The 111,659-nt window shown below is 38.9% G+C and overlaps 1 protein-coding gene across 3 annotated transcripts; it reads left to right on the top strand.

The window, feature by feature from the left end:
- Window positions 1-17,113: 17,113 nt before the first annotated feature.
- Window positions 17,114-110,689, top strand: LOC149088311 (secretin receptor-like). Of its 3 annotated transcripts, XM_089246781.1 has the most exons (14): window positions 17,114-17,576; window positions 48,481-48,634; window positions 66,722-66,832; window positions 71,623-71,753; window positions 74,334-74,428; window positions 77,092-77,221; window positions 79,135-79,291; window positions 88,051-88,111; window positions 93,315-93,384; window positions 95,271-95,362; window positions 99,104-99,248; window positions 103,488-103,529; window positions 103,879-104,026; window positions 110,067-110,689. In XM_089246781.1, the coding sequence occupies exons 2-14, from the start codon at window positions 48,481-48,483 to the stop codon at window positions 110,393-110,395; spliced, it is 1,665 nt and encodes a 554-aa protein (XP_089102907.1). In that variant the 5' UTR covers window positions 17,114-17,576; the 3' UTR covers window positions 110,396-110,689. The 3 variants fall into 3 exon arrangements, with proteins under 3 accessions (XP_089102907.1, XP_089102902.1, XP_089102896.1); XM_089246776.1 differs by lacking the exon at window positions 77,092-77,221; XM_089246770.1 differs by lacking the exons at window positions 74,334-74,428; window positions 77,092-77,221.
- The last annotated feature ends 970 nt before the right edge of the window (window positions 110,690-111,659 follow it).

Below are 111,659 nucleotides of genomic sequence, written 5' to 3'. Positions count from 1 at the left end.
TTGTCAAAAGCAATTAAAATTGTCAATTAAAGCCAAAAAACTTTCCAAAATATAAAAATGCCGATTGCATCGAAAGAAATGTCAAATGCAAGTAAAGTTGTAACTCACGGCCGAAAAAATTGTTAAGGCAAGTAAAGTTGCCGGAAGGCTAAAATTTCTGAAAAATCCCCAATGACGGGAGATAGAGGGATGCAAATCCCCAAGGGTAAAAATGTAATTCACCAAAAAAGAAAAAAAACGCTTTTATGACAAATAAGTGAGATGAATATTTTTATATGCCCATAATTAATTACGAAGAGTCCTATAATTATTATAATATAATTTATAACTTTATTAAACTTTATTATACATGAAAATAATCTTGATTTCCAGAGATTCAAGTAAACTTCGTTGGAAAAAAGGTAAAAAATTTGGGACGGCTATAAAGTTACATTAATGTCCAGTAAAATGCATGTCATATGGTCACCATATGTATATAAGTTTCTGGCCCGCAAGCAGTAAAAAATGCCACGTATCTGGCCTGTGGACTGAAAAGGTTGTGCGACCCTGATTATAAATATTGTTCCAAAACGTCTCTCTCATTGGGCTTTAAGTTAAACTTCACTCAACTGATTTCGAAAGCTCAAATCCATCGTTTTAGAGAAAAATCTGTAGTTGATTTGTCATTCAGACTCGAATAACACAACAACTACGACGACAAGCAGATAAGCCACGTTTTTTTTTTCAAGGAAAACTTATCGTTTCGATGATCTCTTTCAAAAAGAAAGTATATTTATTATTTTATTTTTTTCAACTTCCTAAGATTCTTTTTAAGGGTGAAAAGAAACGAACTGATCTCCATTCTTACTTTGTTTTTCTTTCTTGCCTCCTTGTCTCGAGTTCAAAAGCAAAGAAGATATAACAGTTATTATTTTCTCTTCAATATAGTATTTATATTTACGAACGTATCGCTTTTATGCGAGTCTTAAAACCCTACCAAAACCCCGAAGAATTGAAACGGAAAATCCTACACCGTTTTCCTTCGTGCTACCTCTCAACAAACCACAAGATAATATAATATAATACAGAAGTTCGAGCCGGGTGGAGGGGGGTGCCTCGTTTTCGTAAATATTAGGATTCGCTTGGAATTCATTCGGATGGATGTCAAAAGAACTACGAGTTTTTGACGGAAATAAAATCTGTATATGTATAAATATTTATGTGGAACGCGAATTGTTTTTTTGGAGAGAAGTAGTTCTGTCCACGGAATCCGTAGAAAATGATACAGGCATAATATTGGAATTTTTTGTCGTATAGTGGGTGTGTATCATATATATATATATGTATTGAATATGACTTTACTTTAGTATTTTTTATTTTTACCATATCCCGTGAATAACATTTAGAAGAGTTCGCCCCTCCATACACGCAAAGAAGCCGAAATCCTGTGGAGAGCGTTTATCTATAAGACTAAGAAATTTCAATACGTTTCTACAAAAGAAAAAATTATATATTTAAAGAAAACACGAGTATTTTTTTTTAATCCTTTTGAAATGATAAGCATTTCCCTTCTAAGAGTGATTTTCGTAGAGTTGTTTTTTTTTTTTTTTTTTTGTCCTTTTAATGACATTTATTTCAAGAATTGTTTATTTCTTCTTAACAAATCACCTGACTTTGCCAAATATATTCGTAGCATTGTCGCCCTTACCAGATGGAGGGGGGCCGGGTGTCAAAATAATAGCGGGGCCAGAATAAACGAAAGTAATAGTTCAAGCTCCCATGAAAATTCAGAATGAATGAAAGAATTAGTTTCAGAAACTGATGAAAGTTCAGAATTCCGAAGATGAAGAAAGTTCAGAATAAATGAAAGAAATAATTCCAGAAATCCAGAGTGGATGAAAATTTTGAATTTATGAAAGAAACTATTATTACCGTGAGTGCGGGGTCTCCCAAAACGCTGGGCATGGTGCGACTGCACCTGTCCCCTACAACTAAGGGTGACTCTGAGTCGTAGTATACTATTAATATTGAACCTCAGGGTGAGAGAGTAGGTACTATACGAGTATTCTCTTTATGTTCAAGTTTCACTCCAGGAAGGTACCGTGTTAGCTCCATTAAAAGTCAAAGATTATTGATTTTCTTACTAGTAACTGTTCCTTCTTCATCTTTCGTGACTGAAAGGTAATAAACTGGCTTCCGATTGCCACAGATTCAATGCAACACCAATAAAATTCCATTTCGTATCAAAGATAAAATATCGACCGGACGTTCAAGTCCAATGTCAAAGACTGGTTTAGTGACTGGTGAAGAAAATTCACGAATGCGACATAAAGTGGGACTAAATAAAATGAAATAAATTTGAACTACGGGTGTGAGGTGTAATTAGTCATTACTGAATAAATGAAAACGTGGTCTTTTTTGACAAGTGCACGCAAATTATCGAGGCTATTGTTTAACCGATTCTACACAGTCAGTGAAAAAAAATTGATAAAATTAAAAATTAAGAACTTTTGTTTGTTCTTAGGCGAACTGGTGCAAAACAATCATACTTCGATTGTTACTGAAAATTCCGACCAATTACAGGGTTTATGCCACTGCCTATCGATGTGGTGTCAAAACTTCTTGAATAAAAAGTCTTCCAACACACACAATTTTCTTTCTTTACAGTTACTTCATTTTGCTGAAGCCTCTTCTATAGTGTGTGTTAGGGTTTTCAAATTCCCGATATTTTAAAGCCAAATCGTATTTCTCAAGAATTCCCGAAATCACTTATTTACACTTTAATCCCGTTTATACGACTCGGTTTTAGGTAGTTTCTCATTTATACGACGTTTATGTATGGTCTCGATTATTTTCCATAATTTCAGGTAATAGTCCCACCCTTCATTTTAAAATATTTAATTTATGCTCCGCATAACTTCAATTAAGTGACGTTTCCACTTCGTCCCGATCCTAAATTTTTGGAAAAGTGAAGAGTTTAGTTTCAAAATATTTGGGACAATGACAATGAAAACTCGATCATATCAAAAAATAATTGCGCCTGTGTTTTATACACAAATCGGCAATCTCGGAACAAACTTAAAAATGTTTACGTACATCATATACATCAACATTTACATGAGATCATGATGCTATTTTTTGTTAATAAAATCATGATTACCTTTATTTTCACATTAAACCGTAAACAATTACGGCAATAAAGCCAGGCAAGATGCAAATAAGTCAGTTCGCAACTAGATACTTCGTCAGCCGGGAGCAAGCTTGAATTTTTCCCCTCCCCCCCCCCCCCTGTAATGTTGGAGCAATTACAAAAAGAATCTGCAGCCCCCCCTCTTGTCCAGCGCCCGAGGCATCAGGCCCGGCAGCCTCTCTCCCAGTTGCGGCTGAATGCATTTAGGCATTCCCTGCTCCCCCTCTCCTATAATGCTGGATGAGCCGTTAAAGCTGTGATTCCCAAAGGGTGTGCCGTGTGATCACAGTCAGGGCTGCCACCAGATATTTTAGAGATAGCAAGATAATCAGTGTGTTACCATAGGTCATAGGCGGAGATACGGGAGGCGTAGGGGGCATTGCCCCCCCCCCCGAACTTCCAAGTCTATCTCCTCCTATGCCATAGGCGGATATAGATTGGCGAAGGAGGCGATCGCTTTTCCCCCTTTCACCATATATTGTACACCCACGCTGAGTTGGCCTCTGGCTAAGTCATGAAACGTCAATATGGGCGATTCCATTCATCTTCTTTCGGTAAAAAGGTCGCAGCAAAAGAAGCAGGTTGGTATGTTCCGTTGGCGTCTTTTGCGCTATTTTAGTGAGATTTTTTCCTCTTCTTCCGCGTTTCCCCTCCTTGTAAAATGAACTCTCTCTTCACACACGCTTCAAGGTCAGAGGCCAACTCAGTATAGGTATACAATACGCTCTCGGTTATTCTTACCCGCGTTTTAAAAGTTTATATCCCCTGTGTGTGTTACAATTCAGGGTGTCACCCAGAGTAGAAGGCGTCTTAACCCAGAGGAGTACGCAAGGGACATAGCAAAGCCTCCTAAGTACTACAAGCCTAAAACATATCTTCGTGACGTCATAACCCGGTTCTTACCACGTACACGCTTTGCTTTACTCAAGCATTTAAAACTCGCAACAAACATGTATTCTTTTACTATTGGAAGGAAAAATTCATGATGAATTTTCTTTTTTTTATTACTGTTATTACCTAGTAGGGTATACGAAAACACTGAATATTAAGTTAATGAATTAAATATGAAAAATATAGAGGTTTCAAATTCTCTGCCAACAAGTTTTTCGAGATGTTTTTTGCTCCCAAGCAAATATTTTTGAATAATCAGGCAAAATATATTTGACTGTTCAGCGACTTTTTTTTATTATTTATATAATATAACTTATTAGAATTTGTATTTTTGAAATAAATAACTATACGCAGGCAATGCACAAAAAAACAACAACAATATTATTAAAATACAACGTAGTTTTATTCTCTGAACTACATTCATATTATCAGTCTAATTCAAAGGGAAATTGGTTGTTCCTCTGAATATTATCGTAAAATTTTTGCAAATGTTCAAATTTATTAATGTATGAGGGGAACTTCGAAAACACAACATTTCAAAATTTTGATCGGAGCATATACTCTCTTGCAAATTACACATTATGAAAATTCTTACCCGTATATTGGACTCGTTTATAAAATTTCCATAAAATAAATTTCAGTTTCTAATTGTGAATTATGAACACATAAATAACATTTTATTTTCAGAATTTTAGTTGAAAATATTTAACGGGATCTCACGTCCTTAAAAATTTTGATTCTCTTTTGCTTTCAACAGCCTCATATGCATCTCCCATTTGGGTATTACAATTTATTGACAAAATGGATCAAATATTTAGTATTTTCGCTAAGAGGTTATTGATAGTCTCTAGAAATACCCCCGGGTACGCTCTGAGAGCTGAACTTGGCCGCCCAAGCCTCAGTGTTTCGTTTAAAAAATATATTTTAAAATTCCGGATAAGTTTGCTTGAAATGAAACAATCTCGTTTGACAAGAAAAAGTTATGACCAACTATTTCAATCTTGTAATTCGTCCACTAATAATAAAAATAATTGGTCATTATAAGTCAAAAATATTCTTGACAGCGCTGGCTTTGGTTTTATTTGGGTTCAACACAATCCAAGTCTTGTAAAAGCTTATCTGCCACTGATTATCGAAAGTATAAAAAACCAGAGTATCCAAACTGATTTCTCCCGTGTATTGTGAATAGTAAAAAAAATTTTCTCACTATAAAGATATAAAAACAACTTTTTCCTTTCCGTGCATGTGATTTAATCAGACATCAATTTTCGTTAATGGTAAAAAATTGTCCATAGATCCCAGCAGCAATTGTACATATTTGCAACCTTTTGGTTTTTGAGGATTGGAATCGCATGCAATTTTTCACTGCCCTTTTTACTCTATATAATCCCAGATCCAAATATTGAAATCTCTCTTCAGGTCCCGTTGATATAGTCCAATTACTTTCGATCGCTAATAACGTATACTCAATATATCTATTTATCTTGACGTGTATTCGCCTAGGCTCGCTCTGTTTGGACTGAATTCCATATATTTCTGTCGTTATTAATTTTTTTCTTTTTTTTCTTTTATTGCTAGCTTTTTGTCCGCTTAATATGTATGTTATGTTACCTATTATTATTTGTCGGTTTATTATGATCATGTTTATTCTCTGTGTGCTTATCATTCATTCATTTTTTCCCCTTGCCTTATATTAATTGCCCTGACACCAACATATGTGCTTCATTATATTCCCCAATGCATTGTATATTTTGCAAATATGACTGTAAAAAGCAGCAACAACGAATTGCCACTCATTGAAGGACCTACTGGTCAAATCACTAAAAGTATTTATTTAGTTATTTAATGGGATCAATTATTATTTTTTTAATATTAAGTATCAAAATTAAAAAGACGTATATCTCCTGAAAAATGCAAAACATTTTTTCACACGTTTCTAATCAAAATGCACACACATGTTTGTACTTTTTCAAAAATACTTCAAATGAAAAAAAAAAAACTATTCAATGCAATATATTAAGATTGTTTTATAGCAACAAGTTTTTTTTAATTGCAAACTTGGCGTTAAAGTTACATTTTTAGTTTTTGTGTAATTATTCAGGAATACGTTAGATATTATTTTGATACAATCATGGCAGAGACTTACCACAATCACAAATACCTTTGAATATTGCCCATCATCTTGTACTTGTCTCAAATTGATAGCCAGGCTTTTAATTGAAGCCTTTTTATAAAATGTTCCTGGCTTAACATAAATTTTGGGCATTATCAAACCAACTCTTCTCGATTTCAAGAAGTTCACAATATTTTCCTGCTAGATGTTTCACGTTTGGGTTCTGTACTATACGCCACACCTACATTTTGCAGCAGTACGTGAGGGGGGTATCAGTTTATTTGAATTCCTCACAAGGAAATATGCATCTGGATTGGTGAAATAAAATATTGATGTCCATAATATCATTTGTGGGGAATAGCGAGTAGCTTCCATAAAACTCAGTTTCAACTATTCTAGCTACAGAGAGACATGGACTTGGTTGATGGCGTACAGAGAAGTGCTACGCGTGCTCTTGTTGGCATACAAGGCTTGAACTATGAAGAAAGCCTTGATTTCATAAATATGTTTACGTTGGAGAAACGCAGGTGTCGGGGGTATATAATCGAAGTGTTTAAAATTTTCATTGGGATGGATAGGATGGACCTTGAGTTATTAATATACCGTCAACAGTGCCGTCTTAACGCAAGACCCCCTTTCGACAAGGGGACACAATATCTTTTTGTAAGGAAAAATTCCAGATTGTGGTGTCACAAGGAGTTTTTCTCTAATAGGGTTGTCAGTGAAATGGAATAGCTTACCTCCGGGGGTTGTGGATTCCAACACAATTGATACTTTTAAAAAGAAGTATGTTAAACATAGTGGTATAAATCGAGAAAGCTATTCATACTTAGATAAGACATTCATAATCTTTTTATGAGGGCAGCGTATATTATTATATTATATAACATATAATAAATTATTGAATTTTTTTGGTGATATATGCTTTTATATTGCGTATTTTGGTTATATTTGACATCCATATTTTTATGGGCATAATTTTTTCAGCTACCTCCTCGGGCAAATTTGCCTGTCGTGTCCTTTGTATTTAATTACCGAATTTTTCACTTTTACCTTAACCTGCGTATGAATATTAGATATAATACATTGTACACGTGAGTGTTGAATATTATGCTTTGTTTGCTCAAGCCCACACGATGCCTGAGTCGTTGGCAGGAGAGAGAGAGAGAGAGAGAGGTCACATGAAAAACAAGTCTTCCTAAAATGGGTTGTCGTCCAACTGGACATCAGCCATGTTAAATACACATTTTAGCACATCGGGATTAACTCATAAAATAAATCAATAATTAACCGATTTTAAATATGAATATTTATGCTGATAAAGAGTCATCTCATTGTTTACAAAATATATTTAAATCCTTTTTTTTTTCTTCAAATGAACAGTTTTGTCGCCCCGCCCATGATTTCCTCTGGAATAAATCGTTCGAAGGTTACGTCCTAGAATTTATCACACTTATTGATTCAGCGTGTAACATGAATTTGAATCCTCAACATAAATATTATAATAGAAAATAGTGTGAAATGCAAAATTTTTACATTCTCGTCTGACAAAAAACATTGCTTTAAAATTTTTCAAAAGCACATTTACATGATGCAGGAAAAAAAGCAGAGCTCCAAAAGTAAGAAATAACGATTAAATAATAACCGAAATTTTGCTTGGATAATATTTCGTTTATTAATTCGGTGCTATAATGAAAAACTATAAAGAATATTTAGGTTGAAGAAAAAAAACATGGTTAATAAAATCTAATTAGCTATGAAGTATTGTAGTCATTTTTTTCCTTGAATATTTTTTTATTCCACGGTTCTACATGTTAAAACACATACTAAAATTCTGTTGCAAAAATTTACTCCAATTTTGTAACAGAATTTTAGTATGTGTTTTAACATGTATAACCGTGGAATGCAATGTAATAGGGACTTACATTAGGGACTTTTTTTGATATCTTTCGTGCTTTCATAATTAAGCGGAATGTGTGAAATACGTCTGTCCAGTTCCCTCTAAATCCACTTCTGCTCGACTCATGTAGACGTAAGGCACTGTATTTAGATTCGTCTTCCATACCCAGGATCAGCATTCTGATATTTGGATTTGGTTTACCCATGATGGAATTGAATCTGTTATGCCATCCTTCTAAGGCGTTGGTTGTTCTGTGTTTTTTTTTATTACAATTCTAAATATTGATTTTCAACACCGAAATTTCGAACCACTCTTCTACAAATTAGTCATACAATTCTTACAATTTTGGGTGTTAAGGAGAGTTTTCGTGGATGTATAGCCACACGCACCCGTCATCTACATCTTCTAATGGTAGATGTGCTAATGCTGCACACATACGCACATGTAATCTTACTTGATCATTGCTCTTGTAATCATTTACCAGCCCTAAGAACTGTACGTGCCGCCATAGACATTGGTTGAAATGGAAATTGCATCCGAAAATTTTGGTTACTGGGAAGAGTCTGCCTAGAGCCTTTATTGATGCAATTTCAAAATCTACCGTCACTGACTGAGGATTCCATCTGGCTTCTTTTAAAACAGTAAATAGCTTTGCATAAGTATCCTCAGTTTTCTTCAAGCAAAGCAAAAACTATAAGCACTGTTGCATATGGATATTGCCGTAAGCGAATACAGGCTCTTCGAACGGGAAAAGGGGGGGGCATATAGTGAACACGGGGAGGGTGCGAATTATTCACCTCCACATTTCTGCCTATTGAAGAATTAATTTCATGTAGCACACTGCGTAGAAAAAAAGGTCGTAAGATATTTTACCACACCTACTGTGCAAGCCTCAGAAAAAAGCGTTGTGATTTGGAGGGTTTTTTTTTCCTGTTGTTCTGATCCAGGGTAAAAATTAAAGTGAATATATATTTTAGCATATACAATAATGATGTAAAGGTTGTTTTCTTATATATTTGTTTAAAATTATGAGAAATTAGTTGAAAAAGCACGCGAGTTAAAGATGATTTCGGTGGCACAATTTCATGGGGAGAGAGAGATACAACCCCCTTACAACGTCAGTCCGTTTACGGTAGGGACGAAAAGAAGGAAGAGACAGGAAGAAAAACAGAAAAAGAAAGACAAGGACCTTCGTTTTCGCAAGTGCGGAAATGGACTGTGCGGAATCGTCCCCAAATTTCCCATGTGCGGAACTGTCGATACACCCTCCAGGTTATCCCCTCAAAGACAGACAGCAGCCTCCCCTCTTCTCTTTAATAAAAACATTTGAGATTTGTGAACAAGTAATTTCCTCTCTTGTACAATAGTGTTTTCCGCGTAAGGAAAGCCGACAAGTGTCACCCCCACTTAAAATACTCGAATCACTCTCTCCCCCCAGATGTCTTGACCATCGTTAAAAAATAAGGTGTTGCTATACCAGGGCTATATAATTCATGCATAGCCCCTGGATGAATGAATGGCTGAATGAATGAATGAACACCAGAACTTTGACACTGGACTTATCCGAGTTGCCGAGATCTCTTCCAGCCCAGCTTCGTGGCAGAGTCTGGAACACTTTATTTTGTGTCAAAAAAAGAAGAAAACATACAAAATTTTAACAACATATTTTCCCCGGACAATTGGGTACTGTCGCGATTAACAAATTTTGTGGTGATTGCAGACGAGATGGGATTAGGAGTTGGAGAAGTTTCGGGGTTTAGTTAAGATTAATGTACACATATTAGGATGGAGGTATGTTTTAAAAGCAATTGAGGCCCTCCCCCCATGCCATCTCGTCTGTTATCTTACACTTGCCATATTATATACACAGGACACAAAAAGAAAAAGAAATGAGAATCTTATTGTGAAGTATAAAATATCCATCGGGGGGGGGGGAGCGAGTCATCTCGCGTAACACCTTATTGGTGAGCAAATGTGTTTGATAACTTGCGGACTAGAAGCCAGCATCAGTTTCATTGGGTTGAGTTCACTCGCTCCGGTGGATTTGATGAAAATATGCAAAATTGAAATATTGTGTGGGGGGAATATATACAATCAGGGATCACCCGTGCCATCTCGCTTAGCACCTTATTCTGTGAGCAACATGAATACGACATTATGAGTACGCACGTGTGTTGTGGACATGAAATGCATGAAGAACTTGAATAGAGGAAAGAGAAATACACATATTCACACATTTATATACAACCTCTGACAATAAAGTTCGGTGAATAGTCCTGTAACATTAACGTAGATGAAATGTTAACGAAAGTTACCTTATTGTCCTTCGAAATAGTCACCTCCCATTACTATGCACCGCTGAGATCTCCTATACATGTCCTGGAAACTTTGCAAGAAGTTTTCTTTTGGAATGGAGTTCAAAAGCCTCGTCACGTTTCGTTGGATGTCAGGAATATCGTCAAATCTCTTTTCTTTCAAAGCGAGTTTGAGCCGTGGGAATAGGAAGAAGTCTGGAGGATTGAGATCTGGCGAGTATGGTGGATGTTCAATTTGCACCACCCCCTTTTTTGAGAGGAACTGCTTGACGATATTGGCTGTGTGAGGGCGAGCATTGTCGTGAACAAGAAACCATGAACCTTGTTGTGCGTACTGAGGTCGTACCCTGCGTAGACGTTTCATGAAGCGGGTCAAAATTTCAATGTACCTTGCAGCATTCATCGTCGTTCCCTCAGGTAGAAATTCCTTGTGGATTTTCCTGTTCTCAGTTAAGAACCAACGCACTAAACAAGCACTTTGTAAAACAAGTCTTTCACGGAACACAAACGCTCAACTGAACAACGCTACGCATGTGCAGCGTTTTGCTTCGCCAGTGTTGCCAGATCAGCCGTTCTGACTTCATTCACCGAACTTTATTGTCAGAGGTTGTACATATATATAACTGCCAGGTCGAGTCTCGCTCCAAACCTATTTTGGGTGAGCAATGTGGGATTAGTTTAAATATGGAATTGTCTGGAGAGAGCTTTGGCTGAGGATTAGCTTCTGTCTTGTTGTTTTGGTTGACTCGCGCTCTCCGGCTGGTTATATTTATATTTTGAAGAAAAAAAATGAATATATATAAAATAAAAACTACATGCAATGGTTATTATGAAATCATTCGTGTCGTCCCGCTTAGCATCCCCGCTAGAATATCAGAATGAAGGACACTTGTGGTTATCATATTTACATCATTGTAACAGGAATCTCATAAAAACTCTTGTTCAGGTCCCGTTTGTATATGCTATATCTTGTACATGTAATAGTTATGCATTAGTAGTGGCAGTCATGTGGATATGATTCATTTTTGTTGCTGTTTTTATCTATTTCTGTTTTTCCTTTATTTTTACAAAACGTAAAAAAAAATATTTTATAAATCTGGTGGAAAGATTTTTTGTTTTTCGTTGACGTTTATATATATTTGACAAGGATTGTAATCCTTGCTTCCGTATTCTTGTTTTTGATTATTTGAGTGAACCATCGTTTTCTATTGTTTTATGAATATTTGTACATGTGTAGATGCTTTATAAATTTTCACTCTGTGGCATAGTGACATGGAGTACCCACCATACCGCAGGCAAATTTTTGCTGCATAGCCCCTGGGAATCCTCCTGTTTCTTCACGTTTTTGGCCTCTCTACTTAAAAGGCCAAAAAAGTCTGTCATTATGATACGGATGGGAAAGTAAAATTAATGGAAGCAATCACAAAAAGGCGGATATCGGAACCTGCTATGCGCTTTCTAGGAGAGTGTGAAACTCTTTCTACTTGACACAATGCTTCTTTTTAGATCTTATTATCGCTTGTGTTCATCTGTCGTGTTTCCCAAACAGGGTCATAAAATGGAAAAGGAAAGAGATACTTTTTTTTTTTTGCTTCAGGTTCTTTGTATAGTTTTCCGAGTATTAGGATTTTATAGTGGGCACACCGTGCCTGTATAGTTTTTAGAATTAGAAACTGCAAGCCCCCACAATGCTTCCACATGTATCTTTCTTTCTCCTTTCCCAAGCAATGCTTGAGACATTAATTTTTCCACAAATATTTCACATTAATTTTTTTTTTTTTACATTTTTTATATTCCATAAGTATTACTGTCATGCAAAAGCGTTTTTCTCAATTTCTCGGGATTTCGGGAACGGGAAATCGTGAAAAATTCCCGAGAACGGGCGGGTGGGAATTCCCGCCCGAAAAGCCTAGTTTGTGTCGGGGACGAGGGTCAGTTGCACTTCTCGTAAAACCTGTCAATCAAATCTGAGGGTCAATTGCGCTGGACTCCTCTCTTATCAGATGGGTTAGTTGCACGAAGGGGGGAGGGGGCTAGATAAGATTCGCCGAACATTTATCTTATCTCATTTTATCTATAGTAATAGCTGATATTGGAAGAACTGGACCAATGGTTGTTAACCACGGGTGCCTCACGGCAAAGCATTTTTGGGGTGTGAAATGTGGAATAAAAGTGTAACATGTTGGCTGATTGTATTCATGAAAATTGAAATGATGCAAAATATTTCAAAAATACAAATCATATATACCTATCACTTTGACATCTAATTTTTTACCCGTCGCTATCAGAAATGTGTTGAGCGAAATTTGAATGCCTTCAATTTGAAAGGATCTAGAAAACACACACTTATATGCAAAGGTGGATAGACATCGGTTAAGGCTCCGGGCACAGAAGAAAATACTTTATTGGACCCTTAAATTAGAAAAAAAAATAATTTAATTTTGGCTTTGCGCTTGGGCCCTTCAAAAGTCGGGACCCAGTGCGCGCGCCATTAAATCCACCTACGCTTATATGAGATTTTGAGATGCTTTTTTAAAGCTTCTTTTTCTGTTGGTGACTTTTCAGATCCATTTCTTTTTGAATTTATAATGAATGCTGGTAATTTGATTTAAAAAAATTATTTCATTGAAATGCGAGTCAGCGCATACATTTGAATGTAATTTCAAAACTCTTATTTAGAACTATGGGGCCGTTCAAGTATTACGTCAGCAAATTTTTAGCCATTTTTGACCCCCTCGCCCCCTTGTCAGCAAAAGTAAGCAAAACTTCGTCAGCACTGCCCCCACCTCCTAACGCATATTGGTGGGTTCAGAAACGTAAGCGGGAGGAGGGCATGGGGGCTCATTCGCCTCCCCCCAGACGAAAAAAAAAATGTAATGTAAAAAACATTTTTAAATAATTAAAATTTCGAAAGAAAATACCTTTATATGTTATTATAATCGATCATTTCAATGCTATTTGAACGGTAAGAACTCAAAATTTCTCTTTAAGAAATTCATTGTGACCCACCCCTTAAGCCATCTGATGTGGCTTGCCCCCCCCCTCACACCCAATTTTGTAAAAATGAGCTAAGCGACACATTTTTACAGATCGCGCTTAAACGACCAGAGGCACAATTCCAAAGCATTTAAGTGGTCCGTGACACATTTTCAGATGACTGAAATAGGCCCGTGGCACATTCAAAGGTCACTTAAGTAACCCGCGACACAGTTCCAGAACACTTAAACGATCCGTGGCACATTTAGAGATCCCTTGAGTAACATGTGGCACAGTTTTAGAGCACTTAAGTGGGTCCCCAGTGCGGTTCTACATCACTCAAGTGGTCCTCAGTGCAGTTCTACATCACTCAAGTTACCCGCGGAACATTCCCTGATTACTTAAGTGATGCGTTGCACAGTTCCAGAGCACTTAAGAGGCCTGAATGAATGAACGCCAGGGGCTCTACCACCGTACTTATCCCGTTGACGAGATATCTTCCAGCCCAGCTTCGTGGCAGAGTCTGGAACAAAGTGAGGTGCAGGTGAGGTTAGTTCAGGTGCCCACAAACTAGCGAAAGATTTTTCTCGTTTTTGGCACAAAGAAAAAGACGCCATTAAGAATATTTCATATTTTCACAAAGTGTGGTTGATGACGAACCCCCCCCCCCCTTGTCATCAAAAGTCAGCGAATCGGAAACCACCTCCCCCCATCGATGCTGACGTAATACTTGAATGACCCCTATTTCCGTGTTCTCAGTTGGAACCATTTCCAAAGCTAGATAAGACATTTGCTAATACTTCTACTAGTCGCTAGTCCTTTGCAAAATGTGGTTTTCTTCACTTTTGCTTGTGAAAACAGTAACCACAAATCGCTTGAACGTAGGTGATGCGATGTTCTTTCTTTGAAAAGGTTACCTGCATCGTAATAAGCGGGTAGTCTTTTTAACGAAAGAATCTCGATTTTCAAAATTTCATTTGCTATGAGAAAGAAACGACAAGTTAATCACTAAAATTCGACATGCGCAATAATTTCAATTTTGTTTGCATTGATACCCGTGTGCATTATTTTTCTTAATAAACTAATTTTGAGGTTTGATGTTTTAAGTTTGAAATTTTTATAACAACTAATTATTGGATAATTAATTTAGTTAATTACGAAAATCTAAATTTTCACGCCAGTGGCTATACTGTATGCCACTGCCTGTCCTAAGCATAGATAAAATGTCAAGGAAAAATAATGTGCGGGGGAGATGAGGAAAAAAGGTATATCTATCAACAATCGGTATCAGTAGGAAAGGGGGGGGGAGGCATCCTGTGCAATTCGGACATAGATAACAAGAGTGAAGCAGTGAAATTCCGTAGCCACGCCTACCTTCCAGTGCAACTGAACCATCTCCGTGTCCGGGCCTACTGTCAGCCCAAGTCGTAAAACCGCCGGGATTATACACACACACACACATGCAACACTTTTTTATTTCTGTATTTCCTTCCTCATGTTATTAATGTTACTTAACCCTTTCCGACTCGAATTCCCTTTTCCAACACTGAAAGTAAACGGTAAATAAATTGAAAATTATTTTAGGGATTACTTTAAACCTACTTTATCGGCCCTAGATAAGATCGGCGCCACACAAGCCGATCCATACTTTTCGGGGGGGGGGGGGGTCCGAGTTCATTTTATTAAAACCCTGATTTTTCAAAGAAATCGATTCAAATTTCAATTTTTTTTTTTTTTTTTTTGCTTTTTTTGGATACAAAATTTGATTTCAGGTATTTTGTGTTGGCTCTGTGTACGTTTTAACTTTTTACCCTCAAAAGCTTGCCTAAAATCGAATCTCCCAAGGTTGGGCACAACCACAAAATTAAAACGGTGAGTAAAATCTTCACAAAATTATACCTGCGTACTCCTCTAGGCCTGAATAGACTGCCTACAAATTTTCTTTGTGAAATTCCAACTTTAAAGGGTAGCGTGCCGCCGTGCGGTCGTGTGGGCATCGTGCTGGACTCTCGTCCTGAGGATCCAGGTTCGAACCCCTTTGACGGCACAGTGGTGGCCGGCTGAAGTTGGTTTTCTGCGGTTTTCCAGCTTCGAGGTGCGAATTCTCGTAGGTCTCCCATTCGAAAAGGTCTTTCCGCAGAGAGCAGGCAGGCCTACAACACGATACTGACATAATATGAAAATTCAACATTTACATCTGTACTTCAGATTCTTCAAATGTAAGGCGGATGGCAACAGGAAATAAGCGCAGGGTCCGTCAGGTTGAAACCGTTCAACCTGAATATAATATCAGGTTAACAAAATAAATTCAGGTTGAAATATATAAGCACAGGTTGAAACGGTCATTTCAACTTTTTCTAGGGAGGTGGGGAGGGGGGGTCAAAACACGTGTACTCAATGTATGTATATATATATTTGTATATAAATATACCATTTTTAGTGTATTTTCGGAGGGGGGGCACCCCCCCCCCTAAATGACGGGCTTGAACAAGCGCAACTCGACAACATAAATACGTTAGTGCCACACAAACACACCCATTCCCGCATGTGCCGATTCGTTAGAAACTCCGATGTGTACGAGGTGCATGTACGATTAAGTAGAAGTGGTAGTAGGTTATTGGTTTCCTGTGGTTCCCAACTTCGAAGCGCAAATGTGAGCCGATCTTCCCATTGAGAAGTCTCGCCACAGAGAGCAACGGGCATAACAATACAATTATCCAATCATTACATTCCACTCATAGTTAGAAAAACTGGTGGCAGATGGCAGCACACACTACACATAACAAGCATTACGCAGAAACAAACTTCACGTCAGGTTTCACTACAGGTAAACGCACATTCCAGCATGTACAAATTCGTTAGAGGTTCCGCAGAGGAGTATGGACGAGGTGCATGTCTGGTAGTAGTAGGTAGCGTTCCGGAAAGGGTTAACTGAGGAAAAATTGTAAGAAAGATATTCTATGCATTTTGTTTGAAATTAAATATTTTTGGCCAGTCTCTTCACAAATTTCTTCGTGGTGCCCTTATTAGCAGCAGTGGTTCTCCTTTTGTGAAATTTTCATCCGGGTTCCCCCCCACCCCGGGATATGCTAAGGGCACCCGGTTGAGAACCGCTGAACTAAATAATAAATTTAATCACGGCAACGGGACTAATTTATCACTTTTACCGATATGAAATGACGATTATGCATAATAACTGGCAAATGTAATGGATTAAGTACAGTTTATCATGTTTACCAACTACGCTAGGGTAATCGCCGGTGAACTAATATTTTGCTTAGTAATTATTAAATTTACCAACGACGTTTTTTAGTATAACTATGTATAATCGCTGGTATAAAAGTAATAAATTTTGGGAAATTTACGAACTTGCAAAATGGTCGGCGATCGTGCATAATAACCGGATTTATCGCATTTACCGTAACAAATGCATGAGTGAAGCAGTACTACTGCGTATTTAAGAGGCGACAGACTAATTAACGAAGAAAAGAAGGCGCAACAGTTTTTATGTCTTCGTTTGATTTAATTGGTGTGTGGGTACATAAGTTATTACGGCTATTTTTCGAAACACCGAATAAACCTGGGATTTTAAGCGTCGTAAATTGTGGGAGAAAAGAACTGCGGGATGAAAGTTATGGGGTGTACGTACGTTTGTGTTTACGTTGTTACGATGCCCACAGACATAGATGGCGCTACCATAAAAGTTGCTCTTTCCTATCTTTCTGTCTCTTCCCATTCGCCAGGGAGATGGAAAAAGAGCTCCTCTCTCTTGTAAACTCCCAGTTCTCACCAACTCCAGCAACAATCTAAAGTACGTCCGGGGAAAAAAACAGTGTCCTCTCCTATGTTCTCGAAACGACTCCGAATACAAAACTACGCGACGGCGTTAATATTTTTTTGTTTTATATCCAATTTGTCGAATAGCACAACACTTTTGATTCATTCAACAAGTTGAAAACCTAATTGGCACGTTTCGTCCCGAGGAACTTCTTCGCCCGAACAACCCCGATTAAATTAAAAAATATTATCCATTGTAATTTTTCTTAGTTAAAATTTTTGGAGCTTTTATGCTTCCGTTCAGAGCGAAACAGAGGAAAAGTTTAAAATTTGCCACGAACTTTCAGGAAATGCGTAGAAACTTTTCTCGAAAAACTAATTAGAGAATTTTTTAACAGAAAAGTGGAGATACGACATTGAGATTTCACAAAAAAGGTAAGCCATTCTATTAATAATCTCGTGATCTTTTTACCCCCTTCCCCCCTTCTCACGGAGATGGTGTGCTTTAATAGGTGGGCCAACGGTATCCGGCCTAGGCTCAAACGTCAAACTGGGTAACCGCTAAATTATTAATTAAAGCGCATTTAATTGTTAATTGAAATAACGTAAATTAATTATTAATTAAAGTTTAATTTTTAATTAAAACTAAATTATTAATTAAAACGCTAAATTTCCGTAATTTCATTTCGTACGTGGTTTGATGGCAGATCCGCGCGGTGCATTTCCGCATAGGAGAGAATTTGGACACACATTTTCTTGAATATCTTTTTTTTTCCTTTCTATATATATATGCCCCTACTTTTACTTATATTCCCTTTCTGAAATGGATAGGAGTTGTATAGGGGCTGTATCCACCTTAAAAAGTACAATTATAACAACAACTATGCTAAAGTACAACTACTTTTCATCACTAGAACGTCGAATTTTTTTTTTTTTTTTGGGTATTTCACACTCCAAACTATTTTTTACCCTTAAATGTTACGGTAAAGTTGTGATTATGCATGATCACTGATCACCTCGGTGAATTCAATGAATTTTAATGCGTTTATCACTTTCACCGGCAATAATATATAATTCCTAATTGAAGTTGGTACATATTTGATAAATGTGAAAAAAAAATTATCACTTCTGTTCTTTTCATTGAACCAGTTTATTATTTTGCGATACGTCCACGACACTTAATTTGTTACAAAAAATTAAATTAATATAAGTGTCAGCCACGTTGAATGCCCGAGTGGCATGGTGGTAAGATGCTCGTCTACCATCGTGAAGATTGTTGTCAGGGTTCCGGGTTCGAACCCAAGGGAGGATATCGATAAGATATTTTCCCAAACGAACTCGCGCCGACCACCGATAGACAGCGCCTTCACTTCCAACCCATCTCACTAATGGCAGTAAATTGCAGTATAGCGATATCGCCAGAGTTGGTGTTTGGTGAAGTAGTAGCCTTGTTGAATGCACATTTTAGCACATCGGGATTAACTCATAAAATAAATCAATAATTAACCGATTTTAAATATGAATATTTATGCTGATAAAGAGTCATCTCATTGTTTACAAAATATATTTAAATCCTTTTTTTTTTCTTCAAATGAACAGTTTTGTCGCCCCGCCCATGATTTCCTCTGGAATAAATCGTTCGAAGGTTACGTCCTAGAATTTATCACACTTATTGATTCAGCGTGTAACATGAATTTGAATCCTCAACATAAATATTATAATAGAAAATAGTGTGAAATGCAAAATTTTTACATTCTCGTCTGACAAAAAACATTGCTTTAAAATTTTTCAAAAGCACATTTACATGATGCAGGAAAAAAAGCAGAGCTCCAAAAGTAAGAAATAACGATTAAATAATAACCGAAATTTTGCTTGGATAATATTTCGTTTATTAATTCGGTGCTATAATGAAAAACTATAAAGAATATTTAGGTTGAAGAAAAAAAACATGGTTAATAAAATCTAATTAGCTATGAAGTATTGTAGTCATTTTTTTCCTTGAATATTTTTTTATTCCACGGTTCTACATGTTAAAACACATACTAAAATTCTGATTCAAAGGTTCACTTCCAGTTTTTCAGTATAAGCTACGGTAAGGATTCCGAAAATTTTCTAACATCTTTCGTGCTCTCATAATTAAGCATAATGTATGAAATGCGTTAAATCCACCTGTGCTCGACTCATGGGGAAGTCACTGTATTTAGAATAGTCTTCCAAACCCAGGATAAGCATTATGATCTTTGGATTTGGTTTACCCATTATGGAATGCGTGAAAGATAATTTCAGTGGAACAATTTCATGTGGATACAGCTCCCTTATAACTTCGGTCCATTTATGATAGAGGAGAAAAGAAGGAAGAGACAAGAGGAAGAAAAACAGAAAAAGAAAGACAAGAAGGGCCTTTGTTATCGCAAGTGCGGGAATAGACTGTGCGGAATTGTCCCCAAATTCCCCATGTGCGGAAATACACAGTGCGGAACTGTCTATACACCTCGTGCGCGCATATTATTTTTATATTGCAAGTGCATTTAATTCCATTTGGATGCATACACTTTCCCCGCCCAAAAAAAAAAAGAAATCCGGGCTCAGTGAGAAGGGGGAAAGCGGCGAATAGGATTTTTTTAGGGGTGGCAAACATAATTTTGCCGCCCCATTCATTGCAAAAATCTGTGATGGCGGTATTTTTATTCCTTTAAAAATCTGCCGATTGCTTCCATCGCCCCTCCTTAGGAGGGAGGGGGACACCATCGCAAACAAAACAAGTATTCATCCCAGTGTGTTAAGCGTGGAAAAATTTCAATTCTCACAAAATACATTAGTCAAAAGTCCAACTTCAAGTGGTTCGTTTTGAAATGACTCTGTATCGACCTGTATGTATTTGTCGATCATATCTGCCATTCTCCGAAGACATACTAGAACGCAGACTCCAATATCATTGTTTTTTAACCTGTGGCCCGTGGACCCTCGGGGTGGGGAGGGGGGAGGATATCCTCGAGTACTTGGCAGGCGTCTGCGGGATCATTTTTATTTACTTGCATTGTATTTTTCAGTGACATTCAGTGCTGTAAAATTGTAATTTTTGTTCAATTTTTATATGTAAATTATTAAAAAACACATTTGAATGTTAGGAAATTTAAGCGGAACAAGCAAGGTCAAAGGCTGTATAGTGAGCGTAACACACACACATGTTTTTCGGGCGAAATATATACATCAGAAACTCGAATGAAGACGTTTCTGAATAAAGACGAAGCAATTTTGAAAGCCATGTCGTAAGACCGGCATGAGCACATATTCCGATAATGGCAGACGTGATATCCAATTTTACGGGGAATTCCATTCAAAAGCAAACGCATGGTCAAAAGCAGTTTCCCAAACTTTTCGTCTAATCGCCCCCTTCTTCACAAAATTTTTCTTCTCATCGCCCCCCAACTCAAGCCAATATATGTACATTGGATCTTATACTAAACTGAAGGCTTCTACCGCCCACCCAGGGCCGTCGTCTTAAGAACATCGTGAGACCCCGGGGCAAGTGATTTTTGTGGGGTCCTACCAAGCAAATTCTTGAAAATTTCAACCAGATCTCATTTTTGTGAGGCCCCTTTTCTCTTGAAGCCCCTGGGCCATGCCCGGGTGGGCTCATGCCTTAAGACGACACTGCGTCCACGTGGACCCTTCCATCGCCCCCAGGAAGGTGATATTTCCTTCTTTGGGAAACGCTGGTCTAAAGCTAGACCCTTGACTTATGTGTGTGAGTAATGGAATCATTCTCTTTCTTTTTCGACTTGCTATCGTACGAAATGTAAGCATACAAGATTCCTCGAAAGATTGGTTATTATTATTATTTTTTTGGAGATGATGATTACAAAAAGAAGAAAATTCATTTGCCGAACACTCGTCTCGCTAACGAGAGGCCGGGGTTCGAGTCCCCTTGGAAGCAGAGATGAATTTTCTTCCTGGTGATCATCATCTTGAAACAAAAATGACCAGTCTTTCAAGGAATCTCGTATTAACAAGTGGTGAGGACATTTCTACATATATTAAATATACTAAGTATGACCTAAAATATCGTATAAACAGCGATGCTTGTGACGGATTACGAAATTTTCGGCTAGCGACGATTTTAAAATCCGACGTTTTTCTGCCTCGGCTAACGAACATTTAAAATGATACAGATCAGGGTTTTCAACGTAAAACTTTTCGCGGAACCCTTGATAGTTGTAAAGCTATTCCATGGAACCCTTGGTAGTCACTAGGCTGTTTCGCGGAATTCTTGATGATAATGAGGTTTCTTTTTACGTAACTCAAACAAATTTTGAATATTTCAATCATTCAGTATTTCAATATCCAAAAAAAATGTCTCCCTACTGCCGTCTCAACAGCCTCGCAGCTCCAGGGCAAAATGAAAGAGGGCTTAAACACCCACCGCTTTATTTACATATTTATTGCCATTGTGCCGGATATTATCGGGGAAGCCCCTCTGCAAATGAGGTTTCCGTGTCGAGCCCAGGCAGAACTCGAGAGTTAAGATGGCCCTGGGTGTCACGAAAGTACACGTAAATTTTTCAATTCGAGAATCATCACTTCTAGTGGATGAAAAATTTCCAGAAAAAAAACCCATCGTTTTCGCAACTTGTAATTTTCTGACGAAACGTAAAATGCCATTCGTGAATTTCTGGCTCAAAAATTCGATGTTAAAAAATGGACTTTTGTTGTTTCTAAGTTGTTCAGTCATCCATGTATATTCTGATTTTTTTTTAACGACACTATTCTCGTTAAAATTCAGAATAAAGAACAGCTTGGCAAGTGTTAGTGACAACAAAGTTTTCTTCTTCGAAGCTTTCCGAGTTTCGGAATTTTTAAAGGTTCCGCGGCGTTTGATCATGCGGAACCACAAAAAAACTGTCACGGGTTCCCCAGGGCGCCAGTTAAAAACCCATGATACAGATGCATGCGCTAATAAAACAGCCGTGTCACGAGCTGAATTTTCGTGCCGATAAAAATGATCATGAAGCTCTTCGAAAAGCCACAGAGGTCCGTTACCAAACGAATAGCCGGGATGAGGGGATGGTCTCATTGAGAGAGGCTTTCATTTCTGGGTTTACAATCTCTGGAATTACATAGAATCGCTGCAGCTCTGAAGATATTCTACAAACCAGTCTACCAAATGGTTTATCTACCATCGAACACAGAACCTTTCTTCGAGATCATGGACAGACTGCGGAGGCAGCGCTTTCAAATAAGAATATACAGAAAGCCAAAAGAGAGACTGCTTTTTCCACGGATACAGATGCCGAGTGACGAGAATATCAAACAGTCTGAAATCATAACTTGTATGCGCCACCTAGGCAAGATTTTCTTCCGCTATTGAAGATTCCAACCTTTCGTATGCGAAGGGCTTTCCCTTCGGACTGTTTTTTTTCCCTAGCTATAATAAGCCGGCGCTTCCCGGGTGTTGGTACCCGGGTACTGGGGGCATTGAAGAAGTGAAAAACCATTGAAAAGAAATGAACATGTCTGAGACGCATTATTAGGAAACCCACGGTAACCAAAGTAAACATTCCGAAAGTCATTTTTGAGACCCACGAACCATTGTTACCAGACGGTTTTTTGCCTATTTCGGGCATTTGCCCTGCTCTGACGAACTGTTAAAGTGCCTTATCGTCTAAGTCGGTTCTGTTTCGTATATATGCAAAATTTAGCGACGATTTGTGCAAAATTGTAGATTTGTGTAGACTCACATATATCAATTTACTGTATATACAGGGTGAGCATGGCATGTTCTGGCGAACGAAAGGGGATGATAGACAAGCCCAAGTGGTATATGTAACAGCCTACCAACCCTGTCGTATCTCGAACCGTTTTGACTTATAGTGGATAATCGATTATGAAAAAAAAATCCGTCAAGACTTTCTGGTGAAGTTTCTGACTTTCTTCCTACCCGCAAACTAATCACATGTTTGGAAAGGACAAAAACTCCTATAAGGTGACACCGATTTCATTGGAATATTTGGATTCAATAGCGAGCTACAAGCGCTGAAAGATTGACAAAGTTCAAAATCAAATTGTCTCCAAACTTTCTCATCGCTAATTACGCAAACACCCTTCTAGCTATAATCGGTCAAACTTATCAAAAATTTGTCCACTGCACCAGCTTTCGGAAGAGCCTGCAATAAACCATATCGGTTATCCAGTTCAGGAGAAATTTAGTCTTTTGTTTGCAATACATCACTGAAATCTGCGTTCGTCGGAAGTAATTTCAGTAAGTTCTGGCGACAATTCGATTTTCCACTTTGCCAATCTCTCACGCTTTAAGCTCGCTATTAAACACAGATATCTTGTAGAAAGAAAGTAATTTGTTGAGGCCCACGACCCATATTTGCCCGACAGTTTTTTGCACATTTCGGACATTTTCCCTGATCTGATGAATTTTTAAAGTAGCCTATCGTTTAATCTGGGTCCTGTTTCGTATACATATGCAAAATTTTGCACCGATTGGTCTGCAATGTGTACAGGGAACACACACACAGACAGATTATTATTATTTATATGCATTTATTATTATTTTTCCAGTGTAAGTGCATTTCATGTCTTTTGGGGCTGTTGTAAATAAATAAATAATCCAATGAGTAAATACTACTAGCCAAATATATACACTTCGTTCCTCTATAGAATTTCTAACGAACCAGTATACTTGTTGAAATGTGCACGTAGGAGTGAAATGAGAATACAACACGATGCCCACACAACCGCATAGCGACTTCAATGACTGAAGGAGGCTGCTAAATCTCTACTTCAGCGTGTCGCGCTACTGTGCGTGTTATTAGGGCAGGAAAGTTGTGTCTCTGTGATATATTGGTTGAATCTCTTGCTGGATTGTAAGAGGACCGGAATTTGGTTCAGCGAACTTTTCTTTCTGAGTTCACTTCGGTGTAATGATACCCAGAAAGTAATTTTTCCCACACGAGGATACGATAGTTAATGAAAAAATCATCGAACATAATTTTAAAATCAAGGAAACAGTTATTTTTCCGGATATTATGCTGAGGTGAGCTCGGAAAGAAAAGTCATCACGTCTCCGCCGGGACTCGAACCCAGGCCCTCTTGCATCCCGGCGAGTCCCGGCGGAGACGTGATGACTTTTCTTTCCGAGCTCACCTCAGCATAATATCCGGAAAAATAACTGTTTCCTTGATATCTCTGGCTGAGAAAAAAAGCCATCTATATCTCTATAATTTTAAAATGCTTATTTTCTGAAGAGAGAAAGAGACAAAATAATTAACGCATCCACGTTCAAGTTTATGGCTCGACATGTTAGTATTATTATTATTACTTTATTGTTATTGTTATCGTTGTTATTTCCGAGACAAAAAGCGAAGAGACGTTGCATTAATCCGTATATCTGATGATGATGATGATGTGCTCGAAATCCGGTCCCTTCTAAAAGCTTCTAAATCTGTTGACGGTAGCAAAATAAGTAGTTTACTGGCTGCTAGACTAGTGCTTTAAGAACGTAAAAGCCCGAGTTACGGACGAAAGAGAGTGTGTTTACAGCATTAAATCCCTCTAAAAAGGAAAGATACGTCGTCGTCGGTCCTCTTTTATTGTTCTAAGAAGGAATCCTTTTTGTATTAAAAAATTTTGTTCGTTTCACCCTCGTCCAAAAGTGTCTTTACGACGTTGGATTTAATTACTGACTTTTAATTTCTCATTTCAAGCGAGTGACTCGGCAAGAAAATGCGTCCCGTACTTCATTTCTTTTCTCTCTCGTGGAATTACAGAAATAAAAAGCTTCTTGTTTCTAGCTGTTACTTGAAGGTGGAAAATTGAATGCTATTAATTGAATTCTAGTTTTACAACGTGAATTTTGAAGGAGATTAAAAAACCATAGAACACACCGCGCGTTCCTCCCTTCACATGCTTCGAAAGATGCTTTTAAGAAACTGTCGTATCGCGGAAATAAATTCAACAGCGTCCAGTTTGAGATTCCTTTTCTTTTTTTATGACAAGTAAAATAAATAAATTGGTGAGATAAGTTTACCCCTTACAGCGTTCGAAATCATTGGTGGTCCACTAGTGCGGGACCACTGCTTAAACAATCGGACCACCCAGAAAAAAATTGTGGTGGTCCGCGGGAGCAGTACCCCTCTCCCCGTGGGGATTCATTGATCGCGGAAAAAATATTCTACGGGAGAATCACCGATCTGCAGTGGATTTTTTATGGCTTTTTGCACCCCGTTGGGGTATATCACTCTTCAAAAGATGCTAATGTATTTGGAAAAATTAATTATAATTGTTTAGAACACAGATTTCATTTAGCGGACCAGTAGGTTCTCGTATTCACTGGTCCCACGGGCAGTGAATTCATTTCTTAATTCTAACTGTGCCTAATGTCGAAAATGGCGTAGCTCTGACGAAAATTTTCATTTTGGCTATTCTACTACCAATGACACCACTTTTGTCAAAATCGGCGGCTGACATCTCGTGCTCAGCCCTTGCTAGACTAAAATTTGACTAATCGAAAAAAAACAACAATCCGCCAGTCAAGGCGTAGTTTAAATTTGATACCGCTGTACAAGTCAAAGATAGGTGTATTGACCATCCATCCCTTCTGGATGTCCCGTACACAAGATTTAGTTCCACTTACATTTTAGCGTTATCTAGCCCTGCTGACTCAAGAAATCCCAAAAAAAAAGTCAAATCTAGTCAAATTTTTTTCAAATTTAACGAATTTACGTGCAGCCTCTAGTAATTATTTGCTTTCGTGGTGGAATTATGCTACAGGGTGGGCAAAAAGTTCATTGAAAAGTTTAAAAATGAATAAAAACCGGAAAAATAACCGAAATAAAAAACGGTTTGCAAGTTTAGCATCACTAGGTCACGGGAATTTTTTTAAGACAGGGGGTGGGGGTAACTAAACAAACAGCCGATACTTTGGGGGAAATATGCAAATGAGACGGTTATAAGAACTTCCACTCCTAATCCACAACCAGTTCACCGTTGTAAACCGTGTATGTGAACAAGGAAGTGCGAAGGATAAAGCTTTGTTGGTGAAGTTATTTTACGTCAACCAGCAATCAGCAACCATTGCCTCGCGTAAATTGCGAGTAATTCAGACGAATGTGAGGACTAGAAAAGGGCCTTTAACAGCGAAAGGCCTCATAAAGCTTGTTCAGCGGTTTGAAGAAACGAACGCTGGAGGATCGTGTAAGAGCCGGACGACCATGCTTAAGCAAGGCACGTTCGCCGCGTATTGCAGCCGAAACGGAAGCAATAGCGTACGAATCAGCTGCAGGGACCAGCAGTGCTCGCTCGTGAAGGTGCCAGACGCTTGGGCTTACCACCATCCTCGATACGCAGTATTCTTCATGGAATCCTTGATCTGTACCCATACAGATTGCAGTCGTGACATGAACTTTTACCAGCGGATACCGTACATAGAGAAGCATTTGCGAGGTGGGCTTTCTCCTAAATCGAACAGAATCCCACCTGGATCTTTAACATCTTGTGGACAGAATAAGCTCATTTTTCGCTTCATGGCGACGTTAATACCCTCAACTGTCGCATCTGGGCGACGTCTAATTCACGTGAGTACACGCAGAAACCATCGCATTCCCCCAAAAGTGGCAGTGTGATGTGGGTTCACAGGTTCGTTCATCATAGGACCCTTCTTCTTTGAAACGCACTGCCTAGTAAATGGATGGAAAACGGCTACGGTGAATGCGCAGCATTATTTAACGCTTATGCGCGAGAAGGTCGTGCCATGTTTACGTGAAAGAGATGCGCTTTCTACCGTCACGTTTACGCAAGATGGAGCAACTAGTCGCACTGCTACTCCGGTCAAGGCATTCCTGATACAGAGTTCGGGGAAGACAAAATTATGGTTCCCATGGCCTCCTCGGTCTCCAGATTTGACACCGGCAGACTTCTGGTCATGGGGATATTCGAAATCCCGGGTGTATCGATCCGGTCCATCCAATCTGTCGGAACCACAGAGTAAGAATAATATAGAGTGCGCGCGAGGGGTTACAATGTGAAGCAAAGATCCGGAGTCACGTGACACCGGTCAAAAGGCTGGTCAGGGAATCTCGCTTTCAATGCTTTCCTTATGGCTATTCGTATGACGATCTACACGCGCTGTCTTATTTTTGATTAGAATGGCCAACACTTGCGCAGCTTTCGGATGTTCTGAGCGGTTTAGGAAAGGGGGACCAGTATCCTTTCACAAGGGAATACTTTTTTGCTTATTCCTCTTCTTATAAATTAAAAATTGGAACATTAAATTGACGATTCAATGGATTTCTGACCTAGTCTCAGTTTTTAACGATTCCATTTTGGATTTAATTCAATTAAAGTTCCAAGTTTTGGTGAAATTCAAATGTCATGAGCCATTATTAAATGTTTTAATAGAATTTTTGGCAATAAATGATTGAAGTAATGAGTTTTATTAACTTTTAACTGAAATATACGTCTCCGCAAGATTTGGCTAGCTAGTGAGTTTATTCGAGTTTCGCTCAACTTGAAGATAATATGCTTTTCAGAATGAGGAATTTATGGCAAATATTTTATGTAAATAGAATGTAATGACAACTCACCCCCACCCTCTAGACCATAGTTTCCCAAACTTTTCGTTCCATCGCCCCCTTCTTCAGAAATTTTTTTTCTCTCATCGCCCCCTTCTTCAGAAATTTTTTTTCTCTCATCGCCCCCTAACTCAACCGAACCCATAGGATCCTATGTTAAATCCGTAACTTCTATCGCCCCCCTGGACCATTCCATCGCCCACCAGGGGGCGATATTGCCCACTTTGGGAAACACTGCTCTAGACAATGGCAGTTTTGCATAAAAATGTATAACTACCTCTAAAAATAGTATTTTTACCTCTCTTCACGCCTGAGATAAAACTATTACAGGAAAGGAATTTTTTTATTGATTAATCTGTGTTTGTTGTATGTGAAATTGCCCTCAAACAACAAATATCAATTAATTAATTTTCAGTCAATATCTTTATTAGGACCATCTGAGTTAAGATCTGAAGTCACTATGTGTACCTCAGATGTTAATTGAATGAAAGAATCATTCTAAAAACTGCTTAATGCCTAAAAAAAATGAAGATTCACATATGTATACTTCTGGAGCGAAGAGGTTACACATATGTGACATGTAGCATACATTTACGTAGTCTAAATTATTACATATATACGCTACACGAAATTTCATTTCTTATAATTTAGAAAAGTACTGACGATGAGGTTTTGCTATTTTTTTGAAGAATTCATTTCATTCCTGAAATATTATGTAAGTGTTTATATTTTTGTGTGATAAGGTTATAAAAGGTTTTTCAAGAATTACTTTTACTTATTGTTTAAATATTTCATGACTGAATATGGTATGAGTGTGAATGAGTTACATTACATAACATAATATGATGCATTATAATTATATACTCAAAATAAATGTACGATTAGAGTAATTTTAAATGTTCTTGGAAGATAATTTTTATGTTCTAATAACCCCTAGTTAAAACAAATTTTCGAAATTAAAAGTGACAAAGGGAATGAGAAGAGAATATTTAAAAATATAAATGAAATAGGCTGCATATATAAGAGATAGGTTATATATATAATAGGAATTAAAAACTCAAAAGTCTTAAATTATTAGGAATTATACCTTTTGGAAAATAAAAAAATTTCGTTTTTCAATATTTGTTTATATTATATAGAATTGATGTTTTTTTTTTCAAATCCCACATTCCCTAAATATTTTACAAAAGAATGAATGAAATTCATTGAACAAATGAAGGAAAGTTTTCATCAACTCGATCGAGTCAAATTTCGTTACAACAACATCCTAGCATTAACACGAAATCACTATGCTCTGCGAAAACTAGCCAAATGCAATAGCGCAGAACCTGTTCTTCCCACAACTTCATCTTTTCTTCACGTTCGACAAGTTTTATGAATAGCGTGCGCTGTCTATTATATCTTTAGTCTATGGTCGGAACTGAAACATGCGATCCACCGAGAGGTGTCGTGTATACATCCGGACCTGCTGCACTCTGCCGTTGCTGGATTTGTGACTCGCCTGCAACGTGTTATCCCCCGTGGTGGTGGTCATGTGGAACACATACTGCCGTAATAAACGATTTCGAGGCATTCTGTTCGTTATTTACGTATATTTTCTTTGACTTGTGTACGTCAGCGTCATCTGTCGGCAGTTTTTTTTTTCCTGTCTTAAAGAAATTCCCATGATCTAGCGATGCTAACCCTGGAAACCGTTTTTTATTTCGGTTATTTTTCCAGGTTTTATGAGTTTTTAAAGTTTTTATGGACTTTTTGCCCACCCTGTATATCAACAAAAATTTGAAATATTTTTTTTACAAAAAAAAATGTCCGTTCACTTCTGAAATTGCATTCAACTACACCAATTCCTTCAATTTTTAAGAATTTTTAAACTATTTACGAGCACACCCTGTACTTTAGTCCAACTTTCTAAACACAAAACAAGTTGACACAATTTTTTGAAGCCCATTTTTACACGCTCCCAACTACCATAAATATTGAGAGCTTCATTAAAAAAAGTGATCCGTTTTCTCGTAAAAATTTGCCCGCGATACATTTTTTGTTTAAAGTTCGATTCTTTTTGTCAACAAAAAATGCTCATTATCTTAATTTTTTAATTATCTGGCATTTAAAGGCTCGACCGACACTTTTTCGCGATATCCGTTGATGATTTTAAGTTCATTTGAAGCCAGAGTTAATTAGTTTTTAGAGGAAAAAGATTGCTTTTTTGTTATAAATTTTAAAAAAAACACCAAACCACATAAGCGCCATCTTTCAGTATGTTTCATACTTTAAAATTCATTATTTAACCCCGCGATGCATTCTTTTTTTTTTAATGATAGGACCCTCTCATAACGAGCAGTGGCGTAGCCAGGTTTTGGTCCGTGGAGGAGCGAAATTGTGAAAGGCGCCATTTTTTGTTCGTGCTTAAGGCGCAAACTTAAAATTGTGCGTTAGTGGAAAGAACTTTAAGTTTCCCAATTTATAAAAATCAAATTTATTTTTTGCAAAAATAAAAATTAATTAAATTAAATTAATTACTTTTCAATTGATTAATGTATTTTAATTTTTTAATTAATTTTAAAAAAAAATGTAAATTCCATTTTACGTTTCGTGTATTTATACAAATGCAAACACCAAAAACAACTGGGAAGTCACCCTGAAAGGTAGTTGGAAAGAAAATTTAGATTAAAATATAAAAAATGATAGGAGCATAAAATAAAAAGGAAAAAATATATGTTTTCTCTTTCTCTAAAATTATTCCAAGATATGAAAGTACAGAGAAATCTTCATGCTTCCATTTAATCGCTTTTATTATGTTACACTCTTGTCGTAAGGACGTATCACATGTACACTACTTCTACTCAATCGTAGAAAGACATTTCTCTTACCGAATTTCTAACAAATTAATGAATGCCGGAACGGAAAGTTCTTTCTTATATTATGCGAGACCATAACGTATATATGATGTCATAGTTATGCATGGTTTCAGTTAGAAAGATTTGTCGTCTTCTATATTAGAAGTAAAACTGACAGATGTCTGAAGTTTTGTGTTATGCAAATACCACGGTGAAAGCCTGCCTGCTCTTTGCGGGAAGGCTTTCCAAACGAAAGATCGGTTAGCATTCGTACCCAGAAATTGAGAAAAAAAAAAACTCGCTTCAGTCAACCGCCACTGTACCAGTAGTGGGGCTCAAAACGGGATGAATCAATCCATCATGATGCCCACACGATCGCAGTGGTTATCACATACTACTAAATTGCAGACTCCCAAGCAGAGGGTGGCCTGAATCCAAAAACGTTAGGAACTGCTTCAAACGAGTTAGTGCGTGCCAGAAATTGTCGTATGTGTCCGTAATCTATTTAAGTATCTCTATTAAGTATTTGTAATGCAACTGCTCATCTTCCGAATCGAAGTGAAAGTGACAGGTATATGAATCGATTGAAATATTTTTTTATGTTTTATTATCTACCGACTTCCTTTGGAGATACTATTTAAAGGGGAGTTTAGCTCGAAGTTGAAAAACTTAAAAAGGCATTGCGCATAGTATATGTAATGCGATGTGTTTACAACAAATCAGAGAAGAATGAAAATACAATATGTAGAGTGATGAATGGTTACAGACTAGCGCAGGGGTTCTCACACTTTTTCCATCCGCGGTGCCCCGTTACTTTAATCAATGCTTGTACGCGGCTCCCCAGAGAAGTTTAACAAAGAATCTCTGAAAAACCTTTGGGATGCTCCACGGTGCCCCCGACAAAGGTTGGTGACGCACAGTTTGAGAATCCTCTGGAATAATAATTTCTTGGATTTTTTTCCCCTCGTAATTTGACCAGGGGGCATTCGGGTAAGTGCTGGCAAACCTCACGACACCATAGTTCATATTAGAAAGCATTGTAAGCCCTCGGATAATTGCTAATTGAAAAAACACTAGATAATCTTTTTTAAGAGCAGACTCAACGTTTCGTGGACACTTTTTGTTTTTATGAAATAGTATACGTATGTATCTTCAGTTGCTTTAAAACTTTCCTCGTAATACATGGACAATTCCAGCCCCGGTCCAGGTGCCTCAAGTGCAAAAGGGACTTCATGAAGATCAGATCCAGTTAAAATTTTCGAGAGTGTGATCTGTCAGGCAGACATTTCTGGACAGGTAAAGGGCCTTAGAAAAGTCCCTTTGATGCCCGTAAGATGACCCTAAGTAGACCACCTATGTGTTGTTGTGGGAAATAAAGAAACAAATAACGCCCGGAATTCTACTTTAAAAAGCGATGAGTATATATAGTGAATTTTTATTATTTTATTTCGGAAATATTCAACGGATTCTCAGAATGTGTGTGTGCTCGTGGCTCATCGCCACCATTTTTTTTAAAGGACGTCTCAACGTGTTGGTCTATTGATGCGTGCTTATTCAGTTCTATATTTCTTGTTAAACAGCTTTAGGGAGCAGGTGGAGCTCGCGGATAAGCATTGAATAGGGGAAAGGGGCATCTCGGGACAAAAAAGTTCGAGAATCCCCTGCGTCAGGCTATTATGGACAGTCACGGATAAATGATGATGAAGTCGGGGGGGGGGGGGGGCACGGGTGCCAAAAAATAGAACAGGAAATAATTTCTCCGATTCGGCACACAGCTGTATATGCATAATTATGAAACAAACAGTGATTCATAGAAAAGAGAAACTACACCATAAAAAAAAGACTATGTTTCTGAAAGTCACATTTTAACATAAAACTATGCACTATCACCGTATAATATAGTACAATATATTGTCGTACAAATATAGAAGACTATAATTTCCTCTCCCATTTCCTACATATCAGAGCGCTATTGAACCAAGATTATAGATTTTTTATTTACCCAACTTTAAGAAAGACTCTTCCACAACCCCTTTTTGTGCCCCAAAATCTTGGGTTTTTTACGGCTCATATCTGTTTTCCACCTTTTTTCTAAGTCTTTGACACTACCCTATACACAAGCTAGTAGCTCTTGCCAATGCACCTGCAGATAGCTAGATTCATAACGCCTAGAAATGCCACGTTAAGTCCCCCCCCCCCCATACATAAAGTGGTATTTCTAGGACTTCAAGCCATGGGCGGAGATACGGGGGGGGGACGGTTAGCATTTCCCCCTCCCCAGCGTCAAAGGTGGAGGAGTCGACTGATCTAATGTATATATTTCAAGATGAATTGACATCATCATCATCATCGCCCCCCCCCAGACTTCCAAGTCTATCTCCGCCTATGCCTAAAGCTCTACATAAGGTGCCCAAAGAAAAGGCAATACTTCTTGGAGCTTGAATCCTAGCCATTACTTCATAGGTTCAGTGGTCTGTCCACAATAGGTTCCAGTGCCTAATTTCTTCAAAAGGCGCCTTAGTCAAAGGCCCTTCAGAACAGAATGAACATTTCGTGAACACCATAGCCTCATACCTAAGAAAGGTATTTCAAGGAGCTCTACCGAGAACGACGAATAGCAATAGAAAAACCTAGAGCTAGAAGCGGGCAAGATTCTGCCCTTTAATAAAGGTGGGGGAACAGAGGCTGATCTGAACATGCTTCCAGATAAAGAGCTTGAGAGCAATTGTCAAAAATGGTAATGAAAACCTACCCTTTCTTTTTTTCCTTCTTCTCTTACGGGTTAGTACAAACCAAAGCCGCTTGTAAGTTCTTAATGCAGCTTTGGTACAAACCCAATCACTGTGAAACTACAAGAGCCGCAAATATAAATGTAGATTTTTTTACCTTACTCATTACATTATAGTCAATGAAGGTAGAAAATGAAAAAGTCAATACTTTTCAAGTTTTTTTAAAGATCAAAAGTCATTTAGAAAAAGAGGCGCCAATGTAGACAAAATTTCGATTGGGGGAGCAATCGCTCCCTCTGCCCCCCCCCCTTCCTGGCTACGCCACTGATAACGAGCCCGCTTCTAGTGAAAGTCTGGATTTAAGGGGTTGATTGATTCAATCTGTTTGATGCAAAGCTAATTTTCTGAGATGGGCCGTTCAAATCTACTTACAGCTATGGGTCACGAACCAAACGTAGCCGGTCAATTTGTCGCACTCAACTTGTCGCGCTCAACTCGTCGCGCCTCAATTTGTCGCGGTACAAATTCGTCGCAGTGCCAATTCGTCGCGGTACAAGTTTGTCGCAGTATCAATTCGTCGTGGTACAAATTTGTCGCAGCTCCGATTCGTCGCGATACAAATTTGTCGCAGTGTCAATTCGTCGCAATACAAACTTGTCGCAGTGTCAATTCGTCGCGGTACAAATTTGTCGCAGCTCCAATTCGTCGCGATACAAATTTGTCGCAGTTCCAATTCGTAGCTGTACAAGTTTTCCGCCGTGTCAATTCGTCGTGACGTCAATTTATATATAACAGCGCAGAATCAATTCGTCGAACCGTCGATTCTTCACTGTACATGTTCCACGCGAGCTTGTATGTAGGTTTTTGTCTCACACGTGAAATAAAAACATGAACAAAAGTGTTCACGCAGTTAACTGAAAATAATTAATTTTTGTCAATGCAGAAAGGTCATCGAAATTAAAATTACAATATCAATTACATTTAAAAATTTAACTGCATATAAAAGTTTAATTATGTTTGAAAATTATCGTTGAAAAGCCTATCTTTAACGGTAAATTTCTATCTACCCCATGGGCTCGAGAGTTTCTCCCGCCCCCCCCCCTCAAGAGTCACCAATATTTACCATTACAGTATCTCCATAAGAACCTGAAATATTTAATTAAGCTTAGATGCTAATGAAAACTATGTGAAAATATTCAAACAAGCCAGCCAAAGATATGCGACTGATTATAAACATAAGATTAATGGTTATATTGTATCTATGCGACTGACCTATAGTCATCTTTCTTATTGGTGATTACATTGCCTTTGTCGGTGCTCATCCTGTGGGCATTATGAAAACTTCATCGAATCGTCATTCATAAGCACTGTACATTTCCATCCTTGATCTGCGCCCAACTCCCTTCGCTGTGAGAATCCCAACAAAAGCGGGAAGTGCGGCTTATACGGAGAAAATTAAATATTAATTTGATTGAATTATTAATTACTTAAATATTTCAGGTTCTTATGGAGATACTGTGATGGGGCAAATAGAAATTTACCGTTAAAGATAGGCTCACTGTAATTTGGGGAATATCATACAAACCGAAATTTTTCCACATGATATTGAAATTTTATCACAGCAAAAATCAATTATTTAACATTTCAAATTTTTATAACCGAATTTTCAAATATAATTAAACTTTTATATGCAGTTAAATTTTTAAATGTAATTGATATTGTAATTTTAATTTCGAGTGTCATGTACATGAAGAATAATGATCAATTAAAAGTCTGATTTCATTCTTTTCACTCGAGAGTTGTTACTTTGTTACTTTAGAGTTGAAAAAAAATCAAAAATCGATTGACATTTGCAGTGGTGTCAGAGACAGAGATGCTGTTGGTGCCCAAGGTTCTTTATGGAATGGGTATGAGCACCCAGAGAAATGATTCAGAAATCAAAATTTCCTACTTCAAGATCAAGACAAGAACCCACAAGTTCCAAACACTTCCGGCATCCTTGGCCAGTCAAAGGTGCCGACATGAAAGAAACATTGAGGAGGTGGGGCTAAAAATCGCCATTCATTCCGTTTATAAGGGACTCAAACCCGTACTAAGGGACTCAAATCCCGACAAAAAGTGGGAAATGCGGCCTATACGGTGGAAATTAAAATTTAAAAATTTATTTGATCTCAATTTTTTATTTGGGTGAGCTCTTCAACATCCCTCACTGCGAGAAATAGAAATCCCGACAGAGATGCGACTTATATGGTAAAAATTAAATTTTAAAAATTTAATGACTTCAATGAATACTTTCCTTCATTTGTTAAAAATTAAAACAGATGGGCAGGGGGAACATTTCCAATAAATGAGAAAAACAATTAGTTCCATTTTTTACGCCTAAAGCACCTACCCTATTTATAAGATCACAACAAACATATGAATTTTAAAGCAATTCAAATTTGTTGCGATGAAATGAGCCTGCGACAAATTTGTACCACGACGAAATGAGCCTGCGACAAATTTGTACTGCGACGAAATAAGCCTGCGACAAATTTGTACCGCGACGAGTTTGTAGCACGACGAATTGATGCTGCGACAAATTGACTGCGACGAATTGTCCCGCGACAAGTTGAGCGCGACGAATTGACCTAGACCCCGAACCAAACTAGACTCGCAGGGGCTTCCTAAAATGAATCGTACACATCCACTTACAGTCCTTTTACATTATAAATGTATTTCTATTCAGTGACTGGTTTTATTGATTTCGAAAAACAAACAGTCCCATGGGATCGCGAAGCTGATCTTGTTGTAGATTTTATGTCGCGACTGAAAAATGTCAAGAACTCTCTCCTGTCATAATGGTTCTTAAAATGGTGTAGCTGAGGCCTCTGGAGCGTGCAGTAATGTTGTCTTTCGGTTTTTGGAAAAAACTTTTTCGTTTCTCGGAGACCGAAATTAAGTACTGTAAAACACGTATCTGAACCTTTTTCAGCTGCGACCCAAAATCAACAACAAGATAAGTTTCGTGACCCACGCGACTTTGTTTTTTTCGAAATTAGTGGAACCAGTGACGCATTAAGTGCATTTATAACAGGACTGTGAATGGATGTGCACGACTCATTTAGGAAGCCCCGCGAATCGAGCTCCGGTCATGATCCATAGTTCAAGAATCCCCGGTCGTTAATGGATTTGAACGACCCATCGTGAAGTCACGGTGACCCATAGGTTAAGAACCCCTAACCTAAACCGTTTGGAATCATTTCCACAGATGCCAAACTCAATAAGACATCTTTGAGATATCGAATTAATATGTCTTATATATAGATGTTTCTCTCTCTCTTTTTTTAAATCTAGTTTCAAGTCGAAATAAAGCTTTTATTAACTGTCGAAGTGTCTTCGGATTTTGAAACTTGGTGTAAAACGTAGAGAAAGAAATTCTAAAATGCGAAGTTTTACTCCTAGCTGTTAGCGACTTCATGACAAATGTCACATGGAAACAGCTGCTCTTTCAGGCAAGACTCATTCGCACAATATGTACTTATTATTCTTTAAAAAGAGCATTTCACACTCGAGTTGTGTTTATTATACGAGTTAAAAATATGATACGCATATTCCTGGGAACTATGACACAGTCCCGTTTTGTGCGTCGTGAATTTTTGACGCGGGTTATAATTAGTATTTTTAATTAAAAATAGGGCGCACACACACACGCACAAGTTTGACAAACCAAAAGAGACCGAAAGATGAGTTTTTAGAGGACGACTCTCAATTAAGAGAGAGTTCGGAACGTTTCTCGTTAATTAGTGTCACGAGGGATGGAAAACAATTAACGCACGCCGAGCCGACGCTCTCTTTTCATTGGTGTTGCGCCCCTGCGTAAGTAACAAAACATTTTCGCACTGAATTAGGTGCAGCTCACCCTCTCTCGCTATTCTTTTCTTTTCTTTCTTGTGAAAATCCCGAAAATGTTTTACATTTATCTTTGCTATTTTACTATTTCTCGTTTATGGAAACTTGACCGCCGACTTTTAGTCCTTGGTACATTTCGCCCCGGACAGGGCAAGTGAGTGGGTGAGTTACTGTATGAGTGAGTGAGTAATCGGATGAGTGGCCAAGTGAATATGGCATGACTCACCCACTCACTCACCAGCACACTCGCCCACTCACTTGGTCACTCATAGTGTCAGTCACTCATACCTGACATTTTGACCCAACCATTTCGTCCCAGACGGTGTGAGTAACCGAGTGAGTATGTGCGTAACCGTGTGAGCGACCAAGTGACCAAAAAAGATGGCAATGTGCCATTGACATTTGACCCCGAAATTTCATCCCGGATGGGGCCAAGTGATATATATGGTGAGTGACAGCATTAATGACTAATTGAGTGATCAAGTGGGTGGGTGAGTGTCCATATGAATGACGAAGTGAGTATGCAATTGATTGAGTGAGTTGGTGAGTGACCGCATGTGTAACAAAGTTTTCAAATGTCTGGGCGACATTTTGCCCACGCATTTAGCTCGCACATTGTCCCGGACAGGGCTGAGTGAGTGGGCGAGTGATCATATGAGTGACCCAGTGCGTAGGTGAGGGATCAAGTGAATTTGTTGAGTGACCGTGTATGAGTGAGTAACTAGTCGCATTAGTGATCAAGTGAATGGGTGAATGACCAAGGGATTTAGTGAGTCGGTGAGTAACCCTATGAATGACCGTGTGACTGGCCGAGCTACCGAGTGAGTAAGCGATCGAGTGTATACATGTACGAAATCACTCACTTACCTACCTACTACATTGGCCAATTACACGGTCACTCCCCAATATTCTTGTCAGGGGTGAAATGTCCGGCTGGCGAAATAACGGGAGCGAAACGTTTCGGGGGCGAGTTTTCCGGATCCCATTATTTCTATGGTCATTATTGTTTTCGAACATCGCGTTGTTGTTGTTGTTGTCGTACGAGGATTTCGTGAAAACGAGCAAAACAAATCGTGAAGTAACAAAATCCAAATAATAATTCCCGATGTATTTCGATGCGTAATATATTTTGTGAAAGGAGATTCCTCATTACATTGGAAACTTGGCGAAAAACTTTCTCTCGGATAGTTTATTTCTCAGTCGCTGCTGCTGCTTGTTATACACAGACAGGCTCGACGGACGCGAGAAGGCAATTTGAGATAAATCCTAACGGGTTTCTTCTCTCTCTCCAAATATTTGGGCAAAGAAAAACTGCCGATTGGCAAAAAATACATTCAGGAGAAAAAGGTGAAAAAATAAAATAAATAAATAATATATATATTATTTATTTTTATTTTAAATTTCGAAAAGTGAGTTTTAAAAAATTGTTGTTGTTTTTTTAATATTGAAACTATTCGTTGATCGATTCCATTTCGCACCGAAAACAAGCGGTTAGAGGGTGGTTGGTGCTCCCATAAGCACTACAGAGCACAAAATCCAATTTACTTAATTTACTAAGAAAGATTGGCAGCATCTATACACGCTCTCTCTATTAGATTGGCATTAGGAGGGCTTTCAGTTCGAATTAAGGGAAATGTTTCGAAAAAGATGAGAAAGGCTGAGTGATGAATCCTCCTTCTCTTCGTAAGTTTCTTGTTTTCGCTTAAAGTAATAAATAATACGAAATGCGGGAATTTGTTGTTATCCGGCTTAGTGAATTGTATTATAGAAATTGTAATAGAAGTAGGTTGTGGAACGTGTTGATTTCTTAGCAGATCGATTCACGTTGCAGTGAACCAAACTTATTTCTTGTGTATTATTGCCAACAATCTTTCAGGGGCGTGGATGGTTATCGAGGGCTCGTCAACAGTGTAGACGTCTCCCAATTTTCTCGTAATTATCAAGTGCTGATTGGAGGCATGCGTGGACATAGCTCCCATGCGATCCAGGAATTTCGCATCCCATATTTCGTTCCCGGGACGTCAGGACGGGGCCAAGTGAGTGGGTGAGTGAGCTGGTGAACGAGTGTTTTATAGATACACATTCGCTGAATCTTTTTTTTTTTCAGTCGGTAACTCACCCTTTCACTTTGTCGCTCAAACGATCACTTACTTGATTAATCACTCGTTCATTGGTCATTGATAATTTTTGTCGCATCACGGTCATTTTCTGCACACGAGGGCTGATAAGTCCGGGACCTACAATTTATTACCGATTTCGAACGGCAATGGTCGACATTTTGCATTTTTTATATACTCACCGAGAGTTTGATGCGCTAAACCCGGGGTATTGGACTTCCTGCGGTAGCAATATTTTTCTGTTATCTCGTTGTCGCCGTTTCTGTTGTACCTACGTGTCAAAAGGACTAATCTGATATCGAACTCTCGACTCCTCTAAACACCCTTTGGCACTTTAGGCGAGTATCTTATCGACCTGGGCCACCACGCCTTCACACTCATTCCTTCATGCAGTCACGCACTTGGTTCCGTCCGGAAAAAAAAGCCAGGGCTGAAATGCCGCTCGGACATTTCCATCTGGTCACTCAAACGGTTACTCACCCACTCACTTAGCTCGTCCGGGACGAAATGTTCTGGTGAAATGTCGGGGATTTAAAGTATAACTGGGACGAACGTGCTAAAGGTGAAATGTTGGGGCCAAGTTTCCGTAAATCGGCCCTGTAATGGGAGGGGGAATTGACTACTATTTGATAATACACGCACCTGGTTAACATTCTTCTGAGGAATTTCCAACGAATTGGTGCATGCCAGAAAGTGTTGTTTATTCATATGTTTGGCGTTGGGTTATGCGTGTTTCGTGTTCGAGAAGCTCTACCACCTGCCTCCCATATTAGAAGCGAAAGCGGCAGATGTCTGAATTTTCGTGTTCTTATAAGTATCGTGTCCCCCTCTGTGAAGAAAAACTTTTTTTAATGGGAGACGGGGTCTTGCATTCGCACGTCGAAATTGAAAAACAGCAGAAAACCAACTTCAGCTGCGGGAGACAAAACTTACGCCGGGAGGAGGAACCTTACTATTTTCTTTTTGAGGCTGTGGATTTACTATAGGTGGAGTAATATGGACTCGCTAATGAAAAATACAGCAACGCTCCTCCCACTGGCGCATTTCAAGAGCAAAATGCCCGAAAGAAAATAAAGCACATGCTTCTTTGTTCGTGCTCATTAGGAGCACGGCTACGGCTCTGCGTATTTCCATTTTAAAAACACTTACGCGCACAAACACATTAAATTTCCGTTTGAAAAACACATTTGACAACACAAACGTCGCACGCACATCTTTAGATGCGTACGTCTAGTTATGCGTCTATTGAAATTCCCATACTTTTGGAGAGAGAGAAATGATACATACTTAAAATTGAAATGCGCTCGATCTGGTAGTACCAGGCCGGTGACACCGTACCATAACGAAAGCATTTCATGCTACGCGCCTCGTGAAGTACAATACGCAGACAAGGCATCTTGTACTTCATATACCATGCACTTCAGTATATACGGGTGAATTATGCTTAGACAAATCGCGTAATGCTCCTATTGATGTAGGGGCTAAATGTGAATGGGCGAGGTAGCCCAGGTCGATAAGATATTCACCTAAAGTACGAAAGGATGTTTAGAGTTGTAGCGACTTCGATACTCGGTTCATCCTAGTCAGGAACTTTCCCGACACAGGGGTACAACCCAAACGGCGACATGATCACAGGAAAAGATTTCTTCCGCAGGGAATCCCGCACTGAGGGGTTAGTGCACCAACCTCTCGGTGAGTATAAAAAAAAGCCTGCCGTTCGGAATCGGCAATAAATTGTAGGTCCCGGTCTTATCAGGCAGAAAATGACCGAGGTGCGACACAAATGATCAGCAAAATGTGAATTTAATACGTCATACGTGTTTAACTCATGCCCGCGTGACAAATGTGGCTCTCAGAGCCATCTGATGTGGCCCACGACCTTAAGCCTTAGTTTGTAAAAATGAACTAAATGACACATTTTCCCAGATCACATAAGCGGAATGCATCACATTTCCAGTCAGGTCATTTAAGTGACCCGTGGCATATTCACAGACCACCGTAGCACATTTCCAGAGCACTTAAGCGATTCGCGTTCCATTTATAGATCGCTTAAGGGATCCGCAGCACACAATTCCAAATTATTCAAGCGGCCCACGGATCATTTCAGTGACGGCTCTGTTCCAGATCACTTAATTAATTATGTGGCACACGTTTTCAAAACAATGAAGTGCCCTTCCCCCGCCCCTCTCCTGAAGGTTGAACACCCTTGCAATACATCTTTGCGTGTCCTAGATTGCGTTTTACCAAGTCGATGACACAATCCCTGCACGCATTTTTTAATTAACAGATAGTGACCGGGCTTTTCCCTTTCCCAAGTCTTTTATTGTTGTTGTTTTAGATTCGCAGTCGAGAGTTCAATCCCGCGCATATTAGAATAAGGGATTAACAATCAGTCGGGATCTGCAGTTTTCCATTTACGCGTAGCGAATACGTTACTACTATATTGAGAAAAGGTTCTTCTTTTTTTGGGAATAAAGATCGATTTTTATTGGTCCGTGGAAGAGTTGCTGCGTCGAGTGAAGTCGGAGATATTGCCTCGGGTCATTTGATGGATGGACATGCGAAGTGTTTGCATTTGTTGCCATCTTCCGCGAGTGGCTCGAAATATTTTACGCGGCTCTCTCGCAAAACAAGCCGAATGTTGACAGAAACCGGCGACGATGGGCCACGCTTCTCTTCTTACATGTGCTCGCTTCTGAATCACAATATCCTCTGGCTTTTTCCTCACACCGGCGTTGTTGCAGCAGCAGAAGCAGCTACACCAGTAGGTCACGAATTCGTTCCTTATAAATTCCTCTCTCTAGATTTATAAATAAACATCACACCCTCGTCCTAACACCAACCATTTTACGTGGAAAAATACGTTTCGACTTCTTGAACACATTAAGCTCAAATTATTTTTCTTTTCGTGAAGATATTCCATCTCGAATATCGATACCTGTTTTCCTACGTAAATTCTTGTTCGTTAAAAAGTGACGGCCGTACGTGAAAAATCGGTCGTCATGATTTTCATGCATTCGTAAAATCAGTTAAATGTCCTTGATTTCGCGTAAAACGCAAAAATATTTTTCAAAAATTTCGTTTTCACCCGCAAAAATACTTTTCTGGGAATTAACCTCATGATGATTAAATAATTCATTAAAAACGGGCTTTCGTTGACCGGAGTGGGTAAATGTTTCGATTCACCAAAAGGATTGGTAGACTTTCCGAAATGAAACATTTACAAGCGTCTTCGGACAAACTCACCTTAGTGAAAAACCTGGGTTTTACCGGTCTATCTCGATCCGGGCTTTTACCTTAACATATACGTAATACAAAATACCAACAAATTAAAGCTTAATGTCACTTCCGTGATGCAAACATCAATTACAAAAGTGACGTAAAAAGAGTCGTTCAGTTCGATGACGAAAATACGTTATAGCAAACGAATTAGTTCGTGTGGGTACAATCTCAATCTTTCGTAATTAAAATGGCTTCCAACCCCCTTTTTTCCACCCTGTATTTCCCTTTTATTTCAATTCAGAAGGTGAAAGAATGCACGTAAAACATCAAAATAATCGGGCGGTGGACGTACGTGTATTTTAATTGGAATTTGACATTTTTCAAAGTTGTTTATTAAACCTTTTTTTGTTTTTTCGTTTCGAAGGTTTTCAATGGCGTTGTATATAAGCAGGAGCTGATTTCCAGAAATCTCGTTATCTCCATTACGCCTCTCAATTTCAAATGCGCGATTTTTGCTTTTCCGAATCAAAATGATCTCAAATGATTGGATTCGATAAAATGTAAACATAAGTCGGTGTCGTATCTGTTTCTTTCTTTCTTCTTTTTTTTTCAATATTATTATTCGATCAAAAGTGCTTTTTCGTTTCATAAACAAGTGCTATTTGAGTGTCGTTGAGAACGAACAAATATATTGTGTTCCGTAAAAAAGGTTTTATCCGTGATACCAAGGATCCTATTTATGGCATCCACGACAACTTTCAATACTTCCGTCGTCTCTTCGAACCTTTTGATCTCTCGCAATGGCTTTTCTTTCTTCTTAACGTTAATTGCAATGCTATTTCTCTTTCCGTGAGTTCCAAAAAAATATACGCAACGTATTAACGGCAATGCTTATACGCTATATACAAGTATATATTCCAGTTGCCAAACTTCATGTTGCACCACGTGAAATAACGAACGAAAAAATATTTCTTTTTTTTTTGTCGCACCGTGGACATTTTTTGCACAGAAGAGCTAATTAAACAGAGACATACAGTTTACTGCCGATTCCGAACGGCAGCGTTCGACATTTTGGTTTTTCACCGAGAGGTTGGTGCGCTAACCCCTCGGAGTGGTACTCCGTGCGGTAGCAGTCTTTTTCTGTGATCCCGTTGTTGCCGTTTCTGTTGCACCTCCGCGTCAGGAAAGTTTCTGACGAAGACGAATCGGGAAACGTACTCGAGACATCTCTAAATATCCTTTGGTACTTCAGGGCAAGTATCTTATTGACCTCGGTTATCGCGTCCGCGTAAAAATATACCAGAAAGAACATCGTACTTAGCATCGAATTTCTTTGAAGTACAAAATATTTAAAAAATTATTATTTTTTTAGCCATTCACACACACATCAAAAGGTTATGAAACTTTGGATACGTCTTAATGAACGGAAGGAACGGATTGATAGAAAAAGCAAAAATCATTTCCGGCATTCATCACTAGAGGGTGTTTTCAATGCAAATTGTAGTGCACATCCTAGGATGATGTCACTCTCCTCAATTCATATGAAGGTTTTTAACAACTAGGCTGAAGCGAAGATGGATTTAGGAAAGAGAGAAAATTCACTCCTAAATTCATCTTCACTTCGGTGCCAGTTGTTAAAAACCTTCATATGAATTGCGGAGAATGACATCATCCTAGGATAAGTCGCCGTCTCGTGGCAGTGTCAGCAATTGCGAGCTTTGACCCGAGTTAGATTCGACCGTCCATGAATGGTCCGGTCCCATTCCGTGCACACGAGCTCTAAGGAAAGATTGCGATATTCGTTGCCTTTGCAATCTAGTGGTCGTGGGTGCTCACCCGATAAGTGAGAGGGCGTGGGTTCGATTCCCCCCAAGGGCAGTTGAATTTTCTTTCTTTCCTAAATTCCTTTTCGCTTCAGCCAGTTGTTAAAAACCTTCATTTGCAGTGCACATGCTCGTGTTGTTTTTTGTTTTTTTTTTTCTCGTTTTTTTACAAACCGTACAAGCTCTCACACAAGGCAGAGTTTATATATAAAAAATCTCCAACACAAAATCATTTCCATTCTTGTTCCTTCACTAAGAAGTATAGCATTGAGTCAACATGAGAACGGGTTTTGCTGATGAAATTTTAAGAAACACGATCATTTTGCACCGAAAGGCTATGCAGAGATTTTTGGACTTTGATGGTGGGAAGGAGACTTTGAAAACTATTCCCATCTGTTCATTGAGACGTTCCTAAAGAGTCGGTAATTCCCTGATGAGTAGTTACAACTGTAGACAGCTCAGAACAGGAAATTTTAAGAGAATGAGAACTACCTATAAATAATATATATATATATATATATATATAATTTTGCCACCTCCTCCACTGTACAAGTAGGTAATTTTACGACGTCGTTTTTTGTTTCTCTCTTCTAAAATTTGGCTCGACATTGCTTCGTGTGACAACTGCAATCTCCCCATCCATTTGCCATTTTCCTTCCTTATTTCTGGTTCTGTTTTGCAAACCCACATTTCTTGAAAACACAAAAATTGAAATTAAATTGAAAAATTCTTTCAAAATTGAAAGGTAGTTTCAATCGTGATTGAAATTGTGATTATGAAGTTCCATTTACCCTCTCAAAAGTGTTATATGTAGTCACCTGTACCGCATGCAATATCTCAAATCGGTATCCAAATTCCAGTACATCAGATTCTACCAAGTTCACCCAACACCAGCTAACACTTTGTTAGGCACTAATCTCTATGCTTGTCCCATTAGATCCCAAGGGCTGAAAGTCTACATTTTTGTAATCTAATCAGCTCACGTTTATAACAAGAATATTTAATTGATATTTTTATGAAAAGTGAAACGTTTAAAGTACATATAAATTAGCAGTATCTTCACCAATGTACAGAAATTTAATGTTTCAAAATCCTTCAAACAAAAAAAAATCAAATTTACTTTCTTACTTATTTTCGTCTTTCTTTTTCCTCAATAATCAGGGATAAAAGGTTCACTTTTGCGATTAATGGCAGCAGCTTGAATGTTGTCATTCACATGTGAAAGAAATATCAAATATTTGAAGGGAGAAAAACCAAATACTGAAATTAAGTCTTGTCCCATTAGCCCCCACTTTCCCCTATAGCTTTGCTATATTAAGTCATTCGTTCGTTCTAAATAATACGCAATACGTAGTTCTGAATTTTCCTGCTACTGGCACTTACATAAAGTTTTCATTGTGCTGTCGACATTAGTGGATAAAGCATTATTGTTGAAGTTGTTCTACCCTCCCCCCCCCCCCCACCACTTTTAAATTGAGAATATCCACTGTTAGTTCTGGTATCGAAACAGTTAAGAAAGTTATCCTGCGTGTCAAAGAGGCGAAGAAGTTATTAAACGACGCAAAATAAAATCGAGGTTGAATTTCTTGTGCCGTCAGCCGAGGAACAATTCGCAAACATGGCTCCGCTGATTAAATTACGGAACGGGGAGATCAACGTCTCAAAGTGCTCGCGAGCGACTTCCTGGCGCTGCTGCTGTCTTTGTTTTCGAAAACACACTGAACATAACGTACATAAAACGTGTAGCACGTCGTGTCCGTCGATAAAAAGGGGCTGTCTCTCGTCCAAATCCCTCTCTTGACACTTTCATCTCCTCCTTTTCGTTTTGCTCGTTCCTGTTTTCTTTTCATTTTTAATCCTGTTCGTTGTTCCGAGCTCGAGAGGCTTCTAAAACGTGTCTGCAACGAGTGACGCGTTACTCTCTCTGGCAAATACTTCGAGCACCACGTGCGATACGAATGATTAAAGCATTTTTAATTTCGTTTATTTACGCCCCTTTTTGTACAAACTCGATCCCCCACTTGCTTGTCATAGGCGTGAGCAGAAAGGATGATTAGAATGTACTTGTGACGGGATCTGCGTTATATATATATATCTCTGATAATTGTTCGGAGTTATTTACGCGACGCGTCACAAAGGAATTTGTAAATTGCGACATTTTTAATCAAGTTGTTATGGTTTTATACGTGTACAGGGTGTCTCATAAATTCGTATGTAGTTTAAAAATTCATAAAAATTGAAGGAATTGGTATATTTAATGCGGTTGGCGAGAAAGTTATTCTCAAGAAGGGAGATTTTTTTTTTTTTTTTTGGAAAAGAAACTATTTCCAATTTTTTTTTTTCGATAGAGAGCACTGCACGAAAGCAAATCACTGGAAATATATGTATCAGAGTCCTAGAAAATTCAATGTGTAAGATGAACACTTTATTTCTGAATTTTCCTGAATATACCTACATCACAAAACAACAACTCTGGCCATATCGATATAGTGCAATTTACTGCCATTAATGAGATGGGATGGAAACGAAGGCGCTGTCTATTATTGGTGGCCGCTTCAAGTTCTCTCTCTCTCTCTCTCTCTCGTTAGGGAAAATATCTTGTCTATATCCTCCCTGGGACCATGACACAACCTTCACGGTGGTACACGAGCATCTTACCACCATGCCACTCGTGCTCCTGTTATTATACCTGGCGCTTAAATAATGTTTATATTCTGGTGTTGTGCATTATGGGTGAAGTTGTTTTACCTCATCCACGGATCACCAGTTGAAGCTTTACGAACGTTTCGGACTCAAGATAGTCTGAAGAAAGGTCCAATCGATTCTTATTCACACTCTTTCATCTATCGAGAAAAATTCGAACTAATTTTTTTTTATGTACCAAAATACCCCTCTTCGTGAGAATAAGCTTTTTCGCAAAGCGCATTACCAATTCGTTCGATTTTTATGAATTTTTTTAACTATTTACGAATTTATGGGACACCCTGTATACGAGTAGGGCTATTTAAACGCCTTATCCGTTACTATTTGTTCAATTTGGAGCAGATGATAGGTTTCAGTTTTGTTGCGTGTGAGTGAGAAATTAAAACGGCATTTGACCATATTTTGCTGCGATGTCGACCAGCATCAGACGAGTTATTCACCATATACTAGTGGTCACTTCAGCGACTGATTTATGAAGTTTAAATCAGTTTCAATTCACTCTGAATGACTTTTTTCAATCCGGCTTTGTCTCTTTCCAGCCCGGAAACCGCTCTTCTGAGCATCGTACCAGAGTATCATCGCGAGGATACAGGTTCGAACGCCGATAACGGCACAATGGTGGTCGTCTGAATGATTTGCGACGGTTTTCCAACTTCGAGGAGCGAATACGAGCCGCTCTCCCATTTCGAAGAGCGGGCAGACTTTCAACACAGTACTTACATAAATACGAAAATTTCGTCATAGCCATTTTCACTTCGAAATATAGAAGACAGGTGGCAGCACAGCCGCTGTGGCGTTAGAATGGGCAGACTTGTCACAGTGACGGAATCGTCGGGCTCTGTGGTTCCCAATTTCGAGGCGCAGATGCGAACCGATCTCCCAGTTAAAAAGTTTCTAGATAGAGAGAAGAAGATAGAGAAAAGATTTCCGATAGATCTGAAGTATAGATGACAGCACTGAAAATCACACACAAGACTAGATGCACACTCATACCGTTAGGTACACACACTTACACGTCCGGCACAACTCACGAGGTAGTAAATTGCCCATTGGCGATATATCTGAGTTGCGCTCTGTTTGAAAGAAAGAAAGATGGCAGCACAAGCTAGAACATGAAACACGCATAACTCTGACCTCATAGCCACACATTCACTCCGTCATTCCAATTCGGACCTTACAATGTGCATACGCACAAACACAACACTTTCCGGCGTATACCGCTTTGTTAGAGTTCCACAGAGGTATGTGTGTACGAGATGCGTGTGCGGTTGAGTAGTTATTGTAGTTGGTATGCAAATTCTCGTTTTTCGATCGATTTGATTTGCGGACACAATATTTCACTGTTTTTTATTTGTTTTCTTTTTTCAGATCGAAACAGAAAATATGACGTTGATGCGATAGAGCGGATACTTAATGTGAATATTATTTCCCTTTCAGATGGCGTTGGGCAGCGATGAGTTCGACGACATCAGCTTCCCGACTGCTGAATTGTTCTATGAAAATGACTTGCACTCCGATCAGCTTCGGAGGCTGAGAGAAGAGCAACTGAAATGCGAGATCTCGTTGAACTTGAACGAAGGTCATCGAAACAGTAAGTTCCGTAAGGCTTTGAATTGAACTAATTGAAATAATTCGAAATAATTATAATTATATAGACTATTACTCTTTCTATTCAGAAATACAGATTGGTTTAAAATAAGACAAATTCAAAGAAATATCGGAAATAACGGGACGCAATTTCAAATAATTCTTCCTCGTAAAACTATAATAAGAAAACAATTTATCTATTTAGGACCAAAAATGTACAATACCCTGGATTCACACATAAAAAATGAAAAATACATAAAAAAATATAAAACTCTGATTAAAACATATGTGGAAAATACCAATATCATAAATAGTATATAAAGTTTTAAGACAGACAAATAAACACATACAATAAAAACCATGGGGTAATTTATATGTGTGTGTGTATGTATACGTGTATATATATTAAACGATGTGTTGGCCACAAGAAAACATTTTTGGTATTATTTTCATGGATCTGCCCTGGACGGACATAAGGTCCCTTGGGAGATCATACTCTTGTACACAGTTTGTGTGTAGTTCATGTGTTGCGTTGTTTTTTGTTATGTTGTTGTATGTAGTTTATTCATACAGATAAACCTTTATTCTCTCTCAGAAGAGAGAAAAAACTGCATAATTGAACTTCGAAATAATTTCACTGCATGATATGATAGGAAAAAAATAGCATAAAAAGAAACTTCACTTTCCACCCGATGCTTAACAATTGAATTTATTTTTATTGCAGTTTTCTTTCCCCATAGTGCTATATACCAAGTTTCCTATATAATATTGCTATATTAAAAATCATTATATATAGGGTGGTTATAGTTAAATTGACACCACTCACAGGCCTATACCGCCTATTCTGGTCGACATATTTCGTTGAAACCTGGTGTATAGGTTATACAAACTATGGCAAAATGAAGACTGCGATAAAAATAATTTTAATTTTCAACCGCCACACAGTGTGTCATTTTGGCAATCTAGGGGAAAAATTAAATTTTCGACTAATCTGAAAAGGGCGAAACATATTTCCCCGATAGCAAAATGTCCCCGCATTGTGGAAATGCGGTTAGATTCTTTTCTAAGCATGCGCAGTTCTGTTCGAGCATGTCTAAACATGCCCGTTCTCACACCTCACAGGGCTTCGTCACCCATTTCATTCCGTCAACTTTGCTTGACCAGTGTATGTAACAGTTCGCCCGAGTGGCGTGGTGTTAAGATTCTCGTCCCGTGAAGGTTGCTGTCACGGTCCCGGGTTCGAACCCGAGGGAGGATATAGGTAAGATATTTTCCCTAACGAATTCGAGGCGACCACGGATTGACAGCGCCTTCATTTCCAACCGATCTCATTAATGGCAGTAAATTGCGATATGGCCAGAGTTGGTGTATGGTGAAGTAGTGTAATATCACACATTTGCTTGCGCTGTTTTTGTTCAATGGTATTAATTTACATCCTTTTCTGATATTTTTAATTAAAAATTGTTTTCATAATTGCTTATAATTAAACTGAGGACGTTACTTTGTAAAGTAAGAGAGTTTTATCACATAAATTATCATTTTTTTCTAATTTCTTTAAGGTTTTAGTACATTATTAAGCGTTACCGAGCGCTCTGACCATATACAAGTTATAGCTAACATGTTTGACTAATTAAAACTTCAAAAACCTGCTGCGGAAACCTCTACGGACTAAAAAGTTCAACTTCTTTTCTTTGGATGGGTACCTCATTGATGATACATACCTCATTGTTTGGCATATGGGTAGGAAACGAGAACTGACAAGATTTGAAGCCATTTTAAATTTATGTTTGGGAGAAGCTGGCAATACAGATATTTCTAAGGCATCAATGAAAATTTTAAAGCGCATGTTCGAAATATTTTTGTTTGGCAATTGAAAAAACGGTGGCAAAAAGTGGCAAGACACAGTGGACAATTTCTTAAAGATTATCCATTACAGCTTCATGAAAATATATTCATTTCTTTTTCTTTTTTTTTTTGTATATGCAATATGAAAATATATTGCATACTGAAGATTTATTTGAAGCTGCTCCAGGTCCATCATAAAAACTTTTGTCATTATAACACCTAGAAGACCCAAAAACCACCGACTGCGTCCCTAGAGTGAAGTCGCGAAAAACGAAGCCTCTTCTGAACTCCACGACCGACCACAGAAGAATTATGCGTTGTAGCTATCGAAGTAACATTGAAAAAAGTGATTCGGAGCGACTGTATAGTGAAATAACTAAATGGCTCTCCAAACAGAGGAACTGTGATCAAGAATGTCTGCAGATCAATTCTTTAAAAGTCATCTCCATTATCAGCAGATCAAGAGCTTGCTTTGGTGTGATGGATATTAATCTTTCAACGCATGAGTATAAGGCCCGTGATACACATGCTCCTAAATAGCACGCAAACATGCCACTTTCAAGCATATGCAACTAATGAGACTATTAGTAACATTTGCATGAATATTACCAATAATGTCATTGGTTGCATATGCTAGAAAGTGGCACGCTTCCGTGCTATTTAGGAGCATTTGTATCATAGGTCTAAACTCTTACTCCAACAAGCAAAAGACTAAACTCTATCCTACGTATTACAGGATTGAGGAATCAAAATTGTTCTGTTATCCACTTGGCGTCAAAATAACAGACATATCAAAGAAATCCCACTCTCATCATCCAGATGAATCCCAATCAAATCCAGATTCATCGAACAGTGATACAGAGCGCGCTTTTTCTCATTTTTTGTATTGGCATTTTTTTACTATTAATTTATTTGTTTGCGTGTATTGTTTTTTACAATTATTTGTAATTTTCGGCACTAGATATGGTGGAATGAACACTCAATGTAATTCGTATTGCATGTTTATCTTCATGTAACAGAGTAATGGTTGAATTTTAAGGAGCCAATTCACATGTATCTGCATTTCATTTTAAAAAATACTGCATTTTGTAACGTTGATTGCAATTTCACTGTAAATTATGGGATAAACTAAATATTACTGAGCATATATATGTATTCATGAATGAGACAAGAGATAGGACACAAAAAACCAACCTCGATCAATTTAAAACCGAGAAAATATTTTTGTCCCCCCTAGATGGTCAAAATGACACACTATGCACCGGGTGGAAAGTGGAACTTCTTTTTATATACAGTCGATTCCCTTTATAACGAATGCCGTTATAGCGAAAATTTCGTTTTAACGAAAAACTTTTCTAATCCTTCAGATAAATTCACATAAGAACAATTTAAACAAATCTGGAATTACTTTATAACGAAATTTCACGAAGTGATTTTTCCGGTCTCTCCGAGTTTAAGATTATAACAGGATTCGACTGTATTGCAGTTTCCCCCCCCCCCCCAATGGTCCATATAATCTATTAAGTTTCATCGAAATACGTTCACCAGAATGGGTGGTTTCTTTCTTTCAAACCAAACACAACTAAGGTCTATCACCATTTATGGGCGATTTACTACCTAGTGAGTTGTGCCAGAAGTGTGACTGTGTGTGTACCTAACAGTCTGAATGCATATGTAGTGTTGTGTTTGATTTTTCAGTGCTGCAATCTATAGTTCAGAAGTGAAGTGAGTGAAGTGTAATGACTGAATACTCTTGTACTGTTTGTAGGCCTGTTGCTCTCTGTGGCGAGACTTTTTAACGGGGAGATGATGAACATTCATCCGGTAAGGAAGTGGAATTCTTTAATTGAACTCTTCAAAAGTAGACCACATACTACTGGGCAAATAAGTACCTCGAGTGCTAGAAAAGCAAGTAAATAAATAAATAAGCACGTCTACATTCCTCATATATACTGTACTGCACATCGACCAATAACTGAATAATCAGACGGCCCCCATTCGCAGCTGAGGATGTCTGTCCGATATCACTCTATTCGATGTTGAATATGTCAGCCTTGGCTATATGCGCAGCTGGATATATCGGCCCCGGCTTCATTTTCAGCTGAAGATGTCTGCCTCCGCTCCATTCGCAGCTGATAGTGTCTGCCTCCGCTGCATTAGTGTCTGCAGATTCCTGTCAAGAGGAGGCAGCTGATAGCGTCTGCTCAATTTCATTCGCAGCTCAAGATGCCTCCCTTCGCTTCATTCACTGCAAAAGATGTCCGCCTCCGCTTCGTTTGTAGCGGGAGACATCGCCTCGGCTTTATTTGTAGCTGATGGCGTTTGCCTCGACTCCATTCACAGCTGAAAATACCTGTCTAGATTTTATTCGTAGCTGAAGGTGTCTGCCTTGTATCCGTAGGGGGTGATGAGGGAATCGCCCCCTCTCAAAAGCCAAAACGTGAGGGGAAAACTTATTTGTCCTGTAAAATACGGGACGATGCAACGGACCTAAACAATAAATCGCCTTAGATCCGTTCCTGCCTATAGCGGAAAATAATAAAAGATGGCGACCGACATCAAAAATTATTGCCGACATTATGACATGGAGAATTTTCCAAAGGGGAAATAAATAGACGTGATGTCGCGATGCTCGTATGATTAAAAATGCCCATGTTGCTTCCAAAGCCTAAAAAATATATTCCGATGAATGAAGATGGCACCATCGATGACCGGGTAGATCGTGCCTACCTTCATAGGAAAAAAGAGATGAGCAGGATTATGTCTTTCTTATATTATGACAGGGACGTACGGATCGATTGAGAAATTCTATCGAAGCGACGAAATATTCGATAACAAATGAAAGAAATCGTTTAAAAAATGGATCGTTTCTTCTTTTTTTGGCTGCGTGTTTTATATAAAACGACAGAGACAGAGACGAAAAGTTTATGACTGTGCATCTAGCATTTTTCTATGAGCAAAACGCTTTTTCCTCTATTTCTCCCATCGTAATACGAAAAATTCTCCACCAATGACCTGCAATACGCAGTATATGGGTTTCTTCAAAAGTATCCGACCATAATTTTTCGTACGTGAGCCAATAAAGCTAGCAAAGTGTGCTTTGATGCACGTATGCCGGCAATACTAGTGCGCATGTTGCCGGCAGACTACCAATGAGTGAATTGTAAATGAGCACCGTCACATTTTTGTTTTTGACAAGGAAAAACTTGAACAACGCTACCGCATTAATCGTTATAGATTTGCCGATTGCGACGCAGAACCTCTTGGGGTGATGGTTGTGCCGTGCGATGCGTACTCGTGATGAACCACGCCACTCGAATAAAAGAAGACGATCAGAATGACTTTGGCATTGCATCTCCTGAAGCCCACCAAATCGTCAGTCAAAAGAGAATGAGTGGATCCAATGCTAATATGCTCACCTCGTCTGCAAGTTCTCTGATCGTGATTCGTCGATCCTGTATCACCAGAATCTGCACTTGGTCAATGACGATCTCATTTCTGGATGTTGCGAGGCTACCAGAATCACTCTCCATTGATAGTGGTTGTGTGTACACTCCATTGTGTAACTTTTCTTCTTTGAAACTTTTGTGCCACTCCTTCGCCGGTGTAATGACCATTTCTACATGCCCGAAAGTCTATTGATTCTAGTGGATAGTTTGCACTCTGCAGTCACCAAGCTCCACATTAAATTTAATGCAGTAGCGTTATGTGTTCGTTTTTCGTGCCATTTTGTCAAAACCGGAAATGCGACGGTACTCACTTACACTTCCTCACTCATCCGCAGTCTGCCGATGACTGACAACTTCTGAATGCAACAAAAAATTCAAGCATGCGCACTAGGATTATGTACATACGTGCACCAAATGACGCTTCTTTGCTTTATTGATTTACGCACGGAAAACATTACGGATACTTTTTTGAACAAACCTCGTATACGCCGAAGAATACATACATGTATAACATACATATTACAGTAATTTTGGTTTTTCATAATACTGTTAATAAACTCCCATTTCTTTTTATTTGTATCGCATTTCATATAATGTTGCTTGTAATACTCTTCATTTTTAACTAATTTCATATGCATTTTAAGCTCATTGGCTATGCATTGATACGCTGTTCTGTAGATTCTATCACTGAATATTTCCGCATTTTTTTATAGTTTTTCTTTTCTACGAACTATACGTAGCAATTCATTTGTCATCCAGACCTATCTTAATCGTGGATCCAATCGCCTTCCCTCAAACACAAATGCTACTTTTTGAAAGTTAAGAACTTCAAATTTGCCACCGTTGTAATTGCTCCACGGTAATTGGAAAAAGCTGCTTTTACCGTTTGTCCGATTCTTCATTTCTTCTAAGATTCCTCGAAGTTATAATTCGCTCATTTAAATGAGTTTTCTTCAAAATTTTTATGCTCATAACAAACTCATTACGCACCCGCGTGCACACTCTATAATTATATACAGTTATACGCTTATGCCCAAGATCTAAAGACTAACCTCGTTACGAGAGCTCATTATGTTCATTTCCGAAATCCGATTAAATGGCTTACGTGGATTTTCATTATTAGTGAACATAATTTGAAATATTTTCGTCATTTGTAAATTAGTCATTGTAATTGAAAGCACTTGTGCGAATTATCAACGAATAACGCGCATCTGCTTCTGAATAAGACAGGGGTTCTCAACCGTTTTCAGTCGCGACCCAAAATCAACAACAAGATCAGCTTGACGAACCAAGGGACTGTTTTTTTCCCAAAATAAGTGAAACCATTGACGCAATAATTGTGCATTTATAATAGGAGTTTAAGCGCACCACTCATCTAGGAAGCTCCCATGAATCAAATTTGGGTTGTCTCCCATAGCTCCAGAATCCCTGGCTATAAGTAGATTTGCATGACCCATCTCGGAAGCTGTTGCGAATTAAGTTTTGGTTGTGACCCATAACTAAAGAATCCCTGGTCGTAAGTGGACTTTTTACGACCCATGTAGGGTGAGTGCAAATGTTATCATTTGTTGCATATGCTGGAAAAAGTAGAATGCTTTCGTGTTACTTAGTAGCATGTGTATCGCAAGCGGCAAGCGTTAAAAAAAAAACGGCACACAGAACAGTTATTGGTTTGCAGCGATAATACTGACGTCATACTGCGCATTAATGGTGGAGGAATTTTTCCAGTGGTTATAGCTAAAAGGTATCAGAACAGTGACTTCACGCAGAAGCTTCGAGATCACGCCCACTGAGCCAAGTCGGCAAGCGTGACTTCAAAGGGATGAAACCTTATAGGAGGATGGACATATAATAAAGATCAAACAGCCCTTACTATATAACCCTGTAAAGAGTTCGCCAATTGAATACAAATACAAATACAACGCCACAACAGGCAAATTGCCCAACGAGGTGGCTGACTTAAGAACATCATGGATCCCCGAGCCATTTTTTGGAGGCCCTACCTACTACTGCTACACCACACATGCACCCCGCCCACACCCCCCACACCCACGAAACCCCCAACAAATCGGTACATGCGGGAATGTGCGTGTACGTGTAGTGAAACCTGACGTGAAGTTTTTTTGTGTTTCTCTGTAATGCTTGTTATGTGTAGTGCTGCCATCAGTTTTTCAAACTATGAGTGAAGTGTTATGATTGAATGATTTATCGTTGTGGGACTGTTGCTCTCTGTGGCGAGACTTTTTCACGGGGAGATCGGCTCGCATTTGCGCCTTGAATTTGGGAACCACAGAAAACCAACTCCAGCCGACCACCACAGTGGGGTTCGAAGCCGGATCCTAGCATCACGAGTCCGTCACTGTAACCACTCGACCACCACAGCAGTCAATTGAACCATTTGCATTGTATATACTCTTTTAGCTCTCACTCTCTCTCTCTCTTAATGCAGTGAAACCTGTCTTAACGGAACCTGTCAACACGGAAACGGAAAGGAAAATCGTATGAATCGTTATATATAGGCTAAATATAACGGAAAATTTCATACAAACACTACGAATGTTTTCCAACCCAATAGGCCAAGGGACTATTGAAGTGCTCTATGACAACTCACTGTTAAAGTGCTCTACCGAAATTTTTTTATACAATCTCTGCTTACCAATGCGAGTTCTACATCATCATCCACCCCTACATTAGCAAAAACGGTTTCCTTACTTGATGCTGGGATTTTAATAAGCCACACGTAGTAAGGCAGTTGCTTCTTGAAATTTTCATAAAATCTTTCGGAAAAGCTGGCTTTTTTTCTACGGGAGAAATCAGAGTGTAAAGGTTTAATTTCCAAGTGATATATATGCAGGACTCTTACAAAACTGCATGCGAGCTGCTTTCCGTGATCGCATAGACATAGACCACTTACGGCCGTATTCAACAACACAGTTTGATACTGCAATCACAGATTAAACGATCAGCGATCGACACGGATTGGTTAAAATCCTTAATTTAAACAATCCGTTTCGATCTTCAATCCTTTCACCTGCAATTGCAGTTGAAACTGTGTTGGTGAATACGGCCGTTAGGGCGGTATACACCGTCAAACCGAAAGATACCCAGGCCACATCGCGATATGGCAATATCGGCTCATTGTCCACACGGACTGGATACCTCTGGCAATTTATTCATAAAAAGCATACATTACAAAATATACATTACAATCATAACAACTATGAAATCATAATCTAAGTGTAAAATCAATTGCGAGATCCCAAATCTACGTATGGCGGTATACACCGACATGGTTTAAGCTATAGTCACAATTTTTTCATAAGAGATCGACACGGATTGGTTAAATTCAGGATTTTAACCAATTTATGTTGATCTCTTATCCAAAAATTGTAACTACAGGTTTAAACCATGTCAATGAATACGGCCCTTAACCTGACACGACAAATAATATAGACACACTCATTGAAAATTTTAGAGAAGGTCAAAAAGAAGTGGATGAGAAGAGGAATGTCGTCATTTTCAGAAGAAAAAACATTGTATTGTGACGTTTTATATTTATACAGATGCTGCCAAAACCTTCAAAGAACTGCAGAAATTTTGCTTTTTTTTAGCATAATGACTCTGGCATTTTTTGTATGATTTCTGAAACAAAACTGTTTACTGATAGTCAGGCAGCAAAGGGTGTGAACTGCATTCAGAAAAGTCTGTTATTGACCACTGGAAAAAATAAAAATTTATTTGCAGCAGTTTTCCATTTTTAATTCACTATTTGGTGATGTGATTAGTTAATGGACTGAATACACACAGTGTAATGTTGAAGTAAATGCAGAATGTATATATTTTTAATAAATAATGTACCTCTCATATCTCACGTGATGAATTTTTAATAATTAATTATTATTTAGTAATTAATAATCAGTTTATTTATTTTTAAATTATTTACTTTATTTTCAACTAATTTATTTTTATTTAATTTCAATTTTTTTGAGATCGTTACATAATTTTACACATTACGTCAATTGAACCTCTACTGAGTGGAAACCTGTGTTCAACGGAAAAAAATCTCGGTCCCTTGCGATTCCGTTGTGAAAACAAGCTTTACTGTATATACATACCCAGCGTCATCTGTGTGAAATGGAAAAGCAACAGATGGTTAATAACTCGCATTTGGTACCTTCATCGAGATCGTTTTCGCACCAGAGACGGTCCATTATTCGATACGATCATCGCTCTCTAATGAAGTTGTTGAACAAACAAGTTGAAATTAATTTTGAAAAATCGATGCAATTTCACGGATTCTATCGCGGATCGTAACGTATGAATGTCGTAAACGTTGCTTTTAATTATTAGTTACTACATGATAATAATATGATCGTCACTGAAGGAGATTTCCAACCCCCACAGCTGCTCCCATTCATAGAAACGGACAACATCGATTTCAAACAACGGTGTTTAATATCGATGAGGGATGTTCTCGTTCAACTCGATCTTCCTGCGAATATTAACCGTTCGGTATTGCGGAGAATCTACGCGTCTGTTGTTCAAAAATTTACGATCTTCCCAACTCCACCCCCCAATATAATTTTGTTTGTTTTGTTTTTTTACCCGAATCCTGCTCCGAAAAATTTCATTCGCGATGATATCGAATATTTAAGAGAAGGGAAGCCTTCTTTGTAGGCAAATGGAAGGTCGCTTATACCGCGAAATTCGCTGGGATATCCCTCTCCTAAAGAGAAAGGCGTCTCCGAGACTCGATATCTGCGGTATAATTCGGGCGTGAACACATACGCTATTTCCTGTAGTGAAACTGGAAAATCAGCACAGGGGATATAAAAACGATTAATTATAATTATTAAAACTTTTTTCGGATGGTGTTCTCCTCTAATCCAGGTGTTCTTAACCTTTCTCAGCCGCAACCCAAAATCAGCAATAAGATCGGCTTTGCGATTCGTGGGACTGTTTGTTTTTTCCAAGTAGTGATACCGGTGAGGCAATTATTTCCACGGAACTTAAAATGGATTTGTACGACCCATCTGGGAAGACCCTCAGAATCAACTTCGGTCCCAGACCCATAAGTTAAGAACACCTGCTCTAGTTGTTATTCGCTGGGATAGAAAGAAACGCGGCTGCTCCTAACAAAAAAAAGTCCGGTGTTCGATTCTATCGAGACTCGTAGGAGAGTGGAAATTATCTTGCCCATGGGCGTAAGCAGGAGAAATCTATTTCAGTGAAATTCCAAGTTATTAACCTTCAAAAATCGGTTTAAATTAACAGAAATTGGAAAAATATGGCATATAATGGCATTTTTTATTTATTTATTTTTTTTTTTTACTTTTTTTACAAAAATATTTTAAATTTTAGATCTTCCTAGAGAGGCACGGGTTCCTTGGGGTACTCCTCCCTTGAGTATGCCTCTGCTTCCGCCAATAATTCATTAGCATACAGTTCTACTCGCCTCATGACGAGTGAATCTGGTATATTTAACACGTCTGACATCCGTTTTGTGAGTTTTGTTCGCATGTACAGTATATTTCGTACAGCTACCAGAAATCGAAGTGCCCAGAAAATTGGGTTTGAAAGACCTGCCCCGTCGTTCTGAGTTGCTGTTTGTGAGATGTCCCGAGGACCTTTACATGCCTTTAGTAGTAGGCCCCTCAAAAAACACTATTCCTGCGCAGCTACCTCTTTTCACCCCGGCGGTAAAACAATAGTGAATTACCTGTACAGCATACATGCTCAATCCATAACCCGTATGCCAAATGTGGCCCGTGACCTCAAACCTAATTTTGTAAAAATTAACTAAGCTGCACATTTCCAGATCACTTAAGTGACCCATGGTATAATTCTAGATCACTTAAGGTATCCGACTACGTTGAAAACGTAATTTCGGAAGAAAATATGGATTTTCATTTTTTTATTTTTTATAAAAACCTTATTTGTTGCGATTCCAAAACGGGCCTTGTTTTGTTTATATGATGCTTAGAATTAAAGTTACTTTCACTTTAGTCTTTCGTTTTCACATATAAATAATACGCGAATAAAGACTTTAAACGTGTTTTACGAAGAATGCTTTTTTTCGACATTTTACTTGACTTTGTGACATGATTTGTAAAAATTGATGCATTGCATACTTACGAAATTTTAATGTGATATTTTGCTATATATTGTTGAGGTTATGAACCAAAATCTAAGGTCTATCACATATATTTTTTGAATTACAGTGTTTTATAGACAAAATGTAGGATGAAATTTCAAAAAATTCACACGTACTTAAACATATTTTGGTGTAACTTATGAACATATCATGCAATCCTTTAAATTTCAGTTCAAAACCTGCAAAATAACTAGCTAAATGAACTGTGAAAATCACGAAGAATTTCATTTATAAAATTTTTTGCAATCCTGTTTCGAATATCACATGAATTTTGCCTAAAATTTGACATAAAAACGACTTTTTCATAAAAAATATAATAGATAGACCAAAATTTGTCACTGTTTTCACCATTTCGAGACACTTTCTATCAAAAAATGTATTTAACGTTCACACCAGAACCATTTGAAAGAAAAGTGACAAGAAAGGTAGTCGGATACCTTAAGTGACCAACGGCATGGTTCCAGATCACTTGCGTGACTGGTGGCAAATTTAAAGATGACCGCGGCACATACTCAAACCACCCGCGTAATGCGCAACATATTTACGGATCACTTGAGTGAACCACGGCACAGTTCCATATCACTTAAGCAACCCGCAACAAGTATGAAGCGGCCCCCCATACTCTCCTAAAGGTTAAACATTCTTATATATACAAATACAAGGCCACAACAGGCAAATTGGCCAACGAGGTGGCTGAGATAAAGTAACAAAAATATGGATGTCAGATACTTCAAAATTACAGCAACCCTAATTAATAAAAAAGCAATTACAAAAACTAGAATCAGTATATATATATATATATACATGTTTAGATATTATATACAATTGCCCATAAAGAATACATATGGTTGTCTTATTCTAAATATGGATAAAGATTTACCCCAACATGTTTATCGTATTTCTTTCTAAGCGTGTCAATTGGGTAAGAAATCACTACCCCCCGGAAGTAAGCTATTCCATTTATTAATACCCTATTAGAGAAAAATTCCCTGCGACACCATAACCTCGCATTGAACCCTTACCAATCGATTCTGGTGTCCCCAGTATCTTGCTGTATAACGACATACAGGACCCGAGTATGACGTGTGTGGGGGGGGGGGCAGAACAAAGTAAGAATTGGGGAGGGAAGCCGGTGATCAGGGTCAGGAGTGTTTGGTTAGAAATTGATATTTATTGGGTCCTGGGCAAATGCCCTTCTTGCCCATGCAAAAATCCGATCCTGGGCCCCATTTGCCCATGCAAAAATGAAGTCCCCGGCAATAGATCGGTTTTTCGTACAATAAGCACGTTGTTAAGGCAGAATACATAATATTCATAATGTACAACCACGCTAGGTATAATTACTGATTTACGGGACAGGACTGGACTTCGGCAGATGTGAAGGGCACAGCCGCACCCATGGCTCCCCCCATGGGGTATGCTGACAAAGCCACAGCCCAGGATGAATCCCATTATGCTTTCTAACTACTCGTAAGAATCCTGGCCTGAGAGGACCCACAAAAATCTCGGCCTATGCAAACCAGTTGCATGATGTGAGAGCTATGGCTGCACTGGGCCTTAAAATACACTGCTGGCCACCCAAATTGCAACACCAAGAAAGACAAGAGATATCGCAACAATATTTATTTTGTAGATAACATGTTGACCAAGCATCAAATGATTAAATTTATAGACTTCTATGAAGTGTGGTTCCTGCCAAAATCAGTAGCCAGAGTAGCCGCCATTGTTGGAGATCACCGCTGCCACACGCCTCGGCATTGATTCAAAGAGACTTTGGATGTGTTCTTGGGGTACAGCAGGCCAAGCAGCTTCCACGCGTTGCCAAAGTTGATCTGGTGTGGCAGCTGGGGATGTAATCTGGGTCAATCGTTGAGCAACCATGGACCACATGTTTTCTATCGGCGAAAGATCCGGAGAGCGAGCTGGCCAGGGAAGCAATTCAATCTGGCGATTGACGAAGAACCTTTGGACAATGCGTGCCACGTGTGGTCGCGCATTATCCTGTTGAAATATGGCTGTGGGCAAGCCCTGAAGGTAAGGAAGGACAACTGGCTCCAACACCTCGGAGATGTAGCGCTGGCTTTTTAAAGTACCGGCAATGCGTACTAGAGGAGTGCGAGAGTGATATCCAATACCGCCCCATACCATAATACCCGGTGCAGGACCAGTGTGGCGGTGCATAACGCAGCTGTTCAGCATCCTCTCTCCACGGTGTCTCCAGACTCGAATCCGACCATCGTGGTGTTGCAGACAGAAGCGTGACTCGTCAGTAAAGACAATTTCATTCCATTGTGCCGTCCACATCCTTCTTTCATCGCACCATTGGCGGCGGAGACGTCTGTGGTTCTGCGTCAAGGGTAGACGAAGCAATGGACGTCTTGCGGACAGACCACTGTGCTGTAAACGGCGTCGAATGGTACGCGCAGACACTGGATGATGCGGTACAGACTGAATGTGCAGTGCTATGGTTCGTGATGTGGCTGAGCGATCCGTCACTGCCATACGCACAATACACCTGTCATCACGTGAAGTGGTGCACTGAGGTGGATGCGATCGAACACGTCTGTCCGTCGTACCCTCCTGCATCCAACGATCACATATCCGCATTACAGTTGTTTGGTTTCGTCCAACACGACTACCGATTTCCCTGAAAGATAATCCACAATCTCGGTAGGCCACTATCCTTCCTCTGTCGAACTCGGATACTTGATCAAAATATGATCGCTGTTTTCTACGAGGCATAATTGATCGTTTTTTTGAAAAAACCACAAGAAAAACACAATTGCCGTACTTCAAATCGTCGAAATCTCCAAGCCTTAAATAGCGCTTTGAAGTGGCGCCACAGGCGCGCGTGATGTGCGTCTGCGCTGAAATTCTAATCATTTGCATATCTCACCTCCGCTAATGCATGTTGTAAATTTCATATTATTTGCATGCTTCCTTCAGGGTGTTGCATTTACGGTGGCCAGCAGTGTATAATGTGCTGGGAAAATGGCTCGCGAGAGAGAATCACGTTGACTATGCATTGCGTGATGACTGCCTAACAAAGCTTTCTGTGCAGTTTCACGCATATGTGCAGCAACACTCGAACGCTTGCATTATTGCCGATGATGAAGAAATGAAAGCCATCATGATCATCAACATGATGAAATGCTGGTTTTCCTTTACGTGCCCGCGTCGAACATGTGGTCGGAAAACATTCATGCACCACAGTCGAAATTTTTACACACCTCGGGACAAGTCAGATTAAACGAATGTCTAATCAACTTGTAAATTGAGATTATATTCCGGAGACAATCAATCTTAATTAGTCTTGGCCGGCGGTTCTCAACCGGTGCTCCGTGTGAACTCCCAGGGACTACGCGGCCGCTCGAGAAAAATAAAAATAAACTAGTAAATTTGAAAAAAAAATAATTATTAATATGTTCGAATAATAAAAATAAGTCGGAAACTTCGATGAATAAATAAAAAATAGGCCCCCAAGAAATTCCATGCTGGAAAGGGCTCCGTGGGTCAAAAAAGGTTGAGAACCGCTGGTCTTGGCGATACTACGATTATTCAAATCAACTCTTTACTATAAGATAAGCGTGATCTAACAATTATACGTACCTTTCAGATCCGAATCAAAGATCAGAACGTAAGGACGTATAAACCACCGACAAATTGAGATCATATATTAGTGATAATTTATCACGTCAAAGTCGCCATTCTACAATTTCATTTACCATCCGTAGAGATGAACTACATAAGTTACGCGCCTATACTTCAGTAATATGGCCCGTCGGTAACTGGTTTCCATGGATGTCTGTGCTACTCGTCTAAGACTTATTAATACACCTTATTTGGAGAAACACCAGGAGTCATTATATCTTCCTGTATAGGCCTATTAAGCAACGTATAACAACAAAGACTGGCCGGCTTTTATCAGCACCTCCTAGAGATAGATCCTCTATCTCTAGGAGGTGCTGATAAAAGACGGGTATAAATCGTCTCCCCGCAACGCCGGCCCGTCTAGATGCTGCTGCTTTTTTATACCCCAAGTATTACAGAACTTCCGTCCTATGTATTCCAGGATCATTCACTATCTCGGTGAGATTATACGAACCAACGGCTCTTCAGGAATGTACCTCAACAAGGCTATGACCCCAGTGTAAAGGGACGCTGTTTAGATCGCAAGGACGCTAAAGTGTTCATCTTCGGATGGAATCAAGAACTTTCGGAAGATCATGATGTAGAAGATTTTATAGTCGATTCCCTTCCCCCCTCCCGTATATTATGATCCGTCCATTGACGAACATTAATTACGTGTCAATCCGTACGTGCAATCTATATGTAATATTTTTATTTATTATCCTGAAGATATTGAATACAATTTCCAGTCACACCCATCCTCCGGGAACGCTTCGATATCTGACTGGACTTGTCAGTCAATAGATTTATCCAGCCCTAGTCTTCAATATTAGTGGAAATTTCTTATAATCTTGAATAGCTCCTGAAACGTGGCAGATAGAATGATGAAAGTAACGTAGTGGTATGTAGCAGTTTTTGGTACGCGCCAAATCATTAGGATGGTTAGAAAGCAACGCGGTGGAAAATTTAGGAACGTTTTAAGCTATCTTAAAATCTGAGCCAGGTAGACTAAATTCCAGAAACTAGGTTGTGGCGTGGTTGGTATATAGCAAATGAGAAAAACACTTGGTTATACGAAAAATGTGTATAAGACATTGAAAAAATTATTGTATCAAAGTTATAGGTACTTATTATGACATGAATGTCGCTCTCCACTTGTTAATACAAGATATACAGAAGACTGGATGTTGTGAAGATATTTTTTATTTCAGATGTTAATTTTTTTTTTTTTTGCACCGTCCATTGCACGGTTCCTTTCGGCATATATACGCTCTAGTGAAGGAAAATCTCTATCTCCTCTGTAGCTTAGTGGTCAGAGCACTCGTCCGGCAATCGAGGGACCCGGGTTCGACTCCCGGTTGAGGCAGAGATGAGTTTTTTCCTTCCTTAAAAAATTAACATCTCAAATAATAAATATCTTCACAACATCCAGTCTTCTGTATATCTTGTAGGTACTTATTAGTGTGTAATTTGCTGCTTATTCATGAGTTACTCAGCCTTTGTAAGTTGTGAGAATGCTGTGAATCTTTGTGAGTTGCCTTTATGTAAGTATCAAAAGTTCTGGCATTCAATCACCGATATCTTCACGGAGCACCAATAACTTTTTGGCTGAGCACCGCTCGGAAACTACTGGCCCAGTCGGTTCGGTTTCGTTGTTATCTGGTTACCCTACCTGTATTTGTTAAATGTGAAAGTATCTCATGTGAGCTGCAACTCATTTTCTAGAGAAGAAAGCATTTCATATCCAAAGTGTATGGTTTGGATTCAAAATTAAATATTTTTTGCCACGTTTTTAACCCTCATTCACCAAGTTTTCTCCCCATTTTCGAAAATGGTAATAATAATAATAAGCTGGTCATTAAACTGACGATCTTTCTTTGTGCATCAGTGTTTCCCGTCCATAAACTTATGTTTGTTAAATTATTTCGAAAAATGAGATTATACTAGATATTGTTGTTATTTTTCTCCTCCATGCGCTGTTAATCTGCGGAAAATAACGATCATTTGGCAAATGGTGACGAAGAATTTAATTTAGTTTCTCGCAAAATAAATTGATGTCGTTTAAAATGGGCTACAATATAGAAAAAGATTCATGCGAGGGAGGAAAAACACATTCGAAGTAAACAACTTTGTTAGTCGTTTTCTCATATTTTCATCCCTATATATATATATATATTTGCCTCTCACTCCCTATTTTTAAATAAGTAATATCAAGAAAACACCATCTGTTGTGAAAACGCTATCATCTGGCAGCAGATGAAGCCCACGAGTACTTGGGTTCGATCCTCTCAGGCGGCACAGTGGTAGTTGGCTGAAATTGGTTTTCTGTGATTTTCCAACTTCAGGCACTAAAGTTGACACGACAAAAGTCTCTCTACAGAGATTTTTGTTGTAATAGGATTGTTAAGGATATTATTTTGTATATAGGATCTGCAGGCCTTAGAAATTAACCTGCGAGGTGATCTCCCAGTTAAAAAGTCTCGCCACAGAGGGCAGCATAAGGATGCAAAATAATATTCTGAACAAGATGGTGCAAGGCACCCATTTTCTGGTAGGGTCGCATGTATAACCACATGGCTGTACAATAACAAAAACAATCTTGTTTTACCGATGTGTACACTTTGGTTTAAAACGATTTTTTCCCTACAACTTCAATATAATGATGTTAAACGAGTTGGATTTGCGTAGAATATACAGGGAATACGTATGATAGCTGCTGACCCAAACGCGCCTCTTCGATCAACGATTCATTAACATTTTCTTGTTTATTTATATCACTTCAAAATATGGAAGACTGATGGCTGTCCAGTAAGATTACGAAACAAGCGCAACAGTCACAACATCAGTACGTTGGGGGACGCACATACACTCAAAACACACATTCAGACATGTACCGATTCGTTAGAAATTCCGCAGAGAAATATGTACGAGGTGCATGCATGGTTAAAAGTAGTAGTAGTAGTTTATCTATAGCTTGTATATTATGTTTATGTAACTTTATGTTTTGCTACAGGCAGTTTCTGCCCATCTATGTGGGACGGTGCATATTGCTGGCCCGAAACACCTCCTGGAACATTGGCCGAAGTCTACTGCCCCGCCTACATACATGGCTTCAATGTCTCAGGTAAATTTTTCTCTTTTGTTCGAATCATTATAGTCTCACTCGTGTTCTCCCCCCCCCCCATATATGGCATCTAGTATATCAATAGATTTCCAACACATGCTGCCTAAGTAGCCATTGAAACAAATGTATTTCACAGATGCAATGCAACGGGGTTAATCCTGCGAGCTATACAATCAAGTCATATGACATCGGTTTTCGTGCCTGTCGTGTGAAGTCAAAATGAAATCATCCTCTCTCTCTCGCTGATAAGTGGGGCCCTAAGAACGAGCCCCTAAAAGAGAAAGCCAGAAAGAAATGGCCCTTCGATAGCAAGAAAACCAACAAGTCTACTAACGAAATTTGTGCAAATAGTGGCTCTTCAGAGAGGTTTCATTGTCCGATTTATCACAAAATCAAACATGAACATCGTCAAGTAAAGCGAAAAATTTGACACACGTTTCACAGTCGCAAACACTCATTTGATGGCAGTCGATGAAGATTTTCCCGAGTTGCCGATGACGGGAACGTTCCGGAAGAGCTCTCAGACGAACTACTTAAATCACGATTTTAATTATTCGAGCTCGATCGAGATCCCGATTTTGTTTATTTATTTATTTATTTTTAATGTTTACATGTTTCTAAACGAGAAATAGGTGTCACAGGAAAATGAGAGCGGAAATTGCTGCTCTCGTAGGTCGCCGTGAAGGTGATGATTGCTGAAGCGCAAACGTATATGTGTGTCTGTCTTTGAAGAAGTTTCTCCTCTTTCGAGGATTATTGAGCGCTAACATTTTTGATGAACTTCGTCAGGAATTTCTCTTAATCCTCTCTCTTCTCTTTTTAGAAAGAAATGTGTGGCACAAGTGTTTCGAACCTTCCCCCGTAGACTGACGTATCGCGCTTTCATTCATTTAACCTAGAGCCCCCTGGAAACCCTAGGCTAGCTCATCCGCCATATTTGTGCAAAGTGTGACTAGTAGCCTCAACCTGAGAGTTGAGTTGACTTGACGAGTCGAGTTGTTCGTTCTCCCTCACACGCCGCTACCAAAAAAAATCTGAAAGCCCGGGAAAATGGGTAAAAACAACGCAGTGTTTAGTTCACCTCTTTATCTCCCTGTACATTATGAATCGGGGTTGGAGAAAAAATAACATTTTCAGCGATAATAGCAGTGATGAAGTTGATAATGTATTATAATTATAAATAATTATCGTCCTATACTATTATTTCCGCAAAAAAAAAGGATAAATAGAGACGAAAATTATCCACACATTGAAAATAACATTCATCGTACACTATTCGTTACGACCTACGGGAATCGGATTTCTTACATTATACGTAAAGAGAGAGACTGGAATTAATAAATCCGCTTATTGCCTGTCAGCTTTGGTGAGAGGGTGACTGCTAATAATCCTTAATTAAGGTAAGCGAGATTCTTGTAAATATCAAATATTTGGAAGGAGTTTTAGTTCTATGACATAAAAAAAACTTTATTTTCTTTTAAGAGCTGACTCCGGTGCTCCATACAGAGAAAAAAATATGATTGAGGTTATCTTGGAGGGGTGAACGATTTTCCCACATACTCCCATACGCACGTGTGGGCTGTCCTTGAATATATTCGTATTACACACATTCTATTCGAGAGGGATTTGGGGGTGTTCATTGTGTTCTCTGAACACATCAGAGAACATTTCTGTAAAAAATAAAAGTTACATATAACTGGTTATCTTGTTACGCAATTCAACGTCGGACCTCTCGTACAATGTCGACCGAAGAAAACATGAAGGAATGCAAAAAATTGCGCAACAAATGTTGGCGTTTGACTAGCATGCCAATCTCCGTTGCTTAGGATAGTTCGTCTCCAATACGCTAAAAATACTCTTGGGAAGAGCTCTATTGAAATGTATACTGAGTCTCCTATCAGTTGCCAGACTTTAGTATCCCCGTGTGAGGCCCTAAGGACTACGTGAGACTAGTAATCTCTAACCTTCCTGCTTTGCAGGCGTGGATATTCGAGATCGAAGATGGACAGAAAAAAGATGCCACGATCTCAAAGATAATTTCTTTCGTTTTTGACACCTGGAAAGAAGACATTGAGCCAAGCGGAATTACTATACTTCTATGTCAAGGACGAGCTGTTCATTGAGATGACTTGCTGCTACGAAACAGTCGCCTTGTGATCCCACCAGTCTTACAGCAAGACATTCTAGAACGACTTCATTGTGGTCACTTGGGAGTGAAAAAGTGCCGTGCTCTTGCAAGAGAGTGTGTTTGGTGGCCCGGTCTGTCCACGCAAATTGAAGACAGGATCAAGAAGTGTCAAGAAGTGCGCTGTGTGTTGTCTGAATAGGAGCCACAGGCATGATCCATTTATTCCAACAAACTTTTCTTCCAGAAAATGGGAAATAGTGGCTATTGATTTGCTCAAGCTGAATGGAAAAAGGTATTTGCTTCTTGCTGATTATTACTCTCGTTACTCAGAGTACGCGTGGTTAAACTCGCTCACTTCAGCAAATGCTATTGAGCATTTCGATCTTTGCCCGCCATGGCATTCCTAAATAGGAATGCGTACGCAGTGACAGCGGGGATCAATTCGAGGAAAGAGAGGAGCTCCCGATTCCAAGAATTTGCACGGACGTATGGATTCGAGCACGTGACGTCGAGTCCAAGGTTCCCTCCCCAAAACGGATTCATCGAATCCACGGTCAAGGTGTCCAAAGGACTGATGAAGAAAAATTCAGATCCGTACCTAGCACTGTTGCAGTACAGGAACACCCCATTAAAGAATGGCCATAGTCCAGCTCAACTACTGATGGGGCATTGCCTGACTGATTTGTTATGGCAAATCAGTCAGGGACAATGCATGGGACGCGCGGAGTGAACCGAAAACAATTCACCCGATACCCCGCCTTGATTAGTAAGACGGGGCTGCGGTCTATAGAACAATTGTGTAAAGAAATGTTAGTTCAGGTGCCCACAAACCAGGGAAAGGTTTTTCTTCTTGTTTCGTTTTGGTATTCCTAGTAAAAATGTAAAATAAAGATACCATAATATAGGAATGTTCCATATTTTCATGAAGAGTTGCTGATGATTCCCCCCCCCCCTCCTCGTCATCAAATGTCAGCAAATCCGAAATTAAATCCCCCCCTCCTCGTCATCAAATGTCAGCAAATCCGAAATTAAATCCCCCCCTCGATGCTGCCTTAATACCTGAATGGCCCGAACTTGGAAAATCGAGTGTCAAAATGTCGGTTTGGCTCACATTGTTCAGATTTGAAAAAATTGTTATTTTTGTCATTTTTTGATTTTCCCGAGTAATTGACTTACGTTACAATTTTCTTTTATCTCGAACCCAAAAAATGCTTTCCTTCACCCTTGTTTAAGAACCAGTGCTCTCTAGTACGACTTAAACAATTCAAATCATAATTAAATTTGCTCTTTCCTCCATATCCTAAACTCCGACGATATCAATATGGTCACCCTACACACACACGCATACACCGAGCACGAGCGACTGGCTCCAAATGCTTAAGGAAAGGATATCGAGTCGATATTCATGTGTATGATAATTCCACTGGCAAATAGTAAGTGGCTGCGCTAGCTAGTAACGTAAAAAAAATCAGTTCCGGAAAAGTTTTGAAGCGATCGAATACCTGGTGAAAAAAAAGCAAAAACTAATGAATTATTCGCATCGAATTAACATCATGTGTGAAAGCGCACAGCCAAAAAAAACATTATTCAATCCTAACACCGTTCGTGTAAATTTATGATTGATATCTCTCCACACCCGTAACTGCGATCCTCGCTCGTTACATATCCACGAGCGTGATCAAATTAATTGTCCTCGCTTTTCAAAAACATAGTTTTGCTCAAAAAAGTCTATCTTTGAGGTTTCGAATCAAGTTCATTGATTCCTATCGGGGAATTAGTCATTGATTATGTAGGAAATAATTACTTAACTACGTCAATGAGCGCAGAGTTCTTGATAAGTATAACTTTATTGTTGTGTCCGGAAAATTCACCGACAACAAACGCCACCATTACGTAATTCACCACGAGGAAAAATTCATCGCCAAACAGTTTCATCGAAAGGGAAATTAATCGCTAGGAACGACAAACAATTTATTGACAACAGTTCGAAACGAGTGAGTGAGCAAGTAAGTCAGTAAATGAGCAATCGAGTCTGTGAGTGAGCAAATGAGTGGTCAAGTGAATCCACGTGAGTGAGCAAACGAGTCAGTGGGTAAGAAAATCAGGTGAATACGGCCACATCATTGTGGGAGCAAGTAAGAAAATGAGCCAATGTGTGAGCAAATGAGCTAGTGAGTGAACAAGTGAGCAAATGAGCCAGTGAATGAACAAATTAGTCTGCGAGTGAGCAAATGATTCAGTGAGGGAGCAGATGATTCTGTAAGAGAACAAATGATTCAGTGAATGAACAATTAAGGCAATGCATGAATGAGCGGGTCAGTGACCATATGAGGAAATGAGCAAGTCAGTGATCAAGTGAGAAAATTAGAGAGTGAATTAAGTCGAGTGAGCAAATGAGTGAGTAAGGGAATTGTTGAGTGAGCAAGGAAGTGGGTGATAGAACTGGCCTGTAACTAGAGCTAGGTCGCTTTCGCTGAGCCACGCACTCACTAGGTCGCTCATTCTTTCACTCACTAGGTTTTTCGCTCACTCACTAACTAGGTACCTCTCTCACTCTGTCACTAACTAACTTAGTCGCTACTTAGTCACTCGCTCGTCCATCGATGACGAACTTTTGTCGGTGAATATATTTTCCGTAAATATGTTTTTGTTTTTGAAAAAGCTCTGGCAAGCCGACAGTGTATGCTAGACGGAACTTGGTGGTGGAACGAGCAGGTGAATGGAACTTGGAGCAACTACACGCTGTGCGAAGATTCGCTGAAGGACTTTGTCGCAATCACTTCTTCGTTGCAGGTTCATTTTCTTCATTGCTTTTATTTATCCATTAATTGTTCATTTTCGCATTTTGTAGACGTAAGTAAGAGCCAAAAATAAAAACGAATCGTTATCTTTACGAAAAATAGATGGATTGGCAACGTGTGTTATATGACCAAAAAAAATTACGATGAGTTTCGTCCACATTATTTATGTCTGAAATGAGATTTCGGCGAAATCGACTTGACTTTGCTCAAATGCTTGTTCAAGAACGAACTTAGTTATAGGACAAAGTCGAACGGAGCACGAGAATATTTCGTACTAAACGGATGTTCAATTCAGCAACAAAACAGTGGTTTGATTATGGAAAGATAATTGACACTTACTATGTAATTGCATGTCACTTGTTCATAGTGGACTAAATATTCATCTATTTTTCCAAATGCGTATTTTCCGATAAATTCGTAAATACAGGGTCTGTATAATTAAAGTTCCACTTTGAAATGGCCATGAAAGGAAAACTGAACAAAATGTTATCAAACTTGGTAATAGTTCACTGGAGGTCATGGGATTCAATTTTCCACACAAAACAAAAAAAAAAATAGTTCAAAAACTCACCGCCAGCGGGGAATGGCACTGTATGCAATATTGTTAAACGAAATTAGACATGAAGACACCGGTTTAAGATTTTTTTAATCATTTCTGAAACGTGTAACAAAGCATGGCTCAATGTAGCGTCCACCCTTTTCTGAAAACAAGTTAAATCGCATTGCTGCGTTTTTTCAACAGTAGCTCTTAGCAAATCAGGAGGAATGTTACGGACATGTTGGTGTATCGGTGCCATTGCGATTTTGCGTAACCCCACAGTTTCATTTTAGAAACGATTAAAAACATTTTAAACCGATGTCCGACCACCACAGCCGCTGTGGTGGTCGAGTGGTTATAGTGACGGGCCCGCGATGCGAGGATCCGGCTTCGAACCCCACAGTGGTGGTCGGCTGAAGTTGGTTTTCTGTGGTTCCCAACTTCAAGGCGCAAATGCGAGCCGATCTCCCCGTTAAAAAGTCTCGCCACAGAGAGCAACAGTCCTACAAACAGTACAATTATTCAATCATAACACTAGAAAAACTGGTGGGAGATGGCAGCACTACACATAACAAGCATTAGAGAAACAAAAAACTTCACGTCAGGTTTCACTACACGTACACGCACATTCCCGCATGTACCGATTCGTTGGGGGTTCCGCGGGAGGGAGGGGGTGCATGTGTGGTGTAGCAGTAGTAGGTAGGGCCTCCAAAAAATGGCTCGGGGATCCACGATGTTCTTAAGTCAGCCACCTCGTTGGGCAATTTGCCTGTTGTGGCGGTGTATTTGTCTTCATGTTTTATTTCGTTTAACAATATTGCATACAGCGCCATTCTCCGCTAGTGGCGAGTTTTTTAACTTTTTTTTTGCGGAAAATTGAATCCCGTGATCTCCTGTAAACTATTACCAAGTTTGATAACATTTTGTCCAGTAGTTTTCCTTTTATGACCATTTTAAAGTGGACCTTTAATCATAAAGACCCTGTCGTTTAATAACTCATAAAAATTGGAGAAACGGATGTATTTGAATGCGATTTGTGAAAAACTTATTCTAACGAAGGGGATTTTTTTTTTTTCCCCACAAAAAATAAGAAAAAATAGTTAAACATTCTGTCGATAGAGGGTGCTGCACCGAGGAAAGGCAAAAGGGATTGGGCATGAACCTTTCTTTAATCTCTTCTGTGCCCGAAACGTTCGAAAAACTTCAGCTGGCGATTGGTGACTGAAGTAAAACAACTTTACCAATAGTGCCTTATCCTCACAAATGATAATATGACAATGACGAAATTATGTAAGCGCCAGTGACAGGAAAATTAGAAATGTGCCGTTAATCCTACACCCTGCATTTTATAGGACTCTGATTCGCATACTTCCAGTGATTTGCTTTTCTGCAGCGCCCTCTGTTGACAAAATTTTCCACTTTCTTTTCGTATGCTAAAATAAATCCCCAAGGATGACGTCACTCTCCGCTATCATACGAAGGTTTTAACAACTGGATGTTGCGAAGATATATTTTAGAAAGAGAGAAAATTCAACTGCTCCTGCGGGGAATCGAACCCACGTCCTTTCACTTTCCGGGTGAACGCACTAGACTACAGAGGCGCCGAATCTCTCGATCTTTCCTTGGAGCTCGTGTACACTGAAAGGGACCGTACATGGACGGCCGGACCAGACTCAGGTCCAAGGAAAGATTGAAAGATTCGATGCCTCTATAGTCTAGGGCGTTCACCCGGAAAGTGAAAGGACGTGGATTCGATTCCCCGCAGGGGCAGTTGAATTTTCTCTCTTTCCAAAATATATCTTCGCAACATCCAGTTGTTAAAACCTTCGTAAAATAAATCCCCCTTTGTGAGAACACCCTGGAGTTGTGAACCTGGGTTTCATTTTAAAAATTGTTTGGCTTGACGTGTACTATCACCCCTTTGTTGGTAGAGTTTTTTCTAGGACACCTTGTATCATCCTATATTGTAGATCAGTTTTCTGCGTTTCTTTTTTTTCAATAACATCACCTTACTATGTATAGTGTTTATTTCAGACGCATCTGCAAATAATCAAAATGATTTCGGACGCCGGATACTCGCTCTCTCTGCTGATGCTTTTGGCGGCTTTCGCAGTTCTCGCTCTCATCAAGTGAGTTCAAACATAACGATTTCATTATTCAATCTGTGTGTATTGAAAGTGATCGTAAACTGTTAAAATAAAATAAAGCGCGAGGGAAAATTCACAGGCGAACAACATTTGCGATGGAACCGAACGATGGATCAAAACGTTGGATTTTAAAAATTTTAAGCTAAATTCCTCATCAGAAGTTTCGCCCAACCATCCAAGCTTTACTGAGCTGTATAAACATTTATATAAAAATTACCAAGATAATTTTCTCGAGACTTCATTCAGTGCCGTAACATAAGTGGTTTTTGAGAAATGCTCTTGATGAAAAAACTAAATTATTCAAAACTGATATATATACGGATGCTTTAACTTTAATTAGCTATAATTAGTTCATTTCGGTTGGAAGGAAATTTTTACCATGCGTTGAGAAGAACAGTTTACTAAATATGAAGACTGTATATATATATATAAAGCGACTGCCTGCCTTCAAATGACAAATTTCCCACATATTTTGAAATTGATTTTATGTGTTCATTGGGAAGTGCAGTTGTTTTAGAATCCAAAACTGTTTCATTTTTGTCTCTACAATAACTAGAAGCGAATTTATTATAAGCGAATATAATAATCTAAATCCGATAAAATTCGAATGCGTTTTCTGAAGTGTTGTGTGTTTCTGGGTTTTTCACTTCACGAAAAACTTCGTAGCTCAAGCTTTTAAAATAACATTTTGAAATAACAATTTCTTAATTTTATACCATATCCAAACCAAAACCAAATTCGTTTTATAGAAAATGACTTTTTTATATAAAAAGTACCCGGAAGGAAAGCAGTCGCCTTAAAGACAGGACTTCAAATAGAAATATGGATTTGTAACTATCTGAGAGAAACTTTTTTTTAACTCTAATGGGGCTTTTAGGATGATGTCTGACAACAATTGAAAAATTTTTGCAGTGGAAAGTTTCCTCCTAGCGGTTAAGAAATTCGCCTATTAAACAACGATAGAAGTAGACACCTTATAAAGGGTGATTCAAAACTCAACGTACAAACTTTTATACGGGAAATAGAAAAAAAAACCAATCGCACAGGAATGTATGAGCGGAAACCCCAACCTGATCAGCTGGAGGATAAACGAAGATACAGAAATGACAAGCCAATAATGGGTGGAAAAACTCTTTATTTAGCGATATTTTTAGCCTGGATTTCTTCTCGTCGGGGACCCCGAAAGCCATAGTCTACGAGACGCCCGTTGACTCTGACACCGACCTCGTCGCAGCTGCAAACGTCCGCGAAATGCCGGATATTTTTGTAAGGGTTCGACAATCAATGCGTCTCCGTCGTGAAGCGTTCATAACTGTGGATGGTAAAAACTTTGAGCACTTGTAAAACTTGACGTGTACGCGTACCGTCCTCGTGTAAAAGTATCGCTAAATAAAGAGTTTTTCCACCCATTATTGGCTTGTCATTTCTGCATCTTCGTTTATCCTCCAGCTGATCAGGTTGGGGTTTCCGCTCATACATTCCTGTGCGATTGGTTTTTTTTTTTACTTCCCCTATAAAAGTGTGTACGTTGAGTTTTGAATCGTCCTGTATATTAGGATAGTTTGGCAGTGACATGCGTCGAGAAGTTAATTCGTATTGCTGCATCCGAGTCGCAATTTGTCTCTTTAAGGCTTGGTCGTCCACTGGAAACAACTAGAAGAGATAAAAAAGTGTCCCACGTAGTTTTCTCAAGACTAATTCCACTGCACAGAAAGCACGAGAACCTCATCCACTGTAAATGATCTTGAGTGAATGACAGCAGCAGACGAGCGACGGATCCCATCCAAATGGGATTTCGTGCGTCTTGCCGTTTCTGCGCAGCTGCAGTACCGTCGTTTACTTTTTTTCTTGCCACTCTCTTCTTTTCATTCTCCCTTGGTCTCACTCTCCTCTTTCCCGCTTGAACATCGAAAATTAATACTAATTGCAGCTCGTGAGAAAAGCTCTTTGTGGGGCACGAAAGATATGCGTAATAAGCAACATAAAAAAGTGTCATTGTGTTGAATATTCAGCAAAAACTGTTGTCAAACTAGCGGAAGAAATACGTTGTGATGATAAGTAGTTGATAGATCAAATATTATAATTCATTTATTCTTATTGATTCATCGTTATAAACTGTACTATCATTATTATTCTTTTAATTCAAACAAATTATAAAAAATAAACGTCCTCTAGGTTCATTTTTCAGAAAAAAAATTTATTTTTCCAATACTTTCTAAAAATTAATAACGAATACACTCGTGTGCGTGGAGGGCAGTCAAATAGCGTGTGAAGATCGCTTTCAATGGATGACGTCAGACACCTCTTGTAGTCTGACTCAATGTCAGCAGAAGAATTTGCATCGCTCGTAATAGTAGACTCGTAGTAGCTTCGAGTCTGGACTCGCTCTCGAGTTGACCGAGAAGTTTTTGTCCCCGCGTGATAAACTCTCGAATCTTTTTCGGTGGCGAAGGATTCTATTCACATCGTTTTCATTATGTGCGATTATCAAAGCGATGTTGATTGAAAGTTTTTGTCGCGTACAATTATTTGAGATTATTGGAACCTAAGCGAATGAAAATAACACACATTGACGTCCAATAACGAAGCTCCAGAAACTGGATGCCGCGACTCGTTATAAACTTCTCTTTCCCTCCTTTTTATAGGAAGCTGCGCTGCCCACGTAACAGCTTGCATATGCAGTTGTTTCTGTCGTTTATCATGAGGGCTCTTCTGTCGTTGATGAGGGCGGCTTTCACCGACGTCGTGATGCCATCTAGTGGTGACGCCGAACACGTGAAAGCTCTAATTACGAATGATGTATTGCACGTTCAAATTACTGTCTCCCTGACTTTCAACTTCTCACATTTTAGACTAGCTCTAGCTGCTTTTTCTCTCCTCCTCTTTATTTATTTGTTTAAAATTTTTGCGTAAAAGTTTTCGAACGATCCCCACCGGAGGATTTCAATTCACTTATTGATGCGGGCGCTCGGATTCTAATAATTGAATCTCGGATAGGATTAAGCGCGATAATTTATTGCCCGACTCCGGAGAAAGTAACGTGACCCGTTAAATTTCGAACCGCAAGCGTCTCGTTACGTGCGCGTTGTGCGAGCAACGGGAATACCTTGGTTCTATTATTAAAAATATTTCGAAGGAAGAAATCCCCGGTCACGCATCAAATGATACGATTCGCACGTCACGCGTTTCTTTCTTCGCGGAATTTTCAGAAAACTTGCGCAATCAGTCAAAATGTCGCTAAAAGAAAATGAGGGGACCCGCATCTTTTGGACGCTGTAACTATTCTAGCGTGGGGGAGCCTTGGCACCCAAGAGTGTTCGATACGTATGTCTGATTTAACTCGAAATGTTTATCTACTCGTTAAAACACGTGAATCACAGATTAGCATTATGCTCATTCGAGAGATTGGTCATATCAAATCACAGAAAAGCTGAATTTTTCATATAGATGAGCTTTCTCGGTGATCCGAGTCCCTCATTCCTCTGTCATCATATCCTACAGTTGATTCCCAAGGCTAGGCCTGACTATTTCCATCTTTAGTAGGCACACATCTAAAGACTAACGTTTCCGCAATAATCACCGCTATGCAATTGACCGAAAGGAAAATTCACCAACTACACCGACAACAGTTTAACACGAGTGAGTAACTTAATGACTGAGTGGACGAGTGACAGAGTGAGCGGCCTACTTAGTGAGTGAGTGATAGAATGAGCTACTTAGTGAGTGAGTGATAGAATGAGCTACTTAGTGAGTGAGTGATAGAATGAGCTACTTAGTGAGTGAGTGATAGAATGAGCTACTTAGTGAGTGAGTGATAGAATGAGCTACTTGATGAGTGAGCGAACTAGCTAGCTAGCATTAGTGACAAAGCAGTCGCTCTCATACTTTAAGCTCTATTGCCCTAGCTTGCTAGGTCGCTCCCTCTGTAACTCATTTACTGATCGATCATTCTATTACTAGGTTCCCAACTCTGTCATTCGCTTGCCATTAGGTAGCTAATTCTATCACTCACTCCATAGGTCTACGATTCTTCATAGATTCTATCATTCGCTCTGTCTCTTACTCAATCACTATGTCATTCACTCAATCCCTAGGTTCCTCATGCACTCAAGCTCTATGCAGGTTGCTCGCTCACTCACTAACTCGGTCATTGCTCGTTCACTAACTTGCTCAATTACCAGCTCACTCATTGTGCCGAACTGTTGTCGGTGATTTTCCCAACGATTAAGTTTCCGTCGATGAGTGAGTGAATTGTTAGTCAATGGATTTTCCCTGACGCTGAATTGTTTGTCAGTGGATTTTCCGGTGGTGGATTCTCCGAAATCAAAGATTAAGAGTTTACAAAACTTACAAATTAAATTATTGTTTTTTTTTTTTTTGCGTCACACACACATTCTTGTTTACTTTGCCATAATGTTCGTTCTTACAGCGCACATTTTTTCATGTTGTTGCATGTGAAGAAGTCAACCACTTCTGTATTATACGTCCTTATTGGTTGGCGAGACAACTGTCATTCGGCGTGACGATTACGCATGTGCCGAATTTACGCTCCTCTTTTTTTTTTGGCATGTTTTTTGGGGTTTTTTTTTTTCAATGTTCTGATAAAGTTTGCATGATTTTGCATAACTTTGTCATTAGCCAATGATAATTCATGAAATGATCAGCAATTTCCTGTGAAATCATTCCAGAAAATTTTATGTAAAGTGTACGTAACGGTCTGGCAGTACTTTCTGATGGCGAACTACTGTTGGATCCTGATGGAGGGACTCTACCTGCACAACTTGATCTTCATGTCGATGTTTACGGATGCGAGCGGAATCGTCAAGTACGTCGTTTTTGGATGGGGTAAGACGTGAATTACCTTTCGGTTTTTTTTTGTTTTTCTTCAGTTCTGAAATTGTGAATCTTTTAAATGAATTATAATATATACGGTGGAAAATTACGAAACGTTGGTTTCTTAGCAGAAGGACTAGCCTTGCAGTCAACCAAACTTACTTATTTTATGTTACACAGCCATATCCCCCTTTTCGGCTAATAAAGAACTGCGGGATGGGGTGGGGGGGAGTTAGAATGTTATATGGCGGAATGATTGCCCAGTAATTTTGAGATTACCAAATCCACATGAGCGAAGCCGTGATTAACAGCTAGCTTTTTTTTTGCAGTTAAAATGCCGCCACAACCTTCAGGAAAAGCTGTGAAGAAGGCCGGAAAGGCCCAGAAGGCTGTCCGTGCCGGAGAGCCGCTGTGGTGGTCGAGTGGTTATAGTGCCGGACTCGTGATGCGAGGATCCGGGTTCGAACCCCACAGTGGTGGTCGGCTGAAGTTGGTTTTCTGTGGTTCCCAACTTCAAGGCGCAAATGCGAGCCGATCTCCCCGTTAAAAAGTCTCGCCACAGAGAGCAACAGGCCTACAACGTTACAAATATTCAATCATTACACTCCACTCATAGTTAGTAAAACTGGGGGCAGATGACAGCACTACACATAACAAGCATTACACAGAAACAAACTATACGTCAGGTTGCACTACACGCACATTCCCGCATTTACCGATTCGTTGGGGGGTTCCGCGGGGTGGGGGGTGCATGTGTGGGGTAGCAGTAGTAGGTAGGGGCTCGGGGATCCATGATGTTCTTAAGTCAGCCACCTCGTTGGGCAATTTGCCTGTTGTGGCGTTGTATTTGTATTTGTATTTTATATACAGGGTGTTCTGTTAATGGACCGACAAACTCATGTTAGTAGACATCAAGAGAAACATAAATTGCAATGTAAAATGGTGTTGCAAACCACGTTGAGAAAGTGAAAATCGTGAAAAATGCATGCAGGTTTTGATGTCACGCTGGAACGACAAAAAGTACAATATAATTACTTCAAAAAGATTCACTTGATAAATAATTACAAGAGTTGTTGGAAGTGGCGGCCGCTGACGTCATTGCACAGTCCACAACGACGTAAAAACGATTCCCGCACGCACTCGAAGATACCAGGTATGCTTTTGATGTCCACTGAAGCGACGACAACCGTTCGTGCACTTGCCGTTGCATCACGGTTTCTTCCATTTGCGCGATCTCTCTACTACTACTAAACCACACATACACCTCGTCCATATTCGTCTGCGGAACCTCTAACGAATTGGTACATGTTGTAATGCGCGTGTACACGTAGTGAAACCTGACGTGAAGTTTGTTTCTGTGTTGATGCGTGTTATGTGTAGTGCTGCCATCCACCCGCCGTGCTGGGTGGAAGGTCCCCGTCTCCCTTAGTAGTTGATCGATCGTTGCGAAGGAAGTATGGTGCGGACAACGCCTCATCGGATATTGCTGTTGGTACATCCGCTGAGCTAAGCACCTATCGCCATCTGCTCGACCATAAATCAGATGCATATCAGCGTATTCCTCGTTCGTGTAGTCAGCCATCACGATAGTCATTGAAACAGACAACTGCTACACGTACTTACTACCGCAATAGCGCTAATTTACGTCATCCGCAGTGCGTGATTCATCTGTGCGAAGTGAGGATCTGTTGTTTCAGCGCACGGAGGAACCCTTATACTTATATTTCAGATATCTGAGCTGAGCTAAATTGTTACAAGGTCCAAGTTCATTTATCGTGACATCAGTCGCATCACAATCTTTCAGATTTTGTCTCCCGTGTTTGATAAAAATTAATTTTTTTTTAAACTTGATTTTTTGTTTTAGATTCTGCGAGTAAAAATAAATTATCGTGCTCTTCGAAAGATGGAGCCACATGGAGCAGGGTCACAGTTTCAACGCAGTAAAGGCTAGTTAATTATAATACAAAATATTTCGTCTGAATTTTAATGTTTCTTGTGAGTTTAACATTGAAAAAGCTATCTAAACTTTGTTATGAGGTGGAGCTGCTTCTCAAGATTGCTACCGCAGGGAATTCCACACTAAGGAGTTAGCGCACTGACTTCTCGGTGAGTATAAAAATAAAAAGGCTGCCGTTAGAAAATAGTCCAATTAGCCCTCGTGTGCAGACAATGACCGGACCTTGGCGCGACGAAAATGATCAAATCGTCAAACTCCTTCCCTCTTTCCTGTGCCTCTAGGCCCATGTATTACTACTTCTGCCCATGTATAATTCGGTGAATCGTTCGAAACCCCGAGCTGGTGGAGCGTTTGAACTTTGCAGCCCCTAACGAATTAAATTTAACGAGGTCTATCCTGTATGCGCGACATGCCTACCGTATTCCGGGTTTCATTCGTTTATCGCGATGTGATACGCGAACAGATATCCAAGGATGACTGACAAGTGAAGGGAATACGTTCTCGTTGCATCCATTTTCACACATTTTATGACGAATCGATTATTTTTCTGTAAAAGAAGCAAACAGTGAGACGGAAAGTTTCCATCCTTCCCTAGGCATCTTTTTCGCATCCATTAATGTGTTTTATACACATACGCATTTTCTGAAAGCCCGTCGGCGTTCTTTTATGAATCCAGCAGATGCATTTCATCTACAGCATTTGACTCGCTTTTAAAGCATTTCCAACTTGTCACAAACGACTCAGTTTCTAAAGAAAGCCGACACGAGAGGAAATATTACAGATGTATTATTATTATCATCTTTTTCTTCTTTTTTTCAGTTTTCTTTCTAATACTGCATAAAGATTGACATCATTTTCTTTGCACGTTCCGATATTGATGCTTATATTCATCTTTACATATTTGCCATATTTTGTTGTTTTGTTTTTTTTTTCTCCGTAAAATACATTTTGATTCATTGCAAATTTGCGCGCTGTAGTGCTTCAAGTTCCCCAATGGTTATTTATTAACAATTTCGCCGACAGCTCCAACATTTTGGGCGCAAGTTTGATCTTTTGTACTAATATGATCCCAATTTCACGTATTTTTCTCGTAAAATATGATGACTCAAACATTAATGAAATAACAACTAATATTTGATTGCATCTAACAGAAATTTTCACCAAAAAAACCCTTATAAAAACTTCAACTTCGGTTACAACGACGAAATTTCGTGGAACCTTAGATGTCGTTATGACGGAGTTTGGCAGTACTTGAAGAATGAAAGACAGATAGCACCACCATTTAACACGAAACATGCATAAATCTAACAACATAGATACGTTCGGGCAACACTCATCCGCAACACACGTTCCGACATAGACTGATTCATTAGAAATCCCATAGAGGAATTATGAGAAAGTGTGTACGGGGCGCATGCGCGATAAAGCGGTTGCAGTATAGTAATGAGTAATGGGAAGTATATTGACGGCCGGCGGTTAATCTTCAAAAAAACGTCTACATGTGAATACTATGCCTCGTCTTTCAAGGTTTCATCGAAATTCCGCATCAAGTTGTACGGCTGATCCAAAATATTTCACTTCGAGCCAAACAACGCGCACTAGATGAACGTCAAACTTACGACCACCCGCCGACAATCGTCATATTAAAGGAACTTCTTGTATAGCGAAGGCTGTGGCGCGCAACCGGTTTGTGCGCGAGAAAAAAGGGAAAAGAAAACAAAAGTCTAGCTTATTAACCACACGGTCAAAGTGAGTAAGCATATGTACAAGATACACAGAAAATTGTTTCATACGTAGAGCTGCTGATTTTATCTGGAGAGAAAAATTCAGCTTTGGCTCTACGGGGACTTAAACCCACGCACCCAACCCCCCCCCCCCCCGGCATTCTGGACGAGTTATAAAATTTATTTTCTCTCTCTCTCTCTGTGCGTGCGTGCGAGTTTTTTCTCTCTATAGAAATCTACAATTTTAGATCGATCATCGCCAAATTGTGCATATGTACCAAACATGACCCGACTTGAACGATAGGCTACTTTAAAAGTTCGCCAGAGCGGGGCAATGCCCGAAATAGGCAAAAATGCTTTCTGGGTCTCAACAATCACCTTCACTTTCGGAATGTTTATTTTAGTTACCGTGGTTCCCTAGGAATGCGTTTCAGACGTGTATAATATGCCTTTACAATGGTTTTTCACTTCTTTAACGCTACCAGTATATATGTATAATAGTTTATGCCTTTATAATGGTTTGCCACATTTTCAGTCCTCCCAATAACGAGGTTTTTTGAATAGACGTCAGAATCATCATCAGCATCACTTTGAGGGACAGGCGCAGGATGATCCCCATTGAAATCAATGTTAAAACTGCCGATTTTACTGTAGAAATGCGGAAATTTTTGGTGGGGGTTTTCCGCCACATCAATAATTTTAAAAATTGTATTAAATTCTCGATTTTTGAAATACTGAGTTCGCTTAGAGAGATATACGAAGCCCAGAAAATTAAATATAAAGTAATTAGCCGGATCTACTTTTGAGTTGAATATCTATGCAGTGCCGTCTTAAGTATGGGCCCAGGGCCTCAGGAGAAGAGGGGCCTCACAAAAATTAGGTCCGGTTGAAAGTTTCTAGAATTTACAAGGTAGGACCTCAGAAAAACAACTTGGCCCGGGGGCCCATGATGCTCTTAATATGGCCCTTTATTCATGTAATAAATCTTCTCAAGCATGAAAATTAATGTCTCCGTATTGTGTCTTTTAATATTCAACTGCATAAATTGATATAGTTTAGGATGTTTTAAAACTAATTATGGGCCCCGTAAAATAAATACATCGAAGAAATTCCACAGCTCCAATTAAGCATTTTTGAAAGCAGAAGCAGGCAAATGGATAACTTGAAGTTCGATGACAAGTATAACTTGATCGAAATACCTTGCGCTCCTTAAAAAAGGGAAAAAAATACAGGCTGTTTCAAAAAGAATCACCCGATTTGAAAAGCGTATATTACGAAAAATATTACACACATAGACACTGAAGATTAATTTTATATTACATGCCTAATCATAAAGTTTTTTTACAAACGAAATTAAAGGTGCTCAATATGTCCACCTTGGGAAGAACGCATATGTCTATACGTTAGTCGAATTCGTCCATTTTGCGAGCATGTTTGCATCCACTGCTTCCACGGCTGCTGTTATGCGTATCTTCAGTTCGGCTAATGTTGCTGGAAGGAGAGATACGTAAACGTAGTCTTTTAGTCCCCACTAGAAGAAATCGCACACTATGAGGTGCGGCGATCTTGGAGGCCAGTGATGTTTAGCTGAATTGTCAGGTCCCGTACGGCTAAATCCCTCATTTAGGAATGCGATTGTTCAAAATTTCTCGAACGTCCAAGCTCCAGTGTGGTGGTGGTGTGTCCCATCCGCGTAATTACAATCCCTACTTACTTTCTTAGTAGCACAGGAAGCATTAGCTCGCCGGTGATTGGTTACTGCGAGCAAAAAAAAAGCAAAAGCAAGCAAAACGTCACGAGAGGCGGAGATTTGGGCTAAACTGAATTTCAAAGTTCATTAACGAAATATGAAAGCATTTTTTTATTGAATCAGTAAATAATAGCTGGGCCCAGCTTCGCGGGCCGTTATTGTTGTCTTCCCGATGAACATGAATGAACCGCATTTGATTAAATCGGAAACAAAAATGGAAACATTTTTTGGTAAAATCGGTAAATATGGGAAAGAATATTCGGATGGGTTTCAGACCCCGAATAGAACACAATCTTCGGTACGTGAATCTCGTACTATAACCATTACTCCAACGGTGGATGTTGGATTCGAGCACAATTATATATATCTATTGTTAAACGTCGCCAGCAAAAATTTGTCCATGACTGACGTAATGGGGTCATCACTCATTTCGGCCAATCACGCTAAATTTCTACAATATAGCTATAAATGTAGGGATTGTTTATAAGCGGCCCGTCCCCTGCTGGAACACGAAGTCATCCGAATCGGTTTCTAAGTGTGGGAAAAGCCAATATTGACAAACACTGAAGTGGTGGCCGAAGGAAGAGCGTTAGCGCTACCTGTCGGCAACTGCGTGAAACTCGAGATTTCCCTCTTTCTACCTATACATTATTCGATAACGGATTAAAAGATGAATAGTTAAGATTTTAAATCGGATTATTCTTTTTGAAACATCCTGTATATTCATTTCTACGTTTCCTTACATCTAGATTTGTTTCTTTCATGAGTCGCGCAGGAAGTCGCCATATTGGTTAACTTAGACACGGTTTGTATGTCTCTCAAAGAAAGAGGGAGATATCACATGATCCAAAAAGCTTCATTGAAGAAAACCCGGGCAGCGCCGGGTATTATAGCTAGTATGTATATAAGTACAGCGTAAATATATCTTAACCTTCCACATAATCTAGAAATCGAAATGATCAGTGAGCGAACAACATGTGAAATTTACAGGTGCAAAAACTAGACCCGTCTGGAACTGAAATTACGTCGTAGTATTTTCCTCACGTACTTAATCTGTCCCGAAATGTCAGATTTCAGAAATAACGAGAAAAAATATTCCTTTAGCTGAGATTATTTATTGCCATTTCATATAAATTCTCACTTCGTGCCGAGTTTGTTTATTTTATTTAGGCAGCATGTTTATGAATGTAAGTTTGCTGTCGCCGCGAATTCCAATTGCAAAGCGCTCTCTCTCTCTCTCTTTCTCTCTCTCTCGGGGGGTTGATTTCAATTTCAAGAGAGAAATCGCTCGGAAAACACTTTCTGCATCCGAATGTGACTCGCGTCGAATGAATGAACGCGATTCACACACACACAAATAAAAATCTACTTAGTTATTTCGATTAGTCTGCCTAGAGGAAGAGTGTGTGTGTACGCGTGCGTGCGTGCTGATCTCTGGATGCACAAACAAGACGAAACCTGATAAGATTTCCGCGGCCATCATTTGATGAAAATTGTTCGTTCGGGTTCGAAGACCGTCGTCCGTTTGAGTTGGCTCTCAACGTTTCCCCAACACTAGTGGTTGGCATCATCAGGAGAATTGAGTTTTGATCCAGTTTTATCAATTCTCCTGATGATGCCAACCACTAGTGTTGGGGAAACGTTGAGAGCCAACTCAAACGGACGATGGTCTTCGAGCCCCAACAAACAATTTTTAAGACGAAAGCTTCTGCGAGAGATCGCGCGAATTCGATTGTAAAACGGGAAAATATATGACATGTTGAAAATGTAGAGAACGTAAAAAAAAAGCTTCCTGAGGTAAATTTGATTTAGCGATCGAAGCAAAGAGTTCACGACAACAAAACCGATTGTTTTTATTGACATTTTTTGCCCCTAAAGATGGAACTGCTTGTCATGATGATAATAATAAACACGTTTCTTTCATTTAATGTCCGTTACGAGAAAATAATCTCAAGTTTATGATAATCTGATTTAAAGCTAATCTCGTGACTGCAATTTACACGCCGGAATTTTTCACTAATTTCCAACGACAATTAATAATTTTCCCCAAAGATAAAAACTGCGTATGAAACCAGTTAGAAATTTTCTACTCCTGCAGAGTCTGTAATCTGATGTCTCTCAATTTCGATCAGAATGAGGAGTGAGTGATCACTTGTGACGTCAACGTCGTAGTCTTCACGTTAGTGAAACGCGACGACGAAAACGCTAATTTTTTCACAAGGCTAACACTCAACTAACTTGTTCCAACAGAAAAACATGGATACAAGCAAGGGCCGGCCAAATAAAAACCCGTTCGAATAAATTTATTTATTCAAAACTTTTATTTATTACGAAAAAGCGTATAAAAATAAACATAGCAATTTATAAGAAAGCCATAACGCACTTGCACTCTTTTGTATGTAATATATCTTTCTCAAGATCAATAAATGGTTAGGTTTCCCCGGAGGCACCCGAGTCCCCAGGGACAATGTGCTTATATCACTGAGTGTGACAGAGCCTGGGTGTCTCTCGGTTCCTATCACTATCACTTGCACTCTTTACACAAAAATGTCACCATAAACATCGAACTTCTGCAGAAGAAAGCAGATACCGTGCGTAAGGGACTTTGTTATGTCCGCCGAGATGAGACGCATTGTAAAACCTTCACGAAACCGTCATGACTAAGCAACCCCAGGATATTTTTGCCGGGTATGGTTCTGTTGCTGGACAATGTTTGTTGTCATGTTGCGAACATTTTGCAGGATTTTTTACCATGTATGAGATTCAGTACCATCCCTTGACCATGATTTGTTATTTGCGTGAGTGGAAGAATCCTAAAAGAGTGACATCAGCATTCTGGTGGAAACAAAATCTCAGCATCAGAAAACAGATCATGATAGTTTCATGTAGTCTGTCTAATATGTCATTGTAGTAGACCAATCAAAGTCGTCCTTCGCACACGATATCCTCAGGAAGTTGAATGCGTGTCTGAATGACACTCTGACGAACACAAGTGCATTCTGGTTTCCTTATAGATCAATTTGCTTGATTCTGCTACACAATCGGATATACTAATTTTAACCGTCTCAATAAATCCACTCGAATAATTTCATTCGAGCCTGATATTATACTGGATGAGCATAAAATCATGCGAGTTGTTCGGAACCCACTAACGCGTACTGTTTATCGGACAAAATACTCCGAATTTGTAAGATACATGGCAGCGCTTCTTGAACATGTAACACGTAAAGAGCATTACTCACTAGAAGAGTTTTGAACACATCACATTATTTTATGCTCACCCTGTACATTTAGTAAAGTTTGAACGTAAATAATTGATCCTAGTTGCGATTCGTTGCAGGTTTTCCCGTGTTCTTCATCGTACCCTGGATGATCGTTAAAGTCCTTCTGGAAAACAAGCTGTGAGTTGTTTTTAATTTACATATGTGTAGTCAAATCTCGTTACCAAGTCACTCCGAGGAACTCAATAAATCTATAGCATTAAGCGAGAAGTTATCGTTTTCGGAGGAGTGAGGTTATATAAAGTTAGTGACTCTCTAATGAGATTCGTCAGCAGTTTTGTTTCTTTTCATTTTGAAAATTAAATTGATTACCGCATTGAACCCACTGACAAATGCACTCCGAGCATCTGTCGGATGATCCTTGGATGTACCTTGAATTGTTTAATTTATTCAAAACTCACCTCAAAAACAGTCAATATTTTTCACACTCATAAAAAATATCTATTTATTTACCACTGCATGTGGCAGGCCTTGCAAGAACACAATGTAGACAAAAACGAAACGCAGGCAGTAAAACATCAAATGTATACAATAAAATTTAATCTATTTACGACGTAATAGATACGTGATGTAGACTGTAAAGTAAGAAATGCGAACAGTAAATACCGAAATGCAGACAATAAAAGAACGCAATGTATAGACAACGAAACACGAAATTTAGACAGTGATAACGAAATGTACATAAGAGAAACTCAATATAGACAATAAATACGCAATGTACACAATAAATACGCAATGTACACAATAAATACGCAATGTACACAATAAATACGCAATGTACACAATAAATACGCAATGCGTATGTTGCTGCCAAAGTCCGATTTTCAAAAATTATTCGGGCTTTGGCCGCCAATTCGCGAAGTGGTCGGAGATCCCTCGCCAAAGTTCGTTGTGCTGATGTAAGACAGTCCAGAAGGCACGAAATACTTTTTTTTTCAAAGCCAACGTGTGATACACGGCTACATATAATCTTTTATTATCAGACTTTGGCCAGGTATCTCTGACCACTTCGTGAACTGGCAAAGCCCGAAATTCGGAAATTGGCCGATTCGAGATCCGGTCGGCCAACTTCTTGAACTGACCAATAATTTCGAGCTTTGGTAGTAACTTATACCATGAAATATGAAATATTGACATAAAAACTCAATTTAAACAATAAAATACGAAAAAATGTAGACAATCAATGCAATATAAACGATAAAATACGAAAAGTCGACAATGTATACGTAACATACACAATAAAATACGAAATGCAGATGAAAAAAAAACAATGTACACAATGAAATACAAAAGTTAGACAATGAAAACGCAACGTACCAATAAAACACGAAATGCAGCCAATAAAAACGCAACGCACACAACAAAAAACGCAACGTAGACAACAAAAAACGCAACGTAGACAACAAAAAATGCAATGTAGACAGTGAAAAACGAACTTTAGATTACAAAAAGAAATTTAAAAAAAGCGAACTGAAATTTTATCGCAGAAAAAACAAGTTTTTCTACTATTTGAAAATTATAAGGACTGAAATTTACTTAGGTACTTGTACTAAAATAAGGAAAATCACGGCGCCCTCTGCTTCTAAGGACATCATCGGCTTGAACAAAATGAAATTACTGTTAATCGTAACTATCAGAGAAGAAAAAAATGTTTCTTAATTGAACTTTTTCCCGATCTTTCAAGACCGTGGTAGTGGCTTCATTTCTTTTTTATGGTCGAGCAATAAATAGCAAGTGCACGGCATGAAAGTCGATCGGATTCGTCTTAATCAGTGTATTAATTAGCGGAATTCGTTTTTTCAGTACGTCTCGAAGATCATTTTTATTCAAAGAAACTCTCTAAAAGCATTCTTTTATCCTTTATTCCAGTAAATAATAGACCTGACGAAATAGAAAAAAAAACAGAGGGAGAATCATTTGGAGCGTATTTAATATATTTTTTTCCGGGTTTACTCCGTGTTTTGGGTTTTTCTTTTGTTTTTCAGTAACTTGAGAATGAAAACGCATTTTTCTTCTTTAAAATCCCTTGCTTCTGAGATCCCCTACTAGAAATATATTTTATAAAAAGCTGTAATATTATCCAGCTGTCGTCGTCTCCGGAGTTGTGAGCTTGCAATTCGACTCGATAATAATTTTGCCGCCTCGAAGAAGACAGAAAATTCTCACCGGGACCATCGTTGTCTATCGCTCGCCATTCAGAGTGATTTATGCTATTGCAGGGATATATACTGTATTTCTTTTTTTACATCCACCTATGATAGAATAACCGGTTTGTTTGTTCTTACTTGAATTTCTCAACGCGTATCTCGTGGGACTAACAATTTTTTTAATCTCAAAATCGTAACGATCAGAGGAACTCAAAACAAAAAAATTGTTTCGATTTCTTTTTTAAATTAGTAACACCGAGTTCTTCACTAAGCTAATCGAAATTATTTTGCTCCGTTGCAAATAATTCATAAGAATGGATTATCGGATATTCGTAAACACGTTTACGTAATCTAGAAGTCGAGGAATCGATTCGCTAGTGTCGCCTCAAACCTAAAACTGACGCACTATTTAACTTTCAGTTTCTTATCCGATCAGATCAGTGTCGCTTCTTTCTTTTTTCTTTCTTTTGTTTTTAAACAAAGATTTCAGAACGAACGTCTTTACGAAAATATGAAAATTTTTTGAGCAGCTTAAATAAAGACCACAAAAACTTTAGGACTTCTGAGGTTTCAATTTTCTTAAGCCTCAGTTTCTATAAAAAGAACAATTTTTAAACAATGAAATCAACACGAATGTCCCAGGAAAATCTTTCCTTTATATTTCAGGACTCCGTAGCCGTTCGATTTAGTTTAAAATGAACAAGAATGATTCGACATAATATATTTTTGGCCTCCATAAGGCACCTTCCAATCGTGTGCTTGTTAAGTTCTGGTTTTTGCTACTATATGTGAATGGAGTATAAAAAATGTGGGAGATTATGGAATGGTTGGATAACATGAAGTACCGGGTTTTCTTCACCTTCAAGAGTATCCTCTAAATGGAAGAGTAATGAACTACTTCAAAATGCCCCCTCCGATGCTATAAAGTCAGTGTCGCTCGGTTGACGCCGTCATCACGGCTGCTATTGGAGAACATTTGTTTTTCTCCTTCCTGAAATTTACTCAGGCAAGTTTTCAAAGGTGCTTATTAATTATTATAAATGTGTCAATAATTTGAAACTAAGCACAATATACGTCACAAGTGTTGTGTTTTATAGTGTTATGCTCATTTTTAGATACTCTCCGGTTAGGTTAAAACGCAGGGTTTTTTAATTTATTTATTTTTTTCCAACAGCTGGCTGATGCGAAGATGAATTCAGGAAAGAAAGAAAATTCAACTGCCCTTGCGAGGAATCGAACCCAAGTCCTCTTCCTTGACTAGAGATTGTGCACTAGTAAATCTTACTTTCAAGGGATTCGATTCCCCGCAAGGGCAATTGAATTTTCCTGAATTCCTTCTTCGTATCAGGAAGCTGCTGAAAACCTTCGTATGGATAGCGGAGAGTGACACCATCTTTTTTTCAAAGATGGTGTGTCGAATAATCTCAAGTACTAAAGAAATGACAAATCGTTGTAAAGGCATAACCATATCTGAAACGCATTGGTTGGAAACTAAAGTAAACATTCCAAAAGTCATTTTGAGGACTATGAACCATTGTTCCCCGACCATTTTTCACCCATTTCAGGCATTTGTCAGAAACCTATCGTTCAAGTTGGGTCCCGTTTAGTATACAGTGGATCCCGCTTATAACGTTTTCCAAAAAACCATTATAAAAAACGTTGTAAGCGGGAAAACGTTTTAAACGACAAATCTAAATAAGAATTAGAGTTGCCGCTACGAAAATAAGTCGTACTAAGCGGGAAAACGCTTAGTGGGAACGTTGTAAGCAGGATCGACTGTATATGCAAAATCTGTCGATAATCGGTCTAAAATGGTAGATTTGTATAGAGAACACACGCACACACTGACAGACAGAAAATAAATTTTATGTATATTGATAATAAGTAATAAGTGCCACCTGAATCGGGCTAGAATATATTTCGAAGATCAAAAGTTTAGGAAGACAGAAGAAAAAGGTCCAGGAATAATGTGTATCCTGTTCTCTGTGGGCCCATCTTGACATTTTTAGGGTATATATGGAAGATTGGATCCGTTACTCTTATAAACTGACTACGACACCACCACATCATCAGAAACAAACATCGCTAAATAGTTTTTCTACCCATTATTGGCTTGTCATTTCTGCGTCTTCGTTTGTCCTCCAGCTGATCAGGTTGGGGTTTCCGGTCATACATTCCTATGTGATTCTGTTTTGTTTTTTCTACATCCCCTAAAAGTTTGTACCTTGAGTTTTGAGTCACCCTGCATATAAAACGACCTACGTATCTTAAAGCACTGTAAATGCGTTTTCATTTTACTTGAACATTGAAAAGCGGCAACATTACGTAATTGGCGATGATGTCCAAAAATGTTTTTTTTTTAACCCTCAAGTTCAGGGTAAACAAGTCCTTCCTTGGTTTGTCTCGTGAGATATCCGTCATCTTGAGCTATGTAAGGCGAACCCTTTTGTTTACTTTCTGTACTTAGTATACAGGAAATATTACATGGCAAAACTGGCATATGCTTACGTCAGTCGGTGTTTTGTCCTGGGGGTCCCATATTTACAGGTCCAATTTTGAAGTTGAGAGAATTTTCTCGTGAAAATAAAAAATAGTTTTAAAATTTTCTCGTCGTTTGACAAACATTCGTAGCCTTCGATTTTCATAACAAACGATTCATCGGTAAAAATCGTCGGATCGGATTTTTTTGATCCCCTGTTAAAGTAGCTTGAAAAATAATTCGGAAATTTTTATTATTGACGATCTGGAATTATATTAGATAAATAACTCGTCGCGTCGAGGTTTTAAAACTTTGATTTGGATGGCGGATAACGATTAAAATGTTTCGTCGAAACATGTTTTCAGCGATACGCTTGCTACAATAGGGTTCATAAATAATTTGTTATTTGCCACACCATTATCTACTATACTCGTTACGAACGAGTTTCGTGTTCATCGATTAGCCTGATTCGGAAAATTTTTATTTCGGACGCTTTAATTACGAATTCGAGGTCGTCCGTGAAACTTCGAAATATGATGGCTTATTTCGGGAAAGATACACACAGTATTTACCATTTTGTCACAGCATTTCGCTAAAAATAAAGTTGCATTTAATCTGTAAAATGTTTTTGGTTTTGTGATTGTTTAAACTAATTGTGTTCTTGTCCCCCCCCCCCTCCCCGCACCTGAAACTTTAGATGCTGGACAGTCAATGAGAATCCCGCATTCTTTTGGATCATACGAGGGCCGATCACGGCCTCCATCGTCGTGAGTCACGTTTTCATTCTTCTTCCTCTTCATTTATTTCTTAACTATTATCAACTAAATGCAAGTTTCTGTATGCTTTCTGCTAACCACAATAAGAAAAAAACTACAATAGAAGAAACAAAGAGTTATTCAGAAACAGACCAAAAAAACTGAGGAGACTAGAATTCCTTTCCCCCGAATCGGATCGTCGTTATAATACAGTGTGAGCGTGAAATAAATTGGCCTACTCAGAGCATTCTGCAAATCAATGGTCAGATCCATATCAGAATTCGTGAATATATTTCAAAGGATACGCTCACGATTCCGCACTATTGGCAGACCTTCAACGCGATACTTACATAGCGCGGAAAGCCAGACACCTTACATTTTCACTTCAAAATACGTACGACAGGTTGCAACAACACTTGAACGCGAAACACGCGTAACTCTGACAACGTAAATATGTTAGGGCTATACATACACTCGGAGCACGTGTTCCGGCATATGCCGATGCTTTATAAATTCTCCAGGGAGAGGCCAATGATACACATGCTACTAAGCAGCATGTGTATCCCGGGCCGAATGGTTACTAAGTGCACATGTACGGTTTAATAATTACTACTTTAATAATATGATTAAAATATACATATCAATAAATCAATTATTTATTTCGCTTATGGATCCAGACTAGTGCGATCGGTTGGCAAGAATATAGGAAACATGTTGATAGAAAAAACACTCATGTGTGCAGAAGAAAAATCACAACTCAGTGTTTCTCAAACGTTTATGATCCACAGTTCCCTTCGTCGGGAGATTTTCTCACTATTTCTTTCTTCCTTTTTAATCAATGGAGAATCGTTGAGAGCATGATTTGAAAAATGTGCTCATAATTTGAGCGCAAATTTTCGATATGGACCAGAGGATCGGTTAAAGTTGTAAAATGCCGTGAATAAAAGGATTTATTTTGAGTGACGCTGTACACTCCTCAAAGCGCAACGAGATGAGTTGGGTCACCAATGTCGCAATATGCGAGTATATTCAGTCATTTTCGCAACGTGCATACGAATATAATGCAAAAATACGAAAGTACGTGTTAATGGGGACGTCAAACATAAACGTAAAATAAAGACTGACATCAATCACTAAGACACACTCTGTACTCGCCGAGAGAAAATCGAATTGGAAAAAACTACCAGCCATCAACCAACACCTTTTTTTCTTCTTTCCCGGAGACACAAATGGGATTTTTGTTCCTACGGGGTCTAGTTCTACTTTTATATTTTTATGTTTATAAACAAAAGATTTTGCGCTGTTTTTTCTTTGTGAATCACGTCGACGCATTTGATTGAAAGGTAGATTCAGAATTTTGGAAGATCCGTTTATTTCAAATTGAAATACGAAATTGACTATTATTGGGTGTTTTCATTCTGAAGGTATTCTCTCTACATCAAACGTCAAATTACATTTCATTTGCTTCAGTTACACACAATTTTTCCTCATAAAAGAAGATGAAAACGGTTCATTTCGAGGTAAGTTTTCAATTACGATGCCCATCGCGATCTTTCTATTAAAAAAAAAAAAAAAAAAGAGAAAATGGGGAGAATTTTTCAGTGAAAACATGACGATTCAAAAATCGCCATAAAAAGATGACGCCTCTACTTCTAAGTTTATTATCTTATTATCGTTCAGGGGAAAAACTGAACTCCAGTAAAATTTTCTCTTTCGTGGTTAAAATCGTTGGGCCGACGAAAGGGCTTAGAAATGTTCGGAAAAATGGCAGTATTTGAAGATAATTTTCCTCCAAAATGTTGAAATTACAGTTATCGTTTTTGTTCATTCATTCACTTTCCAGAGTCGTTATTCGATGTTTAGCCTGGTTCTAATGCTTTATGTTATTTTTTTTCCAGATCAACTTCGTGTTCTTCATCAACATCACGCGAGTCTTGTTTCTGAAGATGTTCTCTTCGCAGGCTGTTCAAACGAGGCAATACCGCTACAGGTACCGTGCAATCATATTCAACAGCAATTCTCAACCTGTTCCGTGGACCAGAAGTGGTTCTTGAGTATTGGATAGGTGGTCCGGAGACAGGCTTGATAACTAAAATCCAATTGGATGAAAAATTATTCAATTGTTGCAATGTATTAGGAATACCTTTATGGTTAACCATATTTCATCCAAAAGTCGGCAAAATCATCAAATATCGCTGAAATTGCTAAAAAACGACCAAAGTGCGAAAAATGAAGGGAGTTGTTGAAAAACGCAATGAACCGAGATATAGCTCATTGAACTTGACAAATATGTGGGACTTTATAGCCACAGTTGTACGCGCGAATCAAATGCAATAATGGAAATGGCTCGTTGTCTTTCGTGCCGATAACGACTTTTCCGATCACGAGAGGACTTTTCTTTCTTTGCAAAAACAAGCACAAAAAACATTTAAAAGAAGAAACAAAAACGACAAGCTACGAACGCATGGACAGTAAAACCTGTCTTCAACGCAATCGTAAGGGACCGAAAAAAAATTTCCGTTGAACACAGGTTTCCGCTTAATAAAGGTTCAATTGATATAATGTGTACAATTTTGCAACAATCTCGTGTGTGATTGAAATAAAATAAAAATAAATTAATCGAAGAGTTGAAGTAAATAATTTAAATATATATATTAGAGTAAATAAATAATTAGTCTATATAATTACTCTAAATGCTGTATTTACGTTCTTTTTAACTTCATCAAAAATTTCCAATTAGGGTGTCAATATCTGTCGTGTCAAGTTCGGTTTGCACATTTCCGTTCAAGTTTTATGTAATCCTTAGTATGAGGACCGTAACTAAGAATTTTGTGAGGGAAGAGAGAGAGAGAGAGAGCAACACAATTTTGCACCCTACCACTGTAAAATTCAATGATTTTATAGCAGTGTTTCGTCACCACCTAAAATTTTGCCGCCAGGGCAGTTGCTCTTTGCCTCTCTTTAATTAATTCCGGTCCTGCTCAACGTTACGATCATGGATATACACAGCTTGCATACAATTTTGTAAGTCTTGTCATTTAGAAATTCAACCCTTGCACTGATTTCTCCCGTGGAAAAGCCTGCTTTTCCAAAAAAAATTGTTAGAATTTCAGAAAACAACTGACTGCTTTACTACATATGACTTATCAAAACCACAATACCAAGTACAGAAACGAACTCACATTTGCAAGCATAGATTGCGTAAAAAATTTTGGTGGAGCAGCACTTCAACATTTTGTAAGATCCAGAGCCGCAACTAGAGGGGGGCGAGGGGCACAACTGCCCCGAGCGGAAAAATTTAGGGGGCGGCAGTTTTTTGTGGAAACAAAGAACACCATCACAAAGTAATCAAATTTCAAAGTTGTGGGAGCGGCAAAATAATGTTTGCCCCAGGCGGCAAAAATCCTAGTTACGTCCTGGTATGATTTCCCACTAACACTCACAGTGTTTGTGTGAAATTTTCCGGTTTTTTTTTAAGGGTACAATTTTCCTTTCCGTTTCCGCGTTAGACAGGTTCCGTTTAATCCAGATTTTTTAATATGCATATTGGCACTGAAATCACTGGGCCACGATTTTTTTCGTTGAAGACACAGGTTTCCACTTAATACAGGTTCCGTTAAAGACAGGTTTTACTGTATAACCATATAAGGCCCCCCAAGGGAAACAACATCTTTCCAAGCAGCCTTATGAATTAAATCGTTACATTTTGCCGCCATTTTTCCAAAAACGTATGTTATGTAATAAAATAATGTTCCTAATAATTTCTCTCACGAGTCCTTGAATTGAGCAGAGGATGAAACGAAACGCAGGACGACACAGATTTATTGACAGGACAGCTATTTTACACGTATTTACAGGCAGTTATTTCACGAAATAAATTCTGGTGTGCTCGGATGCGTGCTAAAAAATACCGGGAGTGCTTATTCACCCATGGCTCCGAAGCAACAGTTTTACCAACGAAGTAGTCTCTAATGTAAGAAGTTTTAAAATCTGTCGTTTATATAAAGAAAAACGAGTCTTGTTTTAATACGAGAAACAAATGAGATATCAAATACTTGTTTTTCGATCGAAAATAGCTCCCTGCTGCAATGACTAATATTCAATCGTAGACGCCCCCCCCCCCCCCCCCCGAATCTCCATATACCACTTCGTCTTTGCTTTCGAATCGCTAAAATCTGTTTGTCCAAGCATGTAAAAAACAAAATGTAACTGGAATAATCGTTTTCTTTGTTTCCGCTAAAACCCCAGGTTTGCACTTTTGGTGGACTTGCATTAGCGAGGAAAAAATACATTTTATTGAAAGAGAGGAGCAAAAACAAAACAAAAAAGAAACATTAAAGGGGTTAAATTTTCTAAAAAACAAGATTTAAGCAAAAAAAATTCTAAGACAAAGACAGTTCATCATCTTGATTGACATTATTTCAAATCTATTTCTGTATTTGTTTATGCATTTGCCAAATATGGGTGTGAGAAATAATAAAATTCCGTAGCATCATTTGACATTATGTATAGGGTGTTCCATAAATGTAGAAATAGTTCGAAATTTCATAAAAATTCAAAGAACTGTTGTATGTGAATGCGTTTTGCGAAATAGTTATTTCCACAAAGCGGGATTAATTATTGTTTTGTCTTTTTTGATACAAAAATAAAATTAGTTTTGGTCGATAGAGGGCGCTGCATGAAAGCAAATCACTTTAAATATGCTAATTAGACACCTATAAAATGCAGGCTATAAATTAACAGCTCATTTCTGAGTTTTCCTGTTATTGGCGTTTCAAGGGCTGGAACTAGAAGGGGGCTGGGGGAGGACTGCCCCCCCCCCCACCCCGATGGCGATACACTCTCAAATTTTGGGAAAGAACAAAATACCAATATAAAATCCTTGAATTTCTCAGTGGTTGGGAGTGACAGAATTATGTTTGCCCCCAACGAAAATCCCAGTCACGGCCCTTAATTGGATAAGGTTTTCATTATAATGTTGTCATTGCAATAGTGATAAAACACTATTAGTGAAGTTGTTCTACCTCAATCACGAATCGATTGAAGGAAGCTTCCATGAAAAAATTCTGAGATTGGCTATCATGCGGCGTCCTCTATTGACAAAAATTTGAACCAAGTTTTTTTCTTTACCATAAAAATCCCCTTCGTGAGAAGAACTTTCTGCGTAAACACCACATTTTCAAATTCCTTCAATTTTCGTGAATTTTCGAACTACTTAGGAATTTATGGGACACCCTGTATTTGTTTCTACATTTGGCAAATAGATGCGTGTGAAATAAATAAATTTTTATAGCATCATTAAACATCGTATAGTTACCAATACTGTGTTTGTTATGTTATTATGTACATTGTTATGTTTATTATGTTACGTTGGCATGTAAATATAACCGATTCAAAAATCCGATTTACACGTCCATTAATCGATTAAAATTATAAACATTTCGATTCACCAATTAAAAATTTTAATCGATTTCCAGTCCCACTGTATTACAAAGCAAATGACGCACAAGAAAAGAAGTCGTCAAAATCGAACTTTTCTGTGGAAAACTGGATGCATGAAAAAAGAGGCTCTAGTACTACAGCCTCCTAGATACTACTCTATCTAGGAGGCTTTGTTAGTATCCTATCGGACCACCTCAAGAGGATGCGACGCAAGTTATCCTGCGACCCATAGGTTAAGAACTCCCGATATAGTCGAATAAAAACAATAAACAGTAATTTGAATTTTCAGGAAGTGGTTCAAGTCGACGTTGGTTTTAGTTCCACTGTTTGGTGTGCATTACGCTCTGCTTCTGTCGATGAGCTTCGCTGCTAGCGTCAGCGCTACCGTCGAACTGTCATGGCTTTACATCGATCAAACGTTCTCGTCCTTTCAGGTAAGAAAGGATTTTTTCCTCGAGTGACGCGTCATTTATTTATTCAGAGACGCACAGAAAAAAAAATGTAACCTCTTAACGATCAGGGACGTGATATCTCGGCCCTGTGTAAACGGAAGAAGTACATTCGATCTCTCTCCCCTTCTTTCTTCGTGATTCTTTATTGATAACGCCGTGAAAGGAAATTGTATTTTTTTTCCTTTTATTTCGGCATTATCTTTCTATCTTTTCTCCCTCACTACTGTTTGACGATCAAAAAAATGATATGTAAATAATGAGATACATAATAAACACAGGGAAAGGGTAGGAGGGAGAGATAGAAAGAACGGAAACCTGCTCTCTCCTCTCATCTTTTTTCCTTCATTTCCCGTGTGTTTGAACTATAATATCAGTTTTTAAGATTCATATCTGCTAGTTCAACTGAACGTCACCCATATTTGTTGCCAAAAACCTGTACGTAAAATGTCTGTACATCTCATTCTAGTACCGAATTTGATTGGATCGTTTCTATCTCGTGACCAAATACCTTGTCCTCAACTGGACTGGGTCGTTTTTCTCACGTGACTAAAGACTTCGCTTTGTGACCTTTTGTATATGTCAGATTATGTAGCTTTGGCGACTTTTTTGATAGCATATAGAGAAAAGCAAATATTTATACCGGGTCTTTTTGCAAAAATATCGATTATAAATATTGAATATAAAATTATCGATTATAAAATCTCTATTTGGGGCGCGATTTTATTTCAAGCGTTACTTGAGAGGGTCGCGAATCCCAATCAGATTTTTTCCGCACGAAAAAATCTGATTGGAATATCATCTAATTGGAATATTCGTGAGTAAACTCGTATTTCGAGTTTTCGGGAGTTCAAAACCCGTTCAGTCATTGCCGTGATTCTTCGCTATCGGAAAGGTACCACATTTACTTGTGTAAGAGAGATGGTGCCAAGACGACCACACAATTCATTCCTACTGCAAAAAGTCCTCACACCGAGTGGTTAGCGGACCTACCTTACCTTTCGGTGAGAGACATGCAAGCAAACTTCGGGTCCTGCTCTTGTTTTTACCATTATTCGCATAAAATGACCGTGGTGTGACAAATGATGAATTTATCAATGACGAAGACCGAAATTATAGAGAAAAGCAAGTGCAGCTGAAGGTCGGGGCACCAGAGGGGGGTCACCGAATTTCTTCTTTTTTACTTCACTAAAATACATGCTTAGCCCGCGTGATAGACTAAATTTTTGTATCTAGTTGTAGCCTTGCGATCTTGGTTGGCTGAAGTTGGTTTTCTGTAGTTCACAACTTCGAGGCACGTTATGTGAGCCGATCTCCCCGTTAGAAAGTCTCACCACAGAGAGAGCACAAGCCTACAACGGTACAAATATTCAATCATTACACTTCACTCAATTTGACACTTACACTTCAATTTGAATAATACACTCGTGTCCATAAATTAAGGATAATTCAGAATCACACGGAAATCGAAATCCAAAGTAAAAATTTCACCTGTAGAATTATCACACACATCGGCAAGAATGATATGCAAATTTCAGGAAGCCACCAGATGATGCCGATAGTACGTCATAATGACGAGAGTGTAAGAGGGGGGTATATAAGGAATGGTGGCAAAGAAGTAAAGTTGTTCACAAGAGTTCTGTAAGGCGCTCAGTGCCATAAGCGAATAGTTATGACACAGAGGACGCATGTGGATGATTTTTTTACGTGGTAGAATTATCGGCCGCCTGGAATGTGGGCGTACTCAGATGGAAGTATCCGAGGAACTTGGAAATTGCCCGAAGTGTCATCTCTAGGCTTTGGCAACGATTCCAAGATAACGGAAATGTCAGTAGACGTTACAGTACAGGTCGCCCTCGAGTTACAATGCTCCGTTTCAAACTTTCTAATAACGTGATGCTCACGTATTCCCAAGGGATCAGCATGATCCGTCCAGGGAATTTGTTAGTGTTAGTAAACATCCATGCCCGAACAGGGATTCGAACCCAGACCTGCACAGTGAGAAGCTAGTTCCCTAACCACTCGACTGCCGCCCGGCAGTCGAGTGAAGACCGGTATTTGGCAGTAACTGCCAAAAGAAGCAGACGGAGCACAGCATCCGACCTGTCTCGTCAGCTATCTGCAGCCACGGGTACCACAGTTTCAAGGCAAACCGTGTACAGACGTTTGGGAGATATTGGTCTATATGCTCGCAGGCCTGTCAGATGGGTTCCGCTCACGGCAACTCACTGTCGGCAGCGATTAGCCTGGAGTAGAGAACATGCAATGTGGACATCGTCACAGTGGGCTTGTGTGATGTTTTCCAACGAGTCCAGGTTTAGCTTGCAGTCTGATTCACGTCGGACTTTCATATGGAGAACGCCAGGTACCCGTTACCACCAAGACAACATCATTGAACGACACCGTTACGGTGGTGCAGCATTGCTCGTTTGGGGTGGAATTATACTGGGTTCCAGAACAGATCTGCATGTTCAAACCGGAACCATGAAAGCCCAAATTTGTCGGGACATCATTCTGGAACAACATGTACGTTTGTTTAGGGGTGCCATGGGCGCAGAATTTGTGTTTATGGATGACAACGCCCATCCTCACCGAGCAAACATCGTAAACGAATGCCTTGAATCTGATTATATAACCCGTATGGAATGGCCAGCATTCTCACCTGACTTGAATCCGATAGAGCATGTGTAAGACATGCTTGGCCGACGAGTTGCAGCCCGTCAACCACCTCCTACACGTGTACCGGAACTTCGGAGAGCATTGCTTGCTGAGTGGAGTGATCTTCCCCAAGATCAGATCGATAATTTGATACTCAGCATGCCTAGGCGTTGTACGGACTGTATTTCATCGCATGGGAGACATACAATGTATTAACCATCATACCAACCATGTAATAGTAAGTTTTTGTAAAGGAGATATTTTTTACAATTGCTCCAGGGAGCAAAAATCGTAGTTTTTATGAATGGTATGATACATACACCATCGTTTTTGTTCTTTATCTTTTGTTTAATAAATGGGCTTTATGAATAAGTAACGTTTGTTTTGTTTCTGAACATTTATTTGCCGGAGCTGGCATTATCCTTAATTTATGGACATGAGTGTAGAATATTTATATGGACTAACGGACCTGCAAAAACCACAGGCAACTAGAGAGTTGACTTTTTGGCAGTCCAATTATATACAAATAACTGAATTACCATTCCCTATTTCTACAGCCAAAATACATCTGGAAAATAGGAACGAAGGGGCAAGAAAAATGGAACGACATGGAAAAACCGGGTAACAAAATGTACCAAATTCTACCGAAAATGAACGGAAGGCCATTTAAATGGTCAAGGGAACATGTTCTATTCCTAACAGAATACGGATCGTTCCCAATGTATTTGCATAGATTTAGGATCTCAGATGGCCATCTATGTGAATGCGGAATAATAGGAGATCCCTATATCATTATATGCAACATCGTGCATCAGAAAGCTTCATTTCAGTACTACAAGTGCACATAATTTACAGCTTTGGAGAAGAAACTAGCAAAAAGATTGGTAACCCTTGTTCAATTTTTAGAAGGAACCTTAGATAAGCTACACAAGAAAAAACGCGAGAGAGTGGAAATACCAACTTCACCTGCGTTGGCGAATTCCTGAGACTAGGAATCAGAATCAGAGTACTAATGGAGACCGGAATGGAATTAGGGATTTTTCATACTGTATGACTTTTTATCTACAGGGTGGTCGACCGCAGTAATATGGAAAAGTGTTTTCAGTTTTCTCTTTGACCGATATTTAAGGAGTTGCAACGCTTTAAAAATTGATTAGGTCACTTCATAATCCTGCCAAATTCCCCGCACGTACACCAAACGTATAACTTGACGTTTTGGGCGCGGGGGCCAATTTCGATAAGATACTCGCCTAAAGTACCAAAGGATGTTTAAAGGTGTCGCGAGTTCGATACCCGGTTCGTCTTTGTCGAAAACTTTCCTGACAGTAGGGTACAACAGAAACGACAAGACCACAGAAAAAAATTGCTACCGCAGGGAGTGATGGCTGTTCTTTTCGCCAAATATCAAAACTGACATTGAATAATTCGTTTCAAGCATTTTATCTATTTTTTAACATGAAAAGTATATGCACATAGTTCTTCGAAAACGCATCAGATTTTATATTTTGAGTTCTTATAGTTACTTGTATTTAATAGCATAGATTTTTGATTTCGTTTTCTTTTCAGGGCTCATTCGTAGCTCTGTTGTATTGTTTTCTCAATGGAGAGGTAAGTTTAGTTCTTTGATTAGGCTGTCATATTTCTTTCAATGATATCGAGATGAAACATCTTATGCAAATAACGGTTCCGTTTTGTCCGAGACAACTATTCATCGTCGTCTACTTCCTCCACGGAGATTAGATCGTCATTCCCTTTTACGATACGATTAATCCCCGGAAAATTGAGAAAAATAATGGTGATGTACAACGGGCATAGCAAGATCTGTACAATTTTTCTTTTGGCTCGATGACCGACGATTCCCCAGAAACGATGAATCGTCGTTGTCGTTATGATTAACGATATTTAAAAACTCTAGTTCTGTATCTTTTTATAATGCATCTTCTGTTTCATCTTATAGGTGAAATCAGAAATGAAAAAGATGTTCGGAATTTTCCGCTCGAGTTCCGAGAGGGGGGCCGCTCATCACGCTTCTCTGCTGACCCAATCTCTAACTTACATAAGTAGAGCTAGAAATTCCGTACAGTCTCTGCATTCGGCTGCTGGAGGTAACGTATTTATTAACAGAGAAATAAATAATTCAAAATATTAGAAACACCTGATTCATAAAGAGTTAAAAAACTCAGTGAAATTGGTAGAATTTCAATGATAAGTTATTCTCACGAAGGGGGATTTTATTGGTGCGGAAAAAAACTAGTTCAAATTTTTATCGATTGTAAATGCTGCACGAAAATCCGACGGGATTGATTGGACCTAAACTTTTCTTCGATCTCTTCTGCGTCTGAATCGTTCGTAAACCTTCAGCCGGCGATTCGTGGCTGAGATAAAACAACTTCACCAACAGTGCTTTGTGCACCAATGTCAACAGCACAATGAAAACTTCACGAGAGCGCCAGTAACAGGAAAATTTAGCAATGAGCTGTTAATCCTACACCCTGCATTTTACAGGACTCTGATTTGCATATTTCCAGTGATTTGCTTTCGTGCGGTGTCCTCTATCGACATAAATTTGAACTTTTCTCTACCAAAAACAAATCTCCCCCATTGTGAGAGTAACTTTTTCAGAGACCGCAATCAAATGAATCAATTCCTTCAATTTCTAAACTATTTATGAATTTATGTGACACCCTGTAGATTCTCTCTTTTATGCAATGTAGGTTTAAATGAGTCTGGGTAGAAAACGCTCGGTAAACTCTTAGTAATTCCCAACTTGGAGGCGCGAATGCAAGTCGATCTCTCAGTTAAAAAGTCTCGCCACAGAGAGCAACAGGTCTACAACGATACAATTATTCAATCATTACCTAAACTTAACCGTTACACAAACTTAGTCATGACACTTCACTCATAGTTAGAAAAACTGGCGGCAGATGGCAGCACTACACATAACAAGCATTACACAGAAACAGACTTCGCGTTGGGTTCACAACTTATGCATGAACAGCTTCCACCATGGCCCAGGTCTTCTTCAACCACCCGACCACCTGCTAAATTGTCTTCTCAGAGCGGTGGATCATGATGTGGTTAAAAGGAGGAGGTAAACTTTTAATACGTTGATGTATAATTGACAGCAAAACCGCAATATCCGCGTGTATGTGATGTGTTCAAACTAAAAAAAAATACCCTGTAGAGATTTGTCGTTGCGATCCGTGTGTGTGTTTGGCATTCGAAAATCTTACATGAAACACTTCTGTTTCGAGCCACTCTCGTGTTTTCTCAGGTGGGCTTTTTATTTATAATATTGTTATCGAAAGAGATGAATCTAAGTTAAACCGATCCAGCCACAAAAGCTTCTACTTCCTGTATAATTTTCTCATAATCATCCGTAACCGCTGCATGTCCTATATTCACTCGAAAGATAAATCGAAGTTGCTCTGAATACGTTCAAAGAACCGACTATCGACTGGCACTTAACCCCCCGTTTCATGTTTCTCTCCCTCACTGCTCTGTATTTATTCGGTCGGTTTTGATAGGGTGACCATATGAAACTAAGGATATCCCCTTTTTTTGAAATCCCCTAATATAGGATTTCCTTTTGAAATATGTTTTTCTAAATAAAAATTTTAACATTTCTAATAGTCAGCCTCCTCTAATTCCCTTAACTAAAAAATGAGCGCCGTGTGGAGGGAAGGGGCGACGAGACCATCGCATAGCCTACATTATGGGAAGAAGTAGTATGGTATAAGGGGGAAGGGGGTGTGCGTGCGCGCCTGCCTGCGTGCATGTCTACCTACCTACATACATACCTACCTACATACAACGATAGGCTACTTTAAAATTTCTTCAGATCAGGGCAAAAAACTGTCAGGCAACAATGGTTTTTGAGCCTCAACGATCACTTTCCGAACGTTTACTTTGGTTACCGTGGTTCCCTGGCCATGCGTTTCAGACATTTATATGCCTTTGCAATGGTTTGTCACTTCTTCAATACTCTCAGTAATGAGGCTTTTTGAATAGACGTCATAGTAATCATCAGCATCGCTTTGAGGGTCAGGAAAAGTGTGATCCTCTTAAAAATCAGTGTTAAAATTGTCGATTTTACTGTAGAAATGCGGAAATTTTTAGTGGGGTTTTCCATCACATCAATAATTTTAAAAATTCTATAGAATTCTCGATTTTTGAAATATTGAGTTCACTTAGAGATATGCGAGATTAAATATGAATTAATTATTCGGACTTACGTTTGAGTTGGATATTCATGCAATAACATTGATTTCAACTTTTTATTTATATCTTCTCGAGCATGAAAATTAATGTCTCCGTATTGTGTCTTTTAATATTCAACTGCATAAATTCATATAGTTTAAGATGTTTTAAAATTAATTATGGGCCCGTAAAGTACATCGAAGAAATTCGAAAGCTTTAATTAAGCATTTTCTGAAACAGAAACAAGCAGATGAAGTTCAGGGGGGGGGGGATCAAAATACTTAGCGCCCCTTGAAAAAGGAAAAAAAAATCATTTCTACGTTTCTTTAAATCTAGATTTTTGTTTATTTGATGAGGTCGCCATATTGGTTAACTTAGACACGGTTTGTATGTCCATCAAAGAAAGAGGAAGATATCACGTGATCCACAAAAAGCCTCAATGAAGAAAATCCGGACAGCGCCGGGTATTATAGCTAGTAAAGCATATAATGAATGCACAATCGATAATCCGCGGGTCAAATGTATCCCTCGAAGTCATCATCATTGCCTACGACCCCAAACCTAATTTAATAAAAATGAACTAAGGGTCACTTTTTTATAGATAACTTAAGTCTACTCGCGGCGCAATATTCCACATCACTCAAGCAGCCCCCAACACGTTCCCAGATCACTTATTTGCTTCGCAGTATATTCAGATCACTTGAGTGGTTCGCGGCTCAGTTCCAGAACATTTAAGTGGCTACGACACATTTTGAGATTCCCCGAGTGACCAGCGACACATTTCCAGATCACTTTAGTCACCCGAAGCAAATTTACAGATCATTTGAGTGATTTGCCGCGCAGTCCCAGAGCACTCAAGCGGCCCGCGGCACATTTTCAGACCACTCAATTGATCTGCCGCACAGTTTCAGATCACTCAATTGATCTGCCGCACAGTTTCAGATCACTTGAGTGATTCGCGGCACATTCATAGATCACTTAAGTGACCAGCGGTGCAGTTCCTCATCACCTAAATGGCGTGTGGCACATTTCCAAATCATTTGAGCAAATGGCAAAATGCTAGATCACTTAAGCGGCCTGCGGAGCGTTTTCAAACCATAAAGTGGCCCGAACTCTCCAAAAGGTTGAACCACCTTGGTATATATACGGGTACACTTTTTGTTATTTTCAATAATTTCCATCATATCCGTTTAAAGAGAAATTTTCTTTGCATGAAAATGTTCCCCCACGTCCATTTTCCTTTCAAGTCGACTTCGCATAAAAGAAGCAAAAAAATCGATTACCTTCAGTGCGAGAGCAATTTCACCAAAAGAGACAATATTTCTTTTTTTCCCCGGATCTTTTCCCATTCTCGTCTCTTTTCCCCTCGAAGGGACATTCGAAATGAAATCACGTCGCGATTCCGTAAATTTTAATGCCGTAGCTGTGAGTTCGTGATTTTAACGACAATAATCAGTGAAGAACGAACTGTTTAGGTTCATCTTTGACAACGCATTGGTAAATACTGTACGACGTAGCTTAGGGGTGAGGAAAAAAATTGATTTTCATTAATTTTCGTGAATTTGTTTCATCGTCTTGTCAAAGTCTCTTCGTATATAATTATTTTCCATCTTATTATTTATCTATTCGTAAACACAAAAACTTACCGTATTGCTGGGGTGACCCGTATTTTTCCCAGGATATTTTAGCCATCGCAACTTTTTTATTTCAAAAAAAAAGTCCCGATTTCTTTTATTTTCAACCAAGCTCATGTGAATTATCATTCTTCGGTGATATCGAGGATTAAGATTATTTTCATAATTTCACAAATTATATTACGCGATCGGCAAATAATATGACGTAGGGGGTTTGCTGAGATATTATTAGCTACGCAGTGGAACCCCGACTCGCATCAACCAAGGTCAAAGGACTATTTCACTGGAAAAAAAAATTATTAATTACTGATTAAATTAATTCTGGTTAGTTTTAATCTGAAATGACTTAAAATGATTCTGTAATTATTTATTTCGGTAATAATGAAATTATTGAAATTATTTTCCTTCTCAATATATACCTTGTAATGATTTCTTTCAATAATTGCGCAAATACTCTTCTGCTCTTTACGCAATTATGATTTCTATCAGAAAATACGAAATTGTTTCTCTCATTGATTTATCATTTGTTCCGGAATTTCTTTCATTAATTCTAGAACTAATCTTTTTTCGAAGTTTCCAACCATTTTCTACTAAAAATGATCGGTGGGCCACAATAAAAAGCTCCGAGGGCCAAATGTGTGACGCGGGCCATGCGTTGAAGACCCCTGGTTTATTATAATAGTAATGACTATAAATAATTCAGGGGCGTCGGAAATGTTTCAGAACCGTGGGTGCTGGGATTGAATTTTATGTAGAGGACAGGGCCGTAGCCAATCTTCCTTTCTTGCAGATTTTTTCTTGAAGGTCCCACTTCCCGGTAAGAGTTATGATAATCCGCTTATATCCCTCAAGGGACAGAGCGGGGGCCATGTTTGGTAAGAGTTATGCTCCGAAAAAGAGGGATTTGCCCCGCCTCCCCCCCTCCATTTTTCTAATGATTCGTTTAGAAAACCAGATCTCCCTTGCAGATTATTTCAAACAAAAAAGGAAATTTCCAAGAAATGAGCATTATAAGTGTATTTCTTTTTTTTTTTTTTTTTGTGGGAGAAGGGGAGAGCACAATATTCGGCTCTGGGCCCCGGGACATAGCACCGGTTTCCCCAGCCTCGTCTCCATGCTACGAAATTCCGCGGGTGCTCGAGCCCCCATAGAACCTCTGGTTCCAACGCCACCGTAAATAATCATTTCACATATTTGTCACTAGACTATTTTAACCTACTGCGATTTTCAGAGGCACTTGATTTTCGACTATTGGTGAATTTTTTCCAACGATTTTAGCGAGGACGGCGGGCAACTTTGCTTATGCTTGAATCCAACTTTTTTTTTTTGACGATAATTGACAATTCCTCGTATTTTTCCGTATTTAGAATCAGCATTTGCTGTTTTCTCTCCAGGAAATATGATAATCCTACGTATTACTCGAGTCGTGGAATTTGGGAAAATTTGAAACGATGACGCAACATACGATAGCTGCAAAATAAAAAACTCAATAAAAATATCCGGTGTCATGTTTTGCCACACCAACAAAATAAGCGAAGCACGATCGTGCTTATTTCGAGTTACTACTATTGGACCTTTCCTTTCTTTCAAACCGAGCACAACTCAGGTTTATCGCCCTTTATGGGAAATTTACTACCTAGTGAGTTGTGCCGGAAATGTAAGTGTGTGCGCCTAAGTCTGAGTGCGTATCTAGTGTTGTGTCTGATTTTTCAGTGCTGTCATCTATATTACTACTACTTAACTGTGCATGCAACTCGTAAACATTCCTATGGAAGAACTTCTAACGAACTGGTTCATGCCGGAATGTGAGCTCTGAGAGTATCTGTGGCCCTAACGTATTTGTGTTGAAAACGTTATACTCGTTTTGTGTTCTACTAGTGCTATCATCTGTCTTCCATATTTTGGAGTGAAAACGGCAAATGCCCGAATTTTCAAGGAAAGAAAGTATGATGTTGAAGGTCTGCCTGCTCTCTGCGGAGAGACTTTTTCAAATGGGAGACCGACTCGCGAAGTCGCGCCTGAAAGTGGAAAACCGCAGAAAACCAACTTTAGCCGACCACCGCTTTGCAGCCAAAGGGGGTCGAACCCGGATCTTCACGATGCCCACGTGACCGCGCAGCGGCAATTTTTTTATGATTAATTTCTAGAAAACCCTTACTAAAAGTCCGGTTCGTGAATCCCATTTTTACTTTCGTTTTTATTCCGATTCTTTTCCCCTGTAATTGAATGTATTGTTTGTAATAATTTTTCTCTCTATTTAAGTATTTCGTAAAAATTTATTATTCTCTTGTGACCGTTTTCCATTGGACAGATCATCGAGGCAGTTGCAACCTTTCCACGATCCAGACAACTAAAGTTACGGGCCATTCATCGATGGACTATCCCTCACCTCATCCATCACCGAAGATCGTGGACGCCACTGCTTTGTCTAAATGGGCGTGCACTCCATCCTACGCCACGGAAACAAATAACTTGACAGAGTCTGGCAAAACTCTCGCTCAAGAGAAGAAAGCAAACTACGCGACAGAGACCGACCGCAGCATTTTTCTCGCTAATCAAGCAGCATGTGGTTCGACCAATTGCGATTACGACACAGCTCCGAATGATCGAAGAGCCTCAACCACAGAGAGCAAGCTCTGAAAAACAAAACTAACAAAAAAATGCATTCTGTTATATTTTTATTTGTCCAGTTCCGGAAGAACAAAAGAAAACTAGTACGCCACCAACCTTCCATATTCATCCACACGAGGGAACTTGTGAAATCACATCTTCCTCGATATGACAACTTGTTTTTTGTTTGCATATCAAATAACGTTGTATGCGGGTGGTTTTGGTCATTAAAATCCCTTTCAAAAAGTCCAAAGTACCGAATTTTTCACAGTTTTTCTTTTGCAAAGGGAATATTGCAATGATCAGAATGAAACAAAATCATGAGCTCTTATAGTTAAGAGCTCTTTGAAACTCCAGGCCAAAGCTCATTAAAGATCTTAAAAAATCTTCAACCAGCTTTGCCCCAGGCTGACTCATCCGTCATCTTTCAGCGAAGTTTGACGTTAGTATTATCAGTATAGCCCAGGGGTTTTTAACCCAAAATCAACAACCCGGTCTACTTCGAATTTAAAAATTTTTATCTCCTTATGCTTATCCCTAATAACAAAATGTTTGGTTTTCGAAACCTTCAAACTAATCGGGCGTCTTGACGGGTGAGCCAACGGGGCAGAGACGCCGACATGAAGAAAACATTGAGGGGGTGGGTGCTGTAAGTTGTCGGTCATCCCATTTTTACGGGACTCAAGCCTGCACGCAGGAGGGGAGGGGTGCGTTGCATTGCATTGCATAATGTTCATGAGTAATTTTGGGTGGGGGGCGGAAATAACTAAGCCCTAGGTTCAACCGCCTATGGCCAGGGACACCAAATTATTATAAGCATACACTGACGCATTCTCTCATTAATATTCAATCACCTCTTCCAACCATTCTGGAAATAATTTTCATTAATTCTGGCGTTATGTAAGAGTTATGTCTCTCACGTTATAATTCCAAGTGCTTATCTATTATGAAAATTTTCGTTCATTTTTATTTAGTGTGTTCGTGTTTGTAATGTAGCTATTTTTAAGCATTTCTGTGCAATAATTTTATGCCTTTCTATCCTACTTTTTTTAATAATTGGAAGTCACTTCGAGAAGCAAACCTAGTTTTTTGCTCAAAGACGGAGGAAGATGAGTCTTCCGCTCTCATTTATAGGCACCTAAAAGCCTGTTTACACGAGTTAAGTGATTAAGTAGTTAACTAAATTTTATGACATTAAGGACTTGAATGTTTGCTAACGTAGAGGACCGTTTAAATTGATTAAGTGATTTAGTGGTTAAGTAAATAAATAGAGTACTATCTATTTTGACTAAGC

This window comes from Pholcus phalangioides, unplaced genomic scaffold, assembly GCF_987345545.1.
Source record: "Pholcus phalangioides strain wild (caught in Gottingen) unplaced genomic scaffold, Ppha-v1.0 ptg000003l_1, whole genome shotgun sequence".
Classification (NCBI taxonomy): Eukaryota; Metazoa; Arthropoda; class Arachnida; order Araneae; family Pholcidae; genus Pholcus; species Pholcus phalangioides.
This window is presented reverse-complemented; position numbering and strand designations above follow the sequence as displayed.

Coding starts and splice junctions, on each gene's coding strand:
- LOC149088311 (XM_089246781.1), top strand. CDS start 48,481: ATGGCGTTGGGCAGCGATGAGTTCGACGACATCAGCTTCCCGACTGCT. Junction 99,249..103,487: donor AAACGTTCTCGTCCTTTCAG/GTAAGAAAGGAT, acceptor TTTTCTTTTCAG/GGCTCATTCGTAGCTCTGTT. Junction 104,027..110,066: donor TCTGCATTCGGCTGCTGGAG/GTAACGTATTTA, acceptor TCCATTGGACAG/ATCATCGAGGCAGTTGCAAC.